The sequence below is a fragment of the Dromiciops gliroides genome, chromosome 3, assembly GCF_019393635.1.
Source record: "Dromiciops gliroides isolate mDroGli1 chromosome 3, mDroGli1.pri, whole genome shotgun sequence".
Taxonomy (NCBI): Eukaryota; Metazoa; Chordata; class Mammalia; order Microbiotheria; family Microbiotheriidae; genus Dromiciops; species Dromiciops gliroides.
This window is the reverse complement of record NC_057863.1, coordinates 592,424,270-592,568,448: the sequence shown is the minus strand read 5'-3', so window position 1 is coordinate 592,568,448 and position 144,179 is coordinate 592,424,270. Positions and strand designations below refer to the sequence as shown.

General features: G+C 42.6%; 1 non-coding gene across 1 annotated transcript; it reads left to right on the top strand.

Moving 5' to 3' along the window:
- The first annotated feature begins 118,828 nt into the window (after positions 1-118,828).
- Positions 118,829-118,935, top strand: LOC122752134. Its single transcript, XR_006355931.1, has one exon. It is a non-coding gene; the product is annotated as a U6 spliceosomal RNA (small nuclear RNA).
- The last annotated feature ends 25,244 nt before the right edge of the window (positions 118,936-144,179 follow it).

Genomic DNA, 144,179 nt, shown 5'->3' with positions numbered 1-144,179 from the left:
ATCTATTATTATTAGGGTTAAGACCTATCCCCAAACTTTCTCGTAGAACAGATAAGTGGTGCCAGCCCTGTTACAAAGGAAGAAATGACCCAGTCTGAGCCACTGAATGAGGTAAAATTCATTCATATCATTCAGTAAACGTTTATTAATCATCTACTGTGTGCTGGGCACTGAAGAAGGTACTAGGAATACACAGATAAAAGCAAAACAGTCTGCTTTTAAGGGACTTATACTCTACTGGAGGGAATATGAAAGTTTGGTTTGAGTCCCTGGTTTTGTTGACTTTCCTCCAGCCTCTATTCTATCACAAACACACCAGTAACATTTATTTCTCTCCACCCCAAGTACAGCAGATAGATAGATACATAGATACATAGATGAGATGGATGGATGGATGGATGGATGGATGGATGGATGGATGGATGGATGGATGGATGGACAAAGATAAAACAGCTGGAAAAGATAATTGATAGAGAAAGATGAGAGATAGAGAAATAGATTAGAGAAAACATTTCTTAAGTGCTTACTATGTGCCGGGTACTATATTAAGCACTATGAATCCAAATACACACCAAAAGATAGTCCTAGTCTTCAAAAGACTTTGAATAGAGGAAGACAATACATAAAATAAAGAGTTGAAAAGATGAGGGAGGGTAGATACCTTCCCCTGTCTTTTCAACTCTTGGGTTACTCAAGAACATATATCCATGATTCAGTCCTAAGCAAGAGACAGTGATGAGTAAGACAGTTACAACCCTCAGACTACTCTGGTAATTTTCATAAAGCATAAGCATAGATAAACATGAGAAGGGAGGAGGGAAGGAGAGAGAGTTGGGTGGATTGAGATAGATATGGTACTATATAAGATAAAGATATTGATAGATAGATAGATAGATAGATAGATAGATAGATAGATAGATAGATAGATAGATAGATAGATAGATAGATAGATAGATAGAAATAGATAGAGAGGCATAACAAGTAGTAATAAAAAATTCTATATGTGTCCGCTTTGGTACCTCTCATTCCTTCTCTTTGTGTAACTTTTAAAATGCTTTGTTGATGTGCTTTCCCCCAATGTCTATCACTACCCACCAGCCCACCTTTCCCAGCCCCAGTAAAACCCACCCTTATTAATATGTATAGTCAAACATAATTAATCAGCCCATTAGCCATGCTTGAGAATGCATATATGATTCTATACCTTTGGTCCATTTCCTCTCTGCCAAGATATGGAAGGTATTCTTTACCTTTACTATTGTATACTGTATCACCAGTTTTGTTTTTGTTTTTACATCATGATTGGTTGCTGCTTTAGTGTAGAAGTTTCTATCACTTTTCCATGCGGATGTTTAGAGACAGTTTGCAAACCCTCTGAACTAACATAGAACAGAACTAAAAGGAAAGGTCTTTAGAGATCATCTAGTACAGCCTCCATACTTTATAGAGGGGGAAACTGAGGCCCAGTCAGGAGAAAGGACTTGCTAAAACAGCTAAGTGGCAGTCAGAACTCATTGGACAGCTCTAATAGAAGAATGTTTTGCTTCCTTTTCAATCAAAATCTGCCTCCTGCCTGTAGCTGCCCCCTTTGTTCCTAGCTCTGTCCTCTGGGTCAAGGCAGAAGTCTAATTTTTCCTCCATGGGTCAGCCTTTCAAACATTTAAAGGCACCAGTGATATCTCTCCCTCCCTTCCCTTATAAATCTTATCTACATGAGAGACCTTCAGATACTTGGACTGATATCATGTTCCCTTAATCTTCTCTTCTCCAGGCTGAACAATCCCATTTCCTTGACTTGATTCTCACATAGCATGACTTCAAGTCCCCTCACCATCCCAGCCAGTGTCCTCTGGATGCACTCCAGCTTGTTAATATCCTTCCTAAAATGTTGCCCCAGAAAAGGACACAGCAGTCCAGATTCGGTCTGACCAGGACAAAGGACAAACAGTGCCAGTTGGTCCCAGGTCTCCTAACACTCTGTCTACATTGCCTCAGTCAGATTGCCTCAATCCCAAATCAGATTTTGGGATCAAATATATAAAAGGAATATTCTCTGTGTGAGAAGAAAGGAGGCTGAGAGCACCTCTCAAGGAAAGAAATGATGGCTTGCTCCTTACAGACATATCATTTCTGAGCCTCCAGTAGGAAACTGAGAGATAAGGGGACTTTTAACTGCAGCAAGGGCTCTAGATTAGCTCAGCCTGCCAGCTCAGCAAGTTCAATCTTTTATCTCTGTCGCATGTTGAACTGGGCTGAGAAGCCAAGCCCTTCTCACCTCCTAGACCGAACTCTCTCCTGTACAGAGAACATTCCAAGCTCAAGCCTCCTGGAGGGGACAATGGGAAACCTATAGCCTACAGAGGATGGACATCTGAACCATCTGCTCGTCTCTAACAAATGATGACTCCTCCTGATCCCTCTATCCAGGAGAGAAGAATAATAGGATTATTGGATTTAAAACTAAAAGGAACCTTGGATATCACCTAATACAACCCCCCCTACCCCCACCTCTTGTTAAACAGAAGAGGAAATTAAGGCCCATTGAGGGAAAGAAACTTGCACCATTACCCAACAAGGCAAGGATTTGAACCCAGGTCCCCAGTCTCAATATATCCGGCTCTCTTCCCGCTAACACCAGCAGCCTAGCTCTATCTCTGGACTCTGAATGCCGGGGACACCATTGCCAGTATTTGCATTTCAATGTGAATTGTATTCCTGAGCTCACAGTCTGGCTGGGTTTTCTGAAGAAAAAAAAAAGCCTTTTTGACCAAGTTTAAAATAGATTTTTCTGTATGAATTGGCCGTCTGTGGAATTCTCCTCCTTCAGTGGTTAATTCAATCTTAATAGAACCGGATTTTTTTTTCCCCTCGAAGAAAAGAGAACAATATGTCTTTAGAACAGGTTTATAAAGTGTCATGATTTTTCTACTAATTTACGCTGCATTCTCCCCCTTTAAAATGTTAAATTACCTCATTGTATCTTTGAATATCCTATAGGCTTGGGCCTGAAATTAAGCCTGCTGTATGGTTGTCTAAATGGCCACAATTTGCTGTATGAAATGCCCTGATTACAAGAGCAATTCACAGCAATCCTGATCTCCGCAGAAGCCCATGCAGGCGCCGGGGACAGAGTTTATGTCTGCTGATTGGACCCTCCAGTTGAGCTGATGGTGTATCCACCTGGCACTGCCTCTGACAGGGGGGAGGGGGGATTTGTGGGGGAAAGATGTCACAGAGACATCTTCGCCTTCCAGGAAGAAAACTGCTCCCCCTGGGGCCCCTGCCATCCTCACTCTGTATGTGGGGAGGGTGGGGATGCCCGGGTGGAACCAGCTATGTTGTAGGGCATGGTATTGTTCTCCTTCCAAGCTTCTCTGGCCAGAAGTGTATGACCTCATGTGCCAACAGACCCCAGGGGCCAATGACTGGCACCCTAAGCCCTAACCACACACATCTACACTCACTCATCTCTAACAATGGAGCATGAGGCACTGGACTGAATTCAAAGGGACTTCAAAAATTGTCTAGAGCAACCCTCTCTATAGAAGAGAAAATGAAGGTTTGGGATGGGGAGTTTGTCCAAGAGCACACAGCTAGCAACCATCAAAGTTAGGATTCAAACCTTTAGATTGTGAGCTCCTTGAGGGCAGGGACTGTAGTTTGCAGGGACTGTTGTATCCCCTACTCCCAGTGCTTGACATAGTAGGTGCTTAAAAAATGCTTATTGGGGGTGGGGGGAGAAAAAACAAAACCCTGAGTCTTTGATTTCAAATCAGATGGGTTTGTTGTTGTTTTCTATTACACAACATCGCTGGGACAATTTAAAACGAATATTTTACATGCTTAATTTTTACTTTCAATTAAACAAACAGGTATTGATTGCTTATGGACTCTATGCAAGGCACTACTGAGACAAAAGTCTAATAGATGCAGCCCCTGCCCTCAGGGAACTCTTAGTTTAGTAGGGAGGATTAGATATGTACACAAATAAGTGTTATCCAAAGGCAGGGAGTGCCTTCTTCAGAAAGCCTTTTAGATACATTGCTTTAAGAAACTTAGAGGAGAAAGGATCACTTCCAACTAAGGGAATCAGAGAAGGCTTTTTAGAGGAGGGGGAACCTGAATGGGCTTGAAAGGAGGAAGAACTTCAGTAAGCAGGATGAGGGGAAAGGAATCAAGGTAAGGGGAAATGTCATAAGCAAAGCACAGAAATGGGAGATGAGAAAGGGCAAGCTGAAAATGGGGAATGGGAAATGAACTAATTAGCCGGAATATGGCCTACATACAGGGGAATATTGTGAGATGAGGACATTGGGGAATGAGTGACCAAACAAGCTATGGGACGTAGATAGAATGGAATGACATTTTCTACATAAAATGACAAATAGGAAGAATTATAAAAGAATGGGAAGACTTATTCGTACTCATATAAGTAAAATAAGCAGACCGATAAAAGGGATAAGGGAATAAACATTTTTAAAGCACCTGATTTTTAAAGCACCAGGCACTGTGCTGTTTTAAATAATAATAATAATAATAATAATAATAACATCACTTTTCATCTCTAAAACAACCCTGAAATGTGGTTACTATTATCTCCACTTGACAATCAAGGAAACTGAGGCAGACAGAGACAAAGAAACCCACAACAATGTAAACTGAAGGAATGAAACCCCAGAAGTGTTCTTCCTGTAGCCCTCTCTGTAATCTTTCTCAGTAACCCCAACCAGTAACACTCAGGCTCAAATTCTTTTAAATGTTTAAGAAGTATGTAAAGAGAGATTACAACCTGTAAAGAGAGTGGCTGAGGATCTTAGTTCAAATCTCATATGACCTGCTATATGACCTTGGGCAAATCATATCCCTTGGGGGGGGGGGCTTAGTTTTACCCTCAGTAAAGTAATGTAAAGGCAAAGGAAGATAAGGAGGGAATATGCAAAGGAAGAATATATAAATAACAAGATAAATAGAAGAGATATACACAGTAGATAAAGGGAACTTCAAAGGAGAAAATAAGGTGCACTCCATCTCTAAATCTAATGATCTTTGAATGCCTCTGAGAAAGACTGTCCAAGGCAGGGTGTTGGGTTTTATACATCCTAACATGGGATCAAAAGGACTTAAGGGTCACCCTTTAGACATCAAAGAGCCTTTTAACAAACATCATTTATCTTATTCAGATGTAGCCCAGATGGGGATGACTCGAGCATGGGGAACCTGGGCCGTAAATGAAACATTAAAACGATTTTAATGTTTACCATCAAGTGTAAGAACCTAGGGACGCCTGCACCCGTGGCTGCCTGACTTGACATGGAAGTTGGGAGACAACTGAAAGTCAATTTCCTTAATGCTACTGGGAGGAGAACATGAGCCTGGAAACTCATCCATCATCTTAACACACTTCGTTATGGACTCGGGAAGGATAAAGCTTTCATCTTCCTGCGCCAGGGAGTCTTCTCAATTAGCATTCGGGGAGGGCGGGTGGAGAAAAGTGAGGATGGAGGCAGGAGGAAATTCCTTCTTTGTAACAGATGTCACAAAGCCATAAGATGCTGGTGATAGAAGGAACCTTAGAACATAGAATGTTGGGCTTGGACAAGACCTTCAAATGACAGAAACACAGAATTTGAGAATTGGGAGAAAGCTCAACATTCATGCAGCCCAGTCTATATACAAAAGGCATACTTACTATAACATACTGGACAAATGTCCCTCCAACCTCTGTTTAATGCCCTCAGTGGTTAGATGAGCTAGAACTCACAACTTCTAGAGGTAACTCATCCCACTTTGGGAATACTCTAATTGTTAGGAAGTTTTTCCTGACTTCTAATCCAAATTGGTCTCTTTGCACTTGCCCCCTTCCCCGCCAAAACACACACACTCACCCCTTTATTTCTGGTTCTTCCCTCTGGGACTATGCAGGACAAGCCTAATTCCTCCTCCATATGACAATCCTTCAGGTACTTGAAGACAGTTATAGTCTATGCTCTGAGTCTTCATTTCTCCTGGATAAACGTACCTAGATCTTTTCATTGATCTTCACATGACATGCTTCACATGCTCCTGCTTATCCGTGTCTCTGCTAACCCTGTGGCTCTTAGAATTAGACATAGTGCTTCTGATGAGGTTTGATGAAGCTTAAGTGGAATGGGACTATCACATTCTTCTTCCTGGAAACTCTGTGTCCCTTAATGCATCTCAAGAATGATCACATTAGCTTTTTGACTACCACATCATAATGATGACTTATATTAAACTTTCAATCCACTAAAACTTCTAGCTCTTTTACAGAACAACTGTGTAGTCATGCCTCCCCCATCTTCTACTTGTGAGGCTTATTTTTTGTGCCCAAGCGAAAGAATTTACACTTAATTCTCTTTAATTCCATCTTTTAAATTTTAGTCTAGTGTTCTAGTCTGTCAAGATCTTTTTGGATCCTGACTTTATTGTTCAATGTGTCTGTCATCTGTCCCAGATTTGTGTCATCTGCAAACTTGATGAGCATAACATCTATTCTTTTATCCAAGTCATTAATTAAAATAGCTCATATAAATATATATATACATATATGTGTACCTTTATCCAAACCATTAACTAAAATATTCCATCCATATAACTTTATCCAAGCCATTGATTTAAACATCACAGAGCTAAACACAGATCTCTAGGGATACTCCACCGGAGACCTCCCACCATTTTAACATTGAACCATTAACAACTACCCTATGAGTTCAGCCATCCAACCAATTCTAAATACATTTTACTGCATTATCACCTGGTCCATTTCTTTCCATTTTCTCCACAAGAATAGCATGGAATACTTTGTCAAAAGCTTTGCTAACATTGAGGTAAACTATATCTACAAGATTCTCCTTATCTATGGGTATAATGATCTTGTTTTAAAAAGGGAAATTAGTTGTCTGGTATGACTTATTCTTTTTTAATATATATTTTATTTTCCTCCTAATTTCATGTTAAATGACTTGTTCTTGATGAAGCCATATTGGCTCTTGGTAATTATCACTTCTCTTTCTAGATGTTTGCCAACCATCTCTTTGATGATTAATTCTAGGATTTTCCCAGGAACTGATGTCAAGCTCAGTGGCCCATAGTTTACAGACTCAATTCTCTTTCTTTTTTTAAAAAAAATGGCATAACACATGTATTTCTCCAATCATGTAGTACCTCTTCCACTTTCCATGATCTTTCAAATATCCCTGACAGTGGCTCAGCAATCATTTTTGCTGGTTCTTTCATAGTTTAAGGATATATTCCATCTAGACCAGGTGACTTAAACTGATCAAGAATAAATAGTTCCTCTCATTATCTCCTTATTTTTCTTAGGTTATCAGCTTCAATAGTCATTTTTATTCCATCATGTATAACACAAAAAATTTTGCTTGGCAAAGAAAACAAAAGAAATAACAACTGAGCAGTTCTACCTTCTTACTGTTGTCAGTTATCATTGTCCCATCCACCCTAAGCAAAGATTCTATCCCTTATTGATATTTTCCCCTCCCAACATACCTAAGAAAAAAAGCTTTTGTTACCCTTTGTTTTCTTACCAGCCTTAGCTCATTCTGAGTCTTGGCACTCTTTTCACTACTTTTATAAGATCATACTGCATTCTTATATTCATTCCCTTTTACTTGGACTTGATCCAATGTTCTGTATGTTTCTTTTTAAAATCTAAGTTGGTTGGTGAGTTCCCCATATATCTACATTGGTCTCTTCAGACAAATCCCATGTCTCCTCCCTATTGGAGAAAATTGGTTTGCCTTTGTGTTCTCAGAATTGTATTCTTGAGAATCTTCCATCCCTCATAGGTTGACTTCCCTATACCCATTTAGACCATGGAGACCTAGCTGGCTTTCCTCTGTACCCTTTAAAATCTGTTTTTGTCAGAATGTTGGGTGTATGACAGATTGTACCTGACTTTGCTCTCTTTCTCTATTATAAACTCTATGAGGGAATAGCCTGCCCCCAATGTTCCCATCATTCCAATTCCAGCAACCAGTTCCTCCCTGTTAGTGAGAAACAGATCAGTAGTACATTTGCCCCTTTTTATTCTTATATAGAATGAAAGACAGAGCATATAATTTCATATCTGAAAGTGACCAGAACTGGGAGGAATAGGGAAGCTGTGAAGAGGTAGATTTAGGCTTGAGGTAATAAAAAACCTTCCTAAAAATTAGAATTAGCCAAAAGAGGAATGAGCTGCCTCAGGAAGGCTAGATGAATGCTTCTTAGAGAAGGAATTCTGTAAAAGTAATTCTCACGGGGCAGCTAGGTGGCACAGTGGATAGAGCACCAGCCCTAGATTCAGGAGTACCTGAGTTCAAATCTGGTCTCAGACACTTAACGCTTACTAGCTGTGTGACCCTGGGCAAGTCGCTTAACCCCAATTGCCTCACTTAAAAAAAAAAGAAGAAGAAAAGTAATTCTCAGGTGGATAGAGGTTGAAGTTGAAGGCTTCTGAGGTCCCTCCTGGGTCTATATATGACTGACCTAACTGGCTAGTCTCCACATGTTACAATCAGTCCACAGGGACTCTTTTACCTTGCCAACAAATGAAAGGATAACATGAAAAATGACAGATAATTGTATAAGGCAGAGGGTTTTTTATCATTAGAGGATTTAGATATGGTTTGGTCCTTGGAAATCATTAAGTTGAACCCCCTTATTTTGCTGATGAGAAACGAAGGTTTGAATGCCAGCTCTTCCACTCTTATCTCTGTAAACTTAGATAAGCCACAACCTTTGTAGACCTCAGTGACCTCACCTGTAAAATGACAGAGTAAGAGTAGATGACCTCATAGGTCCCTTCCAACTCTATATAATCCTAGGTAATATCAGAACCAGAATCCAAACCAGGACTTCAGATTCCAACTCCAGTATTCTTTTGCCCATACCCTGCTGCCCCTAAGCCCAATGATTAAGGCAGAAATGATTTACAAAAGGCTACTTGACCAAAAGCCTCAACAAAAGATTACTCAAAAGGTTATCCAAACCCAGGTTTCTCACTTGCCTCTTAGGCTCAGAGAGTTTAAGTGATTTGCTGAAGGTTACACCATAAGTGGCAGTCAGGGCAGGAACCCAGGCCTTCTGGGTCTGATGTTCTTTCTATTGACTTTGATTGTAATGATCATTTCCCTCTGTTTGGCAGAGCATTCAAATCTTCCATTGTCCCAATCTGGACAAAAGATTATGGCTAGATCGATCATTCAACACATGTTAATTGAGCATCTGTTCTGTGTTTAACTGTGCTTGGCCTCAATCCGTACATTAGCACTGTACATGTGCAAACCCTGGACATGGTGCTGAAGGGAAGTAAAGATGCACAAAATCCTGTCCCTTACCTCTACCTTGGGAAACAAGATGAACTGGGTTCTCTACTGCTGCCTCTCCCAGACAAGTTAGGTGACTTGCCTAATGGTAGTTTACTGGGGAAAGTACTGGTCTGGGGATAAGAACATTTTGGTTCTGTTTACCAAGTGAGTGGCAGTGGGAAAGTCACTTAACCTCTCTCTTAGACTAAATTTCCTTATCTGTCAAATGAAGGTGTTGGACTAGATTATTTCTGGTTATTTCCATCTTTAAATCTATGAACCTACTACCTCTCTGATGATACATTTCTGATCCCTCCTTCCTTCTCTTTCTCCCTCCTGAGAGGTAGTATAGAGAGGATAGAGGGCCAGCCTTGGAGTCAAGAACTCTTTGGTTCAACTCCTGACTCTGACGTATATTAGCAATGGGATTATAAAAGTCACAACCTTTGGATGCTTCCAGGCAGCTTCCTGGAAGTTATCCAGTTCTGGATAAGTTGTTAATTTGCAACTTGGTGGAGAGTTTTTCCAAGGATAAAATTATATGTCCCTACTCCCCACCCAAATAATTCTTTCTCCTAAACCCTGGTCCCAAATATCAAATTGCTTGTTGGACACATCCTCCTGGATGTGGATGTCCATCATTATCTCATACTTAACTTCTCCAAAATGGAGGTCACTATCATCCCCCAACTAAACCTTCTTTCATTCAACCTTCTCCATTTCTCTTGAGGGCATACCCATCACTGAGGTTTGATACCTGAATTGATTCTTCCCTCTTCCTCACCCCACCACATTTACAATCAGTTGCCAAATCTCATCGAGTCTACCTCTGAAAGGCATGGCTTTCTTGCCATTCAAAGGTCCACTACTCTGTTTTAGACCCTTATCAGTTCTCAAGGGAACTATTATAAACAATTATAATCTCCTACTAACAAACTACCAAAATTATATCCCTAATGTAGAGGTCCGATCTTGCCCCTCTTTTGCTCAAAGATATTCAAGGGCTCCCCATTGCCACTTATTTCCAGAAAGAACTTCAGAAGTCATCTAGTCCAATCTGTATCTGAACAAAAATCCCCTTTACAACATCCCCAACAAATGTTCACAGGCTTTATTTGAAAAATTCATCTAAGGAAGAGCACTCTACCTCTGAGCAGCCCATTCCATTTTTGGACAGCTCCAACTGTTAAGAGTTTCTTCTCACTTTCAGTCTAAACCTGCATCTCAGAAATTTTCATCCTTTGCTCTTAATTCTTCCCTCCAGGACTCTCAACAGGACAAGTCTAATTCCACTTCTCTGTGACCATCCCTCAAAAGTACCTATTTGTAAATGTGTGTGTGTGTGTGTGTGTGTGTGTGTGTGTGTGTGTGTGTGTGTAGCCCTTGGTGGTGGCTAAGAATTGGAAATTAAATGGGTACCCATCAATCATGGAATGGCTAAACAAGTTGCCGTATATAATTGTGATGGAATTTCATTGTGCTATAAGAATGGCAAGCAGGATTTCAGAAAAAACTAGAAAGTCTTACATGAACTAATGCAAAGTGAAGTGAGCAGAACCAGGAGAACATTGTACATAGTAACAGCAATAGGGTACAATGAAGAACTGTGAATAGCTATTCTCAGCAATACAATGATCCAAAAGGATGAAGATAGATAGAGAGATAGATATTTTCATTCTTTAAAAGGCAAGTTAGGGACAGCTGGGTGGTGCAGTAGATAAAGCACTGGCCCTGGATTCAGGAGGACCTGAGTTCAAATCTGGCCTCAGACACTTGACAGACCCTGTGTGACCCTGGGCAAGTCACTTAACCCTCATTGCCCCACCAAAAAAAAAAAAAGGCAAGTGGAAGGAACTGTGTTCTTCTGGACCTTATTCTCATCAAACAAGGAAGAACTAACTGCTGAAGTAGAAATGACAGCAACCTTGGAAGGAGATGACTTTTCCAGTCCCAAAGGACTCATGATGAAATATGCTATCCACCTCTAGAGAAAGAACTGATATTGTCTGAATACAGAGTAAAGCATACTATTTTCTACTTTCTTACTTCCTTTCATATTTGTTGTTGTTGTTGTTGTTCAAGTCTTCTTGTACAGAATGACTAATATGGAAATGTTTTACATGATTGCACATGTATAACCTATATCAGATTGCTTACCCTCTCAGGGAGGGGGGAGGGGAGGAGCAAGAAAGAGAGAATTGGGAACTCAAAACTAAAAAATAAACAAATGTTAAAAATGGTTTTAGCATGTAAATTAGGGTAAATAAAATATTAAAATATGTGTGTATCTATCCCACAAGTTCTTGAGGGATGATATATGAGATGTATATGGTATATACATATACATATATCATACATACATACATACATACATACACAGGATGGATCAAACATCCCAATAACATTTTGAAAATTATTTTTTCTCTATTTTTCATCATTTCTGAGATTTGATTTTTCACATGTAATGTAAATTCATTTCCTATATATACTATATATGATGCTATGGTACTGTAAATTAAAAACAAAAAATAAAGGAGCTATTAAATATTGAAACCCCTTCATGTCTTTTGACCCACTCTGTGTGTATACACACACATATATGTATGTGTATGTGTATATATGTATATGGATGTGTGTATGTGTGTATATGTATATGTATATGTATACCATATGTCATCTCTCAAGTACTTCAACACAACAATCACAGGATTTAGAGCTGAAAGTGACCTGCAGCCATTTAGTCCAAACCCTTCATCTTACAGATGAGGAAACTGAGGCCCAAGAAAGTGAAGTGAGTGGCCATACAGATAGTAAGTGTTAGAGACTGGATTTTAAATCAAAACTTCTGGTTAGAAAGTTAATGCTCTTTCCTTTGCACATTGTAAAAAGCCTCTCCCAGTCTCTTTCCATCACCAGCAACCACTCCCTACCTCCACTGTGGAATACCTTACCTCTGAGATTCCCTTTCATCTACTCTGTAATTACTTGTGTGTACCTAGTTATTTACATGTTATCTCCTCTGAATGTGATCCCCTTGAAAGGTATGGATAACATTTTTGCCTTTCTTTGTATCCCTAATACTTAACACATTGTCTGGAACATAGTAAGTGCTTAATTAAATCTTGTTAACAGACTGCCTCCTGTCACCCTTAAGTTTTCTCTTCCCATAGTCTAAACACCTTGACTCACCTACATTCAGTGTGTTCTCAAGTTCCTAGAACCTTCTGATCACCCCCTCCCACATATTCTTCAACTTTACCAATATCTTTCCCAAATTGTGGCACCCAGACCTGATCACACCATTCCAGGTGTTATCTTACTAGGGTAGAATATAATGGGACTATCACTTCCCAGGTTTGGAACACTTTTTTTTCCTTTAATGTAGACTAAAGCTGTATTAGCTTTTTTGACTTCTTTCCCATACTATTAACTTATGTTGAATGTGCAGACCATAGATAGATACAGAAATACATACATAGACGGACCAACAGACAGAAAAACAGAAGATAGAGAGATAGAGAGGGAGGGAGATGGATGGATGGATGGATGGATGGATGGATGGATGGATGGATGGATGGATGGATGGATGGATGGATGGATGCATGGATGCATGGGTGCATGGGTGCATGCATGGATGCATGGATGGATGCATGGATGGGTGGGTGAGTGAATGGGTGGGTGAGTGAGTGGAGAGAAGGAGGGAGGGAGGAAGGGAGAGAAAGAGAGAGAGAGAGAGATTGATTTTCATTCTTTAAAAGGTAAGTGAAAGGAACTGTGTTCTTCTGAACCCTATTCTCATCAAACAAGGAAGGACTAACTGCTGAAGTAGAAATGACAGCAACCTTGGAAGGAGATGCTTTTTCTATCTTAGAAGCTGTGATAGAGGTGAACAAAGCCACTCATAGTCACGCACCCTAAGATTTTTGGAAATGTAGATTTCAAAGGATTCAGAGAAAGAATTGGGGTTTTTTCCCATGGATTAAACTTCTACAAGGAAAGTCAGTCCAGGAGAAATGGGAAGCTCTCAGGAATGAAATTCTGAAGATACAAAGAGAAACAATTCTGATGAAAAGGAAAGGGTGGGTATCTCAAGAAATCCATGTGGATGCACAGGAAACTCATCAATCAACTTAGATTTTTAAAAGAAACAGTACAGAAGATTGAAGGAATGACAGACAATACAAAATGAATACAAAAGAGTGACATGGCCCTGTAAGAATAGTGTCAGAAGAATTAAAGCACAGAATGATCTGAGTCTGGGGAGGAATGCTAAGAACAAGAAAAAGGGATACTTTAGCTATATTGGGGGAAATGAAAAGATCAGATGAAAGGGAGAACTGTTGGAGGTGCTTAGGACAGTGACAGTAGATAAAAGAGAAGGAAGAATTACTCAACTCTAATTTAGGGTCTAATTTCTTTGTCAAGAAAAATAATCTGTGGGTTATGAAGGAAAGGATAAAAATGGCTAAGGTGGGGGGGCGGGCAGCTAGGTGATGCAGTGGATAAAGCATCAGCCCTGGATTCAAGAGGACCTGAGTTCAAATCCGACCTCAGACACTTGACACTTACTAGCTGTGTGACTCTGGGCAAGCCACTTAACACCAACTGCCTCACAAAAAACCAAACAAACAAAAATGGCTAAGAGGGAGTTGAAATCTATGAATATTAAGAAGAAAGTACCTAGGTACTCTTGATGAGTACCACAGAAATTTGTGTTAACAGTTTTGACAAGGATATGGATAAAGGTATAAATGATGTAACAGAAATGATTGGTGGCTAGCTGTCCTGGTGGATAGAGTACTGTACTTTGAATCAGAAAGACCAGAGTTCAAATCCTGCCTCATACTTATTTGCTTTGTAACCCTGGACAAGTCACTAACCTTTCGCAGTCTCAGTTTCCTCACCTGTGAAATCAGGATAATAGTAGCACATATCTTACAAGGTTGTTCTGAGGAACAAATGAGTTTAATGTGTGTAAAATTAAAGTTTCCAAAAGAGGGCAATTAGGATGCTAAAGGGTATCAAAATTATGACACTTTAGGATGGCTTGATGGAACTAGAAATATTTAGTTTGGAGAAGAGAAGATTTAAAGAGGACTTGATATCTATCCTGCCACATACAGAATTAGTAGGTGACTATTTAATTGGTGACTATTTAGAAGCTATGTTATAGAAGAGATTCTTGGTCAGGAATTGTTTAGACTCACTGGCCTCTGGGAGTCTGTGATCCTTATAACCTTCAGATAAATGGCTATCTAGCCATACACACCCCATTTCATACTTGGGACATTGATTTTTTTGAACCTGAGTGCAAGACCTTACATTTATTATTATTAAGTTTACTTTTATTAGATTTGGCCCAAGATTTCTATCCTTTTAAGATCTTTTTGTTGTTGTTGTTGTTTTGTTTTTTAGTGAGGCAATTTGGGGTTAAATGACTTGCCCAGGGTCACACAGCTAGTAAGTGTTAAGTGTCTGAAGCCGGATTTGAACTCAGGTACTCCTGACTCCAGGGCCGGTACTCTATCCACTGCACCACCTAGCTGCCCCTTAAGATCTTTTTTTAAGGTCTTGAATCTTTCATCCAAGTTGTTGATTATCCCTTGCAGTTCCATGTCATCTGAAAATTTCATAAGCTTTCTGTCGGGGCCTTTATCTAAGCCATTGACCAATAGAGACAAGGCTAGAAATTCTGTCACCTGGGGTAAGTACCATTATATAGGTCTGGAACAGGTAACACACACACATTTTCTCTCTCTCTCTCTCTCTCTCTCTCTCTCTCTCTCTCTCTCTCTCTCTCTCTCTCTCTCTCTCTCTCTCTCTCTCTCTCGTTTTAGGACAAATGTAATTGAGTAGAGTAGAGGGAGTAAACTTGGAGCAAAACAGAAGTTTCCATGGGGGGAAAGACTCTAGGAGAGCAGGAAAGAGAGCAGGACTATACCAATGAAAAACTCACTGACAGGGAGTGAAAAGGCATGCTACTAAGCAGCTTCCAGTTTTAAACAATTATACTCACTAAGCAGGTGCAAATCTCAATTATAGCTATTTCTTGAAGTAAGGTAAGTGCTGTCAATTGCCCTCTAAATTTCAGCACCTTGCGGGGAAAGCTCTATGGCCCTACCCTGGTTCTGTCTCTGTTGATTAAAATGTTAAATAGCTGAAACAATCTACTAGAGCCTCCTTTCAAGCTGACATCAAATTATTAATTATTGCTTTTTAGATCCAGTCATTCAAACAGTTCCAAATCCACCTAACTACCACATTGTCTAATCTACATGCCTTTATTTTGTCTTCAAGGAGAACCTGAGACCTTATCAATATCTATAAAATCTAGATAAACTATATCACCTGTAATTTCCCAATCCACCAACTTAGTTGTCCTGCCAAAAAAGGAAATGAGATCTGTACTCAGGATATGGAAAATAAAATGGGAAGCAAAAATGAAATATTCCCTGCCTTCAAGAAGATTATATTCTATTGTTGGGGTGAGGGGGAAACAACAGGTACACCAAAATGACATATCAAAAAGCTAATTTGAAAAACAAACAAACAAAAAGTACTGGGGCAGCTAGGTGGCGAAGTGGATAGAGCACCGGCCCTGGAGTCAGGAGGACCTGAGTTCAAATCTGGCCTCAGACACTTAACACTTATTAGCTGTGTGACCCTGGGCAAGTCACTTAACCCCAACTGCCTCAACAAAAAACAAAAACAAAACAAAACAAAAAAAGCTAATTTGGGAGTGAGAAGCATTAGCAACTAGTGGAGGGAGGACAGAACTAGAAAAACACAATGTAGAAGGTGGAATATGATCACAGCCTTTAAAGAAACTTAGGGTTCTAAGAGGCAGAAAGAAAAAGGGAGAGCATTTTAGGCATGGTGTGAAGGGTGTGAGAAGGAATGGAGGGAGGAGATTGAATGTCACCTACAAGGAAGATTGGGCAGGCTAGTTTGGCAAAACACAGTGTGAAGGAAGGAAGATGGAAAATGGGTCCAGAAATAAAGGTTGGAGCCAAACTGTGGAGGCCTTTAACTGTCAGCAGAGTTGGATTTTATCCTAGAAGAAATAGGGAGAAAGTGGAGCTTCTTGAGCCAGGGAGTGACATGTTCAGACCTGTGCTTTAGGAATATCACTTTGGCAGCTGTGTGGAGTATGAATTAGAGATGCTTATTCTCGATAAAGCTATGTCAGCAAGAACAACAACAACAACAAAAACAAAAAAAAAACACCACAAAAAAAACCCCTGAACTCTATCAAATACCTGCTTTCAAGCTAACATTAAATTACTGGTCTTGCAGATGAGTTGAGAAAATGTAGCTCCCTCCCTTCTTTATAGATGGAGAACTATGTCATTCCCCAAATGAGAAATGGTCAAAGGATATGAACAGGCAGTTTTCAGATGAAGAAATTAAAGCTATCAATAGCCATATGGAAAAATGTTCTCAATCACTGTTGATTAGAGAAATACAAATTGGGGGCAGCTAGGTGGTGCAGTGGATAAAGCACTGGCCCTGGATTCAGGAGGACCTGAGTTCAAATCCACCCTCAGACACTTGACACTTACTAGCTGTGTGACCCTGGGCAAGTCACTTAACCCTCATTGCCTTGCAGAAAAAAAAATACAAATTAAAACAACTCTGAAGTACTTCCTCACACCTATCAGATTGACTAATATGACAAAAAAGGAAAATGATAAATGTTGGAGAAAATGTGAGAAAATTAGAATGCTAATACATTGTTGGTGGACTTATGAACTGATCCAACCAATCTGGAGAGTAATTTGGAACTATGCACATAAAATTCTGTACATGCCCTTTGACCCAGAAATAGCACTGCTAGGTCTATGTCCTAAAGAGATCATAATAAAAGGAAAAGTACCCATATGTACAAAAATATTTATAGCAGCGCTTTTTGTAGTGGCAAAGAATTGGAAATTGAGGGGGATGCCCATCAATTGGGGAATGACTGAACAAGTTGTGGTATATGACTGTAATAGAATACTATTTTGCTATAAGAAATGATGAGCAGGCAGATTTTGGAAAAAAACAGAAAGACTTACATGAACTGATGCTGAGTGAAGTGAGCAGAACCAAGAGAACATTGTAGACAGTAACAGCAAGTTATGTGATGATCAACTGTCGTAGACTTAGCTCTTCTCAGCAATACAATGATCAAAGACAATTCCAAAAGATTCATGTGGAAAATGTTCTCCACATCTAGAAAAAGAACTATGGAGTCTAAACACAAATTGAAGCATATTATTTTCACTTTTTCATTGCTTTTTCTTTCTTGTGGTTTTTCCCTTTTGTTCAGATTCTTCTCTACAACATGACTAAAGTGCAAATATGTTTAACGTGATTGTACATATATAACCTATATCAGATTGCTTGCTGTCTTGTGGAGGGGTAAGGGAAGGAAGGGAAGGAGAAGAACTTTGGAATTCAAAATCTTACAAAAATGAATGTTGAAAACTATCTTTGCACATATTTGAAAAAATTAATAAAATAGTATTACGAGATGGAGAACTATGTATGTAGAATATTGCATATCCTGTCAGATTCAATACATCTGAATCTAGTTGGTTTTGCTAAACTGCTTTTTATCTATCCATAAAGGATGGTTCTCTGGAAAAGGATAAGGGAAGGATATATTTGAAAATGTAAGTAACATAAAAATAAAGGATATCTAAAAAGTAAATTAAAATGGTAATACCAGTAATAATAATATCCTACAATTTTCTCCATGACTTGAAGTCAAGCTCATTGGCCTATAGTTTGCAGACTCCGTTCTCTTTGGTTTTTTTTGAAAATCAGGATAGCATCTTCCTTTGGCCAACCTTGGAGTACCTGCCTCCCCTGTTGGCCACAGTCCTCCAGACATCATTAACAGAGGCTCAGTAATGAGTTATATAAATTATTGGGGGGCAAAGTGCTTTTTGCTAAATAATGGGGGCTTGGGGCAGCTAAATGGCACAGTGGATAGAGCACTGGCCCTGGATTCAGGAGGACCTGAATTCAAATCCAGCCTCAGACACTTGACACTTACTAGCTGTGTGACCCTGGGCAAGTCACTTAACCCCAATTGCCTCACAAAAAAGGGGGCTATCTTTGCAGTCCTAAAAGCATTCTTCTTGGCAGAGAAAACAACAGCCAATTCACAGCTCTGTCTTCCTCTCTACCCAGAGCAGGGGTTCTATCTCTACTTAAATCTTCCTCTTTTTCCCCAATATAACCTCTTTTTAAAACAACAACAACTCTTTTTGTTATCCTAACCTTGCCTTGCCAACCTCAGCTTTTTTTTAAGATTGAGTCTTCCTAATTCTATTCTTTTAGGCTGCATCAAGCTTTTGTATTTGACTCATCCCTTACATGAAGTCCTTCTTTCAATATATGATGGTCAGTGTGCATCCCTGAGCAACTAAATCAATATCTTTAGACAACCCATCTTCCTCTTCATTGAAATGGTTTTTCTTTGTAGAATGAATATATGACTGACTGAATGAATGACTATGAACAAATGAATGAATAAATTGATTCTGCTTGGCTCCAGAGGATAGAAGCTATTCCAGTGGGTGGGAGGTATAGAGAGGCAAACTTTGGCTCAGTGGAAGGAATTTCCTAACCATCCATATTATCTGCCAACAGAATGGGCTGTCTGCTAAGGCAATAAGCTCCCTATCACTAGAGATGTTCAGGTGTGGCTGAATAATAATAATAGCTAACATTTATATAAATAAGACTCTGAGGTTTGCAAAGCACTTTACAAGATTTTGTCTCATTTGATCCTCATTATAATTCCATAAAACTTTTTATTGTCTGCCTATCTAATGATTATAATAATAATAAATAGCAAAGGGGATCCCCACACTGTGAGGGAAGTTAGATTAGAGGGTCCCAGAGATCTCTCTCTCTCTCTCTCTCTCACTCTCACTCTAGAAGTTTGGGATTTAAAGAGAATCAGGGAGGGGCAGCTAGGTGGCACAGTGGATAAAAGCACCAACCCTGGATTCAGGAAGACCTGAGTTCAAATCGGACCTCAGACCCTTTATACTTACTAGCTGTGTGACCCTGGGCAAGTCACTTACCCCTCATTGCCCTCATTGCAAAAAAAAATTAAAATTAAAAAAAATAAAGAGAAACAGAAGGCATCTGTGGGGGACAATGATTATTGGGGTGGGAGTGGGGTCCCTGAGAACCTTACACACAGGAGACATGGAACCAGGCACTCACGTCCTCAGACTGGCATTGTGTAAAATGATAAGTACAAAAGTTTAAGAAAAGGAACTAAGGACATTGGAAAGGCTGCCCCCAAAATCAGTCAAGCATCAAGCATTTATTAAGTGCCTACTATTTGCCAGACACAGTGTTAAGCCATGGGGATACAAGGAAAGGGAAACTTTCTCCCCTCAGAGAGCTCACTTCTAATGAGGGAGACAACATGCAAATAATTGTTCAGACAAGATACACACGGGATAAGTTGGAGCTAATCAACAAAGGGAGAGGGATTGGGAAAAGGCTTTCTTCCTATAGAAAGGACTTTAGCTGGGCCTTGAAGGAAGCCAGGGAAAGCAGGCAGGAGGTGGAGATGAGAAGAGAAAACACTTCAGGCATGGGGAACAAAGGAGTGACTTGGGCTGGAACTCAAAGAGCTGTTCATATCAAAGATGTTTCTATTATAGAAATGGGCTAGGAAAAAGAGGTCAAAGGTGATGGCGAATGTGGCCTCAGTGACTGGTCCTTCTCCCTCTCAGTCGCCCCAGTCTGCACGGTGGTAGTATCCATGTGGATAGATATACCAGCCAACAAACATAGTCCTGCCCTATCAACTTCTACAGCCACCAAACCTCTTGTCAGGTCCTAAAAGATATTAGGCATGAGTTAAATAAAGCATCTTTAATTGAGAGAACATGGAAGCAAACCTATCACCTGGGGGATGCCAGTAGATTTCCCAACCAAAGAGACCCATGAAAAAATTGTTAGGATTTTAGGAGGAGATGGGGAAAAGATAGGTGAGATAGCAAGGCCAGTGGCCCTTGGCCATCTGGGCAAGGGAAGCCACTTCATTCTGGCTGGTTTGCCCTTCATTCTATGAATCCCAATGGAAGGGGGCAAGGACACTAGAAGCTGAGATCTGGCTTGAGCTGGGCTCTCCCAAAAGGCAAAGCCCTGAGTGAGGGGAACCTAGGGTGTGGTTCAGCTCAACCTAATCAAGAGTAAGTATCTTTAAAAAAAGAAAAAAGCGTAAGTATCTTAAAAGTAGAAATGTAAGGACATTACTGAAATCCTGACATTTCAAGGATCATTTAAGGGAGTGGCAGTCCATATTACATTTGGTAGTATCATGGGGGAAATTGGTGGTGGGGGGTCCTTAGGTATTCCTGTTTAAAGAATTATATGCTCACACATACAATTCAATTAGAATAAAATAGTCTTATTTGGGCGCTAGAGAAAGGAACCAAGAGAGATAGACTCTCAAGGGGAGAAAATGGCACAGAGACATGATTCTCTGAAACGCATTTCTCCTTGAACAGAAGAAAGGTCAAAGCTTTTAGAGAGGATGGATGGTGGATGGGGTGACCACCTGGCTATGGAAAGTTCCCTTTGGGGGTGGGGAAAGCTTGAGTGAGGAGTGGTGGTCCTGACTCCTGGAGTTATCTCTGTCCCCTGGCACCAACCAGGCAGCAGCCATGACTAATAGGCTTATCTCCCTTACTTCTCAAGGTGTGTCTGTCCTTTAGTTAGTAGGCCAGTTCAAACTTTAATAGTCCCAAATTCCTTGATATGTCTCAAGCCCTTATCAGTAATAACAATTTCTGTCATTATATTAACAATTATATGAACAATTTTGTCACTCTCTAGATTGGACAAATGCAGGACACTGGAAATACACACACTTAGCATAGCAGGATTTATACCTGGGAGGGATTTGGACTAGCCCAAATTTCTCATTTTCAGAGAAGAAAACTGCAGTTCACAGAGGAGAATGACTTGCCGATGTCACACAGCTAGTAAGTGGCAGAAGTAAAATTTGAACCCAGATCTTCTGAGGTTAAACTCAATGTTCTTTTCTTTTTATTCCTCCCACTTGCTGCAATCATCCCCAGCATAGGGGTGGGGGATGGGAAAGAATCATGCCAAAATCCATCCAAGGAACTCATTTTCCTACCACCTTGTTTCTTTTCAACTCAACCTCATTTTCCCTTGCAGCAGTGACCAGTTGGGAGGTCGAAGTCGGCCCCCTCTTTTTGCTACCCAAGCCCAAGCTATGGAGCCCCTGGTTTGACTGCCAGGATTCAGTCCCATTTACTGGTGATGAAAAGAGCCGGCTTCTGTCTGTTCTATGTAAATGAAGCTGTTTGTAAATGGGAATCCATAATGGGGCTGCGCCAGCCTGTAGATTGTCTGGGAGGAAGCTTCACAATAGAGGAAAAGCTCTGGACGCAGGCATGGGGGGAGGGGAACGCTCATGGGGGAGGGATAGGCAAAAGTGCTGTGGGGGATGGGTTAGCCCAGACCAGAGCCCTGAACCTAGAAGCCAGCCCTGAGCCCCTAGGCCCCAGAGTCTAGCCCAGCCCAGAAGCCAAAGCCCAGAACCTGGAACCTTGAGCCCAGAGGCCACCCCAACTCAGAACCTCGAGCCCAGAGACCAGCTGGGAGGGAGGTTGGAGATTGGGAGATTTCTGGGAATGGGGGACAGGGGGTCTGCACTGGGTTTGGGAAAGGTCTAAAGGTCTATAAGGGGATGATGGTAACATGTGACAAAGAAGAGAGGAGTATCTAGTGAGGGGTGTGTTCAGGGAGAGATGACCCTGAAGAAAGGAATATGCAATACCCAGGAGAGGCATGTGCTGGGAGACTTGAGGGGAGAGACTCCAGTGAAAGGAGTGTGCTGAGGGTTGGGGGTGGGGGAGCAATGAAGGATAGGCTGGGAGGAAGAGAATGTGCCCAGTGAGTCACATGCATAGAGACAACACATCCAGTGAGAGGAACATGCCAAATACCAGGGTATCAACAGCCTCTCACGTGGACAGACAGTCTTATTAACAGAAGGTGGAGAAATAATGAAGAAAGGCCTCCCTTTAAACATCTTATAGTCAGACTGCCCCATCTAGAACCCAGACTAGAACCTAGGCATGAGAAACAAGTCTCTAGGGTGCCAGAATAAACCTCCAACACCACTTCACTGACCTTCATGCTCTATCAGAGGAAGTCTAACAAAGCAGAAAGATTCTAGACTATAGTCAGGGAGCCTTGGTTCCAATTCTAACCCAATAACTAACTATATGACTCTGGGCTAGTCATTTCTCTCTGGGCCTCAGTTTCCCCATCGGTCAAATCAGGATAATAATCCCTGTCCTGCCCAAAAATAACAATCACAACAGGCATGCATATCTATATATTGATTTATAGATCCATATTGATCGATAGAAATGCATGCCAGTTATTCTATACATACAGATGTATATATGTATATATACATCTATACATATACGCAAATGTGTGTTTATATGTATGTATACATACACATATACATATATGTGTATATATATATATATATACTTATACATATACATATATGTATCTTTGGGGGGGGCAGGGCAATGAGGGTTAAGTGACTTGCCCAGGGTCACACAGCTAGTGTCAAGTGCCTGAGGCCAGATTTGAACTCAGGTCCTCCTGAATCCAAGGCCGGTGTTTTATCCACTGCACCACCTAGCTGCCCCCATATATAGAGATATGTATTTTTAAAGCAGGGTTTCTTAATCTGGGGTCCACAGACCCTAACCATGGAAGGGCTACAGGTAGAGGTTGCAGGAAAAAATTGTATCTTTATTTTCCCTCATCTTTGGCTTATCCTATGTATTTTGCACATTTAAAAACATCATTCTGAAAAGGGATCTGTAGGCTTCTTCAGTCTGCCAAAGAAGTCTATAACACACAAAAATTGTTTAAAAACTCCCCACTCCTGTCCATTCTCCATTCAGTTGTCAAAATAATTAAATAACAGGTCTGACCACACACCTCCTACTCAATAACCTCGAGTGGCTCCCCATGACCTCCAGGTGCAAATACAAAATGTTCTGCTTGGCGTTCAAAGCTCTCCATCACTTCACCCCCTCCTACCTTTCCAGTCTTCTTATGTCCTACTTCCCAGGACATCACTGATGCAGCGACACTGGACTCCTGGTTGTGCCTCACACAAGATTCACCATCTCCTAACTGGGCCTTTTCAATGGCTGCTCCCCCTTTGCCTATTCCCTCTTCTTCTCTGTCTCCTGGCTTCCTTCAAGTCCCACCTAAAATCCCACCTTCTACAAGAAGCCCTCCAGATCTCCTTTAATGACAATGCCTTCCCTCGGTAATTGTTGTTGTTCAGTCATTTTCAGTCATGTCCTATTCTCCATGACCCCATTTGGGGTTTTCTTGGCAAAGATACTGGAGCAATTTGTCAACTCCTTCTCCAGCTCATTTGACAGATGATGAACTAAGGCAAAGAAAGTTCAGTGACTTGCCCAGGGTCACACAGTTAGTAAGTATCTGAGGCCAGATTTGAAGATGAGTCTTCTTGACTCCAGACCCAGCTACATCCACTGTCCACTTACCTGATGCCCCCGCCCCTCTAGGTAACTTGCTCCAATGTATCCTCTGGGGAGTTTGTGCAGTTTTTTGTGTAATCCCATTAGACTTTGAGTTCTTTCAGAACAGGGACAACTATTTTTTGCTTTTCTTTATATACCCAGCATGTAGCACAGTACCTGGCACATAGTAGGTATTTAGTAAATGTTCATTGACTATTAATAATAAATAACAAGGGGGCAGCTAGGTGGTGCAGTAGATAGAGCACTGGCCCTGGATTCAGGAGGACCTGAGTTCAAATCTGGCCTCAGACACTTGACATTTACTAGCTGTGTGACCCTAGCTAGGTAAGTTACTTAACCCTCATTGCCCCACAAAAAAATAAATAAAAATAAACAAACAAATAAATAAATGAGCTAATAAATAAATAAATAGCTGAATAAATAAATGGATAGATAGATAAATAAAATAAATTATAGGAGGTAGCATGGTGCAGTAAATAGAAAACTAAGAATTGGGAAGTCCTGTGTTCAAATCTTGCCTCAGCTCCATACTGACTGCAAGCTACCTCTCCATGCCCCAAGGGAGAATAGCATAGATGAAAGAGCTTTGACTCTAAAGTTAGAGGACCTGGATTCTAATCCTGTTTCTGACACTTATCATGCATGGGACCTTGGACAAGTCACTTAAGTCACATGAGTCCCAGACCTCAGTTTCCTCAACTATAAAATGAGTGATTAGCCTCCAGAGCCCTTCCTGCTCTACATCCCCAATTCTAAGAGGTGCCAGAGGCAGGGCATCATGTAAAGTGACTTCTCTACAAGGAAAAAAGGAAAGGGAGAAAGAGGAGAATGGAAAAAGAAGGTAGACTCAATCCAAGTCACCACCTCCACCCCTGGACCTGGTACTCCCCGGGATGACCCTGAGTCATCAAGAAAAGGCTAAATAGTGTTCAAAGAAGGCAGGAGCTGCTTGGGATCCATTTTAGGAAGATTTCAGAAAGAAATGGAAAAAATGGGGAGGGGGTATTTAATGGAGCAAACTTCAGCTATCAGGAAAAGCCAACTCTCCAGAATGATCTGTTCCCTCATGGTCCCCCAAAACCCTCTATTAATGTGTAATAAAGTCAGTCTGCCATTCTCTACCTCTCACTTCCTTTCCTATTTCTTATCTGTCTTTTTTCCCTTTTTTCCTTTCTCCCTGTGTGTTTCTCTCACTCCCCTTTCACCTGTCTCTGTTTCTCTCTCTCTCTTTCTCCATCTCTCCATCAGTCCATCTCATCATCAGTCTCTATTGCTGAATTCAGAATGAAACTTCTCTTCCTCTCCCTCTTTGTCACTGCCTTCCCTTTTTGTGCCCGTGGGTGCCCCTGTCTTTCCATGTACCTGACTCTCTCTTTCAAGCTATCTCTCTCGGTATGTCTCTCCGTCTCTCTGTTTGTCTCTCTTTCTCCCCAAAGTTGGCATAAAAGTTATTTTCTGTTTCCTCGCCTCCAATTAGGTATTGATTAGAGTATCTGATTGAGAATGAGCACTTAATAAAAGTAAATAAGTTCTGACATTTTATTTTTACTCTTGAATAAAAATGTTCATCATCCCGCTGAAAATGAGCCGTCACATTTTATTTAACAGCAGAAAAGATTTGTACATATGGCCCTGCAGGAGCTGAGGAATCTATTTTCATTATAACAAACATTGATTTTGCATTAAAAAGTCTCATTATTTGAGATAATGACTGCTGGTTCCTTAGCTATTCTTCTGGTTCCTAAATCATTAAAACGCTAACATTTAAAGAGCAAGTGGGACCGCAGAGGACCCCAAATCAGACCAGAAGCCATGTTCACTTTGGGTTCTTACGTTGTTCAGACTGCGTGTGGAGGGCTAAGGGGAGAGACTGGAGATTACAGTTGAAGGGGAGATGCAGTTTTAGAGAGAGAGATTAAAAAAAAATTTTTAAATAAAACACTTCTGATTTCCAAACCTAACCAACCCCAAGGCCCTAATTGAATTACAGTTCTTGTTTAGATTTCTTTCTATGCCACTCAAATATCTATGTGACTTTAGGGAAGCTGCTCCCATTTCCCCATGCCTCAAGTTTTCTCATATTTAAATTGAATAAATAAATAGTCTCTAAACTCCTTTCCAACAACGATATTTATGTTCTTTGTTTTACTATTCTATATTCTAAAGACACTCCTAGCTCTGGTATTCCATAATCTAAGGTCCCTCCTAGTCAGGACTGTTTCCTAAGACCTCCTCCAGTTCTTACATTGTCACTTCTAAAGTCTCTCCCAGTTCTGACTTTTTATGTCCTAAGGCTCCTCCCAGCTCTAAATCCCTTCATATCCTAGCCTGTTCCTACTTCTCTAGACTCTTACACCTTATACCCCACTCCCCTACACATAACTGACGCTAGCCTCCCGGCTGTTCCTCACACAAAACACTGTGCCTCCCTCTTCAATGCATTTTCCCTGGCTCTCCCCCATGCCTGGAAACCTCTCCCTCCTTACCCCCACCTTTGGGTTTTCCCTGATTTTCTTCAAGTCCCAACTAAAATCCCACCTTCTACAAGAAGCCTTTCCCAGTCCTCCCTAATCTCAACACCTTCCCTCTGAGATTATGTCCAATTTATCCTATATATGTCTGTTCTCACATAGTTGTTTGAGTATTGTCTCTCACATTAGAATGTGTGTTCCTTGAGAGCAGAGACGGTTTTTCCTTTCTTTGGTAGAAAAAGAAAAGCTTTTAACACAGTCCCTGGCACATAGTGGGTGCTTAATAATTGCTGGTTGCCTATATCTATGACTCTGACTCAGGCTTCTCCCAGATATTCTCTGTTCTCAAGCCCCTCCCTGCTCTGACATCCCTCTAGGATTCTAAATCAGTCTTTTGCTCAATTCTTCATTTTTAGATGGTAAACAGTGCATAGCACATAGTAAGTGCTTAACAAATGCCTGTTGACTAAACAGGGTGCTCTCTTGGGCTATATGTTGACTACTGGGGCCTGACTGGGGGTTGCAAGCATTCATGTATTCAGTGTGATTTCAGTGGCACATACCTTCCCACCAAGAGGAGGATGAATAATTGACAGAAAGAGAGCATGAAGGGTCCCTGGCATCCATGCACTTTTCCCAGGTTCTGCTCTCCGTGATATCCTCCCCACTTCCTCTGCAGGAGGTCTGGCTGGGAACCTCATTGGCGCAGTCCATGTGACCCAACTAGGTTTAGGGGAATCTCAGCCCCGTCAGAAGGCTAGGATAATGTATTCTTTTAGAAGCCAGGCTCAGCTCTAAACAAAGCAGAATCCAGCCTGCATATCAATTCTGGGGGATTGGGAGGAGGGGAGGAGGGGGAGAACACAGGACCAAGATGCAGGCAGCCTAGGCCTCTTCCATTGTGAGGCCAGGGCGGGCTGGGGAGAGCTAAATGCTAGCAGCCTCCTAAGTCACAGGAAAATGGTGGGATCAGGACCCTCCTAGACAGTGGCATCAGTTTAAGTTCATGAGATCTTGAGAACCACCTAGCCCAGCCCTCTCATTTTACATATGGGGAAACTGAGGCACAGAGAAACAGTATGAACTGGTGGATAAAGATTTGGGTTTGAAAGTCAGGAAGACCTGGGTTCAAGTCCTGACCCATACCTTTATTAGCTAGTTTACTTATCTGCTCTAGCCTCAGTTTTTCCTTCTTCATCTATGAACAAATGAGATAACATAAGGAAAGCACTTTTCAAACCTTAAAGTACTAGATAAATATTCACAATTATTTATCATTAAAACAGGGATAGTTATAAATACCTGGCTCACAGGCTTGTCATGAGGTTCAAGTGAGATCATGTCTGTAAAGTGCTTTGCAAACCTTTGAGCATTTTCTAAACATCAGTTATGATTATTATTGCCTAAGATGGCACAGCTAATGAGAACGGAGATAGGAATCCAGGTCTTTGGGAAAGCTCTGTTTCTCTCTGTGTCTCTCTCTATCTGTTTCTACCTCTCTGTGTGTCTGTCTGTGTCTGTGTCTGTCTTTCTCTGTCTCTATCCCTCTCTTTGTCTCTGTCAGAGAGAGAGAGAGAGAGAGAGAGAGATTGAGGGGCAGGGCAGCCGGGCAGAGGAAGACAGGACAAGCAAGCCAGACCTTGGTCCTGCCTGGAATATCCTACCAAGCAGGCTGTTGGGTGATTGCATGAGCCCAGAGTATCTAGTGCAGGAGGCTGCTGCAAGACCTAACCCTCACTGACCGGCTCTTCTTTAGCCTAAGCTAAACCATCTTTAACAGGGTGGGGCTTGGCTAGCCCTGCCCTTGTCTATGGGAGGTGAGTTGCAGAAACTCACTCAGATGTCTTTCCCAGAAAGCATGCCCTCAGCCAAGTCAAGGGAATCCTGAGTGAATGTTATCTATCTGGGCCCCTTCTTCAAATCAGCATTTTCCTCTTCCTTTCTGCATCTGATTAGTTGATTCCCCCACCCCCATGCACACAAATACACAGGATTCCAGACATGGAGACACTCACAGAATCGTGGACACAGACAAAAAGACACACCCAAGGACTTGCAGAGACTACACTTGGGGAGGCACACAAAGAGACAGATAGACCCAGAGGCAGACGAAGGCTCCCCCTCCCTCACCAACCCCCCACCCGCACCCCTATTCCACCCCCTCTATTAAAAAGAATCCTCTCTGGGCGACGGAAGGCAGAGGGTTGGAACCCTGCTGTTACCCTTCCTAGATCTCTCAATCCTTGTGGTTTCTCTGAAAGAAGAAAGCCTTATAATTTATGGGTCGTGGGAGGAAGGGAGCAGGGAGGAGGACAGTGCTGGAGGCTGGAGGCTGGAGGCTGGAGGCTGGAAGCTGCAGGCCCAAGGAACTAATAGATTACAATAGCTTTGGCCAATAATCATATGATGCAAATCAGCAGAAAATTACATATCACTTGGAGAAAGAGAGGATCAACCTCTCCCCACTAAGAGAAGTTTTAAGCTCTGGAGAGGAGCTTAAGGGAGAGGAATAGTTCCCTTGGAGAAAGAACAAGGTTTTCTCTCCCTATCTTTTCCTATAGAGAGAAAAACTGAGAAAACTTCATTTCTGTCCCCACACATCCCTAGAGTTGAAGCCCAGGACCCACATAAAGGGAATGGCAAACATCATAGCCATTAATACTATTGTGCTTTCCAATACACAATGCACTTTCTTCACCACAGTCCTGTTTCTTCCATTTTATGGAAGAGGAAACCGAAGGGGAAATGACTTGCCCAGGATCTCATGGCTAGAAAGTAGATCTAGAACTCAGAGCAAGGTCTCTAGACTCTGAGTTCAATGTTCTTTACACCAAACCTCTGGGTTGTGAAAGAGGTGGGAGGGGGTGATGCTAAGTATGAAGAATTCAGAGAAGCATCATGGGAATACTTATATGAACTGATTCTGAGTAAGTAAACAGGACCAGGAAGAATAATTCAATGACAGTAACAATATAAATGGGGGGTTGGGCGGGGAGGGCACGAACAAACAATGACAACAACAACAAAAACTAAACTCTGTTTAATTCACTGAACAACCTTGGCCCCAGAGAAGAGTTAAGAAAATGCACCTCCTCCCTTTCTTTGCAGAAGTAGAGGATTATGGTTGTAGAATATTGGATATACTATCAGACACAATTGATGTATTGGTTGGTTTTGCTCAACTGCTTTTATTTTCCCCTTTCTTTTTTTTATTACTTGTGTCAAGGAAGGCTCTCTGGGAAAGGGTTCTATTCAGAAATAAATGTGATATAGAAATGAAATTTATCAATAAATATTAAGAAGAAAATAAGTTTATGTTATTAGGTTTGAAAAGAACCAAAAAGAGAGGGGTAAAATGTTAGGAGAAGGGAAGTTGGACAGTAGTGATTTGGGAGGGGGGAGAAGGGAGGAGCCTAGAGAAGAGGAAACTGAAGGGAGACATAAATGCTATCTTCTCCTAGGTTCCAGAAGAGAGCAGATTCTTATTATTATTATTATTTTTGCCACAAGGGATAGTGCCTGGAAGCTCACTGAAGCATCTATAGGATTTCAGTCTTTTGCAGTCATATCCAACTCTTCGTGACCTCATTTGAGTTTTGTTTTGTTTTTTGGCAAAGATAGCAGTTTACCATTTCTTTCTCCAGCTCATTTTACAGATGAGGAAACTGAGGCAAACAGGGTTAAGTGACTCACCCAGGGCCACATAACTAGTAAGTGTCTAAGGCTGGATTTGAACTCAGGTCTTCCTGACTCCAAGCCCAGTGTTCTATCCACTACGGCAACCCCTAGCTGCCCATTTATAGGCTTAGATGTCCCATTTAGTGACCTGTCAGCAAGCATTTATTATGTGCTGGCCATTGTGCTAACCCTAGGAATACAAAGAAAGGCAAAAATAACCCCTGTTTTTAGAGATCTTATATTTTAATGGGAGAAGGGGATAACATGCAAATAACAAGGGATGTGCAAGATATATACAGCATAAATGGAAGACAAACTCAGAGAAGAAGAACAAGTAGCCGGAAAACCTAGGAAAGCCCAAGGCCAGATTTGAGTTGATTCTTGAAGGAAGTCAGGGTTACAGCCCAATTGTCTGCAGCTCTGCAAAGCTGGGACCAAAGAAAAGTGCCAGGGCCAAATCCCAGCAACTGGCATTTCTGAGGACCTATGCCAAGTGCCAAGAAGACAATAACACCAGATAAAACTCTTTCTCTGTCCACCATGGTTTACCTGAAAGACAAAAAGACTCATTTGATATTAGGAAGTCTAATAGTTCACAGAAAAAGGAAAGTATTAACATCATTCAGAGCCATAACTAGGCAAGGAGTAACTAGGCCTTTGCCCCAGTGTGACAAAACTCAATGGGTGCTGCCTGTAGTTGTTGTCCTTCATTCAGCAGGAAAGAAACAACTGAACCTAGTACCTGGTTAGCAAAAATAATCATTCAAAGTAGGAAGCAAAAATATCACCACCCCCACCCCCAGAGGTCTTCCCAGGAGCATGTGAGGGCATGTTCATACTTCTTGCCCCAGGCAAATTTTTGCTACTTACCCATAATGCAAAAATTACCAGCTATGCCTCTGGAGCATCACTGTTTCTGCTCCAGTCAGATAACATCGGGAATATTCTCTCCAGTTCTGGGCACACATTTTTCCTATCCTTAATGATGTTTTCCTTTTTTCTTAATTTTGTTGCTATTTTGTTTTTATATCACCTTCCTTTCCAAATATATTTCTACCCAGCCAACCATCCCTTGTAATAAAGAATAAAAAAGGAAAGGAAAAAGAAGTTCAGCAAAATTAACGTACTCATCAACCGGATCTGATAGTAAACACAATGCTTCATACTCATAGTCTTCTACCTCATCAAAGAAGAGAGAGAAGAGCATTTTCTTACCTCATCTTTGGTCCTTCTAATTCTAATGCTTTGGAGGTTTTTTTGCTTCATTCTGCATCAGTTCATATAAGTCTTCCCATGTTTCTCAGAATCCAGTCAACAGAACAATTAATCAAACATTTATTAAGTTAGGTGCTGGGTCTGGAATCAGGAAGATGAGTCTGGCCTCAGATACTTACTAGCTGTGTGACCCTGGGCAAGTCACTTAACCCTATTTACCTCAGTTCCTTGTCTGTAAAATGAGCTGGAGTAGGAAATGACAAACCACTCCAAGTATCTTTGCCAAGAAAACCTTAAAAATGGTGTCACAAAGAGTCACACACTACTGAAACAACTGAAAGACAACAAATTAGGCATTCGTGATACAAAGACAAAAAAGAAAGGAAGAAATAGTTCCTACTCCAAAGGAAAATATATTCTTTCTGAGGAGGTAACCTGGACATATACAAATAAACACAAGATCAACACAAAATAAATACAAGGAAGATAGAGAGGAAGAGCACTAATTGTTGGGAGGGGGGGAGGCAGATGAGGAAAGGCTTCCTGTTGATAAGGACATGAGCCTAGTCTTGAAAGAAATAAGAGAGTCTCTTAATTCTTCAAGATCATTGTTTCTCATGATCCAATAATATTCCATTATATTCGCATATCTCAGTTTCTTTAGCCATTTCCCAATCAATGAACACCTACTTTGTTTCCTGTTATTGGGTAACACACGAAAAGCACTAATCTGCACATCTTGGTCACAGTATGCCTTTCTTTTTGTCTTTGGCCTCCTTAGAATAAATGTCCACCAACAAAAGCTCTGCATCAAAAGTCACATTTTTGTTAGTCTAATGCTAAATTGCTTTCAAGAATGACTAGACCAATTCACAGCTCTATCAGCAATTGATATTAGAGTGCCTTTCTACAACACTCCAAATTTGACTATTCACCTCTTTTGCTGGGTGGAAAATGAAACTTTAGAGCTATCTATATTTGCATTTATCTTGTTATTACTCCCCAGGTTTTCAGCTAATTGGCACAGGGCCTAGGGTCAGGAAGACCTGAGTTCAAACCCTGCCTCAGATACTCCCTAGTTGTGAAATCCTGGGTCATTCATTTTGCCTCTCTTTGCCTCAGTTTCCTCATCTATAAAATGGGGATAATAAGAACACCTATCTCCCAGGATTGTTGTGAGGATCAAATGAGATATTTATAAAGAACTTAGCATAGTCCCTGGCATATATTAGGCACTTAATAAATGTTTGTTTCCTTCCTGCCTTCTTTACTTCCAATCAAGTATTCTTCTCGTGACTTCAGGCTGTTCAAGTATATATTAAACTTTTATTGTGGTGGTGGTGGCGGGTCAGTTCTTTCAGTCATGTCTCACTCTTCTTGACCCCATTTGGAGTTTTCTTGGCAGAGATATTGTAGCAGTTTGCCATTTCCTTCTCAGCTCATTTTACAAATGAGGAAACTGAGGCAAACAGGGTGAAATGACTTGCGCAGGGTCACCCAGTATCTGAGTCCAGATTTGAATTCATGTCTTCCTGACTGCAGGCTCTATCCACCGAGCCACCTGGCTGTCCACATGTGTTCAACTAGATGACCTCCATTATCACTTCGAACCTGCAAATTTTGTGAGGCCTTGACCCTTCTGTACCTGGGTGCTGCAAACACATGCCACCTTGAGAACATTCTACTCAAGCTGTGTACCCCCTAAAGATAAATGTACTGTCATCACCAGTGTCAACAAGACACCCCAGTTGAAGACAGCTGCCTAAAACTCTCTCCCCTTCCAGCCAGGGAAATGTTTAAGGATCTCCTAGGCTTCCTCACCTATCTCCCTCCATTATTAAGGGCTTTGATCAAAAAACAAAAAACATCGCAGCTGGGTACGGCCTGTCATCCCTGATGCTCAGGAGGCTGGGGCTGGTGGACCCCTTGAGGTTCAGATAGGGTGTCAAAGGCCAACACCAATATGAAAAGCTCCTAGGAATTAGGGAGGACAGAACCAGACTGCCTAAGGCAGGTGAACCCGACAAGGTCAGAAATGGGAGCAGGTCAGAACTTCTGGACTGATCACAGTGGAATCGGGCCATGAATAACTACCTCACTTCCACTGTGGACAAGACAGGGAGGCCTGGTGTCAAAACCAAAACCAAAAGACAGACCACTCTACTTTCTCAACAAGGTTTCCCAGCCTGAAAGATAGAGCTTTCCACATACCTGTTATTAATGTGAACTCTTCCCTACGTTAAATATGTAACAGAAATCGATGAGACAGGTATTGTGTAGGCACAAAGGAGATGTTGTCAGGAATAACATGTCCAGGCTGAGGGAGGGAAGCAGCCGTGTAAGGCCTAGGGCTGGGGGTTAAAGGGGAGAGCAAGGATGGAGAGAATAGAAAGTAAGAATTAGAACAAGGGGGTAAAGAAGGACAAGTCAATGAAAACTCAATTCAATTAGACAAATCTTTGTTAATGGCCCAAGATGGGCCAGATAATGCTCTAAACAGTGGAGAAACTCAAACAAAAAGGGAACAGGCCCTGCCTGCTCTCATGGAGTTTTCATTCTACTTGGAGAAAATAACAAGCACACATCTAAATATATACAAAATATCTGTAGGGTAAATGCAAAGTAATGGCGGAGAGGGGGACAGCTAGGCTGTGCAGTGGAGAGTGCTGGATCTGAGATAGGAAGACTCAACTTCCAGAGTTCAAATCTGGTTTCAGACACTTACTAATTGGGTGACCCTGGGCAAGTCACTTCACCCTGTTTGCCTCAGTTTCCTCATCTGTAAAGTGAGCTGAAGAAGAAAATGGCAAACCACTCCAGTATCTTTGCCAAGAAAGGCTCAAATGGGGTCGTGAAGTGTTGAACACAACTGAACAATGACCAGATGACCTTTCCGGTTAGAAATCTATAATCCTGAATCACCCTCTCTGAACCTTCATGTCCTCATTGGCAAAATAAGGGAAGCAAACATTCATTAAGCAACATCTAGGTGAAAGGCATTAGTGCTATAACCATGTTTCTCGAAGTCTTATCTAGAGACCCCTGGGAATCTCCAAGACTCTTTGGGGGGGGGGTTATGAAGTCAAAATTTGCTTAATAATAATATTAAAACAGTTTAATTTCTAATATGGTTAGTATCGGGACAGCTAGGTGGCGCAGTGGATAGAGCACCAGCCCTGGATTCAGGAGGACCTGAGTTCAAATCCAGCCTCAGACACTTAACACTTACTAGCTGTGTGACCCTGGGCAAGTCACTTAACACCAATTGCCTAACCAAAAAAAAAAATTAATATGGTTAGTATCATTAGCTATAATCCATATAAGCAAAGCTCTTTGGCAGGGCAGGGGGTCCTAGATTATTTTTAAGAATATAAAGGAGTCTTGAGACCAAGAAGTTTGAGAAACAGACACATAAACAAAAGTCCCATAGTCCTTGTCCTCAAATATCTTACATTCTACTATAATAATAGCGGAACTACTTTCCTCTCCAGAATGCTGTGAAGAACAAGAGATCATAGAACCACAGAGTTAGAGTTAGAAGAGACCTGAGGGGTCATCTTGTCCAACCCTGCCCCACTCGATTTTACATAGAAAGAAACCAAGATGCAGAGAGGGTGTCCAAGATGACACAGAAAGCAAGTGGCAAAGTCAGGATGTGAACTCAGGTCCTTTGACTCTCATTCATGTGCATTCCTGATACCATATCACACCACCTCCCCCACTAAATCACATTTATGATGCAGGAAAGTCAAACCCAGGCTGCCTGTGAGAAAACTAGAAATCCTGAGCACTGGACCTATTTAAGTGTGAGTTATTATTATTATTCCATAAAGAACATCAAGAATTCTATGAGGGGTAATACTCGACCATGCTTAGAAGGTACATTTACCAAACAAACATTTGGTACATTTAAACCTGAATTATTTCCTCCATTTGTCATGCAGATACAATGTTGAAAGAATATGGTAAATCTATGCCGATCATGTTTCTTAAACACATAGAGTTGGCACCTGGAAATTCCTTCCCCCTGAGGAAAGGGAAGCTTTTCATCAAAGCTGTCTGTGTCCTAAAAGGTCTAAGTGCCTCCACTTTATCCCCCCTCCCATTTGCCAACCATCCCTCCTTTATACTATTACCAGAATAATCTTTCTTAGACATTTAGTCATATCACTCCTCTGCTCTAAAACCTCCTGTGGTTCCCTATTGTCTACAGAAAAAAATAATCAATTCCTCTTCCCATTATTGCAAACTCCACAACTTCTGGTGGTACCCTACCAAAACCCTTCACATCAATTCCTTTCTTTCTATTCCTGCTGCCACCACTCAAGGCTAGCTCCCTACTATCACCATCTTAGACTATTGCAATAGTTTTCTAACACATCTACCTTTCAGTCTATCTTTTATTATTTTCCTCCATACTTTATCTGCAGCCAGTGCAAGACTGATTCCATGCCTGTCTCCCCTTACTTGTGTTGTTCCCTGTTCCTGCAGCGTAATTTCTTCCTTCTTTGCCTGGTCAATTTCTAATCATCCTTTAAAGCCCAACTTGATTGCTACCTCTTTTCCCTATTCTCCCTGTCAGTAATGCCTTTCCTCTTCAGACCTCACAAAGTCCTTTATACCTCCTTAACGCAGTTAGCACAGAAGGCTGTGTGTTGTAGTGGTTTGGGGTCCCTAGCATCTTAAGAAGGTGCTCCTTTGCTGGTTCCCAGGGCTTAGCATTGGTAGATCTTGAGGACTGTTTGGCCCCCCATTTTTCCACTGCTGTCAACTGTGGATCAATTTCCTTCCATGATGATTCTTTTAGTCCTCCCCACCCATACTGGATGTTGTAAGGACGTAGGAACTAGGCATTAAAGATGCTACATGTCCAAGCTATGAGTCCTACACTTTGGCAGTGGGGACTCTTTCCACTCTATGAGCCTCAATCTCCTCACCTTTAAAATGAGGAGAATGATACTTACACTGCTCATCTCATCTGTGTGTAATACAGCAAACAAGGTAGGGAGGACAAGTATTATTATCTCCATTAATCTTAGAGCTGCGTCTGGCACCTAAGTGTTCTTACTCAGAACCAATACTCTTTCCATTCTTCCATCCTTCCCAGTGTACTAGACCTGAGCCTGGATTCAGCTCACCAAGGCTTTGAAGGACATGATCCTCTGCAGCTGTGAGAGGTCAATCTTTCTTTCATCCCTTGGGTATCTTCCAATTGTCCTATTCAAGGTCAATCAAGAGGTCCAGGCTGGGGAAGGGGTATACTGTCTGCATTCCAGGGGTAGGAGGATTTCCTCATGGAATCCCTGATGGTCTGTCTGTATGGCTAAGGTGGGGAAAGTCTCAGGGTCTCACATCCAACACAGATGTAGATGATTCACAAAGGCATGGTGCTTATTCAGATCATCTCCCATGGGCCATGGAACCCTGAACATGCAAATTCAGCCAACTGAGCTGGAGAGGAGAGAGACAGAGAGATAGACAAAGAGACAAAGAAACAGAGACAGAGACCCAAAGTCAGAGACACAGAGAAGGACAGAGAGACAGGGAAAAACAGATAGAGAGATGAGTAAATGACTAAAGAGGGATAGATGGATGGAAAGAAAAATACATGATATAATAGACAGATAGATAAATGATAGAGTATAATTTATAAGATCATAGATTTAGGTCTAGAAGGGACCTTAGTATTCTCTCTTCCCTTTCTCTCTCTAGTCTAACTCCCTCATTCTAGAGGTGGGGAAACTGAAGCTCAGAGATGCTCAATGATTTGCCCAAAGTCCCACAGGTAATGAGTAGCAGAGCCAGGATGTGACCCCAAACTATCTAACTCCAAAGCCAGCACACTTCCTACCATGCTACACTTGCTCTGACACTGGTTATGATTTCCTGGCAACCTTTCCTGGACCTTCCTTGTCAATAACTCTGCACTTAGGGCTACTGCCTTCCCTAGAATGTGTGTCCTTGGGATAACCACAACTCCATTCCTTCTAGTCAGCAACAAGAAACCAGTTTGCAGACTGGGAGGTGCATCCCCATTAATGTCTCCAGCTGAAGCTATATTAGAACAGAGCTAAGATGAGACCTCTCTCCACCTTTCCCATCCATTCCTTTCTTTCTGTTATTGCCACCACCTGAGGCCACCTCCTGATAACTAGCATTGCATTACTTGAACTATTGCAATAACCTCCCAATGCTTCTACTCTCTCCCTCCCCTCTAATCCTTCCTTCACAAGCTTCAGAATTAGTCTTCCTTATTCAGAAGTATGGTCAAGTCTCTCCTATGCTCAGAAATCATCACTGGGGTCTCTATTGCCTGTGGAATAAAATTCTTATTCGTTCTAACAGCTGAGGATCTCCATTGTAAGGTACTACCCTATCTGTCCAGCCTTATACTCTTTCCTTTCTGTAGTCTACTTCTAGTTAAATTGGACTATTCTTCCCCCACCCCATGCGCTATAAATTCACCTATATCGATAATTTTGCTTACACTACCCCTATGCCTAGAATGCTTGCCTCCATTCTCCCACTAATTGGATTCTGTCCCTCCTTAAAAGACTAACTTATATGTCACTTATTCCAAAAAACAGCCTTCCCTGGTCTCTGCCCCCACCCTATCCCTAATAATGCTCAAAGACTAGGTATCTGCACTGTTGAAGGGAGAGGCCATATGGAACTCTCAACTAGTTCAATTCTTCTGGAAAATAATTTGGACCTATCCTAGAAATATCATAGTGTCCTTTTACCCAGTCATCCTAGTACTAAATATTTACCTCCAAGGAGATCAAAAATGGAGGGAAAGATACAAAAAAATACCAAAAATATTCATGGCAGCCTTTTTTTATGGGGCAATGAGGGTTAAGTGACTTGCCCAAGGTCACACAGCTAGTAAGTGTCTGAGGCCATATTTGAACTCAGGTCCTCCTGAATACAGGGCCAGTGTTTTATCCGATGCACCACCTAACTGCCCCCATAGCAGCCTTTTTTTTTGAAATTTAAAAAAACAGAAGAAAAATGAGTGCCCATATATTTGAGGATTTGAACATAATGTGGTAGATGAATGTAATGGAATATTCTTAAGTTTTCTAATTAATTTCATTAATAATAGAATGTGCTGTTAGAAATGGTGAACATTCAGAATTCAGAGAGGCATGGGAAGACTTGTATCAACTGATTCAGAACAAAGTAAGTACAACAAGGAAAAGTACTTACATTGTAACCACAGAAATGTAAGGGAAAACAATGATAAAAGACAATAGAACCCTTGCCAGTGCAATCATGATTTCAAAGGAGGGTTTTGCAATATACCTCTGTCCTCTTGGCAGAGAGGTAGACCATAGATATGGAATGAGGCATACTTTGTTAGATATGGTTAATATAATATATTTGCTTGTTTTACTTAACTATATATTTTTTCTTACAAAGGAGAATTTTATTCAGGTAGGGAGGGGGGATTTTTGGACCTGACAGTGATATTGTTTGGTTTTTTAAAGGATCAATAAAACATTTATTTTTAAAAGGCATTGAAGAAATCCTGGATCTTCAAAGTACTTATTGTTCAATAGTTTTTCATTCATCTCTGACTCTTCATGACCCCATATGAGGTTTTCTTGCTAGAGATACTGGAGTGGTTTGCCATTTCTTTTTCCAGCTCATTTTACAGATGAGGAAACTGAGGCAAAGAAGGTTATTAAATAATTTGCCCAGGGTCACACAGATAGTAAGTGTCTGAAGCCAGATTTGAACTTACAAAGATGAGTCTTCCTGATTCCAAGCCCAGCACTCTATCCACTACACCACCAAACTGTCCTCAGAATTCTTAAGGATAAGGATAATTTCGAAGATGGACAGAGTAGTGGGGGAGGTCCCCCAAGACATTATGCTAGGAAGATGGTGGGATATAAGCACTGGGTATCAAGTTATATGACTAGAACAGACAAGGCCCAGGATTCCCCTGGACACTTGGCATCCAGTCATCTTCTTCCTTGCGTTGGAAGTGGCTTCTCCCAGTTTCCTGAGTCCTTCCCTATCCCTCCACCCCTAGGTTCCTCCTCTCTATTCAGACTCTCTTATGAACCCAGGCTCCCTCCATAAGGACAGGCCAACCCACTGGACCTGATAGTGACAGTGGCCCCATGAATCCTCTATCCATCTCTCAGTGGGGCCCGGCGCCCAGGACCTCACCTTCAGCCCCACCTTGCATTCCCCTTCTACTGTCTCATAGAAATGCTTTTAAGGCCTTCCATCCCATGCTAATGAAGAAGGAGGCTAGCATCTCCAGAGAGGTTCCAGCCTCACTTAGCATATTCCTTAGGCCCTGTGTTGTGTATGCATATTTACCCAGATAGATGCCGCCCAAGTCCACTGAGTTCTTCCTATGATATCCCATTGAGGTGTGCTAGCCACCCAGGCTGTGCCATGGGAAGGAAAGCTTCAGCAGCCTTGACCAAGATGGAAAGGTTCTGAGTTTAGCCAGAGCCATTAGGTGGGGCAGCCTAGGCTTCACCTGAGTGTCAAGGGAGTGACATGCTATCATGGATAAAATACCGAATTTGGATTCAAGACCCAAGTTTGAATCCTGTGTCTGTCAACAAGACTTTGAGCAAGGCCCCTCTTATGCCTTGGTCCCAGAACCTCATGTTCTGGCTGGACTAGCTGGGCCCTAAGGTCTCTTGCAGCTCTCAATCTAGGGTCCTATATGACTGGGGGAGGGGAGGGCTCCTCTCTGCAGGGGTCCACAGATGACTTCCTGTGCTCCTTGGGGGCGAGAGGGGGAAATGACCCCAGCAAAGTTCAAGGGAGCAAGGTCTGGGGCCAGGGGAGGAGGAAGGGAAGGAGTTGGGCTACCCGTCTGTCCCAGAGAACCTGTGGTCAGACTGTTCACTGTTTATGTCGTCATCCCTTCCCCCACAACTGTCCTTGAAAAAGTGTCTAGTGGGATGTGTATCTGCAGTCTATGGCCAACAACCGCCCTATGGAGAGGCTCATTAGAGGATTTAGAAAAAAGAAGGGAGCTTTGAGATGACCCATCCTCTCATTTGATGGAAGAAGACTCCAGCCACCTGGAGAGTTTAGGCCACTTGCTTCTAGTTACACAATTGCTGAGCGGCACAGCTGAGATTTGAACCCCAAAGCTGCTGACTTGAAGATGGGCCCTGTCTCCCTTGCACGGCCCGGCCTGCTACCAAAAAAAAAAAGCATGACCAATGGGTGATGAACTTTTGTGGCCACAGAGACTCATCAAGACTCTCTACTAAGTCACAGAAGGGCTGGGCTACAGACCAGTGGTGGGAACATCCTCATATAGATCCAATCATAGCAGCCAGGTCCATAGCAGACAATAGCATCCCAAGCCAGCCTCAGGTTATAGGACTGTGAGGCAGTCCCTCACACTGGGCTTCCCTTCCTTTCACTATCCTGCTCTCCCCACCCCTGCCCCTTGCCTTGACTGGGATCCCCACTGAGAGGCAGTATGAAGAGGACAGCTGAATTCAGGAAGACCTGGGTTTGAATCTCACCTAAGACATTAGCTGTATCACATAATTCCTCATAGTCCTCATCTGTAAAATGTGGGAAATAATATTGATTGGGAGAATCAAATGAGAGAAGATCTCTGTAGTGCTTTACAAACCTTAAAGTGACCTCTACGAATATGAGTAATTATATTATTATTAAAATAATTATTTGGGGGCAGCTAGGTGGTGAAGTGGATAAAGCACCCGCCCTGGATTCAGGAGAACCTGAGTTCAAATTCAGCCTTAGACACTTGACACTTACTAGCTGTGTGACCCTGGGAAAGTCACTTAACCCTCATTGTCCAGAAAAAATAAATAAATAAATAAAATAATTATTATATTTATTATATTTTTATTTATATATTATAAATACTACTTGTAATATATTACATATAATATATAATACTATAAATGTTAGTTTTCCTACATGCCTAACAGGGTCTGCCATCTTCAGTAGAGATAGCCACCCCTGGCTTCATGATAAGGAGTCAGAGAAGCACAGATTCAGTGCTGGAAGGAACCTTGGTGGTCATCTAGTCCCTAACTTCTTAAATTGTGGGCCAAGACCCCATATGGGGTCTAGTAACTGAATGTGGGGATCGTGAAAAATTTGCCAACAGTAAAAGGTTATGTATACCTATTTTATATACCTACATTCCTGGGATTGTGTAAAAATTTCTCAAGAGAAAGGGGGTCAAGAGTGGGAAAAAGTTAAGAAGCCCTGATCTTGTCCAATGCCCCCATTTTACAGATGAGGAAACTGAGGCCCAGAGAAAAGTTAGGGGATTTGCCCAGGTTCCAGCACGATTTCCACTTCTAGTTCCTATTAACGAGAGGCCCACTCATCTCTGCGAAAACAGCAAGGGGCCAATGGAACCGTTCAGTCTTCCAGAGAAGTGAGGCTGTCCCCCAGCTACTCAGCTCACTCTCACCTCACTCTCCTTCAGGAGCCGGTGTCTTCCTATAATGTTTTATCCATGTTCTAGCTTAGCACATCTTACCCAGAGGAAAGAATCTGACTTCTTAAAGGTCTGGGCAACAATGAGCCGGTGCTGAGATGATCCCACCAAGGGAGTCAGATGGGGGACCTGGGCCTCTGAGACCATCAGAGCCTAGAGTCTAACCACCTCATTTACAGAGAAGGAAACTGAGGCCCAGAGAATGGCCTCCCTTGCCCAAGGACACATAACTAGTAAGTAGCAGAGTCTGGATACAAAATCAGGTTTTCTGACTCCAGACCACTGTACCACACTGTCTTGTCCCCAAGTTTTTGGATGTAGTGGTTCCATAGGAGGAGGATAAATCACCAACTAATACAAAGTGGTGAAATTCAAGGTTGTTTGGGAGGGGAGGCATGAGCGGTGAGGAGAAAGGCTGCATGCTGAAAGCAGCACTTGATCGGTGTATTAAAGGAAGAGGCACGCTGTGGGGAAGATCATTGCACGAGGCCCTTTGGGAGAGGCGAAGAGGAAATAAAAAGCTTGAGGAGCTTCTGGCTTGTTATAGAGACAATCAGAACAGCTCATGTTTATTTAGCATCTTCTGTACATCATCTCATTTGATCCTTCCAACCTCTCTACAAGAGAGCTCATACAAGTTGCCCTGTCCTCATTTTCTGGATGGGGAAACAGAAAAATGAAAAGGCCTCCTTGGTGGGGGGCAGGGGGGGGGGTGTCACACAGCCGGGAAGAGACTCAACCAGGACAGGAACCTGGGTATCCTGACTTCCAGTCCATGACCTTTTTCCATTACCAAGAACTGAATGAATAAGATACTTAGAAAGGTCAGATTTGATTGAGGGAACACCGTAATGGTACAGCCCACAGTCATAGAATATCAGAGCTGGAAGGGAAGACAGAGGTCATCTAGTACCCTCCTAGTTTGACAGAGAAAGAAACTGAGGCCCAATTTGCCCAAATACATGGAAATTGAATGACAGAGCCAGAACTAGAAACCAGATGTCTTGACTCATGGTCTAGTCCTCTTACCACTGTGGCACCACATTTCCTTATTCAACACTTCAAAGGAAAGAACAATGAGTTTGGAGTCAGGGGAACTTGATTCGAATACCAGCTCTGCAGATTGCCACTTTTTTTGACATTGGACAAGTCACTGAATCTCTCTGAGACTCTGTTTCTTCTTTTGTTAAAATGAGGGGGCTCCTAGGTCTCTTCCTGCTTGAGATCTCTGGTATATAATCCTATTTCGAGGATCCACAAATGCAGAATGTAATTCTTCTGTGGCTAACTGTGGGTATCCCCCTCCGCAGGCTCTGTCATGAGACCTGCTCTTTCTCAGACTCTCTCACTTGGTGACCTTAGTCAGTCTCTCTATGCTGTTATTCATCCTTCATTGTGTATTTTGGGGGTTTTTTTTGTTTGTTTTCCAAAGAGGACCAATGACGTCATGGGTGATGACTTGACTTGTGCATGAATTGGATTCAAGTGAGGCACAGTTTGGCAAAGTCATCAGCCTCACTCTCTCTTCTAGAGTCACTGAAGTCCAGTGGCAAGATAAAAGTCAGCATGATTGACAATGGCCTGGCATGCACTGGATGACCTTGGGATCTTCAGTGTCTGCCCAAGCTCTAAGCGCCTTAATGGCTGTTGGAGCAAATTGTTCTCATCCACCCATTCCACTGGGGGAAGTCTTCACATGCTTGCAATAGATATGGCCCTAACTCACTGTCAGCTTTGAGGCTGGTTTGGCTCATCTTGCTGAGACAGTTTTACTGGGGTGTGGCCGTTGCACATGCTATAGCTTTTTGGAGCCACAGGTGAAATCTGGGTGAGAGGTAGACACCAAAGGTAGATGAGCAGCCCTGAAAAGGGCTAGTCCTCCCTGAACACCTGTACACCCCCATCTCTATATAGATGACTCCCAGATCTACACATCCAATGCTAGTGTCTCTCCCAACTCAGTCCCATATCATGAACTGCCTATTTGAACTATATGTCTCATAGACCTCTCAAACTCCTCATGTCCAAAACAGAATTATTTCCTCCCCCCACCAAAAAACCCCAAAACCTTACTTCAATTATTGTCAAGAGCACCACCATCTTTCTAGTCCCCCAGGAAAATAGCTTAATGTTATCCTCATCTCTTTATCCCCATTTACCCCAAACATTCACTGTTGCCAGATCTTATCGTTTCTTTCTTTTGTTTGTTTGTTTTGTGGGGAAATGAGGGTTAAGTGACTTGCCCAGGGTCACACAGCTAGTAAGTGTCAAGTGTCTGAGGTTGGATTTGAACTCAGGTCCTGCTGAATCCAGGGCTGGTGCTTTATCCACTGTACCACCTAGCTGCCCCCTATTGTTTCTTTCTTAATCAAATCTTCTCTCTACTCACATGGCCAACACCCTAGTGCAGGCCCTCCTTACCTCTCCTTACCTTATTCCTCCTTACCTTGCAATAGCCTCCCAACCTGTGTCCCCACCTGGTCTCCCACCATTCTGGTTCATCTTCACCTGCAGCTGCCAAGTCCTCAGTGCAAGGCTGACCATAACATCCCGTTATTCAACAAACCCCAGTGGCTTCTAATTCCCTCCACGATCAAACACAGATTCCTCTGTTTGGCATATAAAACCCGTCACAACGTGGCCCCATCATATGCCTCCATCCTTGTTACACATCACTCCCCTACCTGCACAAAATACATTATACTATTCTTCCCACATGACATTCTCTCCCATCTTCCACCTTCAGACCCACTCATTCCTCACCTTCTCTCCCTCTTGGAATCACCAGTTTTCTTAAGGTCTTGGCCCAAGTGTCATTATTGGCATGAGGCATTCTTTGGTTTTCTTAGCTGCTGGTGCTTCTCCTGCATCCCCCCCCCAACACCAAGGTCATCTTAAATATGTCTGCATTTTATATGGGCCAATCAATAGATGTGCCCATTAGAATGGGATCTTCTCAGGGGCAGGGATTGTTTTGCATTTCGTCTTTATAACTCAGAAGTTACTCTTTGGCTATTTTGTCTGAATATGTCTGATTGTTTGCTTGTTATCTCTCCTATTAGAATGTAAGTCCCTTGTGGGCAGGGAGCCTTTCTTGGAATCCCCAGGGTTTAGCATGATACCTAGCACTCTGTATGCAAGGAAATACTTTTTGATTGATTAGTTGATTGGCACATAGTGCTTGTTGATTGATTGGGACATAGTAGACAATAAATGCTTGTTGATTGATTGATTGGCACATGGTAAATAATAAATGCACATTGATTGATTGCTAAGTGGATAGTGGCATGTGTTACTATAGATCAAAATCTTTATGGCTGGCAGATATCCTCTGGTGATGACGCTCCCTCACTCAATGAGGCTAGTCCTTGGACATTTGAATTAGTATTTTTAAACACACACACACACAAAATCTCTTTTCTTCAGGGTGTGAAAATCAGAGCACCACCAACTGCAATCTCACCCATCTGGAAGTTCCCTCCAATGTTGTAATAGTGATCCCTATGGGCTTGCTCATCCTGTGTGGCTCTTGTCCCTACATTCCCAACTCACCATGGGGTTAGCCACAACCTAGTGGGGCCTTCTTCTCCTCTTGATATCCACATGGATGTAAACAGACCATGCTGTCTGTCCGTTACCCATCCATCCACTCTCATTGTATGGCCAGCCAATTTGGGATTTAGCAAACCAAGGTAATTTCCCATGGGCTTTCTGGTTCAAGATCCTGGGAACCTCACGGAAGGGTTGGACTGGATGGGCTCTGAGGTTCATTCCATTCCCAAATCCATCATCCTATGAGGCTTTCCCAGAATCCCCTGCTATTAGAGACATCCCTCAGAGATTATCTCCCATCAACCCTGCATATATCTTGTATGTTCATAGCTTTTTGCATCCAGTCTCACCCATGAGAATGTGAGGGCAAAAACTGCATTTCTGCCTTTCTTTGTATCCTCAGGGCTTAGCGTAATTCCTAGCACACAGTAAGTACTTAATAAATGCGTGTTGACCATCTGTGAAAGAGATTCCCAAGGCATGACATAGAAATAAGTAAAAGCCGAGCCTCTCCCTTGCCAGGACATGAGCTCACATCCAATCTCACAAGAACTAGGGGAGGGGACAGGAGGATTTAGAATAATGGCGCCATCCCAGTGGGGTGGGGTTAATCAAGGGAGAAAGCCTTGGTGATTGATGGCTTTGTAGGGAAGAAGGACCTGCAAAGAGCAGCAGTGAGGAGCCGGGGGGGTGACAGGCAGGATGAGAGGGATCCATATGGGAAGGAGGGGGACCCAGCCACCTTCCGCCACTTGAGGATGATGCCACCGGGGAATCTGGGAAAGGCAAGATGGGCTCAGCCATCCCGTCTTCCACCTCCGCCACTTAGTTCCTTAACACGATTTAACCAGGCCTTTGAGCGGCAAGCGCCCGCCTTCACGGCAGGAGCAGTTCTCGGTGGACAGCTGTTTTAGGGCCAAATTAATTCTGATAATTGGGATTTATGGCCTCCTCCTCCTCCTCTTCTGCAGCAGGGAAGGCGGGGAGCCCTGTTTCTGGGTCCCCATCACAGGCCTGGGGGCCAAGCGGAGGAATGGGGCTGAGCCGCTAATTTACACTTGTTTAACTACAGCTGCATGGCGGCCCCTATTTGTTTATTCCCCATTTATTATACTCCTCCAAACTCCAGTTAAGCACTCAGGGGCTTTTTCCCGTCCCACTAATGGAGGAGAATAGATGCATTATATGTGAATAATGCATTACAATGATACAGTTTGGGTCTCTTAGCGCTAACCGAGACCAGGCCCTACTTACATTATTTATAATTTACACACACCTTCCCCAACATTTTTATGTAAATATTTAATACAGAAAGCAAGTTAACCCTTTGGTTTTAAGAGATTTCCAGGGCCTCTGAAACAAAAGGAAATAGGGACAGTAGATCAGTTGATGGGGGCTGGGCCAAGGAGGAGTACAGAAAGGACAAGGAAAATCAGAAGTGGTTCTCTTCCCAGCTCTCTCTCTATCACGCAGGGCATTCATCATTAGGCTTTGTTTGCTCAGAAGGAAAGGTCGGTGGGTTTGTAAAATGGACCCTGTCGCTGACTGAGTTGGAAATTCATAACCCAGGAGAAGAACACAAGTCCCCTGGGCATGCTGGTGGCAATCTTCTGGACAGGCTCAAATTTGTCAATGTCCTTATAAGAATGTGATAGCTAGGACTCAACAAAATAGTCCAAGTGTGTTCTGATCAGCTCAGAAGACAGCAGGGCACTCACTGCCATTCAGTTAATGCAGCCAAAGTTCAAATTAGCTTTTTTAGTAACTATGTCATAATGTTAACTTGTATTGATCTTGCAGTCCACTAAGACCCCTAGGTCTTTTTCCCATAAACTACGGGCTAAGCATGGTTATCCCCAAACTCCTCTCAGATTTCAGCTGTGATCTGGAAAGAGAAAAGTTTAACCTAGCAGGAACATCAAGACAGGCCTTTGGGCATGCCAGACATGGATGCACCCTGTAGGGTTAGGGAGACTACATTTATTCACGCGTTCAACCAGAACAGTCTTCAGAAAAGACTCACATCTGTTGGATCTAGAAGGAACCTCAAACACATGATCCAGTCTCTTCTCCCTCTCCCACCCCAATTTCAGGCAGGTAAGACGCTAATGGAATTGGCTGACTTTGCAAGTTTGGGGTTTGGATTGAGAAAAATCACCTACATCTGTACTGTTCCCCCTGAAACAGGGGTAGGTCTGATAAGGGATGAAGCTAATAAAGGGGGGAATGATTGATGATGATGATTGATGATGATGGGAAAGTCATTCTCAGCTTGTTCAGTGGAATTCAGATTGAAATAGTCTGATACAAATTGTTATCCTACAATTGTTCTTTTCCGTTTAATACTCCGCAGACTATTGTACCAGCTGAGGAAAAACCAGTTTTTTGTATTTAAATAATATTAGGATATAAGTTCATCTTTTGTGGGGTTTCTAAAAGTATCCTTGGTATAACTCCAAAGCAGATAGTATAACGAAGATGACATCTCTCATCCTATTCCCATATGATTTTATTTTTACTTCTATCTTTACATTTTGAAAGTTTTTCATTCCAAGAAACTTGGAGACAGACAGAAGGAAAGAAGCAAGGCACTGTACCAGGTGTTTTCCAAATATTATCTCATTGGAGCCTCACAACAACCCTGGGAGATGAATGCTATATTATCCCCATTTTACAGATGAGGAAACTAAGGAGGACAAAGGTTAAGTGACCTGCCCAGAGTCACACAGCTAGTAAGTGTCTGAGGTCAGATTTGAACTCAGATCTTCCCAACTCCAGACCCAGTGTCCTATCCACTGTACCACCCAGCTTCCTCTAGGTGATAATCTTTCTCTAGCTGCCTTAGGGTCCTATGTTTCATTAATATTATCTAGGGGGTTTTAAGTCATCAACAACAAAAATAATGAGACATGTACTTTAGATCACTTTCTCATTTAATGCCAACAACAAATTTGAGGGATAGAGTCTAGCATATTTATTCAGCAAGAAACAATGTTAATCTTTGCCAGAGCCAAAGGTGGGTGATGCCATGAACAAGGATAGAGTCAGTGATCTCATCGGAATGTGTGGATAAGGACCTAAAGTCCAAGAGAAGAAGGGAAGAGGACTTTCCAGACTGGCTGACTATATGGAACAGATTTTTGAAAAGTCCAGGGACCTGAGAGCAAGACAGTCAGACCAGCTAGGAGGATGCCAGAAGGAAGAAAGATCACAAGATCCAGGACGCTACAGGGTTGTAACTAACATGGGATGGCCAGAGCTTTGCCCCAGGGTACCAACATCCTCACATTTTGCCTTCCTCTTGTAGTAAGATTATTGGAATTTGGCAGACTGATTGGGATGGGTCACACCTGGCCTGCCCTGAGTGACATATGCTGCTGATGTCATCAGGAGAAACTATTCTTCACAGGCAGTTTTGAAAGACCTCCCCTTTTGGGGGAGGAAGAGTAAACACTCGATGAGGGGAGCTCAGTCTCTTCAGGAATGACTTTCTTTCTGGTGATGCAAGCAGCAGGAGCAGACAGTCCTGCAGGCCCTGGCTGAAAAACTGGTTTTCCATTGAAGCTACAGACACCAGGTGGTGAGTTAACAAACGAGCCCTGCTCTTTTGAATTAGCTGAACTGGAAGTGAGTTTGGGGATTGTATAAACTTATGTTAGAGTTAGGAGGATTATCCATGTTTCTTTTTCCCTATTCCCTTATCTTTGATTTTATTAATTTCACCTTTGCTGTTTATTTTATTCCCATTAATAAAACCTGATTCATTTGTGGAAAAGAGGCTATTAGGTTCCTTTCTTATTGGCCTGGGAGAAATATCTAAAAAAGCAGTTCGGAGAGGAGGGAGTTTTGGAACTAGAGGTCCCTCATTATTTACGGGACCCCAATATTATGGTGAGCCACTCAATTAACTCTCCATATATTAAATTTGGCCCTCACATTCTACTGGTCTATGATATTACATAGCATAACTGACCCATTACTATAACAACCAGGATCCTGTTCCTGTGGGACCCCACTCCTAACATCCACCATCCCTCAAAACCACCCTGGAGGCATGAGCCAAACTCTCTATGAAAAAGGACACTTCTTCTACCAATATAATTGTACCTGTGGTTGCATTGTCACTCATTCTGCCCTAACCCTATCCTGCCAATTTTCCCTAGGCACAAAAATTTCTAGTTGTGGCTCTAATGTGCTGCAATGGCATGGAATCAGAAGCTTTTCATTTGAGTCTTAGCTCCACCACTCATTGTTCACCTCTCTATGCCTCAGTTTCCTCATGTGCACAATGTAAATAATATTTGCATACCTACCTCACAGGAGTTAAGAGTTTTTTGTGAACTTAAAAGTACCATGGAAACACAGTATCATCATTTTCATTATTAGTTGTTTATTGTTATTGTTGTTGTTATTATTATTATTATTGCTGGACAATGGTGAAAAAACTTGCCATTGGACTGCTCAGTCCACTGAAAAGAGAATGACAAGGATGGGAGAGGATAATTGAAATGACCATGTTTGTAGGGGGCAGCTAGGTGGTGCAGTGGATAGAGCACCGGCCCTGGAGTCAGGAATACCTGAGTTCAAATCTGGCCTCAGACACTTAACACTTCCTAGCTGTGTGACCCTGGGCAAGTCACTTAACCCCAATTGCCTCACTAAAAAAAAAAAAGAAAAAGAAAAAAAAGAAATGACCATGTTTGGTGGGAGGTCCAAGGGACCACCTAAATTAGGATTTCAGAGGCATCTAAGACATCTGGTCAACCATGCACTGAACAGTTTAATATTGTTAACCCTCAGACTCACCAATACTCCCCAGGAAACTGGCCATCCACTGTGAATGGAGTATGGAAAAGTGGTATGTTGTCATGGAGTCCAGGGATGTGCGTTCAAACCCTAGGTCAGTCACTGTGGAACCTGGGGCAAGAGCCTCCCCTCTCTGTTGAAGCCTCTATTTCCCCAGCTGTAAAATTAGATTGTTGTACTATACCACACCTAAGATCCCTCTCAGCTCGAGAGAGGCAGTGGAAGAGAAGGCTGGCAAAGGTGGGCAGAGGCAGCCAGAATTCTAGCACCTGAAAGGAGGGTGAAAGGTCAAAATGGCTTCCCTCTGTAGCTCCCAAGAGTTCTGCAGCTTTCTCCCAACATCTGGTGCAAAGGTTTCCTCTCATATCTAGGGGCCGGCCTCTGACCCAACCACTGTGGCCTCATCCCTAGTCTCTGGGCCCCAGATAGGGCTGTTTATAATCTAAAAAACAGGGCCGTGCACTCCTGTAAAGCTCCCTAAGCCCGCTAGCTGCCTGAGAGCCCACAGACGGCACTTGGCTCTTGACTGACTGCCAGCTGGGTGATCTCGGGACGCAAGCTGCCCATCTCTCCTGTTACCACAGATGCCGAATAAGAAAGCCTTCTCAGTGTGTCTCTGGGTAGATCTCAGCACATTTTTCAGACTTTGTTTAATAATTGATAATCTTGTAATCATAAAAATAATTAACACATGAGCAATGATTTGTACTCTGTAGAGCTTCCAGATAAAACCCAAACGGCAGCCGAGAGCCCTGGGGGTAACCAAGCCAGGGATCGATAAAGGATAGGAGAGTTCTCTGAGAGGTGGGGGACATGAGCCTGGAGAAATAGGGTCTCATTGCTCAGCAATCTGCTCTAAAATAAGAATAAGAAGCACTTCAACTCCTCCCCCCTCCCTCAAACATACACACACACACACACACACCACATCCCAGCCTCTGGACTAAGGTCTCTAGAAGGCTCCTTCTACTTTACAGCTACATCTCAAAACATCCCAGGGATGGCTAGCACAGTGAGTCATTAGTGTCTATTGAACACATTAACACCACCACAGACTGGATTCCATCCCAGCTCTGGTACTTGCCACTTCTGTGACCTCAGGCAAGTCGCTTAACCCATCCCAGTCTCAGTTTCTTTATCTGTAAAAAAAATAATAATAAGGGGTTGATGAACTCAATGGTCTTCTAACATCTTCCAAGTGCTAAGTCTATAATCATTCAGCAAAAAACAGGACCATGGTATGTGTGACATTAAATTTGGGTTAGTTTAGATTGGGAGAGGGGATAATGAGGACAGGGGCAGAGGGGTGGGAAGGTCAGGACCCTGGAGCACTGAGGTGTATGTAGACCAAGTAAGTGAGCTCTGGTAGGGAGCATGCTAAGGAGCAGGACCCTGGAAAATATAAGAGACCCCAGACATTGGAAGAAGCAGAAAGAGAGAATAAAGGACAGGCCTTTGCATATTTTTTACAGTAAGGTTTATTAGTAATAACAGCTAGCGCATACTAAAAATATTTGCACTAAGGGGGCAGCTAGGTGGTGCAGTGGATAAAACACCAGCCCTGGATTCAGGAGGACCTGAGTTCAAATGTGGCCTCAGACACTTGACATTTACTAGCTGTGTGACCCTGGGCAAGTCACTTAACCCTCATTGCCCTGCCCCCCCCCCAAAAAAATTGTACTTTCTACATTAGATCCTCATAACCATTCTGGGAGGTAGGTGCTATTATTATCTTCATTTTACAGAGGAAGAAACTGAGACATATAGAAGTTAAATGATTTGTCTGAAGCTGAATTTGAACTCAGGTCTTCTTGCTTCCACTTCTAGCAACTACATCATCTAGCTGCTTCCAAAAAAGGAGAGGAGAGGAGAGGAGAGGAGAGGAGAGGAGAGGAGAGGAGAGGAGAGGAGAGGAGAGGAGAGGAGAGGAGAGGAGAGGAGAGGAGAGGAGAGGAGAGGAGAGGAGAGGAGAGGAGAGGAGAGGAGAGGAAAGGAAAACTTCCCTCTCTACCACCCTGGGAGGCAAGTGATGCAAGCATGATTATTCCCATTTTACAGATAAGGAAACCAGGGCTCCAAGAAAGGAAATTATTTGCTCGAAGTCACAGCTAATAAGGGGCAGAGCCTCCAAAGGAAACCAATTCCTCTAGATTCGAAGTCCAGAGGTCTTTCTGTAACACAAAGATGCTACTTAATGTTAACCTGAGCGTGCCTGGCCCATCCATTCAATTCTATGAGATTCCTAAACCAAAGCAGGTTCAGGGACTCCCTATTGCCTCTTAGAATGAAATATCAATGCCCACTTGGCATCTAAAGCACTCCACAATCTCTCTAGATGGATTTCCCCCCACATCATACCCTCCAATTCAGGCAAACTGACTTCCTTAATGCACCTCTTACGGATCATTCCATCTCCCCCCACACACTTTTGCAGACTGTGTCTCATGCCTGAATTGCCCTTCCTTCTCACTTCTGCCTCTTAGAATCCTGAGTTCCCTTCAAGCCTCAGCTCAAAGTCACCTCCCACATGAAGTCGTTCTTGATCCCTTCCCAACTGCTAGTTTCCTCCCCTCCCCAATTACTTTATCTCTATCTTGTATCTATTTCCTACTGACTTCCCTGTGTAAATATTGCTTCCCCCAGTAAATTGGAAGTTCCATGGGGACAGGCGCTCTACTTGATTTTTGTGTTTATATTACCAGATTGGCCCAGCGACTGACACAGAGTAAAGGTTTCCTAAGTGTTTGTGGAATTAAATTCAACTGAATTGAGCAAGGCTCTGTCTGTCATCTGGGCATGGCTACAGTCCAGAGGGTGGCCTGACACCTTGGGCTCAAAAATGGTCATTTTTTGCAGCAGGAACAAGGTCTTTATGAAGCAAACCCTGAGAAAACAGGGCCCCTAGGGCTCCCGCCCCGGGCCCAGTCCTGCTAAACCTAGCCCAGAGAGAGCACCGTCCTCTCTGCACCAACCCCACCTGCCAGGGGTACAAAGCTTTGAGTTTCTAAGACTGGATCAGAACCCACTATTACCCATTCTTTTCTTGATGGTGCTATAGTGGAGAGAGCACCAAGCCTGGAGTCAGAAAGACCTTAGTTCAAGTCTGGCCTCAGACACTAACTAGTTGTGTGACCCTGGGCAAGTTATTGAATTTCCATTTTTCTCAGTTTCCTCATGTGTAAAATGGGAATAATACTACCTGAAAGAGTTGTTGTAGGGCAGCTAGGTGGCACAGTGTATAGAGTACCGGCCCTGGATTCAGGAGGACCTGAGTTCAAATCTGGCCTCAAACACTTGACACTTAACTAGCTGTGTGACCTTGGGCAAGTCACTTGACCCCAATTGCCTCACCAAAAAAAAAAAAAAAAGACTTGCTGTGAGGATCAATGAGATAATAACTGTAAGGTGCTTGGTGTGTAGTAAGTGATTTAAATTTGTTGGTTCTTGTTACTAAAAGAGTCTTTGGAGAACAGGTGGTACCTGAAAGTCTGTCCTTCCTCCCCAGGCTGTCCCTCTCCATCTTTCTTTTGGCTTCCCTAAAAGCCCACCATCTACATCAGCCATGGCAAACTCAAATGGAAACTAGGGGCCCACTAACTGGTCCATAAGAATCCCTGCCAGTAATATGGCAACTTAGAAACCACATATTATCATTATCTATTTTCTATTATATTTTTATTTATCTTGTTAAATAGTTCCCAATTGAATTTATATCTGGCTCAAGCTGGCCTAGGAGAATTGCAGGCAGCCAGGAAGCCTTTCCCAATTCCCGTTAATTCTAGTGCCTTCCCTCCTTTGATTATCTCCCATTTATCCTGTCCGTGTATTATTTGTCCGTAGCTATTTGCATGCCGCATCCCCCATCAGACAGTGAGCTTCTGGAGAGCGAGGATTTGTCCTTTGCCTTTCTTTGTGTCCCCAGAACCTAGCATAGTGTCTGACACATAGTAGGAGCTGAGTAAAGGTTTGTTGACTGACTGACTGACCGACTGACTGACTGAATATGGAAATAATCTAATCCAACTTCTTTTACTTTACAGGGGAAGAAATGGAAGCATCCCAGAGGAGGTAATGACTTAACCAAGGTCACATAGCAAAAAAGAAGCAAAGCCTTCCTCATTCCTTCTCACCTAGACTATAACTTCTAGCTGACTTGTCTCCCTGCTCCTGGTCCAGCCCCTTGGCAATGGCAATCCATCCTCCACCATGCTGGCTGCCTGAGCAATCTCCTAATGCATTGCTATAATCGTGTCAATCCTCTAACTTGGAAACTTTTAGCAGCTTCCCATTAACTACCAAATAACCTAAAGACTACTGACTCTGCCTTTCACAATCTGGCTTCAACCCACCTGGATAGCTTTAGCCCATACTGGTCCCTTCAACAAACTTGGACATTCCAGACCAGCTAGGCTACTCTCCATCCCTTGTGCTCATCTTCTCCTACCCTCCCCTCTCCATGTCTGTGTTCACAAGGTACCAAAGTGCCTGGAACAGCATTATTTCCCACACCTCCTTCAAGGTTTTTTTCTTCCTGAAACCTTCCCTTAACCCCTTGTTATCCACAGATGAAAGTGATTCCCTCAGATTTCTCTGACTCTTTGTCCCCATCACCATCTCCCTTCTAACATACTTATTTGGCTATGTGTTATGAGTCTGTAAATTTCTTGACAAGAGGAAAGGGACTGTCGGGGTATTTGAGGTTGGGGGGACTAATATGGTAGGGAGAAAAGAGTGCTGGGTTGGGAGGCAGAAGACCTGTGTTCAAATTCACTACCTTTATCACCTTGGGTAAGCCATTTTACTTCTCTGGGCCTCAGTTTCCTTATCTGTAAAATAAGGGGATGGATGAGATGACCTCAAAGTTCCCTTCCAACTCTAGCCCTACAGTTTTTCACTTTTGTATCTCCAGTCCCATCCCAGTGCTTGGGCACAGAAGGCATCTAGCAAATATTTTGAATTGAATTGAGGTGGGACTAGAACCCCATCTCCTAAATCCCAGTTTTCCTGCACTAGATTGCTTCCTTACATCACCTCATCTCCCAAATGCATGCTCTCTCACCTCCTTAGAGTGGGCGGTATGACTGTGGAATCCAAGATGTGCCCAGTGTCACATAATGGATGGAGCGGCCCAGCCTTAGACAGCTGCCTGTGTTTTAAAAACCTCTTTGGACTTGCTCCAGCCTCTCTGGCAGCCCTTGCCTCCCTTGGGTCCTGTCCCTAAACACTCCATTTATCTTTAAGCTGCCTGCCCCCTTCTCTTCCTTCCAAAGTCTTTTCATTATGTCAATGAGTCTTCTCATAGGCCCCACCACATCACGGCTTCCATCACATTCCAAATCATCATACCCAGCACCCTTCTTTCTGGCCTAAGGACCTTCCTGTCAGGGCCCCGGGGCCCCTATTTGTCTGATTCATTATGGGGATCTTTAAATCTTATGACATGGTATTGTCCTTTTAAGGTCCAAGAGAAACCCTGCTCCTCTAGAAATGGACTCAGTATAGAATCAGTCAGGACAAGAGGCTCTCTCTGCTCCACCACCTCTCCACCTCACCCCTAATCCTCCTGGTCTTCCCAGAATTCCCACAATCCCAATAGCCTGGTCACAGATAGAAGGTTGCCTGCAAACAAAGAATGCTAGAAAATGGAATTCCAAGGGATGAGCTCTATGACTCTTATTCAGATCAGGACCATTTCTCCTGAGTATCCAAGGATCTAGCTGAGAACTTCTCCCATTCACTGCCTATTTAGTCTATTGGACACCATGCATCTGGTTATTTGGAAACAGCTGGAGAATGAGACGTATTTTTTTCAGTCTTCAATTGGCAAAGGTCTAAAATTCTCCACAGGTAGATTTTTCTTCTGTCCCTTCATCAGCCAAGAAGTACTTTATTTGGTTTTTTTTTTGTTTGGTTGGTTGGTTGGGTTTTTTTAGTGAGGCAATTGGGGTTAAGTGACTTGCCCAGGGTCACACAGCTAGTAAGTGTTAAGTGTCTGAGGCCGGATTTGAACTCAGGTACTCCTGACTCCAAGGCCGGTGCTCTATCCACTGCACCACCTAGCTGCCCCCCAAGAAGTACTTTATTAGAGAATGGAGAAAGATATTAATTGCATTTATAAGCAATTTGCTTTTCTACAGCCCTTTATAGTTTACAAAGCCCTATCATATACCATATCCCATTTGACTTTCACAGTAGCCTTAAGAGGGAGGCAGAATTCACCACCCCCATTTTACAGAGGGAGAAAATAACACTCAGAAAAAAATGGAATTGACTTGGCCAAGGTCACTCAAACAGTAAGTGGAAAATCATGACTTGAACCCAGGCCCTCTGACTCCATATTCAGTGCTCTTTCTACTATGCCTTGCTTCCCCTACCTGGGCAGAACCAACATCTGAGCACAGGTTCTGATTCCATTTTTCTTTCCACCACATCTCAGTGCCTATGGTAGATGGTAAGACAAAGACCCACTTCATCCACCTCAGGGAAGGCAGGCTTTGGAGGAGGTCAGGGAGACATTGGGGGGTTCTTGGGTGAGAATGCAGAACCAAGTTCGAAGTGTCCTGAGAATCATCTGATCATCGGGTATGAAGCAAAAGGAGAAGCTGAAATAGGCAGCAGGCTTCAGGTGACAGCGTTCAGGTCCCATTGGCCTGGAGACTGGACTCCAGCTTCAATTTGGCCATTGATTAACTAGGTGACCCTCGGGGCCTCAATTCCCATCTGTAAAATGATGAGATTGAACTTAAATACTTCTGAAGTGGCATCCAGCCCTATAACTCTTAAGAAGAGATAGAGATAAAGAAAGCTAATGGGAAGGAGAAGCAAGAGAGAAAGAGCAAAAGAGAGACACGGAGAAAGAAAGAAAGGAAGACCAAGAAACAGAGAAGCGGGAGACAGAGACAGAGAGAAGGAGGGAGAGAGGGGAGGACAGAGACAGACAGAGACAGAGACAGAGACAGAGAGAGCATGCACATTTATAAATATTCGAGTGAATCTTACAAAAGGACCGTGGTATCTTGAACCAATCTATCAGAATAAAAGGGACCTCAAATTCCAGGCCTGCCTGCCCCAAACCCCCCAGACCAGAAAGGTGGATGAGGCAAATGCTGTCCATCATAAAAAAATCAATGGTCCTTTTGCTAAGTGGTCAATATTTATTTGGCATCAGCATTGTTTAATTCAATGCATCAATTAAAGATAGTGTAATGCCTGATTTGGTCCCCAGCCGCTGTTTCTATTTGTCGTTACCTCATCTGTTTGATATCACTCATGCCTTTAAGCCCCTGCTCTCTCGTCCCCTTGCATAACTCAAGGACAGGAGTAATTGACGTGGAACTTTAAAAAATTAATTTCACCGCATACGCCACTGAGGGAGAGTGCAAGTCTTTAGAATCATTTATAACTTCACGGTGATTGGCCCTGACAAAACAATACCTTAAAAACTCACGAAAGTAAATTATGGTCCAAGGAAATGGCTGCTCGGCGGCGGCGCCCCCCCCCCCAGCTTGGAGCCCGGCCAGGCACAAACACAGTAATGTGCTTTTGATATTAATAACAGAGATGATATTGATCTGCAAGCCAGTGTCACTTCCACACTCGGGTCCAGGAGATTGCTTGAGGCATTCAGGCCACTGAAAACCACTTTCCAGGCAGGCCATTTAATTTCGGGAGTCTTTAATTATGTGAAATGGAGCCTAGTTAAAGGGCCAGGCCCCGATTCTGCCCAGCTGAGACGCGGGCTGTGATTCAGGAAGCTGTCAAAAGCGAATATAACTCAATTCCTAGATCTCCAAATGCAGTTGTCTTTTTAAATGTTTATTTCATCTCCGAGCTTGCCTGGCCGGGTGCCACTGTGCATCGGATGGACACGAACTCAAATTACAGGATCGTATTTTTTCAGGGGACCTGAAGCTAATGCTCCTATTTTTTATATAATAAAAGTCATAACTTAAAGTGGACAGCCGGCCACCTTCTCTTCTCTCCCGGAAAGAGTGGAGACAGGCTGTGGAAAATTGGGTTCCTTTAAATCGTCTTCCCTTCTGAAATGAAAGCCTTGTCAAATTGGATCAAAGGCCCCAGATAAGTAGATTATTTTGTCTCAGGCACTGGAAATGCCAAGCCCTAAACCCCCTACCATCACCACCACCCACCTACTTTCTGCAGTCATAGAACATGGTATGTCTGAGCTAGGAGGGACGTAGGAACACAGAATGTCAGAACTAGAATGAACCTTAGTACACAACAACAGAGCTAAAAGGGTCCTTAGAACATTGAATATCAGATCTGGAAGAGCCCTAAGAACAGTGAATGTAGAATGTTGGAACTGAGTTTGACCTTAGAACTTAGAATTTCAGAGAAAGAAGGGACTTTAGAATTTGGAATTTCAAAGCTAGAAGATGCTTTGGAAAATACTGTGTTAGACGTCGAAGGGGCCTTAGAACTTAGAATGCCAAAGCTAGACAGGACTTTGGAACATGGGATATGGAAATGGCAGAACTGGGAAGTAACTTAGAGATCATCTGCTCCAGTACCTTCATTTTAACTTACTTTGGCCTATAATTATCAATGACCACTGACCCATCTGAGACACTCTTCTCTTTAGTTGTGTTTTGTTTTGTTTTGTTTTAACTCCTGAAAGTGAAATACAGGAGCTTCCCACTGAGGAGATTTTCTGTGGATACTAGGTCTGTCCTGGATCCTGTCTTAGGGGGATTAACTATTGGATATACCTTCAGGTCCCAATAAAACACTGTCTGGCCAATAATTCTATCCTGTAGCCTGGAGCCCCCAGGCAGTGCAATAATGAAGGGTTGATGTGCCACACTGCACCTCACCCTTCCCAAATATGACTGACAGCCAGAAATGAAGCAAACAAGACCATTGAGGAGCCAAAATAAGCATCCCAAATTCCCTGGCCCAGATGTGTATGTACTCCAATTATAAGGAATCCCCTCAGGCCCTCACAGGAGCCTGGTTACTCTTATTCTACACACTATTCTAATGATTGAGATAAATTAGATCCTGGGAGGGGCCGACAAATTGACAGCAATAAAAAGAGAAAGAAGAGATAGAAGAACTATAAAAAGCAGTCATTAGAACTCAGGAAGCCCAGGACCCTGGGGCCTTTCAGCAAGGGGCTTTCTGAGTTCTTTCCAGGCCCAGAGGCCCTGACACCTCAGTAGTTTCTGCAAACATCCCTGTGTGGGTGTGCTCTGAGAAAATCATTGATGTTCAAATGACCCTGAGTCAGGTTTGTAAAGGTTAAATGTTGTTCAATGGCCTTAATTTAAGAAGGCAGCAAGAATGAAACAAACGTTAGGAACATTTCTAACCCATATCAAAATGCCATGATTTCCTTGGTATGGATTCTCTCTAATGCATTTAATACTTCAAAACCTAAATGGATCCATCCATCAATCAACAAGCATTTATTAAGCATTTGCTATGTGTCAGGCACCAGAGAAACAAAAACAAAAATGAAATCATCTCCTCCCTCAAAGAGCCTGCGTTATATTGGGAGGGAGGTGGATATATGAAATATAAACATAAGATCATTTTGGAGGGGAGGGGAGTCACTAGAGTTTAGGAAAGCCAGCAATTAATGGTCATTGTGTAAACTCTTCTCCTGGTTCTGCTTATGTCACCCTGTGACCATTCAAAACAAAATCTCTCAGGGGCAGCTAGGTGGCACAAAGGATAAAGCACTAGCCCTGGACTCAGGAGGACCTGAGTTCAAATTCTACTTCAGACACTTGACACTTATTAGACACATGACCTTGGGCAAGTCATTTAACCCTCAATGCCCCACCAAAAAAAAAAAAACAAAATAAACCAACAAAACAAAACAAAAAGACCTCTCAGGGTCTCTGAATTCTTCATATTTGGCATATTTCTTCTATCAGAGCAATAATATAATAGTATGTGATCTATGTAATGACACTCTTTTCCCATCTCCTTGCCTTTGAACTGGCTGCTCTTCATACCTAGAGTGCATTTCCTCTTCACTTCTATCTCTTAGAATCTTTTTTTTTCTTCAAGATTCAGTTCAAGGGCCACCTTCTACATGATTCCCCAATCTATATGATCTCCTAATCCCCTACTACGGTCTAGTCCAAAAAATCCTTTATTTACTTTGCTTATATTTTATGTTTATATGCATATATGGACTTAAACTATATACAACATGGACACCTATATGTGTATACCTACATATATGTGCATGCATGGAGGCATACACACATGCCTATACATACATGTGTATATATGCACATATACATACACTCTGATGACTTGATTACAAGCTCCTTGAGGGCAGGTGCTCTTTCCCTTTTTCTTTGTCTCCCCAGTAGATGGAAGGTGCTTAATCAGTGCTTATTGATTAATCTGCTAATTGATCTGTCACTCTAGCAGCCTACTGACACCAGCTAAGCATCCTCCCACTCAACCAATACTTTGATTCTTCTGAAGTTGTGGGGCTCTGTGATTCACAACCAAACAGCATAAATAGAAAAGTAGCATCGTATAAGGATGGGCTTTTGCAACAGTAGGTGGGCTCCGATCATTGAAAGCAAGATACAATATCACAGATGCCACCTAGTCCAATAGCTCCCCTCCGTTCAATTCTGAGCTCAGGTTGCTCATTGACTCGGTGCCCAGCCTGTTCAAGGTCTATATACTGATGGATTAAGTCAATGAGTTGTCCATTGGAAGGCACACCAGAACCTGGGCAATATGCCCTCTATCAGAATACAATACATTAGAGTTATTATCTGAGTTAACGTCTGATCCCCTTCCTACTGAATCCTGGGAGAGCAGGGAAAACATCTAAGCTATATTTCGTGTCTCCCCACAGCAGCCCGCACAGTGCCCTACAAACATCAGGGGTTTAATAAATGTTTAAATGTTAAATAAATGAGTACCCCCTCCTTCCTTATTAACTGTAGCCCCTACACATGTTAGGAAACAGACTGATGAATTTTTTATAGCCAATGAACCTGGAAAGGTCTCCCTCCTTAGCTCAGCTTCAGAGTCCCTATCTTCTTTTGAGATACAACTCAGTCACCACCCTTGCTGATCCTCCACAATTGCTCGATTGCTGGAGTCCTCCTTTCCAAGTCACCTTGTATTTCAATACTTTGTGTTCATGTGTAAATGCATTTATTCACTTTAGAATTATACTATGTTTTTATAGGTACTTATTGTCTCTAAGTTTCGTGTGAATAGAAATTGTTTCATTCTTTGTACTTATATCCCCATTGTCAAGCACAGTACCTGACACACAGTAGGTGCTTAATACTGATGGATTATGGGTAAGCATTTCTGGACTTAGCTAGGCTGACCTTCAGAAGAGAGGCACAGATCCAACACCATACTCAAAGACTTTACTGCTCAGTGGAACCTGCCAAAACTTGAGCTATGCCACTGGCATAGCTTTCAAGAACATGGAACCTCCTCCGTGGCATTGCCAGGAGATGTTGGTGGAGAATTTCCATCCAAATGGCTGAAAATTTTATGAACACATATGTAGATAGATAAATAGACAGATGAATAGATAAATAAACAAATGATAAGTAAATTAAAAAGCAAATAAGATAACAAACAAGATAAACAGATAGACTGGATAGATGGATGAATGGAAGGAAGGAAGGATAGATGAATGGATGCATGGATACATGGATGGATGGATGGATGGATGGATGGATGGATGGATGGATGGATGGATGGATGGATGGATGGATGGATGGATGGATAAACATTTTGGCACTGAATGGAAAAAGCCCTTAGTCATCCATAAGTAGTTAGTGCAGCATATAGAGTACTACACTTGACAGAAAGCACTGGACCTGGAGTCAGGAAGACCTAAGTTCAAATCTAGCCTCTGACAAACTGTGTAACCCTAGGCAGGTCATTTTTCACTTCTTTCAGCCTCAGTTTCCCCATCTGAAAATGTGGAAAATAATAGCACCCACCTCCAGGATTGTTGTGAGGATCAAAACAGATAATGTATAAAAAGCACTTTGTGAACCTCAAAATGCTCTCTGAGTGCTAGCTATTATTATCCCCAATATAAACCCAATTTGGAAACGTGCATCTGAGGATGATAGTGAAATGAGCTGTGGAGCTCTTACTTGTAAGATCCATCACCTGGAGGCAAGAGACATTTCTGGGGCCCTGAGTGGTCATCTCAGATTCCAGAAAGATACATGAAAGGCCCAGTGGGGCAGGAGCTGAGCTTCTCTTTGGACTGCAATAATGCCCCGGGGGGTGTGTTGTCCCTTGGCCCAACCTCACCCCCTTCAGTGCTGAATGTGGCTTTGGACCATAACCTAGTGCCCTCCCATCATCTGCTCCACTTGATCAAGTCCTTACAACTTAGATACTGGAGCCTCAGAGCTAGAAGGGATCTTAGGACATAATATGTAAGAATGACTGTGTAAATGTGAAGTAAAGCCACCTTGAAAGATGCTATCACTTTCATGCAACAACCAGCTTTGACTCCAGAGGGCTAATGGGGAAGCACACCTCTCTCCTTTTGGAAGAGGGAGTGGATTAGAGGTGTGGTATAGGCAGTGTATCTTGTCAAAAGGTGGAAGGTATGTTTCATCATAAGCTTTTTGAGGTCACAATTTGCATGCTGAGATTTTTGTGTTTGGTGATGATTAAGTTCACAGTGAAAAAAGAAAGAAAAGAAAGCTTTAAAAAAAAATAAGGCACATGGGGGCAGCTAGGTGGCACAGTGGATAGAGCACTGGCCCTGGATTCAGGAGGACCTGAGTTCAAATCTGGCCTCAGACACTTAACACTTACTAGCTGTGTGATCCTGGGCAAGTCACTTAACCCCAATTGCCTCACTAAAAAAAAATAAAATAAAAATAAGGCACAGAGGCTCAAACACATTCCATTGGCTTACCTAGTTTTGCTTGGCTATACTTCTTTTATACAAGGAAGGGTTTTAAAGTGCTATGGTACAGGGTATCTCTGAAAAGATATCATACTCTATTTTTTTAATGTATTAATAAAATATTCCTTTTTTTTAAAGTATAAAGGGGCAGCTTGGTGGCACAGTGGATAAAGCACTGGCCCTGGATTCAGGAGGACCTGAGTTCAAATCCAACCTCAGCCACTTGACACTAGCTGTGTGACCCTGGGCAAAGTCACTTAACCCTCATTGCCCTGCAAAAAAAAAAAGTATAGAGTATAAAAGTTCAAAGGGACCTAAAGAACTATTGGATCCACCACCACCACTCCCATTTCACAGAGGCAAAAACTGAGGCTCAGAGAAGGAAAGTGACTTTCCCTAGGTCATACAGTGACCTGTATCAGAGCCAGGTCTTGACTCCAAATCTTTCATCTCCAATCTGCTAGGAAATTTACTAATGAAGAATGCATAATTTTCCAGATAAGAGACACACTATGGAAAAGAGGATGGGGGTTTAGAGTTGGAAAACCTAAGCTGAGAGGCAGTGTGGTGTACTGGATGGAGCACTGGGCGTGGAGTCAGAAAGATTTGGGTTCTAATCCCTCCTCAGACACTTACTGGTTGTGAGATCCTGGTGGGCAAGACAATTTCCTTTTCTATAAAATGGGAATAATAATAGCGCCTACTAATGGAATTGGTGTGGGGATCAAATGAGACAAAGTGTAAAGTATTTTGTAAACCCTAAAGTACTATATAAATGCTATTATAATTATTATCTGTAAAATGAAGGAACTATTCTCAATGATCTCTAAAGCCCCTCTCAGCTCTAAATAGGATTTCATAATCCCATGATAAGTCCCAGCTCTGTCATATACTACCCTTGTGATGCGAGATCAGTCATTTTTTCTGTGCCTCAGTTTCCTCAACTGTAAAATGAGAGAATTGACCTGGATGATCCCTAAGGTTCCTTCTAATACTAATCAAATGAAATTGTGAAACTTGTATGATATAGGTAGCAATCACTCACTCAGGGCCTTTGAAGCACCTTTATCTAGTATCCCTGCCTAAGAGAATTATTCATGAGCCAGAGTGAGCCATGGCTGCGCAGATATCACCTCCTTCCAGCTAGGTCCAGCTCAGTCTGCTGTTAGTGCTAAGCCCTGGCTGCAGCCAGCAGCTCCTACTGGTCTCCAGAGCCCCCAGGCTGGGCAGTGAGACCCTCCAGCAGGAAGAGGAGCAGTCAGCTCTGCAGACATTCACTCAATGGTCCCCATCTGGGGAATGTGCCTTCTGCCTGGCAGGAAGTGAGCAGTGGCCGGCGTCTGAGCTCAGCTCAGCTCCACTCGATCAGCCACCCTAGCACAGGAAGGCTGTGAGGGAGAGATGCGAGTGACAACATTCTGGAGAAAGGCTCCGGAGGGAGGGAGAAAAGACAGACTAGGGCCCATTTGGTTTCCACAGTTCCCATCGCCATCGGGCGCTGCGCTTTCCTTCCCCCTCATCAGACAGATGGACCCTGGGAAAATCCTCTCTGCCTGGGCAGGAGGTTGTACAAATGTGAAATGACAACTCTCTAGCAGGAAGAAAAGAGCCAGGAAACTATTTGAGACTTCAGGGGTGGGTTAGCGCAACAGTAAGCGCACAGTGCTAAGGAGTTAGACCTGGCGGGCAGGAGCTAGTTAGGTCCACGTGCCTCATGGCCAGAGATTGACCCACTAGGTCCACCTACGTCCTAGATGAATACCTTTGGGTCCGAGGAGAGATGTGTGAATAGCTTAGTGTAGCCCATGTTCAAGGCCAGGAACACAATTCAGAGAACAAAGGCCTTGAAAGTAAGGATTATTTTTGTTCCTGTATTTGTAACCTCAGTGCCTAGCTCAGTGCTTGGTACATGGTAAATGCTTAATAAATCGTTGATTGATTGGTTGATATAGCTATTGGATCTTTTTGAAATGGAGACCTGTTTGCCATGTATTCCAAGAGCTGTACTGATAGGAATTGTTTACTGCCCTACTCATTGCAGGGCATTGTTTCCATTGGGAAGAGAATCACTGAGGGAGCCCTGGATGGGGAGTTAAAGGACCAGGTTTTGAATCCTAACATCCATTTACTACCTGTGTGATATGAGGCAAATCACTTAACCCTCTCGATTTCCTCCACTGTAAAATGAAAAAAATGAACTAGCTCATTTCCAAGCTTCCTTCTAGATGTAAATCTGTCATCCTGTGATCCTCCCAGAGGTGAGACAGGCCAGTATCCTATAAACCTACCAGGGGGTGAATGGGCTAGGATTTCGTTGATCGGTTTAAGCTATAGAAGGAAATGTTCATTGCAGCTTTTGGCCCAGAGCTGGGAGCACAACTTCCCAGCAGACTGAGCCTGGCCTTCAGATTTCAGTCAAACTGAATAATTTGAACTAATTATGGTGAGACCAATATGCATTCACTGCCACACTGATTCTTTTTAAATTTAGCTTTATTAGTTCAGAGAGGCAACATGGTGTAGTAGATAGAAAGTAGGCCTCAGATTCAGCAAAACCTGGGTCCAAGTCTCACCCCTAACATACACTGTGTATGTGACCCTGGGCAAGTCACTTAACCCTCCAATGCTCCATGTAACTCTAGAACTATAAATTATAGATAATTTGCTGACCTCAATTGGTGGAGGGAGTTTCCTCACCTGGAACTTCATATGTCCAGTCTATATTATTCTCAGGGGAAGAAATAGGATTTAAGCTCAGGTTTTCTGGTCCTCTCTAACAAAACTAGCTGGATCAAAAGGAGGCCACCTGCATGAACAATGGAGATTCAGAATAAGGCAAACATATGCCTCACCTAGTTACTTCCTAGTTTGTTAAGGAGACACAGGAAGAAGGAGGAGTTTGTCAAGGTTCTTTTAATACTTGCCCGAGCACTTCCACCATATACATGTCAACTCATTTAGGCCTAACAAGAACTCTATGAGGCAAGTAGGTAGTGCAGGGATGCTTCCCTACTGTAGGGATGAGAAAACTGAAGTTCAAGGAAGAAAAAGGATTTGCTATAGTAAGACAGCTGGTAGATGGCAAAGTTGGAAGTGATGTCAGAAGAAAGATTGGAGAATGACAAGGAGGCTGGGAATCTAAGTAATGAAAAGGATAGGAATGTGTATGATTTTTGTCTTATTCACCCCCAAACAGAGATCCTTTCTTTTATATGGTCCTATATAAGATAAAGATAGATAGGTAGATAGGTAGATAGGTAGGTAGGTAGATAGATAGATAGATAGATAGATAGATAGATAGATAGATAGATAGATAGATAGATAGATAGATGATAGGTAGATGATTGATAGATGGATAAATGGATGGGTGGATGGATGGATAATATGTATGCACATATGTGTATTTATATGTAAAATATGTATATATATATATACATATATATATAATATCTCCCCATGTAGCATCCCACCAAAAAACAAAAACACAAAACTAACCTTTTAGTTATTCTTAGTCTTCCTTACCAGCCTCAGTTCATTTTAAGCATTAAGGAAAGAAGGAAACTAGCATTGATTAAGTGCCTACCAAGTGCTGGGCACGTTACTAAATTCTTTATAATTTTATCTTATTTGATCCTATTAAAAATGTTGGGAGATATCTGCTATTATTAATAATGTTATTATATATTTTCTATATTAATAACATTATTAATAAGAAGTAACATTGATATGGAACTTTAACATTTGTGAAGCATTCTCCTTATGTTATCTCATTTGGTCCTCACAGCAACCCTGTGAGCTAGGTGTTATTATTATCACCCCTTCTCAGATAAGGAAACTGAGGCAGGCAGAGGTTAAGTAACTTGCCCAGGATTGCATAACTAATAAATGTCTGAAGAAGTTCTCTAACTCATATTTCCTAACTTCAGGTCCAGTGCTCCACCCAATAGGCTACCTAGCTTCCAACTTCCTGACACTATTCTAACAAGATGCTTTATATGCATGTTTTGTTACTTGTCCTTGCTTTCATCTCCTGTATATGTCTTTTTCCAATCTAAGTTGATCAATGAGTTTACTGTACATATCCACATTGGCCTCTTTTTTCCTTCTTTCTTTTTTTGGTGGGGCAATGAGGGGTTAAGCAACTTGCCCAGGGTCACACAGCTAGTAAATGTCAAGTGTCTGAGGTAGCATTTGAACTCATGGAGTCCTGAATCCAGGGCTGGTGCTTTATCCACTGTGCCACCTAGCTGCCCCCTACATTGGCCTCCTTTTCCTCTTCATCGTAAGTGTCTCTTTATGTCACCAGAATTTCAAGTTTGACTGCTCCCACCTCTCCTGGGCTAACATACCCAATAAAATTTTATTTCTTTCCTACCTAACCTCCTCATTAATTTCTTCTTTTTGTCCAGGTAGTTTGTAAAATACCCTCATGCAATATCACTTCTGCTTTTTGCCTCTGTTGATCTTCACCCAAATGCTATCCACCATCCATCCCCTCTGGTTCCTGGATTTCCTCACATAAGTTTATCTCCTTAATAGAAAATGCTAGTCCACCACCCCTACCCCATTAGCATTATGTTCCTCTTAAATAATGTATATCCCTCAAGATCCATACCCTAGTCAGAGATCTTACCCACAGAATCACAAAAGTTTTAGAATGGAAAGAGACCTTGGAGGCCATCTATTACAAACCATGCCCAAAAAGACTTCCCACCATAACATCTCCCAAAAATATTCATCAATCCTCCCCTTAAAGACCTCCAGTGGGGGGGGGGGGGGAACCACTCCCTCCCAAGGAAGCCCAATCTACTTTTTGATGGCCAAAGTTCATTCTCCTTGAAAGAGAAAACAAAGGCAAAACAAGAGTTGAGTAATTTAGTTTATCTCATAGGTATCCTGGAGATTTGGTGATCGACTCATGCCAGTAAAGATGGGAAACTTTTAAGTGTGAAAATCTAAAGACAAAAAGGATATCGCGAGGCAGCTAGGTGGAGCAGTGGATAGAGCACCAGCCCTGGATTCAGGAGGACCTGAATTCAAATCTGGCCTCAGATACTGGACACTTACTAGCTGTGTGACCCTGGGCAAGACACTTAACCCCGATTGCCTCACACCCCCCCCAAAAAAGGATATCGATTGCAAAAAAGAAAAAAAATGGGAGTTATCTAAAGAGATTGATATGGATGAATAGGAAGCTCTTCAAAGAACTTAGATTTGAAAAAAAAAAATCTGTGTATTAAATGAAAGCATGATCAGGCAACACAGCCTGAATATAAGAATGTGGTAGGGGGTCTATAATAATAGTTTGAGAAATTCTTGGTGAGAGAAGCAGAACAACTTAAAGGGGTCTTTAAAAAGCTATATTGGGGAAAAGAGGAGATTTCAAGAAGGGACAAAGCCCGCTTGGGAGTAGATGAAATAATGATAACTGAGAAGAGAGAAGGCAGAGTTGTTTCCGGTTTTTTCTGCCAAGGAGAATAACCTTTTCGCTGGAAATGACAGAATATTTTGATCTAATAGGGAAATGATACTCAAGAAAAGCCAGGAGACAGTAAGAAGAGAACTCTGGATGAATTCAAGCTTCCTGTCCTAGATTTCCATGAGTGATGGATGAATAATTGCTGAGCCACTGCTGGTGATATTTGAAAGACTGTGGAGTACAGGAGAGGTAACTGAGAACTGGAGAATGAATGAATAGAATAGCATTTACTAAGTATTTAATGCGTGCTAGGCACCTTCCTCATGACTAGGGTTACAGAAACAAGCAAGCAAGACAGTTCCTGACCTCAAGAAATCTACATTTTTCTAGGGGAAGACAGGGCAGGCAGGGTCGCTGGGGTTAGAAAGTGATGGAGGAGGGAGGTCAGGGAACAAACATGGGGAAAGGTTTGGAAATGGTAGAAATGGTATGATGACCTGCTTTTGGTTAAGATAAAGTGAAAGTCTACCCAAGAGATCCTAGAATGTTAGGAACAAAGTCTGAGTTCCAGTGGAAGAAGGGACAATGTGTAAATAGTATGGTTTGGAAATGGCTGAGAAGTGATTGTGGTGGTCTGGTTCTGGACAAGTTAAGGTAAAACCTCTCTCAAAATATCTCAGAGTCAGGGGGCAGCTAGGTGGCACAGTGGATAAAGCACTGGCCCTGGATTCAGGAGTACCTGAGTTCAAATCCAGCCTCAGACACTTGACACTTACTAGCTGTGTGACCCTGGGCAAGTCACTTAACCCCAATTGCCTTACCAAAAAAAAAAAAAGATATCCCAGAGTCCCAGGGACAGAGTTCAAGTTCTGGTGGGGGGAGGAAAATGGTCAGAATGAAGGCATCATATTTGTATATGTCCAGGAACTGCAGAGAAGGGCAAATTAAAAAAAAGAAAAAGGAAAAGAACAGAAATTTAAAACTGTAGGCTAGTGAACTTGATTTTGATTCCTGAACAAATTTTAGGTTTGATCATTTAAAAGATGGTTAATCAATGCTTAAAAACTTGGCTCTATTTAAAGAAGGAGCCCAGGCAGCCATGTCTTCATTTCTTATCAGGATGTACTTCTCTACCATGCTCCAGAAACCTCTTCATCAAGACTTACATGAACTGATACTGAGTGAAGTGAGCAGAACCAAGAGAATGTTGTATACAGTAACAACAACATTGTGTGATGATCAGCTGTGATAGCCTTAGCTCTTCTCAGCAAAACAATGATCCAAGACAATGCCAAAAGACTCGTGATGGAAAATGTTCTCCCCATCTAGAAAAAGAACTATGGAATCTGAATGCAGATTGAAGTATACTATTTTCACTTTTTGGGTTCTTTTTTTGTTTTTTCTTTCTTGTGGTTTTTCCCTTTTGTTCTGATTCTTCTCTCACAACATGACTAATGTGAAAATATGTTTAACATGATTGTAATGTATAACCTCTCTCAGATTGCTTGCTACCTTTGGGAGGAGGGTAGGGAAGGAAGGGAAGAAAAAATGTGGAACTCAAAATCTTACAAAAATGAATTCTGGAAACTATCTTCGTATGTAACTGGAAAAAAATTGTAAATACTATTTTAAAAAAGAAAAATAAAATAAAAAATAATTTTTTAAATTAAAAAAAAAAAACCTCTTCATCCTGGAAGATCCCTCTAGCCCTGGAATTCATACCTTGGATTTCATTGCCCCTGCCCCTGTGGCCCCTCCCTCTGATTAGATAATTCTTCCCATAGTCTCTATTTAAGACCAGCTATGTCTTCATTTCTTTTTTTTTTATGAGATATTTTATTTTTTCCGTTACATGTAAAGATAGTTCTCAACTTTTGTTTATACAAGCTTTACAATTTCAGATTTTTCTCCCTCCCTCCCCTCCCTCCCCCCTCCCCTAGACAGCAGGTAATCTGATATAGGTTATATCTATATATCTCTATACATAAACATATAGATATATATATATACACACACATATATATATACACATAATAACATTAATCCTATTTCTGCATTAATCCTGTTACAAGAGAAAGAATCAGAGCAGTGATGCAAAACCTCAAAATAGAAAAAAAAAACAACAGCACCCAAAACAAAAGAAATAATATGATTCAATCAGCATCTATACTCCACAGTTCTTTCTTTCTTTTTTTTTCTTGGATTTGGAGATCCTCTTCTATCATGAGTTCCCTGGAACTCTTCTGTACCATTGCATTGGTGAGAAGAATATAGTCCATCACAGTAGGTCAACACTCAATGTTGATGATACTGTGTACAATGTTCTTCTGGTTCTGCTCATCTCACTCATCATCAGCTCACGTAAGACCCTCCAGGTTTCTCTGAACTCTTTCTGCTCATCATTTCTTACAGCACAATAGTATTCCATTGTATTCATATACCACAACTTGTCCAGCCATTCCCCAATTGATGGGCACCCCCTCAACTTCCAATTCCTTGCTACCACGTAAAGAGCAGCTATAAATATTTTTGTACATGTGGGTCCCTTTCCCCCTTCCATGATTTCTTTGGGCAAAAGACCTAAAAGTGGGATTGCTGGGTCAAAGGGTATGCACAGCTTTATCGCCCTTTGGGCATAATTCCAAATTGCTCTCCAGAATGGTTGGATCAGCTCACAGCTCCACCAACAATGCATTAGTGTTCCAATTTTCCCACAGCCTCTCCAACATTTATTATCTTCCTTTTTTGTCATTTCAGCCAATCTGATAGGTGTCAGGTGGTACCTCAGAGTTGTTTTAATTTGCATCTCTCTAATCATTAGAGATTTAGAGCATTTTTTCATATGGGAATAGATAGCTTTGGTTTCTTCATCAGAAAACTGCCTGTTCATATCCTTTGACCATTTCTCAATTGGGGAATGACTTGGATTCTTATAAATTTGATTTAATTCCCTATATATTTTAGAGATGAGGCCTTTATCAGAAGCACTGGCCTCAAAAATTGTTTCCCAGCTTTCTGCCTCCCTTCCAATTTTGGATGCATTGCTTCTGTTTGTACAAAAATTTTTAATTTAATATAATCAAAATCATCCACTTTGCATTTTATAATATATTCTATCTCATGTTTGGTCAAAAACTGTTCTCCTTTCCAAAGATCTGATAGGTACACTATTCCTTTCTCTCCTAATTTACCTATGGTATCACCTCTTATGTCTAAATCATGTATCCATTTTGACCTTATTTTAATATAAGGTGTAAGATGTTGGTCTAAGCCTAATTTCTGCCATACTATCTTCCAGTTTTCCCAGCAGTTTTTGTCAAATACTGAGTTCCTATCCCAGAAGCTGGAGTCTTTGGGTTTATCAAACACTACATTACTAGTGTCATTTACTACTGCATTTCCTGAGCCTAGCCTATTCCATTGATCTACCACTCTATTTTTTAGCCAGTACCAGATAGTTTTGATGACTGCCGCTTTATAGTAAAGCTCCAGGTTTGGTACCGCTAACCCACCTTCCTGTGAATTTTTTTTCATTATTTCCCTGGATATTCTTGATTTTTTGTTTTTCCAGATGAATTTTGTTATTATTTTTTCTAGCTGTATAAAATAATTTTTAGGTAGCCTGATTGGTATGGCACTGAATAAGTAAATTAATTTAGTCAGTTTTGTCATTTTTACTATATTAGCTCTGCCTATCCATGAGCAATTGATATCTTTCCAATTATTTAGATCTGATTTGATTTGTGTGAAGAGTGTTTGGTAGTTGTGTTCATAGAGTTCCTGGGTTTGTCTTGGCAAGTAGTATGTCTTCATTTCTAACCAGGAACTCTGGATTTCTCTACCATGGCTCCATTCTTCACACACCCCTCTTCACCTTTTCAACTTCCTTTTATGTGTTGTTTTCCCATAATAGAATGTAAGTTCCTTGAGGCCAAGGACTGTCTTTCTCTTTGCTTATAATTCCAGTGCTCAGCAGATCACCTGGCACATAGTATTCAATAAATGCTTGTTGATTTGACTGCTGACTGCATGGCTTCATCAAGACCATGCCTTACCAGACTGATGTCATTTTTTTTAACACTTATTCAATGAGCCTTAACCTGTGTGTCATATTCATCTACCATCCAACCATAACATAGGTTAAAATTCTTCTCTCACTCCTCAGATCCTTTTTCAGCTCTGTTTTGACATGGAAAACCTTTCTCTGTGTGTGTTGGGCTAGGGTGTTAAGAATTATTTTTATTTTTCTAAGTACATATTTAATATTAATATTACATATATATGTACATGCATTCTATATTCACTAATATGGACAAAATCTAGAAAAACATATATGTATATAATATACATACATATATACATACATACTCTGTGTGTGTGTTTGTGTGTAGTACTGAGAGAGAGAAAGTGAGATAATGCCTTAATGTATCAGCCTTAATGGGGACCTTCTAAAGACATAGAGCTTTAGTCCAAGTCAGAGCCTCTAATGGCAGGCATTTCACACACTGATCAGCCTATAGGAAAGAATTATTTGGAGATAATTTATAAAGAGGGAGAGCCCATTCCTATGCCCATGAATAGAGCTGGTCCAAGCAACAGTGGACTGAGGCTGTTTCCATCAGAAAAATACCATTGAGATGAGGACATTAGTATTTCTGGGACTACCAGCCAAGTCATGCAACCAATAAGATGGTAAATTATACATTTTCTATACACTAACTCAAAAAAAATCCAAAAAGAAAAATTATGTACCAGATGTAAAACAATTACATCAGAAATTACAAGACAAGAAAGAAAGAAGTCCTCAAGGTCACAGCCTTGTGAACTAACAGTGGAGAATACTAATCCATAACACCCCCACTCAGCACCTCTCCTTCACCAGCTTCAGTGATCTGGCAGAACATGAGCTTGTGCTTGAGTAACCACTTAGAGATAGCCTTTCTGCTATAGAGGCTGATCATGCATCCTATCCCATCCCATCTAAAAGCACCACCAAGAAGGGAAAAAATAAATTTTAAAACTTGAAGTATGAGCAGATAAATCAATAGAGAAGCTACTAAAATTAGAAGAGAAGGTGAGTTCCAAAACATCAAAAATCATAATCATCTCTAAATAAATATTACAGAATGAAGAAAAGTTTACTAATGTGAGGCAGCTAGGTGGCACAGTGGATAGAGCACCGGCCCTGGAGTCAGGAGTACCTGAGTTCAAATCCAGCCTCAGACACTTAACACTTATTAGCTGTGTGATCCTGGGCAAGTCACTTAACCCCAATTGCCTCACTAAAAAAAAAATTAAAAGTTAACTAATGTCTGATGAAATATTGAATGAACCCTGTGGATTTCCAAAAGAGCATGGAACTGTAGTAGAATGTTCCAAAATGGTTCAAGAGAGAAATCAGAATCTTGGGGGAAATTAAAAGGGAACACATGGCTAGATGCATGGCCTCTGCAGCAGAAATAACACAAATCTATAGTTGAATCTATAGTTCCAAGTTCCTCCAAAGAAGCAAAAAGAGAAAACATCCCAAATACACTAAAGTGAAGGACAATCTGGAATAAGAAAAGTGAAAGGCTACAATGTTAAAAGAATGTGTGATTTCTATCCAAGAAAAAACTATTAATCCAAAAGAGAGGATACACAGTGACAATTTAAGGATCATGAGCCTCCCAAAAGAATGTGACAGGTAAAAAGAATCTGAACACTATAAGAAAGAATTTTTTTTTAATTCCCAGAACTTCTGAATAGAAGAAACAAAGCATCAATTGAAAGAATCCACAGATCACCTTCACGACCAAACCCTATGCTTTGATCACCAAGACACAGCATGGTTAAATTTAACACTTGCATTGACAAAAATTCTGCAATCAACAAGGAGAAAGACCTTCAAATACTCTCCGCTTCTGCATTAGTGGTCTCTCATGTCTGCAGTGCAGGCTTTCCTTGCCTCTGCTTAATGGAATCCTTAGCTTCTGTGAAAGCACAGATAAGGTGTCACCACATACATGAGACTTTCTGTGATTCCCCCATTCATTAGTACTCCGCTCTTGAAAATATGTGATTCAGTGAATTGATTGAACTGATTAACAGAAACAGTGCTGTCTCTAGATTCATAAGACCTTGGTCTGAATACTGTTTCTGATGCTTACTTCTTATGTAACCTTCCAAAAATCATTTCATCTCCCTGAACCTCCATTTCCTTATCTGTAAAATGAGGGGGTTGAAATAGAAGGGTCTCTAAGGTCCCTTCCAACTCTATATCTATGATGCTATGAATTGAGTTAGCATAGGTAAAGTTTTAACCAAGGTCTCCATAGAATGCACGCTATGTCCTTTCTGCTGTAAGAGGGTGACTGTTGAAAGTGACCGTTCCCTTATACTGTTCCACGGAGTCATACCATGACCATCCTTAACCAAGGTGACTATGCACTTCTTGGGGTCCCAGAGGAAATTAAAAGGACAGCAATTTAGATTAGAAGGTTGAAGAATTATTCATTTCAAGCAGCCAGTTATAATTAGAAATCTGAGCTAAAAGCCCTGGATCTTCCCTCTACAGCTGTCTATAATTTGATAGTCGTCTGGTTTCCTGAACTATTGGTATGTGTTTGTAGACATTGTGTTGTGTCATTGGAAAGAGTTCTAGACCCAGAGTCAAAAGATCGTAGAATCATCGATTGAAAAGTGGAAAGGACCTTCCTTAAAGGTCATCCGGCCCAACACCCTCATTTTACAAATGAGGAAACTGAGACTAATAACCTAACATAGTTGACCGGTAGTCCTACAGCTAACAAGCAACAGTCTTGGGGTTTGAACCTATGTCTTCTGACCACATTGATAAACAGTAGTTAGAATGTGTAAAACACTTTAAGATTTTCAAAGTGCTTCACAAATATCATCTCATTTGATCTCTACAACAACCTTGGGAGAGAGGCATTATTATTGTCCCCATTTTACAGATGAGGAAGCTAAGACTGAGAAAGGTTAAATGACTTGCCCACAGTCAGGCAGTTTGCAAGTGTCTAAGGCCAGATTTGAACCCAGGTCTTCCTGACTCCTGACTCAGAATTCTATCCACTAAGACATGTAGCTGCTAAAGCACACTGCCTCTCAAAGATGACTTGGCAAAGGATGATTTCAATCCACTGGCTCCCCAGGGTTATGGATGGACCCATAATGTTTCCTCTGTGTCAGAGGTCTGACTCTAAGTTATGGTTCTACTGGTCTGAGAACTTAGGCGAGTGATTCATCTTCTAAGCCTCAGTTTTCTCCTTTTTAAAAGATAGATGGGCAGCAGAATGGATGTAGTGGATAGAGGATCAGCTTCTGGTGAAGAAGACCTGGGTTCAAGTCCTGTCTCTGTTACTTATCACTTGTATAATGTTGGAGACGCCTCCTAACTCCTTGATGCTCAGGCAACTCTCTAAGACTGCAAGTTACAGGTGCTTCAGGTATAAGGAGTTTCCATGCTGGGAGTTCCTTACGTGATGAAATCACAGGTCTAGACAAAAACAAATGGGGATAATCACATCTGTAGCCCCTACCTCAAAGGATTGTTGGAGGTCCTCTGCAAACTAAAAAGCATTATTAAAGTTTGAGCTGTCTATTATTACCCTAGAGTAATCATAGAATCATTGTTCATTTCAAGACGGAAGGAGCCTTAGAGCTCATTGACTCCAACTGCCTCTTCTCACAGAAGTTAAGTGGCTTAACCAGGATCATACAGCTAGGAAGTATCTGAGGCAGGGTTCCAATACTCATCTTCCTGACTCCAAGTCTAGTTCTCTGTCCACTACACCAAAGGGCCACCGAAGAAACAGAGGTTGAATCCAGGGCAGTCAAAAGTAAAAGACTGAAAAGGTAGGAAGATTAGAATGATGGATATATGACAGATAAATAGACAGATAGACAGACAGACAGACAGATAAATTAGATAGATAGATAGATAGATAGATAGATAGATAGATAGATAGATAGATAGATAGATAGATAGATAGATAGACAGATGATGGATAAATAGCAGACAGATGAATGGATTGATAGACAGACAAACAGACAGATAGATAGATAGATAGATAGATAGATAGATAGATAGATAGATAGATAGATAGATAGACAGACAGATAGAAAGAGCATGTATTGAATGCATACAATATGCTAAGCACTAGGGATACAAATACAAGCAAAAGAAAACAGTCCCTACCCTCAAGGAGTTTACCTTATAATGAGGGAAGACAAGACATAGAGCTAGAAAGCAAGGGAGAAGGGTACCTAAGCAAGGGGACAAAGTTGATGGTGAGAAGGCAGAAAAATCCAGAAAGTTAGGCACAAAACTGAAGAAGAACTCATCATGGATGGTCTGGGTACCTACTGAAAAGGTAGTGCCAGCTAAGGATTGCAAGCAGAGAAGGCCGCTAGGACAGAGACATCTCCAAGGTGAAAAGACTCCTATCAAGGGGGTACAAAAGTTCAGAGTTAGGTCTTTAAAAGTTAAATAAATGTTTTTATATCTTATCCTAGAGGTAATAGGGATCCACTAGAGTTTGTCAAGGGCAGCTAGGTGACACAATAGATAAAGCACCTGGCTTGAAGCCAGGAAGACTCAACTTCTGAGTTCAAATCTAGCCTCAGACACTAGCTATATGACCCTGGCAAAGTCACTTAACCTTGCTTGCCTCAGTTTCCTCATCTGTAGAATGAACTGGAGAACAAAATGGCAAACCACACCAGTATCTTTGCCAAGAAAACCCCAACTGGGTTCACAGAGAGTCAGACATGACTGAAACAAAGAGTTTGTTGAGTGTTGGCTGACATGGTCATACTCATGCTCTGGGAAGATCAATTTGGCTGCAGAGCAGAGGATCAGTTGGAACGGGGAGACCAATCAGAATGCTATGGCAATAGTCTATTCATGAGATAAGATGAGAGCCTGCACTGGCATGATGGTTGTGTGAGAGGAAAAAAGGAGACCAGATGGAAATGATGACTCAACAACTGCCTATGAATGAAGAAGATCCGGTGCAGCCAGATCCTGAAGGACGCCACATATCATAGGATCATAGATTGAGATTTGGAAGATACCTTAGAGGTCATCAAGTCTAGCACCCTCATGTTACAAATGAAGAAACTAGACCCATGAGAGCTAAGGGATTTGCCCAGAGTCATACAACTAGCAATGTCAGAGATAGGATGAAAAGCCAAGTCTTCCTGACTCCAACTCCAATGCCCCGTCCACTATACCACACTGCCTGTCACAGGGCTCTACACGCAGTAGGCATTTAATAAATTGTTGGTTGGTTGATTGGCCATTTGATTGACATGGGAGAGGGAGATGAAGTTTCAGATTCCTCCCAGCTCTCCAAGTCCATATTCCTAAGCAGTCTGTCGGCCTCCCGCCTGCCTGCCTGGGTGGTTTCCATGCCAGAGAAGGGGGCCCTGCTCCAAACAGGGCAATTTAAAAACATGTAAAAGACATAAATGCCGGTGCAGCTGTGCACATCTGCAGCGGAATGTGGGATCGTTGCATCACTATGGACTCTAAATGACAATAAACCTTCCACCCCTTATAAATTAAGCTGACTTTCAAAAAAACCATCTCTTCTCGGGCAACTTTTTATGGCTGTTTGGTAACTTTAATCATTTTGCAAAATGCAATTCCTGGTCATAAATTCTCTCCTCAGTACAGATTTAGGGAGATCTAGAGGACTGCGGCGGGTTGATAGGTAAGTTTTAATCTGACAAGGCCAAAAAGTCTATTAGATTTATACGGAGGGAGCAGATATCCTGTAATTACAGCCAGGCCGGTGGAGTAGAGCGGGGATGGGGGATAGCAGGCTCTAGGGGTGGGAGGTGGGGGGCGGGGGGCATTGTACAAGGGAAGGATATGGCCCTGGCTGAGGGGCTAAGGACGAACCCACAACTTCCTCCATTTGTTAAATTCCCTGGAATGGGACTGAAATGCCTCCCTGTGGCTAAAGCAGCCTCTTTGTCACAGGCCCAGCCATGACCACCTAGGATGGTCCTGGTTTCCAAATCACTGAAGCCCATGATTGATGCCCATGTGGGCAGAGTGATTCCAGAGGCTTTAGCTCTCCCTGGATGGCATGCCAAATGCAGGGTTTCTCTCAAAAGAAGCCATGTGTTACTGGGCAAGACAAGGTTACAGTGGGGGGAGATCCCTAGCCCTCTCTGGAAATCAAGCACAAGCTGGAACATACCCAGAGGAGGGTGACCGGGATAATAAGGCTGACTAGAAACCATTCTGTTAAAGGACTGGTTGAAGGAATCACAGGCATTTACCTTGGAGAAGAAGAGATGTGGAGGGGACATGATAGCTTTTTAAGGGCTGTCATTTGAAAGATGGATTAGGGGGCAGCTAGGTGGTACAGTGGATAAAGCATCGGCCCCAGATTCAGGAGGATCTGAATTCAAATCCGGCCTCAGACACTTGAGGTTTCCTAGCTGTGTGACCCTAGGCAAGTCACTTAACCCTCATTGCCCAGCAAAAAAAAAAAAAGAAAGAAAGAAAGATAGATTAGATTTTTTTTTCTGCTTGGCCTTACAGGGTGGAACTAGACAATGGGTGGAGCTTGCTGAGAGGCAGAGCTGGCCAAAAGTAGGATGGGTTACCCAGGGAAGTGATTGCTTCCCCATCCCTAAAGGTCTCCCAGTGGAGGTTGGACACTTTCTTGTCAATTGGATTCAGTTAAATTCAAAAATATTTTTAATTTACATTTTTGTTGTTGGCTTTGTTTTTACATCACCTACATGTTCCAATGCATCCTCCTATCCCCATTCTCAGAGAGTCATTTCTTGTAACAAAGAAGAGAGAGAAACAGAGACAGAGACACTACACTAAGAGACAAGACATTTGCAGAGTCTAGCATTATATTCCTATCTCCATACCCACACCCATTGTTCTCCACAAAGGGAAGAAAGTATCTTCTCGTATCTTGTCTTTGGAATCAAGCTTGCTCACTATCATTTCATAGCATTCAGTTTCACTTTCAGCAAGCATTTATTAAATACCTTCTATGTAACTGGCACTAAGTTAGGAGTTAGGGATACAGAGACCAAAGTGAAATAGTTCCTGCCCTCACAGAGCTTACATTCGTCTGTACACAGGGAGGTAAATACAAATTCGACATGTAGTCCCTTCAATCTACCCATCTCCTCCTGCCATCACTGAGAGGATAGAGGAGGAAATTGACCAGGTATGGTCAACTTCATTATGCCAAGTTCATGTAATTAGAGTACATTGAAACACAGCCGACCAGAGAAGAGGGCAGAGTTTCCCAGAGTACAGATGACCAAGGCAATATTCTAGTTACATTAATCTATGCTGACCACTCAGTACTAGAGCAAAGAGGTGAGCAGCTGCCACCCACCAAAGTGTGAAGCTATAGGATGGACGTAGCAGCTCTCTGAAAACCATGAGACTAGTGTTCTCCTGGGCGCCCCCTGGTGCTAGGTGGTTTGAATAATTTCCAGGATGAGTATGGGATTGCCAACTCCTGGGACTTCATCACCAAAAAGGGCCAATTGACTCAACAGAGAATTCCCTTAGTGGGTCATAGGTAAAAAAAGTAATTTCAGCAGAGAAATAGGACTAATATTTGGGGGAGCAGAAAAGGTCTCACATAGAAAGTGAACTTGAGGAGGGCAGCTAGGTGGCACAATGGATAGAGCACTGGCCCTGGATTCAGGGGGACCTGAGTTCAAATCCGCCCTCAGACACTTGATACATACTAGCTGTGTAACCTTGGGCAAGTCACTTAACCCCAATTGCCCCGCCAAAAAAAAAAAAGTGAACTTGGGAAAGAAGGGAAAAAGAGGTAAGAGAGCTTTCTGGGCATGAGGGAAGCCCTTACAAAGGCATAGAGATGGGAAATGAAATCCCCCCATTCAGAAAGAAACAAATAAGTCAGTCTGACTAAAATATAAAGTGAATGAAGAGAAATCATGTGAATCAGTCTGTAGAGATAAGTCAGGAATGTCCTAAGCATCTTCTTGTAGAGAAAGGGATATTAAGCTAGATTCTCCCCTATAGTTCCTCCCATCTCAAATTCTCTGAGGCTCTTACTGCTTTTGAGTAAACAACACTCAATCGATAAATATTTATTTAGTGCCTACTATGTGTCAGTAGCAGCTGGGTGGCACAGAGGATAGAATGCCAGGCCTAGAGTCAAAAAGACCTAAGGTTAAATCCATCCTCAGATACTTACTAGCTATATGACCCTGGGCAAGTCACTTAACCCTGTTTTTCTCAGTTTTCTCACCTGTAAAATGAGCTGGAGAAAGAAATGGCAAGCCCCACATGGGGTCACAAAGAGTTTAACATGACTGAAAAACAACTAAACCAACAACTATTTGTCAAGCACTGTGCTAAGTGCTCACAGCAGTACAAAAAGAGGCAAAAGACTGTCCCTGCCCTCAAGGAACTTACAATCTAATGGGGGGAGGGAGACAACATGCAAACAAATATATACAAAGTAAGCTATGTGGAGAATAAATTGGAAATAATTAACACAGGAAGGCACTAAAATTGAGAGGTTGGGAATGGCTTCTTGTAAAAAATGGAATTTTAGTTGGTACTTAGAGGAAGGCAAGGAAGTCAGGAAGTAGATTCCAGAGACAGTCAGAGAAAATGCCTGAAGTCAGGAGCTAGAGTGTTGTGTTATTTGTGGAAGAGTCAGAAGGGCCGTGTCATTGTATTAAAGAGTACATGGTAGGAAGTAACCCATAAGGAGACTGAAAAGGCTGGAGCGGGGCTGGGTTATGGCAAAGATGAGGCAGAACCTCCTCTTGCAGTGGCCAACGCAAGCAATGAATACAGACCATCCATGCAGACTTCATGGCAAGCTGAATCCATTCAGGACAAAGACATTGGACTAGGAATGAGAAGACCAGGATTCATCCAGATCCCAGCCCTGCCTTAGGAGGGATCTTCAGCAAGTTGTTCGATCTCTGGTCCTGTTTCCCATCTCTCAAATGAGAAGGATAACTCCTCTCCAGACTCTTTCACCAACTTTTGCAAAGAAGTTTTGAAACCCTTTGGCTGTTCTATCATTTCAGTCATTTGGAACCCTTAAGCACCACACAAATGTAAGTAGTCGTCTATGTTATTTGTACATTCAAAAGGAATTTACAAGTACTTATTCCCAATACCCAAGAACTGTACCCTTGACTTCTTACCACCTGAGCCAGTCTGTACCATTCCCTGAAAACATCGGGTACATTCCCCCCTTTGCTCCTTGATTTCCCCAGCCCTCCCCCTCCTCCATGTAAGGCCCACCCTTTTTCCCCAAGCCCATCTCTTCCAAGAGAGCTTCCTCAACTGCCCCCAGTCCTCCATTATCTCATCTCTGGAGTTGCCTTAATTCTTTGTCTATGCCCCTCATTTAATATTACAGACATGAGCTGTTGAGAAGCAAACAAGCCGTGGGACTGAAAGGGAGCTTAAAAACTGTCCAGCTCATGCCTCCCTTCATGAGATCGCAGCCTCTCAGAACAGAAAGGGCATCTGCCCCACTGATTCCTGGGCAGGAATAACATCCCCAGTGAGGAGCCATTCAGCTTCCCCTAAAAAGACCTCAGTGTCAGGGCAAGCACATCCTCCTGACTGAGCCAAGTCAGTGGGCTTTTGGACAGGATCTAATATTAGGAAGCTTTCTCTTTTATTTAAACTAAAATTTTCCTCTCTATAATTTTATCATGGATTTGGAACTGGGGGGAAGCTTAGATGTCACCCAACCCAAACCCCTCATTTTTACAGATTAGGAAACAAGCCTGAGTCAAATGACTCATTCAAGGTCACATAGGTAATAAGTGATAGAGATGGGATTTGAACCCAGATCTAACCAGAAACCCAGTCTTCTTTCCACTGTATAGTTCTCTCCAGCCTCAGGCACTTACTATGTGACCCTGGGCAAGTCAACTCTGTCTACCTCAGTTTCCTCAACTGTAAAATGGGAAAATAATACCACCAACCTCCCAAGACTATTGTAAGGAACAAATGAAATAAAATCTGTAAAACTCTTAGCATAGTGCCTAGTACATAGTAGGCTCTTAATAAATGTCTGTTTCTTTCCTGCCTGGCTTCTCTTCATCTCCTGATTTTAGAGATGAGGAAATCAAGGCCTAGACCGGTAAAGTCACCGAACATTTATTAAGTACCTGCTATGTTCTAGGCGCTATGCTAAGAACTGTGTAGCTCATCTCCACAGGTAATAAATCCCCTGACTTAAAATCTAATCCCCAACTCCCTTTGCATTGCCCAAAATTCTTTCCTTGGAGAGTTAATGGAACAAGTCTAATCCTTCCTTCCATGACCACCCTCCAAATTTTTTTTTAATTTAAAAAAATTAAATGAAAAAAATGGAATAATTTTAAAAATTGAAAAACAAACATGACCACCCTCCAGATCCTTAAGAGCAACTTTCATACGTAATATATCCCCCATATTTTCATATATCCCCTATTCTATTGTTCAGAGAAGGAAACTGAAGCCCAGAGAAAAAGATTGTTTCCCAAGAACATAGAGCGAGTTAACAGCAGAAGTTGGATTTGAATCCAGGGCTCCTGATTCCAAATCCTCTGCTTTCTGTTCTTTTGTTCTCTTTTGGGTTTTTTCTGTACTTTTTCTTCCTTATTCTCCCCCATGAACTCTACACTCCAACTATACTGGCTCATTGACTGTTCCTCATACAAAATATTCCATGTCTCATTTCTGTGCCTTTGCACTAGCTACACTTCATTCCTGGAATACTTTACCCTTTCCAACCTCCACCTCTTAGCTAAAAAGGCTTAATAAATGTTTGTGGACTGACTAAGGAGAAAGATGGAAAAGACCAGACACAGGAAAAGGAAGACATAGAGACAGAGAAAAAGACTATCCCTGCCCTGGGGAAGATTACAGTCTAGACTGGGAGGCCAGCCCCACATATCAGCAAAGATTACAATATATGATACAAAGTGCTTGGCACTGGTCTTGGAAGAGGGCCACTGCCATTGCCTGAGCTTCCTAGGAAGAGGATAGGCTGGACCTCAATTTGCCTGAGCTGAGAGGGGAACTATCCTGCTCACAGGCTGATGGGGATGAACAAAGTAACCACAGCCAACTAAGGAGTCAGTGGGCCTCATTCTGCTCAGTTTCTCCAGATTCTCTTTTCTCCACATTTCCCAAGCCAAAGTTCATAGGCACCTGAACCAAACATTCCAGCTTGACTAGCCCATCTCTCCTCCCTCCTCCCTGCTCTCTCCTTCCTCCTCCCTTTCAAATGTGGAGCAGTAGAAAACATTCTGGGCTTAGAGTGAAGACAGATCTGGCTTCATCTGCAGTGTCATCAACAGTAAGATCCTGGGTGAGTCACATCATCTCTCTAAAACTCAGTTTCCTTATCCATAACTTGGGGACAATGATGCTTGTACTACCTGTCTCCCTGAGGGTGCTGCGAAAGAAAAAAAAAAACACTTCACAAGCCTTAAAGCACAACAGATGTGGGAGCTGACAAGATTTCTGCTACCCCACAAGCAGCCCTACAACATGTCACTAGAGGAGATCAAAATAACAGGTTCCTATTTTGATAACATTTCTATACCATTCACAAAATGCTTTTATGCAATAACCCTGGGGGATGCGTAATGCAAGTACAACCTCTCCAAATGATAGGTCATAGTAGGGGCCCATTTTTCTTTTTTATATGAATTTATTTATTTTTTGTGAGGCAGTGAGGGTTAAGTGACTTGCCCAGGGTCATACAGCTAGTAAGGGTCAATTGTCTGAAGCCAGATTTGAATTCAGGTCCTCCTGAATCCAGGGCCAGTGCTTTATCCACTGTGCCACCTAGCTGCCCTGGGACCCATTTTTCAAGTAAGGAAACTGAGGCACAGAGGAGTTAAGGGGCTTGCCTACAGCCACACAGCTGAACATTTTCAGCTCCAGAACTCCAAGCTGAAAGTGAGCATCTGACAACAAACCCCAGCCAGTTATAGCTGGCCCCAGCATTCCCAGTGCCTAGCCAAGATATCCCCGTGTTAACAAAGAAGAGATCTTTTTTAGAGATGTAAAGGTATAAAATATAGATAAGCATTAGTCAAATGAGACTAATGCCTCCAATATTGTTTCAAGCTCACTCATAGATGTCGACTGCCAGTGAGATTGCCATTTATCAAGCAGGAATATTACAGTTGTATATTAGACAACTGTCTGGTGGCCATCCTAGCATCTCATCTCCAGGGCACACCCAGGCAAGGCAATGTCTCTCCCCCAGATAAAGTCAACCTTGATGGAGAAACTCGCCAGTTTCAGGAATAGCTTGTCCCATTGTGGCTGGTAAAAAGCCTTGCCCCCAACAACATATGAATATTTAAATGACTCTTAATTATTTAGATCATCATTTTATTAGCATCCACTGCTATACAGACCCATAAAAATACAGAAATTCAGGTATGCCCTGATCTCTCCTCCAGAAACCTTTAAAACCCCAGCCTGACCCCCAAATCTTCTCTCACCCAAGATGCCTCCCTCCCTCCCTTATTCCCTACCTACCTAATCCTGCCATCTGCCACCATTCCACCCCTTAGACCTCAGTGAGCAATTAACTTGTACTTCTTATGTATCTTTGTATATTGTAGTTATGTATGTATATTATGAAGAAGTATCTGTGGCATAGTCGATAGAGAATTGGCTTCATGGTCAGGAAGTCCTGAATTCAAATCCTACCTCTGAACTGCTATGTGACCCTGGGCAAATCACTCAACCTCTCAGTGATCAAGGCAATTTTCTAAGACCATAAGTTTTAGAGAAGGTACCAACCAGAACTGGTAGAAGGGTATCCCTCATCTGAGAATTCCCTACAACAATGGAATCATAGGTCCACTCTCTAACCCTATGTATATTATATATTAATGACAACCTTCTGATTTGCCATGAGCCCCAGGTGAGAAAGGAGAATTTCAGCTAAGCTTCGCATCTCCCCCAGGACCCAGCACAAGATATGTACCCATAGCAGGTAACTAATGGCTGCTTTTGGCTGAATTGAGTTAAATGAAGAGCACTGGGCTCGGGGCTATTTTGTATTTTTTTGGTTTCATGGGCTGTGTTAGCCAACCCACTTTGGTTATAGATCTCTTCGCACGTGACCAGGCTGGTCCATAGGAAGTAGGCACAGTCTATCTTTGGGGTCATACTCAAAACTTTTCTATCTGTGGTAGAATGAGACAAAACTTGACCATCCCTGGAACTGTCTTCAAGAGTCCAGGAACATCTCAGAGTCATGATGAAGCATCTGAGTAGCAGTAAACATAAGTCAGTTGCATCATATGGCTAACAAAGAGGTGCACAATGGACACAGTGCCAAAGCTATCATCCAACTGAGGCACTATTGGAAAAGAAGGTGGTCCAATCACCTGGCAAGAGGGGAGATAAATAAATAGACAGTCCTTGGATTTCAAGGGTACTCACAATAATTCAAGAGTACTAGAGGAAGGCCCTTAGAACATTGGGTGGATTGGGATGCTTGTGGGCACTGGATTCACCAGAGGATGTGGGCAAGAGTTGCACAGGATGAGAAGACCTGGATGATTTGGGATCTGCAGTATTAGAGGGAGGACTGACATTGAATAGATCACAGATCCACCAAGGTCTATAAAAATGGCACAGAATTTGAAGTCAAAAGACCTAGATTCAAACCTCAGCTCTGCCATTTAACAACTTGTATGACCTTAAACAAGTTCCTTTCTCTCTCTCTGGGGTTGTTTTCTCGGCTGTAAAATGATGGCATTGGATTGGATAATTGTTCAGGTCCTTTCCAGTTGAAAAAAAATCCTGTGATATGAATTGAATCCAATCGATCAACAAGCATTTCTCAAGCACCTCCTAGTGCGCGGCAATATGTTAAGTACCGAGGACACAACAAACAGGAAACAGTCCCTGCCCTCAAAAATTAAAATGAATTAACCATTTTTGCCCCTAGAATCAACACTCTAGGTTAGAAAACAAAGAGAAATATTTTTGTCTCCAGAAGGTCCTTTGTGGAGCTAAACACATGGACTTGGTGGATATGTAACTTTTTTTCATATAATTCAGTGACTCACTTTCATTTAACACTTTAAGATTTACAAGGACTTCCCCTTTTTGTGGTTAACAAAGAACTGAAAACAAAGTTATTACCCAAAGTTTAGAGAATAGTCCATGAATGTTTTGGAATAGTATAGTGATGTAAGAGAATGATGAGAAGCTTAGAAAAATTTACATGAAATGATGCAGAGTGAAGTAAACAGAGCCAAGAAAACAAGAGGAAAACAAAAAAATGAATGTAATGTGAATGGCAAGAACAACTACAAAATGATCAAAATCAAATGCTATTAAATTATAAAATATATGGGGCAGCTAGGTGGCACAGTGGATAAAAGCACCAGCCCTGAATTGAGAAGGACCTGAGTTCCAATCTGGCCTCAGACACTTGACACTTATTAGCTGTATGACCCTGGGCAAGTCACTTAACCCTCATGGCCCCACAAAAATAAATTATAAAATACAAGATTGATCCTAAAGAAGAGATATGAGAAGAAAGCTCTCCCCATGTCTTTTGTCCTTTCATGACATCTTCATTAAGTTCCTCTTGGGGGCTGCTTTCTGCTGGGCCCCAAAAGTTGGTGTCTTCTTAGAGTACTGACCTGCCTGCCTTTCCTCAGTAAGTCGGCTTTGTCTTTTGGTGCTTCAGGCCCCCACAATGATACTTGTCAGTCATTGCTGTTCTGTAAATGCTGCTGTCAATGCCAGTAGGAACTCTGGATATGCTGAGCTTTTGAAGTTCGCAAGCTCATCAACTAGTGAAAGAAGAGAGATGAGAGACAGAGAGAGACAGAGACACAGAACTAGAGACAAAGGAGGGATGGATAGCAAGAGAACCTTCTCCTCTCCTCCCCTAACAAAAGGCAGAGGGCTCTCAGAAGTCCTTCACCAATGGATTCAACCATCATTCAACTGACTATTTACCTTGTCTATAGCTTGAATATAGTTGTTTGCATGTTGTCTCCCTTATTAGACTGAGCTTCTTGAGGGCAGGGTCTGCCTTTAGCCTTTCTTTATATCCTCAGTGCGTACTATAGAGTCTAGCACAAAGCAGGCGCTTAACAACAAATATGTATTGACTGGCTGGCTTTCTGTTTTTATGCATAGCCTAATAGGACATGATTTATTCTCTTCAATCAGTTATAATATTTTTCCTGGGTTCCAGTCCTCGCTCTGTTTCTTAATATCTATGTGATCTTTGTTGTTTTTGCTCAGGCTTTTCACGTGTATACAACTGTTAGTGACCTCATTCGGGGTTTTCTTGGCAGAGATACTGAAATGGTTTGCCAATTCCTTCTCCAGCTTATTTTACAGATGAGAAAACTGAGGCAAAAAGGGTGAAGTGACTCACCCAGGGTCACACAGCTAGTTAGTGTCTGAGGCTGAATTTGAACTCATGAAGATGAATCTTCATGATTTCTAGCCCATTACTCTATCCACTGCACCATTTGACCTTAGGTGAGTCACTTCTCTTTTCTAGGTCTTAGTTTCCTAATCTGTAAAATGGGAGTGTTGACCTAGATGACTTTTAAAGTCCCTTCTGGTTCCGAATCTATAGGATTAGGGTATATAATGAGGGGGGGCTAGTTTAGACAGTCTCTGAGGTTCCTTCTAGCTCTAAATGCTAGGCAACCAATAATGTGCCAGTCATTAAAACCTCCTGTCCATTTCAGTCACTTTAGTCACCAGTTTGCCTGGACAAATGGGCCTTTGTCTACTCTGAGCCTCAGCCTTTAGTACTCCCTGAAATATTTCCCCATCTGCCCCCACCCCCCGCCCCTGTTGCTCTTCCATTTCCACTGAATAATATTCTACCAGGGGAAACACAGGAGCTGAAACTGGGCTTGGCTCACCCTCCACTCCACCCCAAGTCATGCCCAAGAACTCGCTTCCACTGTGACCTTTGCAGTAGCCCTGTCACAGAGAGGGACATCCTGTCTGGGCAAACAGCCAGGAAGGGGGTGACAGAGACTAAAGAGTGGAAGGAAAAAACCGGTCAAGATACTTGGTGGAGCGTCAGTGGGGGAGGGGAGGTTGAGGCAGAGCCTCCTCTGTGGAGTGAAGAGGGTGGAGTCACATAGAGACCTCAGACTATGCAATGGCAGACAAGGACACTCAAAGCACCACTGGATTGACAGTTACAGAAGAAAGAGTCCACAGAGAAGGTTATGTTTGTCCTCTTTTCCCTGGGCCAGTACCTGGGAGCCCTAAGAGGCAAGGAGGCTGGATGGAAACATTTGACCTGCAGGATTTCAAGCTCTGAGGAAGAATATTCAGAAATTGTCTCAGTGTTCCAGGCACAGATCAGAGATTTCCCAGGCTGGCAAACAGCCTGGTCAGGCAAAGATCTTTTTAAGGATCACATTTTTTTAAGATGGGACAGCTCAGGGCAGTTAGGTGGCACAGTAGATAGAGCACCAGCCCTGGAGTAAAGAGTACCTGAGTTCAAATGTGGCCTCAGACATGACACTTACTAGCTGTGTGACCCTGGACAAGTCACTTAACCCTGACTGCCAGGAAGGATGGAAGGAAGGAAGGAAGGAAGGAAGGAAGGAAGGAAGGAAGGAAGGAAGGAAGGAAGGAAGGAAGGAAGGAAAGAAAGAAAGAAAGAAATGAGGCAACTCAGAAACCTTATAATAATCCACCAAATAGATGACAGTCTACATTTAACTCCCTCATTGATAAGGACTTTGTGAGAAGTCATGTCACACACTTCAGTCCAGTCACATACCCCATACCCCATATCCAGGAGTGTGCTGAAGCCAGTTCTAATTTAATTTAACTGGTTGTTAAATTTTCTGTGTGTGTGTGTGTGTGTGTGTGTGTGTGTGTGTGTGTGTAGGTATATGCGTGCGTGCGTGTGTGCGTGTAAGAGAGAGAGAGAGAGAGAGAGAGAGAGAAAGAGAGAGAGAGGGAGAGAGAGGGAGAGAGAGAGGGAGAGAGAGAGGGAGAGAGAGAGGGAGAGAGAGATGATGGCTAGACAGATCTCAGAAATGAACTAATGTCACAAATTGGGGCTTAATTTATTGTTTTGTGGATTGTCTAAACTAAAGTCATGGAGAAAATGTTAATAATGTGTCATGTATATATTTGCCCCCAGAAAATCAATGGTTAAATATTTCCCAGTATATTCCTGTGTGCATATTCACGCTGTTTCCCTAATATACCAATCCAGTCCCCTTGGACATCTTCTAGTCCAACTCTCTGGTTTTACAGGTAAGGAAGCTAGGTCCCAAAGAGGGTAAGGGACTTGCCCAAAGTCACAAGGCTAGCAAATGGGGGGGGCCAGGATTTGAACCCAGGTCCCCTGATTCTTTTTTTTTTTTAAGTGAGGCAGTTGGGGTTAAGTGACTTGCCCAGGGTCACACAGCTAGTAAGTGTTAAGTATCTGAGGCCGGATTTGAACTCAGGTACTTCTGAATCCAGGGCCATTGCTCTATCCACTGCGCCACCTAGCTGCCCCAGGTCCCCTGATTCTAAATCCAGAACTCTTTCTACCGTACCATGAAAGACATGTCACAATGCTGAGATTCCATTTCAGCTCCCATCCCCATGATCTTTTCTAAATGCTCACAGATTATGGATCTTCTAGTCCTTGTGAGCTTCCAGACAAGGCTGGATTCACAACTGCTAGAAAGTGGATTAGGTAAGCTATCCAATGTATCAGATAGACACTGGGGACCCAGGTGTCCACAAACACTTTCTTGCTTTTTTTTTTTGGTGAGGCAATTGTGGTTAAGTGACTTGCCCAGGGTCACACAGCTAGTGTCAAGTGTCTGAGGCCAGGTTTGAACTCAGATCCTCCTGAATCCATGGCTGGTACTCTATCCACTGTGCCACCTAGCTGCCCCCACAAACACTTTCGACAGGAAAGATTATGGCCTTCTGGGCACCAGTTACTCAGAGCCCTGCCCCCACCCCCACATCTGCAATGAAAGACTGGACTTTATGGTTCCAGGGCTCAGCACAAGCATGCAAATCCCACGCAAACCCACCTCCCCATCTCCTCAGTGCACAAGAAGCTCCAGGAGACAAGCTTGACCCGTAGTGATGCCACAGCCTCAGTGATGTATGTTTGTGGGCATTTGTGTATCTCTTCGTGCCTGTATATCTACACATGCATTGTATATTTATACATGTGTGCATGATTCTTCTTATCTCGTCTGTGTGAGCATGCCTTGTGTGTCCATGTCCAGACATTGCATGCATGTGTTGCATGCATGGTCACATGTATGGGTCCATGTGTGCATAACCATACATGGCTGTCACCCACCTGTGTGTGCCTGTGTGTAGTCACGTTTGGATTGCGTGTGCGTGTATGTGTATGTGTATGTGTATGTGTGTTGGGGGAAGGGAGGTGGGGTGCTCCTTGTTTCACTGGGCTGGCAGTTTTGAGGCTCAGTACCACTGGGAGTTGGGGACTCTCTGCAATGCCTGGTGTTACTTATAGCAGTTTTGCCTGCAGCGGTCACAGCGTTGGAAATCCAGCTCCGTGAGGCTGCCAAGAGACCCCTGAGCCGGCAGACAAGGAGGACGCATGGGCCATTTTGCAATTCCTGCTCATTAGACATGTTTGGGGCCGTATGCGTGTGCTGTGAGGATAAATAAGTATAAATATTATATTTGCCTCCAGGTGATCTTTAAAAATGTATTTCTCTCTTCCTCCACCTCCCCCCCACCCCCCAATTGTCAGCACCTCCTGAAAATGCCTGCTTAGACAAGATGCCATCTTAGGGGCTCCTTAGGGGGCCCTTGAGGAAGGACCCCCCAGCTGGTCATCTCAGCATTCAGGGGGTGGCTGTAGGGTGGGAAGCACCATAACAGGGTGCAGTAGTCGGGGGTTGGGAGGCAAGGGCTATGCCAGCTGCCTCCATGGAGGCCTTCCAGGGCAGCAGAGAAATGTTCTGGTATGATGAGGTTAGAGGGAGCAGCACATGGCTCTGCCACAACAAAGTCGGGTTGTCTCCATATTTTGGTGATGATTTAGGACAAGCTAGGGCAGGAGCCCATCACAGAACCAACAGCCATGAGGCAGTATATTATAAGGGTTGGAGATCTGGACTTGCAATTGGGAAGATTGGGGTTCAAATTCTGCCTTGAACATTTCCTCTCTATGTGTCCCTGGGCGAGTCACTTAACCTTTCACAGCCTCAGTTTCCTTATTTGTAAAATGGGGATAATAAAAGCACCCACTTCCCAGGGTTATGATAACCCAATGAGAATGATATTTGTAGAACACTCTGGAAACTTTACAATGGTATATAAAGGTTAACTATTGTTATTGCAGTCCAGTTTCTGTCACTTACTAGCTGCATGACCTTGGACTAAGTCATTTAATCTCATTGAGTCTCAGTTTCCTCATCTACAAAATGGGAGTCATGGCAGTACCTCAGTGGGTTATTATGAGGCTCAAAGAAATGCTTTGTGAACCTTGGAAGTTTTATACAAATGTTAGCTATTATTACTGACCCACAGAATATCAGAGCTGGAAGGAATCTTACAAACCATGTAGTACAGTCCACCCTATTCCCATTTTACCAAGGGAAAAACTGAGGCCTGGAAAGGACTTGCCCAAGGTCACACAGAGTGTTAATAGCAGATCTGGAACTCAAGCCCAGGCAGGATTCCTGATTCCCAGTGTAGGGGGCTTTCTACTATACATACAGCCTCTTTCACAAACCCTCACCTTGCAGGAGAACTCAGCCTAGAGTGGGGTAGCAGCTCAGCATCTCTGTGGATGGTGACTTAATGAACTTTATATGTATGTCCCACTTTGACCTCTGCAGCCCTTGAAGCTGGAAGACAGCCAAGGTGGCTCCCACTACCAGGGTCTGACAGAAGTCTCTAAGTTCCCACCTTGAAGAGGGGTCCATGCCACAGAAAGAGTGAAGAACCCCAGCTCTAAATCCTCAACTTATCCCTTTCCTCAGTGATCCCTTCAATCTCACCTTCGTCCACCTTCCACAATCCCTCCCATCTCACCTTCTCCATAAATTCCATCCCCTCTTCCTCTTCAGACCCGCTCCCTTCCTTACCCCGCCTTCTATTCCCCTCCCTTCCTACCATCCCTTCTCCCAGTCCTCTCTTCAGTTACCTAGAATCCTGTGGATTAGAAAAGTACTTGGAATGGGGGGGGGGGAGGTCTTGGAATTATCCACAAAGAACAAGTTGTCTCCCCCTCGAACCTGAGTAAAGCCTCTTCCCAATTCACCAGATTCCTTTTTCCAGCAACTCTTTACTTTATTTATTTTTTTAATTTACTTTTTTTTTGCAGGGCAATGAAGGTTAAGTGACTTGCCCAAGGTCACACATCTAGTAGGTGTCAAGTGTCTGAGGCCGGATTTGAACTCAGGTCCTCCTGAATCCAGGGCTGGTGCTTTATCCACTGCACCACCTAGCTGCCCTACTTTGCCACCAACTCTCACTCACTTCTGTTGTCCCCGAGTTTCTTTCTCTCTTCTCCTCTGAAGTCAATAGAAGGAATATTGGATTTAGGGTCAGAGGGCCTATGTTCAAGTCCTCTCTGCCACTTTTCGCAGTTGCATGACCTTGAGGAAATCATTTAACCTCTATGTATGTTCTCAGTTTCCTCCTCTATAAAATGAGAAGACTGGGCTAAATGACATCACCAGATCACACTTGGAATCTACTGTCCCAGAAGCAAAATTCTGTTATGAAAACTCCAAATGAAGTCTTTTCTTTAAAAGTTCTCCAGGAGGGGCAGCTAGGTGGCACAGTGGATAGAGCACCAGCCCTGGAGTCAGGAGTACCTGAGTTCAAATCTGGCCTCAGACACTTAACACTTACGAGCTGTGTGACCCTGGGGAGGTCACTTAACCCCAATTGCCTCACTTAAAAAAAAAAAGTTCTCCAGGAGACTCTAACTCAGCCAACCTGGAAAAGTAGGGAGAAATCAAGAAGTAAAATATGAGGGGCGGCTAGGTGATGCAGTGGATAAAGTACTGGCCTTGGATTCAGGAGGACCTGAGTTCAAATCCGGCCTCAGACACTTGACACTTACTAGCTGTGTGACCCTGGGCAAGTCACTTAACCCTCATTGCCCTGCAAAAACAAAAAGTAAAATATGATCACCCATAGAGTAATTAACTTATCAGCAGGGCTATTGCCACTGGAAACCCTAAGCATGGAAGTCCTCCCTCCCAAAGCCACTTTGGGGCAGAGGGACCCCCTTGGGTTCCCCAGCCCCATGCTCCTCTTTGTACCTCCAGATCTTGATCTTGTAGGCTGATTTAAATGTGTGAGTTTCAGCCTGGATCTCATTATCCTCTTCTGCAGTGGCAGACAGCTAGAACATCATCCCCGTTCATTAGCAGTGACAATTGGGTTACATGCGAGAGATGCCTGGCCTCCCTTCCTGGAGAAGGCTCAGGAGAAGGAATGGGGGAGAGGGAGCTTTAAACCACCCAACTGTATAGCCCCTCGATGATTTTTGTCAAGGGGCTGAGATAGATCCTATGTCACTGTCGTGGGGAGAAAGGCTATGCACTGGGCTGCATTATGCTGGAAGCTCATATGCAAACTCAGGGGCTGCGTCTATAAATAAGATATTATAGTTAAAGCAATATCGATTATTAGGAGTTACTGTTATATTTAAAGCCATAAAAGTGAAACCAAAAAAAATTAGAGTAAAAGGGCTCTAAATCTCTCTAGCAAATTCAAGTAGCTTGGGCAGGGATATCAGGGTTGTGAGACCCCACGCCACCCCTCCATGTAAATGGATCATACAACCTTAATGCTGGAAGAGTCCTTAGAGATGGTGGAATCCAACCCTCCTTAACCCTTATTTTATGGAAGAGGAAAGTAAGGCCCAGAAAGAAGAAAGGACTTTCCTGGGGTCCCACACAGTGTCAGAGGCAGAATCGAGTATAGAACTTGAGCCTCCAGACTCCCATCATGGGTCTTTCAGGGGATGATGAAAAGTGTCAGCAATTTTTAAGGAAGGAAGGAAGGAGGAAAAAGTGTTGTTGTTTTTTATTTCCTTCAGAGAAAATATGTTGAGACTTAGGAGGGAAGTGAAAAGGAATTATAAAATTTGGGGCTCTTTGTTTTTGCTTAAAGTTCAATAAAGATCTGAAGATGTTTCGTAAGTGCCTGGATAATTTGGATCGCTCATCAAACATCAGACTTGGTATATCCAAAGGAGAACTTGATTTCTCTCTCCCCACCCCGTTGTCTCCCCAATTCTCCTGTTCTAAATCCTTTCTTCTCCTCTTCCTTTCCAACCTCTCCTTTCTTCCTTTTCTGTCCTCTCTCTCTCTCTTCACTTCCCACTCTTCCTTGCCATTGGATCTTTTCCTAACTCTTCTTTCCCTTTCTTTCCTCCTCTCCCCTCTCCCCCAGGCCCTCTCCTGTTGTCTTCTTCCCTCCTTTCCCCTCCACTCTCTCCTCCCTTCAATAATGTCCCCTTCCATCTCACCTTCTCTACAAATTTCATCCCCTCTTCCTCTCCAGACTCCATCCCTTCCCTACCCCCTTTCTGTTCCCCTCCCTTCCTACCACTCCTTCTCCTCAGTTCCCTGGAATCTGATCCAATAAGAAAAGTACTGTTTTTTCCTTAGAATCTCCCACAAAGAACCAGTTGTCTCCCCCTCAGACCTGAGTAAAGCCTTTTCTTAATTCAACAGATTCCCTTTGCCACAAACTCTCCCTCGCATTTGCTGTCCCTGCATGTGTTTTTTTTCTCTCTTTCTTCTCATCTGAAGTCAAGAGAAGGAGTATTAAATTTAGGATCAGAGGACCTTGGTTCAAGTCCTTTGCCTTATCAGTTGCACAACCTTGAGTAAATCATTTAACCTCCGTATCCTCAATTTCCTCCTCTGTAAAAATGAGAAGATTGGACATCTAAGGTCACTTCCAACTCTAAATCAATGGTTCATTGTTCCCAAGTCTTTAATCTCCAGGTACCCAAATGGCAGAATCCACTTTGTCCTATTGCCCACCCTGACATTTGAAGCAGCAAGGGCTTCATCCTCTGTCCTGCCCTGCCCTACCACTCTCCATAAGTTAGGGTTCTTGATGATCTCTCAGTGGCCTTCCAATTCTAAATCCTATAATTATCTGCCCCTTATAACCATTCTCTTCCCAAGAAGTCCCCAATCCTTGAGTGACCCATAAGCACTTGGAAACTGCTGTCTCTAAAATGAAGTTATATTTGGAAATCTAAAAATGTTTTTTAAAACCTCTCCATAGATCTCCGTGCATTATTTGGATTTATACATGCATCCACGCATCTATTATAGAATGTGCATACATAGGTGGGGAGGGGTGTTTTGGGGGTTTTGTGGGGCAATGAGGGTTAAGTGACTTGCCCAGGGTCACACATCTAGTAAGTGTCAAGTGTCTGAGGCCAGATTTGAACTCAGGTCCTCCTGAATCCAAGGCCAGTGCTTTATCCACTGAGCCACCTAGCAGACCCATGTACATTGTTTTTAATGGTATTTTATTTTTTCCAATTACATGTAAAGACAATTTTAACATTCTTTTTTTAAAATTTTGGGCTCCAAATGTTTTTCCTTCCTTCCCTCCCCTTACCCTCCCTAAAACAGTAAGCAGTTTGATATAGGTTCTATATGTACAATAACATAAAACATATTTTTATATTGGTCATGTTGTGAAAGAACAAACAAACAAAAGAGAAAAAACGCCCCCAAAAAAGTGAAAATAGTATGCTTCAATCTACATTCATACTCTGTCAGTTCTTTCTCTAAGGGTGGATAGAGTTTTCCATCAAGAGTCCTTTGGAATTGTTTTGGATCACTGTATAACTGAGAAGAGCTAAGTATACACAGTTGATCATCATTGTACTGTGTACAATGTTCTCTTGGTTCTGCTCACTTCATTCAGTATCAATTCATGTAAGTCTTTCCAGGTTTTTCTGAAATCTGCATACTCATCAATTCTTATAACACCATAGTATTCCATTATAGAATGTATATTGTATGTGTTCTGGTATGTGTGCCCTCTGATTCATATATGGTGTGTGTCTGTGTAGATGATATGTGTATTTGAGATTGTGTTTTATGTAACAGCTGTGGCTAAGTGCTACATATATATATATATCTGTGTACTATATTTATGCATGTATGTTTATGTTTTATGAGAAGCTATACAGAATAGTTGTTTTTTAAGGATCTTCATAGAAATCACAAGTCCTGGATTCAAGTCTTAGCTGTGCCACATCACTGTGTGACCTTAGGAAAATCACTAGCTTTCTCTGAATAGTATTCTCATCTGTAAAATAGTATTAATCATCCTTTCCCTGTTTCCTTCAGAAGATTTCTATAAAAAAAAAAACTGCTCTGGCATCTGTAAAGTGGCGTAGAAATGTACACATATCACATATAATCCACAAACAATACAGGTACACACATGATATTAGCTTCTATGTATCACATATGCCGTGTGTGTTTTATAACACGTTTCATGTATCTTCACAGTCTAATAAAAAGCTCTATGACCCTGAGGCTAATAGAACAGAAGAACTTGCTAAGCCAATGAAGAAATTCAATCATCAGAGAATGTATGTGTTCACACCAGCAGTGAGAACTCTATAAAATTTTGGTTTCCATTGGATTTTAGCCAAGTCTTCTGGCTAATGTTAGTCAGACATTAAGGCTAATGTTGAACATTAATCAAATCCTCAGCCTATCGTTGTATAATTGCTAGGTCTTCTAAATAACAATGGACATTATCCACTTCTTCAGATTAATGTTGGATATGAACTATCTTAAATATCTTATGTAAGAGAGGAAGGAGAAAATAGAAAAAAAAAAGTCTAATGGGGAGGAAGAATACAGAATCCTATGCAGGGGTTTTAAATGAAAAAAATCTCCAGAGATAGTCCCAGACACATAAAAATAGAAGTAATGGAGGGGAGGGGAAGAGATGATGTTGTGGAAAAGTACAAGATTTCCAGTCGGAAGATGTGGATTCAAATCTTGATTCTCCCATCCTGTGTGATCTTGGGAACACCCTTTTTCCCTACTTTGGAACTCATTTTCTCATCTGTAAAGAAAGGCTGGAGGGGCAGCTAGATGGCGCAGTGGTTAAAGCACTGGCCCTGGATTCAGGAGTACCTGAGTTCAAATTTGGCCTCAGACACTTGACACTAGCTGTGTGACCCTGGGCAAGTCACTTAACCCTCATTGCCCTGCAAAAAAAAAAAAAAAAAAAAAAAAAAAGGCTGGGGCTTGATTTTCAGGTCTCAATCTTTTCATCATGACTTATAAGTGGATCCTAGGCTTCCTCAAACTCCTTTAGGAGCTTATTCTCTTATTTGTGACAAATATCCAGGAATGTCAGGATCTGAAATGCTGCTTTAGAAGAACCAAGGAACATTCCCTACCTATGTAGAAGCAGGAACAAGAGTACGTTGACTAGGCTTGGTTCTTTGAAAACTACCCACCTTTTCTTTGGCCTCCGCAGAGCCTCTGACCCTGGTCACTGATCCTGGGAGCTAATGCTCCCAATCACAAAGTCACAAAATGACAAGGTGGTGATTTGCAAAGAGTTCTGATCTTGGAGCCAGTTTCCAATCCTGTCTGTCATGAAATCATGCCGACTTGGTTCACTACAAAGTTATGTTACATGATTTCAACTGGGTCCTTGCTACAGCAAGGCAATCTTTTTACACTTCCCTAATCAATTCATGATCCTACTCCCCACAGCAGCTCTTCCAAAACTTTTGATTCCTCCTCAAGCCTCCCACGGTTTCCCCTTCTCCTTCATCTCAGCTGCAGACCTTGCCTTATAGTTCACTGAAAAAACCTGAAGTCATACACCAATAGTCCCCTCTTCTCTTTGCCCCCTCATCTCAGATCGCTCAAACACCTTCTGCCACTATCTTTCTTTCACCCCATCTCACATGAGTAGGCAGCCCTTCTCCTCTCCTAGGCAAACCCCACTACATGCACAAGGGGTCCCATTCCACCCCATCTTTTCTAGCAGATTGCCCCCTATCATCCCTGCTTTCTCTCTAATCTTCAGTCTCTCCCTATCTACTTGTTTCCTTGCTGCCTATAAATATGCTCATGTCTCTATACATCCTTAAAAATAACCCTCACTTGATCCAACCCTCCCTGAATAGCTCTATCTCTGCTCCCTGTGGCTAAACTCCTTGAAAAAGCTATATACAATTGGTGCCTCCCCCTCTCCTATAACTAACTCTCTTCTAAATGTTTTCCACTTCATCATTCTACTGAAACTGTTCTCTCCAAAGCTCATTAGCCGTGAATCGCCAAATCTAATGGCAGTTTCTTGACCTTCCTCCTTCTTGACCTTTGTAGATCCTTTGACATCAATCCCCTTCTTATCCCTTTCTAGGCTTTCATGATATCTATCACTTTGGCCTGCTTCTCCTCCTATCTGACTCCTTTTTCTCAATCTACTTTGCTGCCTCCTCTTCCAGGTCACACCTCACTCCCCTAAGGATCTGTCCTGGGCCCTATTCTCTTCCCCTTCTTTATTATTTCATATAGTAATCTCCTAAGACCTCATGGATCCAATTATAATTTTTATCCAGATGATCCTTATATCTATTTATCTAGTCTTAACCTCTCTCCTGACTTGCAGTCTCATACCATCTGCCTATTAGGCATCTCAGACTAGATATCCCAAAGTCATCTTAAACCCAAAATGTCCAGAATAGAACTTACCCAGCCCCTTCCTACCTTTCCTTTCTTCTTTACACCTCACTACTCCCCCCACATGCTCTGCAACCCATTGGCACTGGACAAGAAGCTCCATCCCCCAACAATGTGCCTTCTCACTTCCTGTCCCCCATGCCTGCAATACTCCCCCTCCTCATCTCTGCCTCCTGGATTCCTTCAGGACTCAGCTCAAATCCCACGAGAGTCCTTCCCTGGTCCTCTCCACTATGAGTTCCTTTCCCCTGAGTTATCTCTAATTTACATTGTATATACCTTGTATGTACATAGGTGTTTGCATATTGTCTCCCCCCTTAGAATGTAAGCTCCTAGTGGGCAGGAATCATGTTTTTGCCTTGCTTTGTATCTCTAGTGCTCAGCACACTGCCTGGCACACAATAGTCACTTAATAAATGTTTGTTGACTCATTGACACTTCCTAATTGTGTGGCAGGGACAACTCGTTTAATTAGATTCAGTAAGCATTTATTAAGCACCAACTATATGCTAGACACTGGAGATACAAAGACTAAAAGGCAAGTGTGCTCTCCATCAAGGAGCTTACTGAGAAGAGTTTGTATACAAATAAGCAAAAGCAAAGCATATTTGAGTGAAGCACAGTTTTGTGGAGGGTTGGAGAGCAGTAACAACTAGAAAAGAGGAGGGGGTCTCACATAGGAGGCAACATTTGAGATGATCCTTGATGGGAACAGTTAGGGGGAATAAGGGATGCAAGTGGGAAAGATGGGAGAGAATTCCAGGCTTGGAAATTCATGCAGCCTGTGCAAAAGCAGAAAGCAAGAAATAGAAAGCCACATATGCAGAATACAAGTAGACCAAGTAAGGCAATGTTTCTGGACCTCACTTTCCTCATCTCTAATATAGGGGTAATACCTGTTGTCGCACCCTCACAGGGCTATCTTGAGGCTCAAGTGCATAAAGTATATATAACATTTTGCAATACTGTATTTAATATTCTCCTCTATAAATGTCAGTTATTATGTAGCTTTGCTGCCTAAAGCTACTTTGGGTAGGAGTGGAATGCGACATTTTCAGGGAAGTTTTGGAGTGAGAAAAGTCCAGGCACCAATTGGTGGGGCAAAGGAGATGGGTGTGAAATGAAATAAATATGAAATAAATCGTTGTCCCCTCCCAAGGTGATTATCAGGATGTCCCTGTATTTGCCAACACATTTTATCACCCTATTCAGATTCTTTAAAGTATTAAAAGACTTTGTTTATGTCTTATCCCTCTACTATATTGCTAACATGAGAGCAGGAACCACTTCTTAGCCAAATTTTGTTTCTCCTTAGTGCCTAAAGAAGGATTCCCTACTCATAGAAAGAAGATTATTTACCAGTTTCCCATGGTTTTCACCTCAGTCTCATTAATGTAAGAGACAATGCAGCCTGATGGAAACAATAACCCCATGCAATGAGGAAGACCCAGGTTTGAAAATCCCACCTCTAGGGGGCAGCTAGTTGGTGCAGTGGATAAAGCACTGGCCCTGGATTCAGGAGGATCTGAGTTCAAATCTAACCTCAGACATTTGACACTTACTAGCTGTGTGACCCTAAGCAAGTCACTTAACCCTCATTGCCCCACAAAGAAAAGAAAGAAAGAGAAAGAAAGAAAAAAGAAAAAGAAAATCTCACCTCTGGCAAATATTAGCCATGTGACATGACTTCCAGAGCCTCAGTTTTCTCATCTATAAACTGGGGATAATAATACCCATAGCATGTGCCTCCCAGTCTTAAATGTGTAAGGTTCAAGTGAGATCATAGATGTAAATGCCTGCTATTATTAATTTATTCAACAGATTCTTTAAAGTGCCTACTGCTCAGTTCAGTGAGCTGGGCAAGGAGCAGAGGAAAACAAAGTTTAAATAAAACCCACTCGAATCTCAGATAAACTATGAGAAACAGCTAAAATCCTATAAGCTAGGTGGAGCAGTGGATAGAGCATTGGCCCTAGAGTCAAGAGGACCTGAGTTCAAATTTCACTTCATACACTTAATAGCTATGTGACCCTGGGCAAGTCACTTAGCCCCAATTGCCTTAAACATCTGGGGCCATCTCCAGTCTACCTGATATATATCTTGCCGCTGGACCCAGATGGCTCTGGAGGAGAGAGTGAGGTTGGTGACCTTGCACAGCCCTCCCTCACTTAAATCTACTTCAGTTCCAGTCATGATATCACCTCCTGATATCATGATCCTCTTTGAGAATGAAGGACAACTACCTGATTGCCCCAATTGTCGATTCTCCCCCACTCCAGAATTCCTTTGTATAATAGCTTGTATTTACTTATCTTCATACACATTGAGGGCAGGAATTGTTTCATTTTTCTCTTTGTACTTTCTGCACCTAGCCCAATGAATGGAACATAGTAGGTACTTAATAAATGCCTGTCAATAGAATTACAATCCATTGTCAGACTGGTCAGGCTGCTGAGAGAGGCCTAGCAAAGAAACTTTTAGAACATGCCCAGAGTACAGCCTGGAGGCAGAGAACTGAGGGAAGCTGCTAAGGGGACCCCAACTGGGGCACAGAGAGTCTCAAGGCTGCTAAGGCCCTGGCTCCATGGAAACCTAAGGGAAAAAAGACTGGCCCCCTCCCCTTGCCTTCCCATCTTGGGATGGGGATGGGCTAGAAGAAGAGGAAGGAGCTTTCCTGGGCATGACAAAGGCTTTAGCCAATAGGCTGTTGGTTTTCCCTATTTTTTGTACTTTAGCCCAGAAGTTGTCAGGAGGTGCAGAAGAAGAAAAGTACAAGGAATTTCCTGTTGGCTGAAGGTTGGATTTCCTTCCCTCCTGTTCTCTGTCCTGGCCTCCCACCTCACAGGGGTAGCAGGCCTCAAGTAACCATTCACACCCCACTTCTGTCAAGCAGATGCGAGACCTCCAGGAAATGAGCCCCTCCTTCATTAGTGTTATGGGGTTGGAGCATATCAAGGAATCTGGGACTATTGGAGTTTAAACCGGCCAGCTAAACCAGGGGACTTGGGTCTGGCATAACTCCCCTGAAAGCTAAACTAAAAGACAGACACACCTTGAGAAGTAAGGGAGATAAGCCCATTAGGTGTGGCTCTTGCCAGGTTGGCACTAGGGGATAGAGATAATTCCAGAAATCAGAACAACCACCCCCCAGTAAGGGACATTTCACTCTCAAGGTGATCTCCCTGTCTACCATCTATAAAAGCTTTTGCCTATGTCCTGTTTGAGGAGAGGGTATCTCAGAGAATTGTCTCTGAACCATCTCCTCTTGAGAGAAGTCCTTGGCTTCTCTCTTGGTCTCCTTTCTCTAGCACCTAAATAAAATACTATTTTATTCTCATTGGATTTGTGTGCAAGAGGGTGTAATTCTTTAGAAGAATACCTAAGGACCCCCACCACTACCAATTTCCCCATGACAATTAGGAAGCAAAGAATCCCACCCCCCACAATAAAGCAAGAATAGAAGAGAACTCTAACCAACTCAGACATCACACCTCAGGTCTACATCCAACAAGACCTAGGCAGCATAGAGGTCGAAACCATCTCCAAGGTCCCTTTGCCATAATCAAGTGGTCTCTGTGCATAAAATCAAAGAGTTAAACTAGCAGAGGTCCCAAACCCACTGACCATAATCTCCCAAATGTGGCCTAAATCAGACCAAAATACCATTGAAAAATGTTTAACAAAATAAATGAAAATACAATTCAACACAGATAATGTTAATTTGTGCTTTTCTAAGTCAATGTGCTGACCACATCTATTTCTATTTGAGTTTGACACCACTGGACTAGATGATGTCAGAGGACCCTTCCAGCTCTAAATTTAGTATCTTGTGAGCCTAGGACACCATTTTGGGAAGGTACAATTGTCCCTTTGTGAAGCTTCTAGCCCTATAGGGCTATAGAAAAGTGAACTTTGAAGAAACCTTCTTTCCTTCCTTCCTTCCTTCCTTCCTTTCTTTCTTTTCTTCCTCTCTTCATTCCTTCTTTCCTTCTCTCTCTTCCCTCTTTCCTTTATTCCACAAATACATATTAAGCACCTATTTGTGCAGAGCACAGTGTTAACTGAGGAGATACAACACTGAGAAAAGACATGGTGCCTTTCCCCATGGAGTGTATAGTTTAGTAGAGGAATAAGACACAGATATGGATAACTACAATATACAATGTCACCGGGTGACTGTTATGGATGTGGAAACAAATTGCTCTATGATATCCAAGTGAAGGGTTTGTTTTCATGAGTGAGGTGAGGAGCATGGTAATTAAAGAAAGCTTCCTGGAAGAGGTGGCATTTTAGATGCACTTTAGAGATATTCCCCAGGTAAAGTTGAGCAAGGAGGACATTCTAGACACAGGGAACGATGCTGTAATAGCAGACCTAGGAAATCACATGACTTTTTTTGGAAAATAGAAATCTCTTTGGGTTTTCCTGGGCAGGCTGCTCCCAGCCAGAGCACACTGGAAAGGGGAGTGGCAGGGGGATAGATGGGGATAGGATATTGGTTTTGGTTGGTTGTTGTTGTTGTTTTATTGGCATCATCTGAAAATATTCTCCTTGTGACGTTTCCCCCTGTGCATGGTGTTGGGCTTGGACATATTTCTGTGAGAAAACCACTGTATGTCTCTGTTGAAAAAAATGTCTCTGTTTTGTGCAAATGTGCTGGGAATCGGAGGATCTGGAAGAGGAAAAAAGGACAGCTTCTTTTAGAAGCAAATTTGGAAGAAACCGGGAGCCTGCTGGGGTAGTTAAAAGATAATCTTTACTGTTCTATGCAAATTAACTTTTACACAACGTTGAGCTTCAAAGATATCAAGATAGGCCTGCCAGAAGCTACTGCTTTGCCTCTGCCCACACACCCTCGCCTCAGCCCGGTGATCTCAATTACCAGTTCAGCCTGAACTGGATACACTGGTCCTTACCATCACAAATGCCATTTAAACCCAATGTGAAAATCCCTCTGCAGGTCTGGCATTTGACAGTTCTTGTCCCAATTTTCAAAAGAGGAAAGCACATTCCTCAGCCTCTAGATTAGTGAGTATGGCAGTCCTCATTGGCAAAATGCAAGCATGGATTATTAAAGGACTGGTTTGTGAGCCCTTTAAATGAGAAACTGCAAGCACAAGAAACCAGCATGGGCTCACCAAGCATTAGCTATGATAAACTCTCTTAGTCCCCCATCTCCTTTTTGATAGTGTTAGTAGCCGTGTTCTTTACTCAACAGGCACTCAATAAATCTTGATTGTGTTGTGTTGTACAGAGTTTTGGAGTCAGAAAGACCTGGGTTCAAATATCACCTCTGACACTACTAGCTGTGTTATGCTGTTGTTTCTGTTTAGTAATTTCAGTCATGTCCTACTCTTCATGACTCCTTTTGGGGTTTTCTTGGCAGTGATTTGCCATTTCCTTCTCCAGTTCAATTGACAGATGAGGAAACTGAGGCAAACAGGGATAAGTGACTTGCCTGGATAAGTGACACAGCTAGTAAGTGTCTGGAGCAACATTTGAACTCAGGTCTTCTTGACTCCAGACCTGGCACTCTATCCACTGTGCTACCTAGCTGAAGAGACAGCTAAATGGTAAAATAGAACATGCAACTTGGGAGTCAGGCCAACCTAGCTTTGAGTCCTACCTCAGACTGTTAGCAATTGTGTGATGTTGAACAAGTCTCATAACCTCTTCTTAAAGCCTTAGTTTCCTCATCTGTATAATGGGGAAAATAATAGCATCTACTTCATTAGGTTGGTATGAGGGTCAAATCAAACCACATAAGACACATAAAGAGCTTTGAAAACTTTAAAGTGCCCAATAAATGAATGTGAGCTATTATGGTTATGGGTAAGCAACTTAACCTCCATGTCCCTCAAGGAATTCCTTAGAACCTATCTACCAAGTCATAGACAAGTTGCAGTTTGTGTGAGAAGGGAGTCCTCATACAGGGAGTTTTCCATGCAGACAAAAACTACAGATACTTCAAATATTTGCACATTGTTTTGGGAATTCCATAGACATAGCTATCTAGATTCCAGCAAGGCATTTGAAAAACTTTTCATGCTATCTCTGTAGGAGGTGTGTGGGGGGGAGGGGGGGAATGTAATGGGGCAGCTAGGTAGTGCAGTGGATAGAGCACCAGCCCTGGAGTCAAGAGGACCTGAGTTCTAATCTCACCTCAGACATTTAATTTGCTGTGTAACCCTGGGCAGGTCATAGATATAGATATAGATATAGATATAGATATAGATATAGATATAGATATAGATATAGATATAGATATAGATATAGATATAGATATATTGAGATACATATTATGTATCTTGCCACTGGACCCAGATGGCTCTGGAGGAAAGAATGAGGTTGGTGACTTTGCACAGCCCTCCCTCACTTAAATCCAATTCACTGCAAGTAATGACATTACCCAATGTCATTGTCTTCTTTGAGAATGAAGGACAAACCACAAGAAGAAGGAAACGTAAGCTAGATGGTGATAATTTGGTGGGTCTGGAACCAGTTTAATGTTTAAACTCCAAAAATAGTGTTTTATGGATCAATGGCAACATGCTAGTTGATCTTTAGTGTCTGCCTAAAGTTTCTTCCTGCCACACTATTCTGTTCAATGCTTTTATCAGTGGCATGAACCAAGCTTATCAAAATGGAGGAGAGTGCAAAACTGGAATATGGGAGTAGGGGCAGAAGACTATTCATTCACTGGATGACAAAATAGAGATCCAAAAATCTTTCAATGAGAAAGGATAGTAGACTGAATCCAACAAGAAAAACTTGTAAGTCCTACACTCAATTGATAAAATTAACTCTGCAAGGATAAGATATAAAAAGCATGGCTAGAAAGCAATGACAAAATCTGGAGGGGTCTTGGTAGACCACAAGATCATTTTGAGTCTACATTGTGATAAGGCAGCCAACGGAGATGATGCTATGTTGGGCCACAAGACTCTAGTGTCCAGGATAGAGACGTTGATGCCCTGCTGTATCTCAGCCCTACTCAGATCAAATCTTTAGTGCTGTGTGTATTTCTGAGCCCCATCATGTAAAAAGGGCAATGGACAAAGTGGAGCACCTCTAGAAGAGGGCAAACAGGAAGAAAAGGAGACTCAAAACATGCCACATAGGGATCCGCTTAAGAATATGAAGACTTGGAGGCAGCTAGGTGGCATGGTGGATAAAGCACTGGCCCTGGATTCAGGAGGACCTGAGTTCAAATCCAGCCTCAGACACTTGACACTTACTAGCTAGCTGTGGGACCCTGGGCAAGTCACTTAACCCTCATTGCCCCGCAAAAAAAAATTTTTTTTAATTAAAAAAAAAGAATATGAAGATGTTTAACCAGAAGAGTAGAAGATTTGGTGGGAGCACTTGGTCACTGTGTTCAAATAACTGAAGAGTTGTTGTGTGGAAGAGCGATTAGCCTTAGCCTTGTTCTGTTTGAGCCCATAGGACAGAACTAGGGGCAATTGGAAGCACATTCTAGCTCTTTGTTAGGAATAGCTTTCTAACCATAAGAGCTGTCCAGCAATGGAAAGAGCTACCACTGCTACCAACCCTGCCTCCACCCTCCCTTGGGAAACCATATGCTCCCTATTATTAGGTTCACACAACCATCTAGCAGGAAGACGGTAGAAGGAACTTCTGTAATCGGCATGGATGTTTTTAGGAGATGATTTCTGAGCTCCCTTCAAACTCTGAGTCACTTGATTCTAGGAGATTGAGTTACCCCTTTATCTCAAGGATTAAGACCATTATCACTATCAAGTCTAAAGCTGGCTTTCTGTAGCAATTACCAGGGCTGACTGCCCGAGTCCTTAGGACCAGACCATCTACTCCCCAGGCTGACTCTTAAGATTCCAGACCCACCATTTTTGCTGGTCTTTAAGGCCTGCTCCATCCTTCAAACCTTGCATAAGTCTTTGGTCCTGACCCAATCTTGGTTCTGTCCTTCAGGACCTTCCTGTACTCACCACCACTTTGGATTGCTTACCTAGTGCTTCAGGCCCCCTGAGTACACCTTGCCCGTTGACTCAAGATAATTTCTTAGCCTGTACTTCCAGCCTTGCCTCCATCCTTCAGGTCCTAGAACCTCATCCTCCCTCCTCTAGCCCTACCTGGCTATAGTTCTAGAACTAACAAAAGACCAGAGAAGGGCAAGAACAGAGTCAGTCAATAAATATTTCACTGTCCACTATGTGCCAAACACTGTGCTAAGCACTGGGGATACACAAAAAAGAAGACAGTCCCTGCCCTCAAGAAGTTTACAATCTCATGAAGACAGCACTCAAAAGGAAGCTGAAAAGTGAGGGGAGGTACATAGCTCTGGGCATGATGGAAGAGTACACAGGATGGCAGTCAGGTGGGATAGGAATCCTATCTCAGGTGTGATTATCTTATATCATGAGTCAGGTAGAAAGAGAAATCTCCTGACTGGAAAGAGGTCAAAGAGAAATCACATGTGGTAGGTATGGGTAACATGACTATAAGAATTCTCTTCTTTCTATTAAAATGAGCCACATGAAACAGAAAAAAATGGATATGAAGCAGGTGGATAAGGTAAAAGGTCATAAGATGAAAGGGCAGATTCTCTCTTCATGAAGGTGATTTAGAGTCAGCAGCAGAGAGAAGCAAAAACCTTGGAAGCCATGTTCAGACTAGAGCCTGGGTCAGTTGCCCAGAACAGCCTTCTAACAGGTCCTCCCACTTCCATTCTCTCTCTCTCTCTCTCTCTCTCTCTCTCTCTCTCTCTCTCTCTCTCTCTCTCTCTCTCTCTCTCTCTCGCCCCTCAGTACATTCATATTTAACCTCAAGTTGCCTCAGTTTCCTCATTTGTGAAATGCAGATAATACCACATACAGGAGGTATTATTGTTAGAATAAAATGAAATTTTTGCAAGTGCTTCACAAACCTTAAAGCATGATATAAATGCTAGCCATAATTATTAAATTATTATACCACCATAAGAATAAACTTTGTTGTGCATGAATATTGTCCTGTTACTCCTGAGCTCAAAAACCTGCAGTGGCTCCCTATTGCCTACCCTGTCAAGTTCAGATCCATCTGCCTGGCATTCCAGGCACTCCACAATCTGACACTACACCATATCTCAATTTTTGTCTATTATCACTCTCTTTTGTATGCTCTACACTGCAGCCAAACAGGATGTGCCTCTGTGCTTTTTAGAGATGCCCTGTCCTTTCCTTACCTTTGTTCATATTCTTCACTATGCCTGAAACATCTGCCTTCCTTTTCCTGTTAAGTTCCTACACATTCTTTAATACTCTTAGCTGGAATGTCACTTCTTCCAGGCACCTCCCCAATCCACACTGTTGGTATTGACCATCATCCTCTGATGTCACATGGCACTTTTTTGGCACATCTTAAATGCACTTGCTTGTGTCATGGGTCTGTGTCAATGTCATATTCTTCTGCTGGACTTTGGGTTCCCTAAGGATGCTGATTATGGACACTGTGTCTTGGAGTGCTGATCATGGAACTCTACACTAAGTAGGTGTTTTGTTAATGTCTGATGAATGAATTATGAATTCATTAAAATGAAAAGTTCCTCCTCAACATAGAATGAGGGGGAATAATTCAACCCAAAAGACAGGGATGGGAATATGTTGCCTCTCCAACTACAGTTGGGTAGAACAGTCTGCTTCTCAGACCCTGCTCTCAAGGTTCTGACCCAGTGAGGAAGGAGCAGAGAAGAAACACAAACAAAGAGGGGGAGTAGAGTTTATAGGACATACACCAGCCCAATATTATCAAATGCTCTTCAGCCAGCCTCTGCCCACCAACAACCGTAAACTCCCCAGGAGGAGAGGAAGAAAATCGCCCAACTCTCAACTTACAGGACAAGCAAATAATAAACGCGTCCTGAAAATAATTAAAATTGAAAATTGATTGTCTGGGCTATGGCAGATTTATGCAAAAGGGCCACTGCTCCTTAGGGACCAGAGGGAGAGTTTCCAAGGCCTGTGTTGAACAAGCTAAGCATTTTTTTAGATTATTCCCAGCATAATATGCCAAAGGGACTCAGCTCCATTTATTATTTCCCTAAAAAAATCAATGGACTGAAACATTCCCTCTAGACCTATAATATTTATTTCAATGTTCTGTCAATAAATATAACAAGGTTAGCTTTCTATCAGTTTAGCTGGAAGAATCATTTGAGGGAAGTTCTATTTGTTAAGCTCGATTACAGAAAGCAATCAATAGGGGAAAATTCCCCGGTCACTCTAGCCAAGAAGCATGGAGCTCAGAAGAGCTGTCCTTAGGGGAGAAAGGATGCTTCAGGCCAACAATCCCTCATTCCCTTTCACCCAAACCTAGTAGGGGAGGAAGATAAAATGGGCAAGGCATTTTCTCACTCTTTATCTCAGTTTCTTCATATGTAAAATGAGTGGTGGGGGGGGGGGGGAAGCAGCACAGTATGGTGGATAGGGAATTGGACTTAGACACAGTTAGATAGGAATTCAAACCCCATCTCAGACACTGATTAGCTGTGTGACCCTGGGCAAATCCTTTAACCTCTCCAGGCCTCAGTTTCCTTATCTATGAAATGAGAGAATTAGACTTAATGACTCCAACAATCCCTTCCAGCTCCAAGTCTATGATCTTTCTTATCTCTGGGTATAAGTTTCTTTATTTGTAGAAGGAAGGATCTGGCCTCAGACTCTTGACACCAGCTGTGTGACCATGGCCAAATCACTTAACCCTCATTGCCCAGCAAAAAATAATAATAATAATAGCATCTACCTTACAGGGTCGTTGTTAAGGATCAAATGAGATAATATATGTAAAACACTTTATATCAGCAGCAGCAGCATCCACCGGATGGATACACATTGATTACAATAGCATACATAAAATGAACCCAAAAAAATGAACTCCAATGTTAATTCATAATAACTAACATTGGCTCCAAAGAAGAAATGACAAAATACGCCTCCCTCCTCTCTTTGCAGAAATGGGGGACTATGGGTCTGGAATGTTGTGAGACTTGGTTAAGCGCTGGATATTGTGGCCAAATTGGTTCTTTTGAAATATTTGGTACAAGAGATGACTTGCTGGGAAGGAGGGGGATGGAATATATTTGGAAATTCAGGTAACATAAAAACAAAAGACTTCAACACTAAATTTGAAAAAAAAAAAAGATACTTAAGTCTAGATTCCTTCCCATATATCACACCACACTGACTCATTAGTGGAAGGTTAGCCCATCTGATGTGAACATACAAAAGAGGAATTCAGAAAGGTGTTGGGCCTGGGAGAAGGCTGTCTTCCTCCCCTTTCCTTTTTGGGTATTGTTGGAGCATTTCCATGATTTATGCCCAAGATTGAAATCTTCATAAGGAGACATTTATATTTCAATATAAATACATTTATTGCAAACAGAAATACCCAGGGATGGCCCAATGGCACTTTGCTGTGGTAGCTGAGCTGCTGAGCTTCTTGGAAGAAAGATGGCATGCATATTTTTAATCTTGCCTCAGTGGCCTTTGGAAAGGAAGGGATCTACTGGTGGATGTGACTCCTGTAAGCAGACTGGGAAGGGAGCCCTGCAAAAAGCAGCTTTTTAAGAAGCCTGGCATGGTGGGGAGGGCATTGGATTGGGGAAGTCAGAAGCAGACCTGTTCATTTGTGAGTCAGTGGCTACTAACACAAGACAAGATGGGGACAGGCAATCAGCAGGAATCGTATTCACTTGAGCTCAAGTGGGAAGTAGAACACTGGAGGAAGCTACTGTGTCACAGAAGGATTCTTGTGGGGAGGAAGGGGTTGGGGAAAGAGCTAACCACAGCCTAATTAATAACTGGTAGTTTCCTCTTTTAATTAATTGTTCTTACTAATGATTTATGATACTGTTTCTATGCTTCTGAAGGATTATAAATGCCGACTTCTAATTTGAGGGCCCTGGGGCAAAGCCCCAGCCACTCAACCCTAGTTAGGGTTCTGATCAAAAGATCTGGGTTAGAATTCTTACTCTGTCATGTGTGCCGCGTTGGGCCAATCTCTTATCCTCTCTGGAGAGTAAAATGGGGGTGTTTGACTAGATAATCTCCCAGGTCCTCTCCCACTATAAATCCCATAATCCTATCTTTAGGGCTTGAGACAATGCAATAACCGCTCTTCCTTTTTTTTGAGTTGTATGTGACTGGGTTAGTCCCCATCCCATCTACCTGACCCAAACACACCCCTTCCCTGGCATAGGGAGCTCCTATTCTCTCTGACTGCTTTTCAAGTCCCAGCAGTGATATTCAATAACTGAGCCTCAGCAAGTAACAGCATTTCTCAGCCTCTCTTTCCTTGCCTGTAAAATGGGAACAATAATACTTGCTTGAACATCCTCACGAGGCTGTCATAATGTGCTTTCTAAATCTTAAACTAGCTATTAAAAATGGAAGCTCTGCAAACTATTATGACTTTCTCTGTGACTCTGTGACTCTTTTATTAGGTCATAAATCAAGAGAGCTGAAAAGGATACAGAGATCATCTGGACTAGAGTTTTCCACCTTCTTTGTGTCTTAGAACCCTTTGAAACCTATGGACACCTTCACAAAATAATGGAGTGGCTTTTCTTTTCTTTTTTTTTTTTTTTTTTTTTGGTGAGGCAATCGGGGTTAAGTGACTTGCCCAGGGTCACACAGCTAGTAAGTGTCAAGGGTCTGAGGTCGTATTTGAACTCAGGTCCTCCTGAATCTAGGGCCGGTGCTCTATCCATTGTGCCACCTAGCTGCCCCCGAGTGGCTTTTCTTAATTATACTTAAAGGAAATAGGCAATTTTCATTAGAAATTAGTAAAAATTAAAAATTAAAATATGATTTTTCCCATCCAAGTTCACAGACCACCCACCCCCCTGAAATCTATCCACAAAACTGAGTCTCATGTTAAGAACTCCTGATCTAAACTAACTCTTTAATTTTCCAGATAGGAAAACTGAGGTCTCAGGAGAAGTGACTTGGTCGAGGTCACAGTGATTCAGGGGTGAAATTCAAATTCAAACACAGGTCTCCTGGCCCAGAATTCTTAGTCCTACTGCTTCAAGTCTCTCCATTCCAATTCATCCTCCCCTCAGTTGCCAAAGTGATTTTCCTAGAGTGTAGTTTTGATAACCCCCTCACACACATACCCCTACTTAATAACCTCCAGAAGCTCCCTATTACCTCCAAGATCAAATATAAAACGCTCTGTTTGGCTTTTAAAACCCTTTATAGGCAGTGGATAAAGCACCAGCCCTGGATTCAGGAGGACCTGAGTTCAAATCCGGTCTCAGACACTTGACACTTACTAGCTGTGTGACCCTGGGCAAGTCACTTAACCCCAATTGCCTCACCAAAAAAACAAACCAAAAAAAACCCTTTATAGGGGCAGTTAGGTGGCACGGTGGATAGAGCACCGGCCCTGGATTCAGGAGGACCTGAGTTCAAATCCAGCCTCAGACACTTAACACTTACTAGCTGTGTGACCCTGGGCAAGTCATTTAACCCCAATTGCCTCACCAAAAAAAACCAACCAAACAAACAAAAAAAAAACCTTTATAATCTCTTTTCTTCCTACCTTTACAATCTTCTTGTACTTTAATTCCCTCTATGCATTTATACAATTCAGCTGCACTGTCTTATTTGTTGTTCCTTGAACTCAAGACCCCATCTCCTGACTAGTGTCTTTTCACTGGCTGTCCCTCCGTGCCTGGAAGGCTCGTCTTCATCATCTCTGCTCCTTGGCCTCTTTCTTTTTTTTTCTTTTTTTTTGGGGGGGGGAGGGTAGGTTGATGAGCGTCAAGTGACTTGCCCAGGGTCACACAGCTAGTAAGTGTCAAGTTTCTGAGGCCAGATTTGAACTCAGATCCTCCTGGCTCCAGGGCCGGTGCTTTATCCACTGTGCCACCTAGCTGCCCCACTCTTGGCCTCTTTCAAGACAACTCAAATCCCACCTTCTGCAAGAGACCTTTGTGGGTTCTTTCCTTCCCTCCCACCCCAAAACACACTTATCATTAGTCCCTCCCCTCTGAGGGCACCTCCACTTTGCACTGTACACATCTTGTATGTCTTTGGTTATTTGTACATTGTCTCCTCCACTAGAATGTGAGCTGCTTAAGGACAGAGACTGGACCATTGCCTTTCTTTGTATCTCCAGACCTAGCATAGTGCCCAACACATAGTAAGTGCTTAATAAATGCATATTTACTTTCATGAATGGTCTTCAGAGCTGACACTTAGTGGCATGTGAAAGAAGCAAGACCCATAGCTTCTATTAGTGTCTCCTTCATTATCTCCCCCAAGTCCCAAGGAGGTTTCTTCTGGAGCATTGGGCCTAGTTCTGGGTATGATATTTTAGGAAGGCTATTGATTAGTGGGTGAGCATCCAATAAGATGCTGAGGGCATTAAATTTATATCATATAAGGATCCATCGAAGAAAATGGAGATATATGACCTAGAAAGAAGACCTTGCAAAATGGGGCTAATAATGCTTTCACAAGGTTGTTATGAGGTTAAGCATTTTGTAAATGCAAACATTGTAGAAATGAGAGCAATTGCTGCTGTCGCCATGATTATTTTTTTCATTCTCATACGTATGTTGTTGCTGTTACTCTATGATATAAGTATGAGCACACAAATGAAAAAGTGTAAGCTTTAAGGCTGGGGGCTGTGAGACCAGGGCATGGCAAGGGAGGCACAAGTTGGGGGAATCATGCAGGTGTGTGTCTGTGCCCATGGGGGGGTCGATGTGAGAGCAAGGGTGTGGCAAAGGGGATAGAGGAGCTACACAGCTGTGTTGCATGTGTGAGAGGAGTGCTAAAGAGATCTCTAGGATAAAGAGGAAGTGTCATGGCATGTACCCTTGTGCATCCACAGAACCAGCCCCAGGGCAGTGCACACCTGAGTGTGCATGACAAGACACAGATTGCCAATTCTGGGGGAAACCAAAGCATTTCTAAGTTGGGGTTCCAGGAGGGGCTCTTGCTCCTCACACTCAGTGCTTCCATCCTGGCAGCCACCTCTTCAGGGATGGCACCCATCAGCATTTTTGAAGATGTTTAGCACCCAAGGCTTCCCTGACACAAGGTGCTTAGGTCCCCTCAGGGCATCCAGAGTCATCTGGAGTTGGCTGTGTCTTATGTATATCTTTCCCTCCCTCTTTCTTTCCTTTCTTTTCATCCTTCGTTTCTCTCTTTCACCCATTAGCCACTGCTGGGGTCACCAACCTCCTTATTTGAGGACAACCGTGAAGACACCTGCAGTGGAGGGCCAGTTAACTTTTAATTTGCTGGTGTTGCTGAGCAGAGCCAGAAAGAATCAGCAGTGAATCCAGCTATTCTGGCAAATGTGACACCCCGCCCCCTTCCCAATATGAGGTCAATATGAGTCAACGGAGTACTGTGGCAGCCATAAAAGCTAATAGTCTAGACTACATTAAGAGAAGCATAGTTTCCAGGAATGCAGAGGGAATTGTCCCTCTGTACTCTCTGCCCCAATTAGACTAGATCACTGTGCTTAGTTTTGGGTCCCACATTTTAGGGAGGATGTTGATTAGCTGGAAAGTATCCAGAAAAGGAGAACTAAGATGGTAAAGGGAGGCAGCTAGGTGGCGCAGTGGGTAAAGCACCAACCCTGGAGTCAGGAGGACCTAAGTTCAAATCTGGCCTCAGACACTTGACACTTACTAGCTGTGCGACCCTGGGCAAGTCAGTTAACCCTCATTGCCCCGCAAAAACAAACAAAGAAACAAACAAAAAAAGATGGTGAAGGGCCTGAAGTTCATGCCATATGATAACCCAGAAAGGAGAAAACCCAAGAAAGACATAAAGAGCTGCCTGCAAGTATTTGAAAGGATGTCATTCAAGGGAGGGAGGAGGTCGATTCTGTTTATCCCCAGAGGGTAGAACAAAGAGCCAAATTTTGCCTTGATGTCAAGAAAAACTTCTAAACAATTAGAACCATCCCAAAGCAGGACAGAGGCAGGGGAATCTCCTCACTGGAGGTCTTCGAGGAAAGACCCATTGACTCCTTACTGGATATGTTGGGAAAGCAGTCCTTTTCTGGAATAGGTTAGACTTAATGAATGGCTACGGAAGCACCTTCTGATTCTGAAATTCTAGGAGTAATGGAAAGAGGACTAGAGAGAGTCAGGAGGAGAGGCCTGGCTTCAATTCCCATCCCTGATGCTCAGGGGCAATTCACTCACCCTCAGTTTCCTCATATGTAAATTGGCTGTCAAAGAACTTGCCTATAGGCTCAAAGGACATCATGAATGTAAAGGCCTTTGAAAATTGGAAAGTATTAGGTCAAAGTCAGTTATCATCATTGTCAATAGGGATGGGGCTAGAACTGTGATTTCCTTAATTTATGGGGGCTCCCAGGTGGAACTCCCTTTACCAATGCAGGTAACTTAGCCCATTCATTGCCTGACACATAGTAGGCAGTTGATAAATACTTGTTCCTTTCCCCTTACCCCCACATACTCCTCTAAAATGTATAGTCTTAGAGGTTTTCCCAAAGCATAGAGAAATTAAGAGACATGTCTGAGGTCACACAGACAATATGTGTCAAAGGTGAAAGTTGAATCTACAACACTTCCCATCATTATTATTACAATATATAAAACCCTCAGCATTAAAACAAAGCTGGAAATTATTTAATAACTAGTGCTGGGGCAGCTAGGTGGCACAGAGCACCGGCCCTGGAGTAAGGAGGACCTGAGTTTAAATCCGGCCTCAGACACTTAACACTTACTAGCTGTGTGACCCTGGGCAAGTCACTTAACCCCAATTGCCTCACTAAAAAAAAAAAAAAAAGAAGAACTAGTGCTTCTCTATAGGTATCTTCTGCCACTGGTCTAACCTGACAAAGATCCAGGGCCCTCAAAGGCTTTTCCAGTTGAACTCAAATTCTGGGCATGTCCTGAATATCAGAGCTAGGTAAGATATCAGAGACTGACTAATCCAACTCCCTTGTTTGATACATGGGTAGAATGAGGCCCAGGAGAAGGAAGAGGTTTGCCCAAAATTATAGCAAGCAAATAACAAAGACAAAACTTGAACCTGAGTTTTCTGATTCTAAGCCAGGAGTAAGGGACAAGGAGTGTGTGATGTTTTTTGAGAGTAGAGAAGTTCGCTACCAAAAGGCAAACTAATAGGTCTTCTCTCATTGAAGGTTTTCAGCCTGAAGCTGAGGCATCTTAGGTGTCAAAGTGGATGGTTGTGGACCTGAAGTCAATATGATTTGAGTTCAAATCCTCCCTATATGATCCTGGTCAGGTCACTTAACCTCTCTCTGTCTGCCTCAGTTGACTCATTTCTGAAACAAGGATAATTGTAACACTTACCTCACAGAGTTGTTATCACGGAGCAAATGTGATAATTGGTTAAAAAAAACACCTATTTTGTAAACCTTAATGAACTAGCTAATATTATTGTTGGAGATGGAATTCTTTTTCAAGTACAAATGGGACTGGATGTCCTCTGAGGCCCCTTCCAACTCTGAGACTCTGTAGCTCTATGAAGGTTGGCACCCAAGGGATGTAAGGTATTGGCCATAGTAACTCACAAAACTATCTACATACACCAAGGATTCTTAATCACTTAGTAGCACAGGGGATGGAGCACTGGAACTGACATGAGTAAGACCTGTAGTTCAAATCTAGCCTCAGACACTTATTATCTATTATCTATTATTATCTATGGGACCCTGAGCATGTCACTTAATCTCTGTCTGCCTCAGTTTTGTCAACTATAAAAGGAAACTCATAATAGCACCTACCTCCTAGGATTGTTCTGAGGATAAAATGAGATAATCTTGGGTATTATAAGAGTCTTAGTGTAGTTTTAAGCTATTAAAAACCATTAGGAGACCCTACCTTTATAGAATGTTTTGCAAGCCTTAAAGTGCTATATAAATGCTAGCTATTATTATTGGTAGCCATTATTAACCATTTTTGTATCTTGGACCACTCTGGAAGTCTGGCAAAGCCTGTAAATTCCTTCTCAGAATCATGTTTTTAAATGCATAAGATAAAATACATAGGATTACTAAGGAAACTGGTTGTATTGAAATAGTGGAGGACTGAGCCAAGATGGCAGAATACAGGCAGTAACTCAGCTGAATTCTGCCAATATTCCCTTTCAAAAAACTTCAAAATGATGCCTCAAATCAAATTCTGGAGTGGCAGAGTGAATAAAAGGTTGGAATGAGACATTTTTCCAGCCCCAGATAATTTATGAGGTCAATGGGAGAGGGCTATGATGCCATGGTGGTGATTGGCCTGGAGCACAGTGCACATAGGGACAACACCAAAAGTAAGCCTCAGAGGTGGCTGTAATAGCAGCACTGGCAGCAGCTTCAGGAGCTCAAAGTGCACAAACAGTAAGGAGGCCAACTGGTCAGAAAGTGATTACAGAGACCATTTGCTGGCATTGGGTGCAGGACCCTGTTGCATTGCCCATATGTACTTCTTTCTGGGTCACAGTTCCATGGTAGAGAGGAGCACTAAGGCTTGTGGCCATAAGGGAGCAAGGGTTTCACATCAGATCAAAGTGTTTGTGGTCACTTACAAGGAAGGAGGGGCCCTAGTCTCAGTTCCAAGACAGAAAGGAATACTAGCACTTGCAGCTTCAAGAGAGCAGGAGATCTGGTCACAGTTCCAGGGCCAAAAGGAGTGCTAGCACGTGCAGTTGTCATGGAGCAAGGTACCATTCTGAGGAAAGACCAGAGCACAGACAAGGAGATCAGTGACTATGACTCTCTTTGGGACTTTCCACCTTAAAAACACTAAAAACTTACAGATGCCTAGAACTAGCTCTGAAAAGAGCAGTACAAAAAACAAACAAACAAAAAAATCCACTAAAGCTTGGGACAGTGCCCTAATTGGGACAGAACATAATATTAGCATAAAGGTAAAAATTAAGAAATAAGCTGGGGAAATAAGCAAAATTTTTTTAAAAACCTGACCAGAGGGGCAGCTAGGTGGCACAGTAGATAGAGCACCAGCCCTGGATTCAGGAGGACCTGAGTTCAAATCTGGCCTCAGACACTTAACACTTACTAGCTGTGTGACCCTGGGCAAGTCACTTAACCCCAATTGCCTCACTAAAAAAAAAAAAAAAAAACCAACAAAACAAAACCTTGACCAGAAAAAGAAACTATGGTGACAGAGAAGATCAAGACACAAACTCAGAAGAAGACAATGATGTCAAAATAGCTATAAGCAAAGCCTCAATAAAAAAAGTGTAAAATGGACATAAGTCCAACAAGAATCCTTGGAAGAGTTCATAAAGGATTCAAAAAATCAAATAATTAAGGTAGTAGAAAAATCAGGAAAGGAAATGAAAGTGATATGAGAAAATATGAAAATAGAACTAACAGCTTGATAAAGGAAGCACCACAAATATTGAAGAAAATAACACCTTTAAAAATAGAATTGGCCTGGATCCAGGAGGACCTGAGTTCAAATCCAGCCTCAAACACTTGAGAATTACTAGCTGTGTGACCCTGGGCAAGTCACTTAACCCTCAATACCCTGCCAAAAAGAAATAGAATTGGCTTAATGGTAAAAAAAAAAGGGGGGGCACAAAAAGGCACCGAAGAAAAGAAATCCTTGAAAAGCAGAATAGGCCAAATGAAGTACAAAAGTTCACTAAAGAAAAGAACACCTGTGCTCACTTCAGCAGCATATATACTAAAATTGGAACGATACAGAGAAGATTAGAATGGCCCCTGAGCAAGGATAACATGCAAATTTGTGAAGTGTTTCATATTTTTAAAAAAAGAAAGAAAAGAACACCTTTAAAAGCAAAATTGTCCAAATGGATAAAAGAGCTACAAAAACTCACTGAAGAAAATAATTCCTTAAAAATTGGAATTGGCCAGTGGAAGCTAATGACTCCATGCAACATCAAGAAACAATAACACAAAGTCAACAGAATGAAAAAATAGGGGGAAATGTGAAATATCTCACTGGGAAAAAATACTGACTTGGAAAATAAATCAAGAAGAGATAATTTAAGAATTATTGGTCTAGGGAGCAGCTAGGTAGCATATTAGATAAAGCACCAGCCCGAGATTCAGGAGGACCTGAGTTCAAATCTGGCCTCAGATACTTGCCACTTACTAGCTGTGTGACCCTGGGCAAGTCACTTAACCCTCATTGCCCCACACAATAAATAAATAAATATATATATATATATATATATATATATATATATATTTATTATATATATTTATTATATATATATATATAAATATATATATATATATATATATATATATATATATATACGTCTTTCTGAAAGTCATGACCAAAGAAAGCCTAGACACCATATTTTAAGAAATTATCAAGGAAAACTTACTTGATATTTTAGATCTAGGGGGTAAAATAGAAATTGAAAGAATACATCTCAGAGCTCCTGAAAGAGATCCCAAAATGAAAACTTCCAGAAATAGCCAAAGAAGAAGAAGTAGACCTGGGAAAGATGGAGAAAACCTGTTTTCGAGTCCCATTTCTGACACTAGCTATGTGACTTTGGATAAGTCATCTCACTTCCCTGAACCTTGTTTTCTTCATCAGTAAAATAGGAACATTCCAGTCTATTTCAATAGTTGGGGAACTTAAAGGATATTTTTAAGAAATATTAAAGAAAGTCAACATGTATAAAGCAAAAGGTCTTCATTATGGTGTATACAAACTTCTAAGGCCCAAGGTGTTCAGGGGAACCATGGAGGAGAGACAAAAAGGGAAAAATACAACTAAGGAGGCCCCCAGGCCTCATGTGAAATAGCTTTCAGACCATGGCAGGAAGAAAAAGGGAAACAGAATGGTCCTGGAAAGAGGCTTATGACCCTGGGCAGGCCCAGAAGCAGGAACTCTTCACCATCTCTCATAGCTTGTGTGTGAGATGGCAGGGGTCCCACCTTCTCCCTACTAGAAGAGCTCACTGGCAAAAGAGGAAAATAGCTAGGTGTGGTAGTGCGTACAGATAATCCCAGTTAGTGGGGAGGCTGGAGGGGAGCAGATCTCTTGAGCTCAGGAGTTCTGAAGGGCAATGGACTAAGCCATTTAGTTGTCTGTACTAGATCTGGCCTCAATATAATGAGATGGGGAGGGTTGCCTAAGGAAGAATGAACTGGCCTAGGTCAGAAATGGAGCAGATCAAAGTTTCAGTGAGGATGAGCAGAGGAGTCAGACCAGTAAGTGGGTGCTATATTTCCAGCCTGAGAGAGATAGGAAGAAAGGAAGGAAGGAAGAAAGAAAGAAAGAAAGAAAGAAAGAAAGAAAGAAAGAAAGAAAGAAAGAAAGAAAGAAAGAAAGAAAGAAAGAAAGAAAGGGAGGGAGGGAGGGAGGGAGGAAGAAAAAGAAAGGAAGAGAGAGAAAGTTAAAAAGAGAAAAGGAGAGAAATAGAAAGAGAAGGAGTATACTCTTGCTCATCTAGCTGTCTTATCTCTAGTATCACAGGTAAGGAGACAGGAGAGCTATTTCCAAAGCAACATGGCAACATGATATGGAGTGCTAGGGAGTGATATAGAGTCTTTGTTCTGGATTAGGTGTAAGAAAATATCACCTCTTAAATTATGAGGTCCTGGGGCAGAGTCCAATATTCTCCTAAGAGGACAGGGAAGAAGATGATGGTGGGAGTGCAGGTGGCATGACTTGGGGATGATGAGGAAGTAATACAGAGACTTAGTCCTGGGCAAATAAAATAAAAATAATAATAAAGCAAAAGTTTACCTATCCAAGATGTCCAAGAGAGGAAGAACAGACTACCACAAGCTCACAGATACCCCCTAACCCAGAAAGGGTCTTTGGATTATCATGGGGAATAGTAACCCTGGCACTACCAATGCCATAAGAATATTGTGTGTATCAAATGAGATAACAGGTATGAAAGCGTTTCATAAATGTGAACAGTAACATATAAATTATTATCACATATTATATAAGTATATAATAAATATATAAATTATTATTTTATATTATTATTATAGGTATTCAAAATGCTTGGTGTATTGTTGTTTTGTTTTGTTTTGTTTTGTTTTGTTTTTTGTGGGGCAATGAGGGTTAAGTGACTTTCCCAGGGTCACACAGCTGGTAAGTGTCAAGTGTCTGGGGTCAGATTTGAACTCGGGTCCTCCTGAATCCAGGGCTGCCGCTGTATAGACTGCACCACCTAGATGCCCTCTGGTGTACTGTTTAAAACAAAAACAATAACAACTTGGGAATCCTAGTCCTGGATCTAGCTGTGGCTCATTGTGTGACCCCAGGTAAGCCATTTTTCCTTCCTGAACCTCCATTTTTGCAAAATACAGACGATATTTTTTCTATCAACTTTCAGAAATTGTGGAGGGGAAGGCATTTTGTAAACAGCAAGACCATGTGGAGTCTAAATTTCCTAAGGTCAGGGATGGTTTTGTTTTTGTATTTGTATTCCCCAGTGCTTAGCACAGTACCTGGTATATATTAGACACTTAACACTATATATACATAAATACATACATAAAGATATAGATATAGATGGAGATAGAGGGAGAGAGAAAGATTTAATCTAATATAATTAATATATTAAGCTCATGGATGCATGGATGGATGGATGCATGGATGGATGCATGGATGGATGGATGGATGGAAATAAGAGCTATGAGTCTAGATGTCTGACATTTGACAACTATTTTCTGTAGACATCTGTCTTAGTCATAGCAATACACACACACACACACACACACACACACAGAACCTCACCCTACCCCTCACCAAGAAATGGTTTAGACCTGTTTAGACCTAAATGGTTTAGGCCTGCAAACTATAAACACAGACAGAAAAAGAGACGGGGCCATATCTGAGGTCCTTTGCCCTGCATTTCTCAGCTAAGAAAAAACCTGAGCATGCCAATGCCCCCCTATAAACCCTAACCTACTTCACCTGAGGACCCTGGGAATGGAATATCCCTGCAGCAGCTATGGGGGTTCCTGGCCTCAGGATCAGGAGCTATTGGGCCAGCCTGAGGCCTGAAGGATGAGATCCATCCCTCCGGACCTTGCTTAGGGGTCCTCCACTAAATCTCCAGCAGCAGAACATTTCCCTCAGGCAACCCACTGCCTGGGGAAGGACCTGCTCCAGAACCAAGCTAAAGCCAAGTCAAGCCTGTGGTCCCCAATCCCTTGTGTGCGTGTATGCACCCAGCGTTTCTAAAGAATGTCGCTGGGTCTGCACAGGGCCCTGTGAAGCTGACTGTTATTTATAGCTCTCTTCTGTCTGGTTCATTTCCTCTCACTTCCCTGCAGAATGATATGAATGAAAATGACAGTATCGACTATCTTGCTAACCATAAAAGACCTTATAGAAATAAGATTTTTACAGTTAGTGGACTGGGAAAACCCAGGGACTCAGAGTTATGGACTTAGCAAATGGGTTAGAATCAGTCTAGGGCAGTTGGTGAGGGCCCCATGGTGGGGTATCCGGCCAGTGGTTTTGTTTTTTAAAAAACATATAAAGTGTTTGTCTTGGAAGAGTTATATGAACTCCTAGAGTCCTTCTCTCCTTCAGCAGTAGCGATGTCACTATAGCTATGTTGCAGGTCTCAGGGGGACAACAGGAAAGCATGCCACCTGCTTGAGAATGAAGCACCTGCCTAGTTTAATAGAGAGGCTGAAGGGACAGGAAGCTGGCAGCCTCTGACAGAAGGAGTCACCTGGAGACATAAGCACTGGCTATGGAAAAGATGGGTTCTAATTCTACTTCTGCCACTCACCACCTATGTGATGTTGACCTATGCCACTATGGCCCTGTCTGTTGACCTATGTCACTTCCTCTCTCAGAGCCTCAGTTTCCCCATTTACAAAATGAGGGGGTTGGATTAGATTGACTCAAATGCCCCTTTATCTTTCAATTTATAATCCTATAATAATGACAAATTTAGCTGAAACTGTAGCAGGGGAAAATCTAGTTGATCAGGAAGGAGATAGTACAGAGAGAAGCCACAGGCGAGAAGAGGAAAGCATGACAGCATAGAAACAGCCAGCCCAGTGGGGTGGGAGTGGGGAAGGGAAGGCACAGCATGGCCAAGGGCATATCACAAGGGAATGGGACACATAAGTGAACAATCCAAGGAGAGGTGCATTCTTAGGAGAGGGGAGGGAGTAGCGCATTCTGCAGAGAATCTCAAGGGGACAGTTATACTCCCTCAGGGAGACCACAAGGTGAGATAAAGGAGTGGTGGCAAACACAGGGATAAAGCACGACATGCAAGTAAGCTCCCCTGGAGAGTTAGTGCAGCACCCAGAAAAAGAGTGTGCCCAGATGTAACTCATGTGAGTTACACCTCTGGGGGCCACCACCTCTGAAAACAAAAGGAACAAAATGTGTACCATGCCTCTTCATTTACTTCACACACACACACATACACACACACCACTAAGATTATAAATTTACAAGTTCCTCCTAAACCAGAGGTAGAGCACTGAGCCAGGTCTTGAAGGCAATTTGTCCATCCTTTGCCAGTAATATTTTAGAGAAATAGTGGATTGGAGGAAGTAGAATAAGCACTGGGGTCTAGGGTCAGAAGCATCTGGACTTATCCAAGGTCACATAATCTCACCAACAAAGTCAAGAACAGTGAAATGTACTGACTCATAATGATAGCCTGTGTGTTGGAAATCAATCCTATATTCAATTCAACAAGCACTTATGTGTCCACTGAAGCAGCTAAATGGCATATTAGATAGAGCCCTAGAGTTGGAGTTAGGAAGACTTGAATTCAAATTCCACCCCAGAATCTGGGCAAGTCATATTTATCAGTCTGTTCCTTCATCTGTGAAATGGGGACAATAAGGTCATCTATCTTGCAAGGTTGCTGGGAGATTCAAATGAGTGAATGCAGGTAAATCTTATATCTTGCTATAAATGGTCACTGTCATCATCACTGTTATTATTTATAAGACACTGTCTGAGGCACCTGGATATCCAAAGACACTATCAGTCCCTGCCCTCAAGGAGTTTACTTTCTACTGAGTTATGACACTCCAAATTAGGTGAAGTCTGTCTTACAAAGTTGTCTCCACTGGTCCGGAATCTAAAGAGATAACCGAAAACCCCTTTACTTATGCAACATGACACAGAAACATATCAAACCAAATTTTCATTCAAAAGCAGTTGCCCAGAGGGCAGCTAGGTGATGCAATGGATAGAGCACCGGCCCTGGAGTCAGGAGGACCTGAGTTCAAATTCCGACTTCAGACACTTGATACTTACTAACTGTGTGACCCTGGGCAAATCATTTAACCATTTAACCCTCATTGTCCTGGGGGGAAAAAAGGAGTTGTGCACTAGACTTGCAATCAGGAAGACCTGAGTTCAAATTCCATTTCATCTTCTTACTGGATGTGTGTCCCTGAGAAAGTCACTTAACTTCTCTCAACACATTTCCTCACCTATAAAATGGAGGTTGTGAGTATCAAATGAGTATTTTGCAAACATTAAAGCACCATAATAAACGTGAGCTTCTATTTTTTTTTTTTGGTGAGGCAATTGGGGTTAAGTGACTTGCACAGGGAGTAAGTGGTAAGTGTCTAAGGCCAGATTTGAACTCAGGTCCTCCTGAATCCAGGGCCAGTGCTCTATCCACTGCGCCATCTAGCTGCCCCAGCTTCTATTCTTAATAACCTAAGGACATCAAGTGATGCCCGGAGAATCTCTTTACTGACCATTCTGAAACCTCTCAAGAGAATCCAATGTGGAGCCAGGGCTGACCAGCATCCTAGAGTTGGAAAGGTCCTTAAAGATCTTATAGCCTTTCATAGAAGAAAAAACCGAGTCCCCAAGAGGAAGTGACTTACCCAAGGTCAGAAAATGAATTCTTGGCAAAGCTGAGACCATAAGCTAGGTTTCCTGACCACCAGTATGGGACTCTTACCAGGACACTCGCCCTTCCTCCAGGACCTAAACGAGAACTTCCCATCCTCATTGTGATCTAAAAATGCAGGGCTTGCCAAAGCTGGGGAAGGTGGCAGAAAGGATAGGGAGGGAGGAGGGAGAATGGAATCCTCTCCTGGCCACAGTTGGCTTTTCCACTAGGAATTTTAGAGACCTTAGATAAGAGCCATGGAAAGAAAATATCATTAAGACAATGCTCTGGACACTCAGTTGATCTCCCAAATTTCTTTCCTATACTATTAGGCAGGGTGGCATAAATGTAAGTAAGCATTATGTAAGCAGGACAGAGGCTTTAAGGAAACTGTGAATGCCTCACTTGGAAGCACAGCTCAGCAGGGCAAGCTGACCACGCCTATAGGCCCCTGCCCTACGTGTGTCTGAATTTAGCTGATCGGGTCTGTGCTAGGAGCTTGGCTTGTTCACGCTGCCGGCAGCCGGGAGTTTGTGGGCCTTGATTACACCCAGCAGGGAGTCCTTCTTAGTGATGAGAGAGAAAATATTCAACAACCTGTCTTTGCAATGTGCTGATCTCTGAGAGAGAGAGAGAGAGAGAGAGAAAGAGAGAGAGAGAGAAACAGAGACAGAGACAGACAGAGAGACAAAGAGACAGAGACAGACAAACAGAAACAGAGACAGACAGAGAAACAGAAACAGAGAGAGAGAATGAGGTAGGCAGAGAATAATGGAAAGAACAAGATAGAATGAGGCATGGAAAGAAAATGAGAAAGAGGAAGGACAGAGACAGAGAGTGCTTGCTGTGGGGATTTCTTTATTTTTCAGAGTTTCTGAGATCATCCTTGCCATTTCCCATTCGCACTTTTTATTTTCGACTTGGTGTAACTTTGGGCCAAAATAACACTCCTCCTGTACTCCTACCCAAGTCACAGAAGCATGGAATGTCAGCACTGAAGGAGACCTAAGAAAATGTAATGCTATGTTATAGACCATAAAACGACAGAGATGGACCTTAGAAAGGAGAGCCTAGAATGTCAGATCTGGGAGGATCCTTGGACCATAGAACGTAAAAGGTCAGAGACAAAAACAGAATGTGGCATACCTTGTCAGAAGCAGTCAGATTTGGGGGGCATTTTTGCTTAACCATTTTTCTCTGTAAAGGAGGGATCAATGCATATGGAGAGACTAAATATAAAAAAAAATTATTATGGTGTCAAATGCATCAATAATTTTTCAATTAAAAAAACAAAATGATAAAGATCTTAAACATTCAATGACATTGCTGTGAATGGCCTTAAAACATAGAACAATGGGGGACAGCTAGGTGGCGCAGTGGATAAAGCACTGGCCCTGGATTCAGGAGTACCTGAGTTCAAATCCGGTCTCAGACACTTGACACTTATTAGCTGTGTAACCCTGGGCAAGTCACTTAACCCCCATTGCCCCGCAAAAAACAAAAACAAAAACAAAAAACATAGAACAACGTCATAGCTAGGAGTGATTTCAGAATATAAAACAAAGAATGTCAGAACTGGAAGAGACCTAAAGACATAAAACACAGACTACTAGAGCTGGGAGGGACCTTAAAACATAGAATACAGAATGTCAGATCTAGAACGGATCTAGTACACAGAATATTGGAGCTGGAAGGGCCTTAGAACAAAGAATGTCAGAGTTGAGAGAGACCTTGATACATGACATTTTAATGAGCATAGAACATTAGAATAGAGAGGAGGGATGATCATTCAACCCCCTCATTTGACAGAGGTCAAAGGAGAGAAAGGGGAATGCCCAAGATCCCTGCATGACTTTTAGAGGAAAGTCTCAAAGATTCTGGGCCTTGGATATGAAAGAAGATCCTGGGACATGGTAGATTTCAGACTAGTCAATGCCTGTGCATCATTCCAGGGTGTACTCGTGTCTAGATGGATGCCTATATCTGACCTGCTGCCTCTATGTATATTTGTTCTGCAGCTCATTATAGTTTTAAATGAGTCACCTTGTATCCCCTTTGTGCCCCCAAATAAAACTTTTCAGAGACTGAGCAGGGACCTTCCCTTGAAAAAGTCTGGGAGGTTTTTCTCAACTGTTTAAGTGGGTTGGATTTTAAACAATTGAGTTTGCAACACTTCCCATGGAGGGTCCAAGATTCTAAAGTTGGCCAAGGCAGGGGGAGCGTTGCCCAGGCTTCAGGACCAGGTGCTATTCCCATCCCCCCAGAATTCTCCCAAACAGACATTCCTTCCAGCTGGTCTGTCCCTTGGAGCCTGTGCCTTGGGAGTCTCATGGCCATGATGAGAAAACTGTTTCCTCCTTTGTCCTCTTGCTGGAGAAAGAAAAAGTGGAGGCCATGGACAATTCTCAAAGTGGCAGGAAGTCTGTCCCTCCCCATGCTCCTCCTGTGTGGTCACCAGAGACCCAGGGAGGGCCATGGAGGCTTTGACTTGGGCCCTCCTCAAAGGGCATTTACATTATCCAAGCTGGTATTCACAGCCTGGATGCCCAGCATCTCTGCTGAGCCATTCCTTTATGTACTTGTTCCACAAGGATTTTCAGGGTCACTCCTGTAGAGGATGCCCCTGGTTCTGAGGATGCAAAGATGGGGAAGATGAGGTCTCTGTACTCAGAGAGCTCACAGTCTAGTAAGGGGGATACTGTGACCATCAGGCCACAAAGCAAGGCAATATGAGACACAGGCTCCATACCAGAGTAGAATGCTCATGAAGGTAATAGGCATCCAAGCCTGGCTCTGTTATGTCCTTCCTGGGTGACTTTATCTCTCTGGGTTTCAGTTTCCTCATTAGTAAAATAAGGGAGGAGCACTCTGGGGTTGTAGGAGGAAGGAGACAGTTAGGCTTAATAATGTCTAAGTTCCCTTACAGCAATTAATGTATGACCCTATGATTCTAGTCTCAATTCAGCCAATGACTTGCTGTATGGCCTTGAGCAAGTAGCTGGACTTCACTGAGCCTCAGTTTCTCCCTCTGTAAAGTTGGGATTTTTATGATTCCTTCTAGGATTCTATGGTAAATCTTCAAGGAGAGCCCTTTGGCCATCCTACCTAGACCAAGCTTCCCCTTCATCATGGACCAGCCCCGGAAGGAAGAGTGTACTGACCCGGCAGGCTCTCAGGGGCAAGATAAGTGAGTAGCACAGGAGGGTGAAAGGCCTACTCTTTGGAATAAATGGGCCCTGTTTCTCAAAACTTTGACCAACATAACTAGTTATGATTCCAGAGGACTAATGATAAAGTCTGCCTCTCACCTTTCAACAGAGAGGTGGTGGACTATAGATAGAGAGCAAGGCATACATACGTTTTCATACGTGGCCAACGTGTTTAATTATTTTGCTTCTTTGTTGAAGGGAGAGTCCACTAATAGGAGTGGGGGGGGGGGAATCACTGGGAAATGACAGCGATGTGAAAAGAATTAATAAAATTTATTTTTAAAACAAATGGTCTTATCCGGGAATGGGTGTCCGCCCATCAGTTCTGATGCAAGCTATGGACCCAAGTTCCACCGGGGTCTTTCCCAGGCTCACCCATTTCTGCCCCATAGCTGGGGGCGGGGGGTGGGGTTCGGGAGAGGGGGGCGAGCGGCAGGGAGGACAAAGGCCGCTGGTCCTTAGCCTAGTCCCTAAAAAGCCGTCCCCTCATCATCAAGGCAAAGTAATGAATAGACGCTGCCTCGATGATCCCCAAGCCCCGAAACTTCCCGGGGAAAGTTGCTCCAACTCCATGTGGACAAAAATAAGCGAAGTAAGTGCCTCGTCTCCCTGTAACGGTTGGTGGGGAGGCCAGACTGCTCTTCGAATGTCTCTGCATCTCCTGCCTAAGTCTGAATTTAACACCAATAAATGAGCCTGTGCTGGAGCTCGGAGTTCGTTCGCGCTGCCGGCAGCCCGCGAGTTTGTGGGCCTTGATTACACCCAGCAGGGAATCCTTTTTAGTGATGAGAGAAAAAATATTCAACAACCTGTCTTTTCAGTGGGGTTTGTTGGACACGCTCCCCGGCTTCGGGATGAGACATATGCAAGTTGTGGGAGGGGAGCTCCTGTCACTGGGCCAGAAACACTCCGAAGCGCTCCCCGCCGATCGCGGGCGGGGGGGGGGGGGGTGCTGGGGGAGGGGCGCCACCTCAAGGGCGGGGCAGATTACAGGCCCCAGCTCCCCGAGTGACTGGGTGGGGGGAAAGGGGAAGGCATCCAGCCAATGGGCCAGTCTGGGAGGCTTTGTAACATCTTCCAGCCCCCTCCCTCCAAAAAAATCCCCCCACACCTCCTGGTCCCCGTGGCCTTGCAGTAGGCCCAGGGCACTGGCAGACAGCTCAGCAGCCTGAGCAGGCCTCAGGCAGGCGAGGGGCCCTGGATGCTGCCAGGGATCTCTGGGGAATATTGTATTAGGCACTCGGGAGCTGCGTTCCTGTTCCGGGGATCTGCGTTTCACAGAACAGACGGGGTGAGAGTGTTTGTGCTATATCCAGATAGGCTTAAAATAATGTCGCTTGGGTAGCTTCGGAAACCGCGGAAACTACAGCAAAGTCATCCAAGTCTTTGCCAGGAAACTCTCCCGAGTCAGGTAGCTGGGGTACAAGCCAGCACCAGGCCCCGCCAACAGGGGTCAGGGGTCCCCAGGGGCTTCTGGGGGTAGAGGGATCCTTTTTCGGCTACCATCCTTTTCCAGCCAGCCCCAGGAGGGGAGAGGGAGAGAAGAGTTGGAAAATGCTGGACAGAGAATGAAACTAGTTCCTTCCCCCAATTTGCTGTGTGACCTTGGACAAATCCTTTCCCTTCTCTGGGCCTCAGATCCCCCATTATGTAGGAGGGAGAAGGCAGGTGGATTAGATGCTAAGACCCCTTCCAGCTCTGGCATTCAGAGTTCCCAGGAGGAAAGGTTGCCGAGTTGAGGGTGTAGCTCCAATTCCCACAAACACATAGAAACGGCCCTCCCACAGTCTGTAAACTACAGGCCAGGTGAATGCAGGGGAGGTCACGGCCACAGAGGTCAGGTACCATCTCATACTTTAGACAATGCTGAGTTGAACTGGTCAGGTTGCTCATGCTAAGGATGCTCATTTATTTGGTTTCTATAGAAACAGAAACAGGAGAGGGTGCTGGACAGTTCCTGCCTCCTTCCCTAAGAGCAAGGCATATGGCCCCACCTTACTCCCCGTGAGAGCTTGTCCCTGGGAAGCTGCAGCTGCCCAAACTGAGTCAGGCAAGAAAGCAGGAGAATGCTGGGGAACGGTAGGCATCCTTGGCCTGGGCTTGTCTGCAAAAGATCCTAGGATCAGCATTGCAAAGAACCTATTCCAAATTGAGGACACCCCTGCACCTGGGCAGGGGATGTCCTCATGCTCATGATGGGGAAGACCCCATGTCTGAACAGGGGAGCCTCTGTGTTAGAACAGGGCTAGGAAGCCCCTGAGTCCTAGCTGAGGGTGCAGTAGAGAGAGCTGCTTACTTAGAGGTATGGAACCGGAGCTCAAATCTTGAGGGCCCACATGACTGCCAACTTGACTGATTCTCTGACTCCTCCCCACCCCCTTTCTTTATGGATTGTCCTCCCCAATTAAAATGTAAGCTCCTGGAGGGCAAGGACTGCCTTGTTCTCTTGTATTTATATGCCTGGTATTTATATGCCTGACACATATTAAGTATTTAATAAGTGCTTTGTTTATCCATCCATCTATGGATACACTTCGTGTCAGACCTTGGCAGTGTGGGGTAGTGGCCAGGGAGCCAAACTTGGAGTCAGGAAGACCTCATCTGTGAAAGAACACTGGGGGACTCAATGACATCTACAATCTGAGTCCTAAATCTGTGACATTTTTTGGACCTTAGTTTTCTTATCTATAAGATGAAGGGGAGTGGACTAGGCAACTGCTAAGGTCCCCTCTAATTGTAAATCCATAATCCCATGACCATTTTTCCGTGTGAGGTGGCACAGTCCCTGTGTCTGGTTATGAATGGAAGAGGTTCCCTACTTGAGGGAGAGTGTCTTCGTATCCTGTCAGGGACCATCCCCACGTTTCAGCTGGGATGATTTCTGGGTCAGTGTTGACTTGTCCTGCCCTCCAGGCTGAGCTAGCCCCCCTGTACTGGTGGGTCTGGGGAAGTCCCTGTTATCTGAGCTGGGGGAGCTCCTAAGTTAGGATGATGGAAGCCTCATATGTAGGCAAACCTTGGAGAGTCCCTGCATCTGGTCTGAGAGGGAGATCTGGGCACTGTAAGTACTTCTCATGGAGATAATCAAACAAGACAGGAAATGTAAAGTATTTCTGCAAAACTGAAAGTGTCATCTAAATGGTGGCTATTATTGTTAGCTATGGTAACAACAGCAACAATAGATCTCACATCTATAGATATACATCTAAAGCAGAGTACTTTACATCCTAGGTGCTCCAAAAGTCTTGGTGAACCTTTAAGCTAATAAAATTTACTGAGCTATTAAAGTTGTAGCAATCAGAACTGAACTAAGATCTTTGGGACACTGTGTATCACGGTCTCACTCGATTCTCACAATAGTCCTGTGAGCTAGTTGCTATTATTATCCCCATTTTACATTCAAGGAAACTGAGGCTCAGAGAGTGACTTGTCCAGGGTCACAAAGCTATCAAGTGTCTGAGACAGGATTCAAACATGGATCTTCCTGACTCCAAGTCTGGCATCTATGCCACAGTGCCTCTCAGCTTGGCAAAGAGATGCCCAATGACCACAGCAATGGTTTGGAAATCGGTACCAGGAAGAGCAGGAGGAGAATGTTGTTGTTCAGTCATGTCCCACTCTTCATGACCCCATTTGGAGTTATGCTGGTAAATATATTGGAGTGGTTTGCCATTTCCTTAACCAGATCATTTTACAGAGGAGGAAACTGAGGCAAAGGGGGTTAAGGGACTTGCCCAAGGTCACAGAGCTAACAAGTGTCTGAGGCCAGATTTGAACTCAGGAAGAGAAGTTATCCTAATTCCAAGCCCAGTGCTCTATCCACTGGGTCACCTAGCTGCCCCAGGAGAATAGCAAGGAGCATAGGCAGGACCTGAGCTTCTTAGGAGCCTGGTTATGAGCATAAACCAGGCTCCTGGGATCTTCCGCTGCTCAGTCTCCCCCTGCAGCAAAATACATTTGTGGAAAACTGTAAAGAGTCTAAAGCCGGACTGTCTTGCCTCAGGCTAACAGGAACCTAGCCAAATCCTTCCTCCACCAAATTTCCCAAGACAGGATGGCTAGAGCCAGCTCTACTTCTGTCTCAGTTGGCAAAAATCTAGTGTCCAGGTCATTGTTAGAACACTTTGCTCACAACCATAGGTAGCATATTAGCGCCATTTTACAGATGAACAAACAGAGGTTCAGAGATGCTAAGAGACTTACCCAAAGTCACCTAGCTAGTAAGCCACAGAGTCAAGATCATGAGAAGCCACAGTCTTTCTGGGACGGAACAGGGTTGGCCCTAATCAGACCTGCCATTGGAATATTACATCCAATTCAAAGTGTCGTATTTTAGGAAGGCATTTTAACAAACTGGTGTCCAGAGGAGAAAGACCTCGACAGCTAGTGTGTGAAGCCCTCAAACCTTGTCCCCAAAATATCCAAACCATGGAACCTTAGCCAAGCCACTGAAATGCTCAGTCTCAGTCTCATCTCCCTTATCTGTAAAATGGGACTAATAGAGCAAAGGAGGCTCAGATGAAATGCTGCGCAACCTTTACAGAACTATATAAATGTCCATTTTGTGCATTATGTATTTTTGTTATTTATTTATTCGGAGTGTTATTATTTATATAGAATATGTTTATATATTTCTTATATATTACATCATGTTATATATGATCATTAGTGTTTTAAAAATATATATATGCATTATATATACCTATAATGATTTTATTTTGGCCCACTTTGAGCACAAAGGGCAACAACCAATGAACTACACACACACACACACACACATACATATGTACCTATATATGTACATACACACACACCATGGGCCAAAAGTCACAAATATTGAATAACTTTTATTTTTGGTTTTTAATTTATAATTTACTTTACAATACCATAGCATCATATACAGCATATATAGAAAATTAATTTACATTACATGTGAAAAGTCAAATCTCATAAATGGTGAAAAATATTTTAAAATTAATTTTCAAAAAGTTATTAAAACATCAGACCCTTTCATGACTTTGGGCCTACCCTGTCCATGTATATATGTGTATATATATATGTATATATGTGTGTGTATATACACATCCATATATATGTGTGTATCCACATCCACACCCACACATATACAGCCCGGGGAACTGACCACTGCGAGCCCAGTCTCAGGAGTATGCATGAAATGCTGTACTAGGTGCCAGCCCATGTAGATGCTTGGAGAGCCTGCTTAGAAACAGGCACACATCATGCAGGACCCTGAACATGTACAAGTTTGCTGTGACTGCTTCCTTCCCATTTACTGGGTTCATCAATTGGCCACCGAGTCAGAACATAGATAGAAAAGTCTCTAAGGAAAGAAATCAAGTCCAAGACTTCCATACGCCTTTGTGCAGCTCACAGAACATAAGATGTAGCATCACTGGTTGACTCTCCTCCCCACCTGAGCCAAGAGAAAAGAGTGAGCATATGTTGTGGCTATTTTTCTGTCTCTGCTGTGTTTCATTCTTTCTAGGTGAACAGGTTCTAGGTTCCGTACAAACAGGTTCGAGGTTCTAGGTGATCAGGTTCTAGGTGACCAGGTGTTAGAGCAGAATGGGCTACAACCTTGTGAGCCTTGAAAGGCCTGATGAACCACCAGAAGTCCAGGAACTAGAGTTCATACCAGAGCTTGCCAGCAGCCAAGCTCAGGGAGGAGTAACCCTGAGGCCCAGTCTAAAGGATTCAGCCCAGCAGGAGACTGACCAGACAGCCAAGGCATTTGACTTGTCCATCAGCTATAACATGCCCAGAAGAGAGCTCCCTGATGGAAATTATGGTAGTAACCACTTTAAGGTTGAGCCCAATCTCCCCAGAGACCGAGGTGATGGAAAAGGTAATGGAAAGAGTATGTCTCACATTGAAGGCACCCGTTTGTATTTCTGTTCTTGCTACATCTTTGAGGCATACATCCCTTTATAAAAGCTAAGTGATATTAATTTGTTATCAGTAACATTGAGGGGATAGCAAATCACTAGTATAAATAATAATGAAGTGATATTAAGAGGCAATGACAAATAATATTGGAGAGAAAACATCAGAATTGAGGACTGAAGCCAATAGCATGAAAGAAAAGTTTACAAACCTTTAAGGTTATACCTTTAATCCCAAGAGAAAGACATAGCCAACTGTACTTCTTGGACCTCACTTGCTAGTGTGCTTGTGGGAGAGAAAGTGCAGAGTAAATGAAGGTTATACATACCGGCACACCTCAGAGACATTGCAAGTTCAGTTCCAGGCCACCCCAATAAAGTAAATATCACCATAACGCAAGTCACACCAATGTTTTGGTTTCCTAATGCATAGAAAAGTTATGTTTACAATATACTGTAGTCTAAGTGTGAAACAGTGTTATGTCTTAAAAATATACATACCTTAATTTAAAAAATGCTCCCCCCCCCAAAAAAAATGCTAACCATCATGTGATCCTTCTTCTAGTTGTAATGTTTTTGCTGGTGGAGGTCTTGCCTCAATGTTGATGACTGCTGACTGATCAGGGTGGTGGTTGCTGAAGCTTGGGGTGGCTGTGGCCATTTCTTAAAAAGAAGACAAGAATAAAGTTTGTCACATTGATTAACTCTTCCTTTTGTGAAAATTTCTCTGTAGCAGCTAGGCCATTGCCAGTCATCCTGATCTATGTCTTGCCACTGGACTCCAGCGACTCTGGAGGAGAGAGTAAGGCTGATGACTCTGCACAGCCCTGCCTCGCTTAAATCCAATTCACTTGCAAGTTAAGATATCACCTTCATGATGTCATTGGTCCTATTTGAGGATGAAGGACGAACAACAATCTCTGTAGAATGAGATGCTGTTTGATAGCATTTTACCCACAGTAGAACTTCTTTCAAAATCATCTCAAGCCCTGCTGCTGCTTTATCAACTAAGTTTATGTAATAATCTTCAATATCATTATATCTCAGGGAATAGGGAGGCCTGGGGAGAGGGAGAGAAACAGGGAAATGGCCAGTCATGGAGCAATCAGAACACACACAACAACTGTCTTATATGGGTGTGGTTCATGGCACTCCTGATTACAATATAACATCAAAGGTCATTGATCACAGTTCACCACAATAGATGGAATAATAATGATGAAAAAATTGAAATATTGTGGGAATTACCAAAAACGTGACATGATGTGAGCACATGCAGTTGGAAAAATGGTGCTGATAGACTTGCTTGATGCAGGGTTGCCACAAACCTTTAATTTGTAAAAAATGCAATATCTGTGGAGCTTAATAAAGTAAAGCATGATAAAATAAAGTATGCCTATATCTATAAGCATTTATTAAGCACTTACTATATTCCAAGAAGTATAGTAAGTGCTGGGAAAATAAATACAAGCCGCCCCCCCCAAAAAAAAGACAGTCCCTGCCTTAAATGAGCTTACATTCTAATGGGATAAGACAACACATAAAAAAGAGAAAAAACATTGTGGGGAAGATGGGGCAGGATGGATTCTCCATCATGGTAGATTCGGGAACAGAGCTAATAGAGGAATGAATGAGTATGACTGGCCTAGTTACTTCCTCAAAATGGAAATTCTGAGAGGAACTCACCAATGAGAAGAGAGAACCACAAAAGTGGAGGGATCTTTCCAGGGTGAGAAGGCCAGAGATGAGGACACATCTTCCAAAGTGAGAAGGCAGTCAGAAAATGTTGCAGGAGGCCAGAGAGTCAAAAAAGGAGCCAGGAAAGGAATAGAGATGTTTAGCCTGGAGAAGAGAGGATTGGGGGGGGGAGCATGACATTTTCAAATATTTGAAGGGTTTTGATGGGAAGAGGAATTAGGCTTCCTCTGCTTCATCCCAGTGAGCAAAGCTAGGATTGATGGGAAGAAGTTTCTCGGAGGCAGATTTCAGATTTTAGGGGTCAAAGGTTTTGGTAGTTTAATAACTTTGGGGGCATAATTCCAGATTGCTCTGCAAGATGGTTGGATTAGTTCACAATTCCACCAACAATGAATTAGTGTCTCAACTTTTCCAATGTATGGGAGAACTTCCTAAGGATGAGAGGTATCCAGAAGTAGGATGGGCTACCTAGGAAGTTAGTGGATTCCTCCTTACTAGAGCCCTCCAAGCAAAGGATGGATAACTATTTGTTGGGGAAACAACTGGCTACATACCTTGAATTGGACTCTGCCATCATCATGACCCCAAGTTGGGAACCTTTTTCCCTTACCCTTCACCCCTCATTTTTTAGCTTCCTTTTGTGCATTGCCTTCCCCTATTAGACTGTAAGCTCTTTAAGGACAGGGATTGTTTTTCTTTTTTCTTATTTGTATTCTCTGTGCTTAGTACAGTACGTGGTACATAATAGGTACTTAATTAATGCTTATTGAATTGAAAAAAATTTTAGGAGTGCTTCCTGAATAGTTACAAGGAGATCTAGATGGCACTAAAGTCCCTGACAGCTGAGATCCTGTCATTCTTTGATTCTAGGAGCCTTCATCTGTCCTCTCCCCCTGCCTGGAAGCCCTTGTACCCTCTTACCTGGGGACTCACCAACCTAGTCCTAACTCACAGGAATAGTGACATTTGTGTAGTGCTTTACAATTTGCAAAGTACTTTATATGGATGATCTCATGGGAGCCTCAGATAACCCTGTGAGCTTAGGTATGACAGGCATTAGTATCCAAAGAAAGTGAGAATAAAATAAAGCAACTTGCTTCTGGTCAAATTAGTGTCAGAGAGAAAATTTGGTCCCAGGTTTTCCCTACTCAAAGTTCAGCACTTTACAAATCAGACAATGAAGGACCATCAACCCGACCATCTTGTAACCATGGAGAAATGTTCATTTGTATTTTTCTAAAAGCCATATTGGGAAGAAATGGAAACTCATAGGGTACTTATGGTTTAACCCCCTTGCATATCTAAAGACATTTTTTGTTTTGGTAGGGCATATATATAATTTGGTTTGCTCACAAAATACTCATGTTTGGGTCTATTTAAAGATGTTAAAGCCCAGGGAGAGAACAGAAAAAATGGGAGAAGGGAACTATTCCCTCTTTTTTGAGGGGGGAAACAGCTGAAGACTGGAGATGGGGCAAAAATGAAATTTTCTTTTTCAAGAACTGTATGAAAAAAGGGGGCAGCTAGGTGGTACAGTGGATAGAGCACTGGCCCTGGATTCAGGAGTACCTGAGTTCAAATCCGGCCTCAGACACTTGACACTTACTAGCTATGTGACCCTGGGCAAGTCACTTAACCCCAATTGCCCTGCAAAAAAAAAAAAAAAAAAAAGAATTGTATGGTCTTCCCTCAAGGCTTCTTGTCTCTCACGTCTATCTCATATTATCCTAGAACCTAGATTCAATCCTAGAATCATCATTCAGTTAAATTCATCTCAGCAATGTCTGCCACATTTTCAGTACTATGCTAAGCACTGGAGATACTGCCTACCCTCAGGAAGCTCACATTCTGAGTTGACATGCACCTAGATAAGTAAACACAAAAATATAGAGATCGTAATTTCAGGAGGTAGGGGAGCTGCAACTGGGAGGATTGGGAAGGGTCTCCTGGAAGAGGTAGCCTTTGATCTGAGAACTGAAGGAAGTCAGGGATCCTAAGCAAAGGTGAGAAGAGAGAGTATGCCAGGCATGGAAGAAAGCCTGGGGAGCAGCACATGTTCTCATAATGATCTACAATAAGGTATGGCAACCTGCCAACCTTTCAAAAAGGGGTTCCAAGGTTGGGGTGGGGTGGGGTGGGACAGGGTGAGACAGATGGAGGGGGTGGGTAGACCCGGGATCTGTGATAGGTCCTTTCACAAGTACTCAGCAGGGCCATGGAAACATTGACAAGTCCATGAAGAGCCCCCCGAAAATCAGCCTCCATGACTTCCATTTTTTTATCAGACATGCATTTCATGAGTTTACTAAACCTGGACCAAAATCTCTCCCTCCAAGGAATGATTCTAATTGTATCAATCACGTTTTTGTTGTACCTTAAGGTTTACAAATTCAAATCAATTCAGCAAACACTTAGGAGGTATTGCTATGCTCCAGGCCAAAGAACAAAACAGCCCCTGCCCTCACAGAGCTTACATTCCAGGGTGGGGAAGTTGGGCAGGACAGCTAGACAATTAAACCCATTATTTCAGAGGGAGAACTAACAGCTGGGGAAGAGGAGGCTAGAAAAAACTTCCAGGAAGAAGTGGATGGTGGACTGAGATTTGAAGCCATGAAGGGGAGGAGAAGAATGCATTCCAGACATAGGAGGAGGTGGAAAGCCAAACCAGGGAACCCAAAAGTTGGCAAGATCAACTTGAACGGAGAGTGTGTGAGGAGTAATGATATAAAACGAGACTGGCAAGGTAGGCTGGAGCAAAATTGGAAAATATCAGATTGGGGGTAGTTAAGTGTCAAACAAGAGTTTGTTGTTTTTTCTGGAAGCAATAGGGAGTTGCCGAAGCTTCTTGATTAGGAAAGTGGCAGTGTACTTTCCATGCACTGGCCCCTGTTGTGTAAGTAGAATGTGTCGTCAACTAGGTTTTAGAGATTGGGAAACTGAGACCCAGAAAGAATGATATGATTTAGAACTGGAAGAGATCTAAAAGGTCATCTGGTGAAACCTAATCATTCTACAATTGAGGAAACTAAGGCTCTCAAAACACAGAGGCAGATTCTTCTCTCATTATGTGACTAATGCAGAAATATGTTTAATGCGATTGTACATATATAACCTATATCAGATTACTTGTTGTCTTGGGGAGGGGAGGAGGAAGGGGAGGGAGGGAGAAAAATTTGAAACAAGAAATCTTATAAAAATAAATGTTCAAAATTATCTCTAAATGTAACTGGAAAATAATAAAAAATTTATAAGAGGAAAAAACACACAGGGGCAATAAGTATCCAAGTCAGAACTTGAACCCAGGTCCTCTGACTTCAACCTTTCTACTCAGGGAAATCATGTCCTCTTGAGGATAGCCCTAGCATTTAATAACTAATTTGAGAGAGCAAGGAGACAGATGCACTGATACTAAAATAAACCAAGAAAGAGTCTCCCATTGTGTCAAATGGAGTATCTTTCTTTCTCTCTACTTCTCCAAAGCCTATCCATCTTTCAAGACCCATCCCAAGTCTCACCACCTCAGAGAAGAGCTCCCTTGATGAGTTCAGCCCACAAAGGACCTCCCTCATCCCTCAAGTCCTAGAGTCCAACTTAGTCTCCTAGGATCATTAATTTAGTGTTCAGGGAACATTGGCAACCACCCAGTCCAGGGAATCTTAACCTGGGGTCCCTAAACTTATTCTTTTTTCATGTTTTGACAACTAGATTTCAATACAATTAGATTACTTTGTAATCCCATTTTTAAAAATATTTTATATTGAATTTAAGAGAAAGCTATGTGGTACAGTAGATAGAATATAGAAATTGGAGTCAGGAAGACCTGAGTTCAAATCCTGCCTCAGACACTTGCTAGAATTCCAGTTTATCTAGAACATACAGTTTGTGAAAGAGAATAATATTAAATAAATCAGGAAATATTTAATTTTAGAGCCCAATAAAAAATGGGCTCCCTTTCATTCAAGGCAATCTTTGGTTCAGTATCTACTTAAAACCACATAAGAGACTCAACTAATGTTTGATCATTTGTTTGTTCTTAGAGACCAAGCAAGGGACGGAGACTTTTTTTTTTAATAAAAGGCCTGAAATCAAGTAGTTTAACAAAATGAATGACAAGGAAAAGCTTCCTATACACAAGGGTGTGTGCAGGACAAGTCAATTAAAATCTCTCATCCTCGGTTTCCTTATCATGTAAATGAAGATAATAATAGAACCTATGGGGGCAGCTAGGTGGCGCAGTAGATAAAGCACCAGCCCTGGAGTCAGGAGGACCTGAGTTCAAATCCCACCTCAGACACTTGACACTTACTAGCTATGTGACCTTAGGCAAGTCACTTAACCCTCATTGCCCTGCGCCTCCCCCCCCAAAAAAAAAAGAACCTACCTCCCAGGGTCATTGTGACAATAAAACTAGATAATATTGGTAAAGTGCTTTGCAAATCTTAAAACACTTTGTAAATGCTAACTATTGTCATCACTTAACTGTGTGACCCTGAGCAAGTCACTTAACTGCTGTCTGCCTCATTTTCCTCATCCATAAAAGTAAGGATAATGATAGTGCCTACCTTTCAGGGTCATGAGGGTCAAAGAAATTATATTTGTAGAACACTTTGCAAACCTTTAAACATAAAAATGCCAGCTATTTTTATTTTATGCATTTAAAAACATCATTGTGAAAAAGGCTCTAACAAGCTTCACCAAACTGCCCAAGGCTAACACACATAAAGAGTTAAGAACCCCTCATGAGATCCCATCTAGTCACTTTACAGACATTGAACTTGAGACCCAGAGAGGTTAAGTGATTTCCAAAAGGCCACACAGGTAGGAAGGAGCAGAGCCGAAATTTTAACAAAGTCCTGTAGTTCCAAGTTCGGCTCTCTTCTCTGTTTCATGCTGTCTCAAGGAGTCCTTATTGTGTACCAAACCTTTATTCCATTCTCCTATCCTTTCCCATTATCTAATTCCATCAGACCACTCAGAACTTTGTTTCTTCAAACCAGAAAGTAGAAATCTGAAATGTGTTCCTGGACCAGAGCATGAGCTCCCTAAGGGCAAGCATTGTGCTTTCTCAATCCCCTGGCTCCCTCACAACAAAGTCAACAGCATCCCTCAGCCTGCAGGAGACTCAAGAGAACATCTGATTGAAACATCAGAGGGAGCAGACAGAGGCCTGCCCAACTGAAGAGTGGCTCAATGTAACTAGGGGAGGGGTAGGAGGGTAATTCTTTGGGCTACCCTCCTTTAGCCAGAGCTAGAGAGAGAACTGAATTATCATCTTCAAGCTACCTGTCCCAGTCCAGAACAAAGGATGAATAACAACAGAAAAGCCTCCCACTGAAAGCTGAAAGGATGCAGGAGGAAAGGCAGAAAGCCCTACTCTGAGCTGATGTTTCATGACTTAACTGGCAAGCTATCCTATCTTGAAGCTCTTCCCAATTCACTTGGGAGAACACTCCCAACGAGCCTCCCTACCTCCACTGAAAGGATTCCTAAAGATATGTGGTGGCAGTTCTTTGAGATGGGTGCTTTGGCTGCCAGTATTTCCAGGTTCAAGACCCAAAAGATTCTGCAACTCACTGTGCAATCTTGTGCAAAGCTTCCCCTGGGCAATGAGGGAGCTAGACTCGATAATAGCTAAGATCTCTCCCAACTCCAACAATCTATATTTGATGAGCTTGAGCATGAGTTCTCTCCAACTTTTTCATATATAGTTGTATCTTTTGAGGACACAATCCTCACATGTGGGCTCCCAGGAAAGTTATTCCAAGCTTCAGGCACTGTGTTGGTCAACACTCATTCATAAACCATACCTCACGAGCCTTTACCTATTGGCTTACTTTAACCAGCCAGCCAGAGGAATAGTTTGAACAAAAAAATGTTTAATCAGCACAGCAAAGTGACCTTATTTCCCCACCTATCTTTTACAGATAATCTCAGAGAACATCTGTACTGTGAACAGGAAATGCCCAAAGAGAACACATGTGTGAATCACATGTGGCCAGGGAAATTCACATACACCTCTAAAAGCCACTCAGTACTGAATAACATGTCTACTCCTTGCTGGGTAGTGTGTAATTTAAATTTCTAAATGTAGGTTCTAATCTGTGCCCCCAGTTTTAGGGGGAAACTGACTAAAATCACTGATAAACAAGTTTAAGTTTTTGAAGGGTTTATTGAAAGATAGTAAAAGAAAGAGAAAGATTGAGAACAGAATTCCTACAACCTGCCAATCCTATCTTTCCTCAACTCCTCTGTGTAGTCCCCTGCCACCACGATGTCAGGAACCAAAAGAGACAGAGTTCCCTACACAGGTTCTCCTTCCTCTTTCATGTCCCCTCCCAGAAATGGGAGGTTCTTCAAGATGGTTGGTTGACTGGGCCAGAAGTTCAAAGTTTATTAGCTTCTGAGAACCATGCTTTCTTAAGTACTCTCAAGTACCAGCCAGATGTGCTTAGAATCTAGTCAACTAGTAATCCAGTCAAATCAGCCAGTAATCCACTCAGGTGGGCTCCTGAGTATCTGCCAAATCTCATCTATCACATTCCATTATCTTGACAATAGAATACCTCCCCTAGGAATGTTATCTCCAGTGGACAAGGCTTCTGGTCTCACAGCTACCATGCTTATCTCTACTTCACCTCTTCAGGGCCATCTACTAAGCTTTCAGCTCCTATCTGCTAAGGTAAGATATCTATAAAGCTTCTCCCTGACAAGAGCAGACTAACAGTTCTTCAGTCCACAAAGCCAGGGCTTTGAGCAAGTATACACAGCTAAGGACAACCAGGGTTGTCCTAAACCATAGTTATGTCTATGCTTTTGACTGTGTCTGATGCTGGTATTAAATCTGTGGCCCCTGACAACTATCTAATTAAGAGTGAGATATTCCTTGAAGTGTCTATTTAACACCTGATGGAGTACCTATGACTCCCTAAAATAACCCATTTCAGAGATTCTACCAAAAAAAAAAGAAGAAAAAAACCTACAAGTGCTAAGTGGAAACTGGGATTACAAAATAAAGTTCACTTTCAATATCTTTCCATACAAAAACTAATTTAAAAAGGTGAAAAAGAAGGAGGAGGAGGAGGAGGAGGAGGAGGAGGAGGAGGAGAAGAAGAAGAAGAAGAAGAAGAAGAAGAAGAAGAAGAAGAAGAAGAAGAAGAAGAAGAAGAAGAAGAAGAAGAAGAAGAAGAAAAGGCAAGGTCATTTCAGTATATCCTCCTTTGCCTACATTCCTGAATTTATGTATGTATGTATGTGTGTACATATATGTGTGTACATGTGTATGCTGTATTTATTAATATATTTTATATAATATAATATATGATGATATTTTTATATTTATTTTATAGATCATTATATTTTATCATATGTTATATTATGAATTATTATGTGTGTGAATGCATGAGTATATGCACATGCATGCATGCATGCGTGTATACATGAATACCAACCAGGATCCCTTTTTTCCCTTTGGCCCTTGTAGAAAATGAACTATCTCCTCTTTGACCCACTCCCTCCAAGTGGTGCCTTTGCAGAGGCACTAGCCAATGGAATGGAGCCACTCAAGATGGGCCAACATGGGCCTTGCTCTTTGCCCACTTTCTATGGCCTTAGGGTTTAGGTCCAAAGGCCTGGGTCTGGAGGAAAGAACAGAGCTCTTCTGAAGCAGTCTTTGTTACTTCCTTTTGTGGGTTTTGTTTTTTGTTTTTTAGTGAGGCAATTGGGGTTAAGTGACTTGCCCAGGGTCACACAGCTAGTAAGTGTTAAGTGTCTGAGGTTGGATTTGAACTCAGGTACTCCTGACTCCAGGGCCAGTGCTCTATCCAGTGCGTCACCTAGCTGCCCCCAGTTTTTGTTAGTTCCTTATGCCTTGTGCTCCCTGCACCTGGAGGGACGTCAGGTCTTTTCACCAGTATTGTAGAATCTCTATTTTAATTAAGGATCTTAATAGAGAATTCTTTCTTGTGTGTGTTGTGGGGTTTTTTTTTCCAGAATAAATTAAGGAAGTAACTTTGATGCGATATCATTTTCATCTAATCAGTACCATTCTCAAATTACCATATTGTTTTCCATTAGAAACACCCTCAGCCCCCAAATTGGATAACGGTGTGAGCACTATCTGACAAGATGCCTCAGTCCCTGGAGTTGGTCAGGGAAAGGCAGGTGGTACAATGTGAGTTGCTGGGGAAAGTCAAGGATTCACCAAAAGAGCCCCCTTGGTCACAAGCATCCTTATGCCCTCACCCTGGGGCACTGGCAAAGGAAAAGGATCCACCCAGGGCCTTCCCTGGGAATGTAGCCTCCTTGGGGCCGGAAGGACGCCTGCAGAGCTGGTTGGGCAAGATTGAAACCAGCCTGGGGTGCTC